General features: G+C 41.0%; 3 protein-coding genes across 6 annotated transcripts; 1 reads left to right on the forward strand and 2 right to left on the reverse strand.

Moving 5' to 3' along the window:
* Window positions 1–4,820: 4,820 nt before the first annotated feature.
* AFG1L (AFG1 like ATPase) lies at window positions 4,821–73,712 on the reverse strand. 3 transcript variants are annotated; one of them, XM_065835876.2, is made up of 13 exons: window positions 73,593–73,712; window positions 66,925–67,148; window positions 57,799–57,850; window positions 57,069–57,170; window positions 55,559–55,689; window positions 50,035–50,134; window positions 47,093–47,151; window positions 31,659–31,741; window positions 28,137–28,207; window positions 27,780–27,880; window positions 12,299–12,439; window positions 10,544–10,657; window positions 4,821–9,811 (listed from the first exon to the last, which is right to left on the reverse strand). In XM_065835876.2, exons 1-13 carry the CDS (start codon window positions 73,696–73,698, stop codon window positions 9,677–9,679), a joined length of 1,419 nt encoding a protein of 472 aa, XP_065691948.2. In that variant the 5' UTR covers window positions 73,699–73,712; the 3' UTR covers window positions 4,821–9,676. The 3 variants fall into 3 exon arrangements, with proteins under 3 accessions (XP_065691948.2, XP_071662763.1, XP_071662764.1); XM_071806662.1 differs by lacking the exon at window positions 57,069–57,170; XM_071806663.1 differs by lacking the exons at window positions 27,780–27,880; window positions 28,137–28,207; window positions 31,659–31,741.
* A 7,165-nt stretch (window positions 73,713–80,877) lies between these two features.
* On the forward strand, window positions 80,878–99,430 carry SNX3 (sorting nexin 3). The gene is given in 5 exon segments (XM_065835611.2): window positions 80,878–81,190; window positions 94,782–94,877; window positions 95,150–95,274; window positions 98,749–98,820; window positions 98,822–99,430. Coding segments are annotated over 5 exon segments (477 nt in total). The 5' UTR covers window positions 80,878–81,028; the 3' UTR covers window positions 98,844–99,430.
* A 2,823-nt stretch (window positions 99,431–102,253) lies between these two features.
* On the reverse strand, window positions 102,254–120,347 carry NR2E1 (nuclear receptor subfamily 2 group E member 1). Of its 2 annotated transcripts, none has more exons than XM_065834606.2 (9): window positions 119,472–120,347; window positions 114,214–114,359; window positions 113,372–113,459; window positions 112,847–113,082; window positions 111,432–111,578; window positions 106,930–107,026; window positions 106,395–106,544; window positions 106,020–106,125; window positions 102,254–103,709 (listed from the first exon to the last, which is right to left on the reverse strand). In XM_065834606.2, exons 1-9 carry the CDS (start codon window positions 119,494–119,496, stop codon window positions 103,547–103,549), a joined length of 1,158 nt encoding a protein of 385 aa, XP_065690678.1. In that variant the 5' UTR covers window positions 119,497–120,347; the 3' UTR covers window positions 102,254–103,546. The 2 variants fall into 2 exon arrangements, with proteins under 2 accessions (XP_065690678.1, XP_071662765.1); XM_071806664.1 differs by lacking the exon at window positions 119,472–120,347 and adding an exon at window positions 114,798–115,132.
* Window positions 120,348–144,179: the final 23,832 nt, after the last annotated feature.

Raw genomic sequence — 144,179 nt, forward strand, 5'->3', positions numbered from 1 at the left:
CACAGCATTAGGTGTGTCTGAGCTTTCCTGCCCACATCTCCTCTAGCTGAACTGCCTGGGTTAAATCAAAGGAGGCCACAGAGAGACTGGAGACAGGAGGAAATGAAACAATGACAGCGATAAAGCCTAACCATAGAATCATTTTGGTTGGAAAAGGCCTTTAAAATCAAGTCCACCTCTAAACCATGTCCCTAAAAGCCTCATCTACATGTTTTTTAAACACCTCCAGGGATGGTGACTCCACCACTTCCCTGAGCAGCCTGTTCCAGTGCCTGACAACCATTTCTGTGAAGAAATTTCTCCAAATACCCAACCTAAACCTCCCCTGGTGCAACTTGAGGCCATTTCCTCTTGTCCTATCACTTGCTACTTGGGAGAAGAGAGACCAACACCCTCCATGCTCCAACCTCCTTTCAGGTAGTTGTAGACAGCGATAAGGTTTCCCCTCAGCCTCCTTTTCTCCAGGCTAAACAGCCTCAGCTCCCTCAGCCGATCCTCATCAGACTTGTGCTCCAGACCCCTCACCAGCTTCATTGTCCTTCTCTGAACTCTCTCCAGTACCTCAGTGTCTCTTCTGTAGTGAGGGGTCCAAAACTGAACACAGGATTTGAGATGAGGCCTCATCAGTGCTGAGTACAGGGGGACAATCACTTCCCTAATCCTGCTGGCCATCCAGTTTCTGACACAAGCCATAATAATACTGATGGTCCTTCAAGGGGTCAGTGGAGAGCGCAGTGCTGGAATGACCATTGCCAGCCTGCTACCAGAAAGGTGAGGAGCTGTTTTTCCAAGGCTGGTGATGAATACAGAGAGATATTAAACCCTCCCCCATTACAGATGAAAGGCCTGGCGGGTGGGGGGTGTGGAAAGGAGAGAAGAGCAACCATGTAAGGAGAGGCATTCCTGGAGTTGCAGCTGCACTTGGGTGTGAAAACAGAGCTGGGGCCCGATGGGCTGCAGGGGATTTCAGGGGTTTGTCCAAGCTGCTGGGGAGGTGATGAGGTGGAAGCCCTGTCTCCCAGTTTGCAGTGGGGTTTCAGCTGTACCGCCAGTCGTTCTGCCCCAAAGGGAAAGCTTCATCATAGGCTGTTCGGAGGGGAAGGGACTGGCAGGCAGTGTGTTCACAGAGAGAAGGCCTGCTTTGTATCAACACAGGGAGTGGGGGACAACATGGGGGCGCCAGCCACACCAGTCAGAGGTGGGTGAACGTGGCAGCAGCCCTCATCTGCTGAGCTTGTGCCCTGGGAGAGTCGGCAAAGCTGGGTGGGGAGGGTCACTGCTGCCCACCCAGAAGGATGTCTGGTTTTTTCTCTTTTCTCCGCCACAGACATCCTTTATTAGGATTGACCACTACCACCTTTACCCACAAACCTCATCTCAGCTGCATCCTTAGTCCGCCACAGCCGCAGCATCACTGCTGCAGCATCAGTGCAGTACCTGTGAGCAAGCGCCCGCGGGAGATGCAGCAGGGGGGAGCGAGCCCAGGTGCACCACATGCTGGAGCCATCTTCCCACCCAAACTGGCCAGGCGGCTGTGACTGAAATTTAGTTTGCCTGGTGCGTTCAGTGGACATTTTAATCAGCATTTCCTACAATCTACTTGGCAAAGAGGCTCAACTGGCAGCTGCCTGACTGAATGGGCTTTGCACCCAGTCTAACCTTCTCCATTCGCAATTTCCAGCGCTGGAAAACCTCTCTGTCTCACTCTCAGAAGTTTCTATAGCAATCATGGCTGTCCTAGCGAAGCACTGGAAAATGGCAGCCCATTCAGATTGTAATTTTGCTGGACAGTAATTGCTCCTCTCTCTGTTGGCCTCTGAAATGTTACTTTTTGGGAGACATCAACCACAACTGGAGGAGACTGGTCCTTTGCCTGTGTTTTCAACAAACTTTGTCCCCCCCACCCCAACTAACTTCTTTAGCTGTTTGCAGCAAGTTTGAACCTCAGCTAACAGGGAAGTGTTGTTGGGCACTTTGTACCTCAGCTACAGGAAAAACCTGACATGAGTGATGCTCTTAACAAGCCTGCAGGGAAAAAACCTCGTTGCCCAACGTGTCATGTTGTGACCTGAACATTATCCACCACTGTAGGCAGAAAAAGTTACACAAGTGTGTTTGGCTTTACTAATTGTGAAAGAACAGAAGATACAAAGAAAGCTTTTTCTTCATGTCATTGAGCTTACTTTTCCTGGTTCAGTTAACTTCAGCTTAAACAATCACTTGATCTTTTGTTCCATGCTTCATCTTTCAGCAGCTGTGATCGCTCTTAATTACTGTGACACTGAAGAACTGCATGCTAAAAATATATTAAGTAACAGAACGAAAGGTTTTGCTTCTTGCAAGAAAGTGATGTGGTAGCATTATAGCCCAGCTTCTGAGGGAATCGATCAACCATTTCTCAAGCTCTTCTAATAATCTTTCCCTATACTTTTATAGCTATTGTTGCCTGCTGGAAAAATTAGCTTAAAGCTGAGTAAGGGAAATTGTGGATAAGTGTTTGCAATTTGGCTTTGGACTGACACAGTGTGATTGCACTCAAAGAATGTGAAGTCTTTGCACTGGCAGCAGTACTTAAATCTGGGAATATAGGATTCACATTGGAAAAGAGTGGATTTTTATATAATGATTTAAATGAACAATTTCAGCTAGAGAGTGGATTAACAGAGCCAACTAAACCCTTCACCCTGACAAAGAACTGGCGGGAGGACTATAGAAACTCATCCAAAATTTTACCAACATGAATGCAGAGTAATAGGTCAGTGAGAAGCATTTCTGTATTTTAATGGCGCTCTTAGAATTCAATTCAATTTAAAACAAAAGTTGTTTTACAAACATGTGGAGAATGCAGAAGGCTGGAGAGAGAGCAAGTGGCTTGCATCCTCCATCTGCTCCATCCTCCCTCCACTCTTGTGCAAGGGACCACCACTGCAAGTCCTCCTTCTCGGCAGATAGAAAGCCAAACACAGACACTGCTGTAACCTACAAGGGTCAGAAGCATCTCCCATTCTGCAAGGGCACCCCCAGACCTCACACCCTGTATCTCATGTGTGCCAGAGTAGCAGGAAACTCCAAGCCTGGGGGTCTCAGGGAAGCTGAGTGTCCACAGATCTACACTCCTACCTCAGAAATGAGGTCGCAGAACAGAAGGGAGATAAAGCATCTCAAGATGAGCAGCGCTCTTCTCTGACAAGAGATGGACACATTGGGGATACAAGAGAAACATTTATGGGACAGACAAGAACTGCAAAGACAGATTGGCTGCAACTGTCCCTGAAGTATCTTGGGAGAGTCAGCAAAGCACAGAGAGGGACTTCTTTTGAGCAAAATTTCTAATTAGATGCTGATGGCTGACCACTGCAGGATGTTTGAGGCCAAAAAAACCCCAAATCCTAAATCAGTCTGGAGAAGGACCCAATGTTTGCATGATTAACAAGGCATGCAATTTTTGGCCAGGATGCAGCCTCTTGCTTCACAAACCTGTGTGCATCCCTAACAGGATATTAGGAAGTGTTTTGGATGGTCCCTTCAAACATCAGATACTGCACCACTGCAAGGAAGATACTGGAGAGCAAGATAGTCACAGCTTGATCTTCAATATGATGATCCACCTCTTTGGATGAAATGAGGAGATCGAATGTTTCCAGCAGAACATATAGAAGGAGACCCAAATTTAACCCCTCCTAACAAATTTTACACCACTGGTTCCCCAAGCGCAAACTGTAAAACACTGTTGGCCATCTGTCAGCAAGAACTGTCCATCTGCCACTAGTGTCCATGGAGAAGTGTCACGCTGCAGTCTTGCCCTCCCATTCACACCACAAATAGGTGCTGCCCAAAGCCTGTTGCTCTGGGCACTGCAGGGACCCAGAGACCCTCCCAGCCCATCTAAGAATCATTTTGTTTGGAAGAGACCCTCGAGATAATTGAGTCCAACAGTTAACCCAAGACTGGCACTAATCCATGCCCCTAAGAAACTCATCTACATGTTTCTTGAACACCTCCAGGGATGGTGACTCAATCACTTCCCTGAGCAGCCTGTTCCAGTGCCTGACAATCCTATCTGTGAAGAAATTTTTCCTAATTTCCAATCTAAACCTCCCCTGGCGCAACTTGAGGCCATTTCCTCTTGTCCTATCACTTGCAACCTGGGAGAAGAGACCAGCACCCTCCATGCTCCAACCTCCTTTCAGGTAGTTGCAGACAGCGATCAGGTCTCCCCTCAGCCTCCTTTTCTCCAGGCTGAACAGACCCAGTGCCGGCACTTCTCCGCCTGCCCAAATGTCAAGTAACTGCTTCCCAGGGGGAGTTTTCCAAGCTGCATAAAGCCTGTAACAACTAACCACAGAACTAATTGGCAGACAGTGAAAGCAGATACCAAGCAGTAAGAATCCCAAACTAACAGGAAAAAAAAAGAGCGCTTGAATCGTGGTTTGCATTCAGCTGGAGGGCCCCACCCTCAAGGTGCCAGAGAAAAGAGTCAGAAAGGCGGAAAACAGTTCTGAAACCAAAATGTAGGGTTGCTGGGAGCAGTAACTGAGGAGAACAAGTCTAAACTGTCTGCGGAGGATGAACCTTCTGACAAGCCCTGGAAACACCTACCAAAAGCTGAGCCACGTGCAGGGCAATGGTCTGTGGTGCTGCAGCTCAGCCAGGCAGCCAAGGGCCCAGACACTGTCAGTGCTGCAAGTCTGGGGTTGCCCCCTGGAGACAGAGATTAAAAAACAACCAAACAACCCCATCCCCCCAAAACTCACTAAGCAATTAACAGAAAACTTATCTATTCAGAACAACATTCCTACAAATAGCACAAATAATAAGTGTAATGTTTATAAAATCTGGATTTATTATTTTTTCTTAATTACAATTAAATTCTTCTCAAATAACAGGAGGATTTAACAGTGGTCAGTTTCGTATATATATCAGATTCAAATGTATGTATTTAGAAAAAAAAAATTCTCAGCATATAATACAAAGAAAATCCCAACAGAATTTACAAAGCCACCGCAGTTCCCAAGTACAGGAGCTAAGGTTGTAATGAATCATATACAAAATCCATCATCGCAGGTAGAAGAAAAATTACATTAATTGGTTAGGATTTTAATCAGAAATCCCAGAATTTATTTTCTTTAAAACAGATGCATTAAAAAAAATCACCACTACAAAGAGGCACATGGTGTTTAGTTGATGGCATTAATTCTGTAACCCAAACAAGGAAACTAATCCACTTTGAGTAGTTAATTTTTTTTTTTGCACTATTTACATACTTTACTGAAGTATTTTTGTCCCAAAGCCTCAGCAAGCATCTTAGAATATTAATGAGTGAAGCCTGGCAGCACTCCAGTGTTAGCAAATGAGAAAGTAACATAATTCCCATTTTAGCAACAGGGAAACTGAGGCACTGGGATTATTCAGATCCAGGTACCTGCAGAAAGAAAAACTCCTGGATCTTGATCCTCTTCGACAGGTCTTGATGGAGCGAGTAGCCTTTCTGCTTGTTAGATGCCTGGTGACCGTGCCGAGCACTGTTTGAAACCTGGTCAGGTTTTTTCATGTTTAAATAGGTGACATCTATCCAGCTATATTGTCATTATTATCACCTTTACTCAAAAAACCCACGTCATTAGTGGCTTTCCTTTTTAGAACAAAAAGCAACAACAGCAAGAAGTGCATCTTCAATCACTCCAAAGACCTTTGGAAGGCTGTCTTATTATACCCAAATTACTGCAATTGTTCCCTTGATCTCTGCAAGGGTAAATTCAGAAAACCTGTAGCTTTGAAAGACAGAATTATATTATTTTTATATATATATATAAAAAAAAAAAAAAAAAGATAAGAGCTACTGCACAAGAATGCAAAATGAAAATACAGCTTTAAAGATAAAATGCCTACATGGATAGAGTAACTATGTTCACAGAAGCTGTAATTTGAATTTTCAGGCATTGGGAACATTCCTTTGTCAATCAAGTATTCAAAATAAGTTCTTTGAGAGATTCCTAGCCAGGATGTGGCCTTTATAAACCAACATGAAACATTTTACATGGTCCATAATCACAAGGATTTTATGTCCTGTGACAGCAAAATATCATACCACACCAGTGAGGTTACTTGAAAAGACCTTTAAAAATAACTTGGCAATAATGTTTGCTGAATGACTAAAAGGGAAATAAAAACATGTTACAGATCTGAGAGGATATTAATTTGCCAAGTTAAGAAGAACCTAAAAAGCCAATACTTGAATTTGGGATAGAAGCACCCAGCACAAACCCAGCAATTTTAAGGCCATTAAGGAGTGTGCGTAACTTATTCACACTGTTTACATTTGAGCAAATACAACTTGTTAATGTAGGAATAAGAAGCTATTGAATGATGCTGTCTTACAGCAGCAAGGAGCGGGCCAGGGGACAGGACTGTTGGGAGTGCAGGTGACCCATCATCCCAGGGGAGGACATGCCCCATGGTGTCCATCGTGCCCCAGTGACACATTCTGGCCAGCACCAGTAGCCTGGAAGCTGTCTGGCCTCAGAAGAAGCCCCTCCAAATTCAGTGCTGGAAGGAGACTTGTAAAATACGTATACAGAGTCTCACTTTCTTCAGGGAAGTAGACGGACATAAACCTGCTGCTTCTGTGGTTACTGTGGGGATCTCTGTCCTGGCATCCGGGCTGGCTGACAAATTGGTCCCATCAATCTCTCTTTGTGGTCCTGACCTAAAATGTGGCAATCCACACGCTGCAGTGCAACCACAAATACTGCACAATGATTTAAGGAGCTTTTATTGTTTTCAGTCCCAAACCACTTCTGGAATATTCTCCATTTCTTCTCCTTGATTACTGCTGGCACCCGCCAATGACCATCAGCAGACGGCTTCCTGGCTGGTCACGGAAAGGCTGCACTATGATTTTATTCAGCAGCATGCCTTGGAAGCAGTGCTGGCTGTGGAAGCTTTTGGGAACTTCCCTCCTGTGGTTTGAGAGAGCTCAAGGCACTGAGGCTGTTCAGCCTGGAGAAAAGGAGGCTGAGGGGAGACCTGATCACTGTCTACAACTACCTGAAAGGAGGTTGGAGCATGGAGGGGGCTGGTCTCTTCTCTCAAGTAGCAAGCGATAGGACAAGAGGAAATGGCCTCAAGTTGTGCCAGGGGAGGTTCAGATTGGAAATTAGGAAAAATTTATTTAGGGAAAGGGTTGTGAAGCACTGGAACAGGCTGCCCAGGAAAATGGTGGAGTCACCATCCCTGAAGGTGTTTAAAAACCTTATAGATGAGGCTCTTAGAGACATGATTTAGTGCTAGAGTTAGGTTATGGCTGGACTAAATGATCTTAAGGGTCTTTTCCAACCAACATAATTCTATGATCAACAATACATCAGTCCCACTGCATTTATGAGCTTCCAAAAACCTGAGGTACCTGAGTCTGGGATGAGTGCTCAGATTGCAGGGAAGCCTCAAATACTGATGGGCAAGGTTGTACCAGTTTGAATACAAACAGATGTGCCCGAGGGGCTCCAGGGATCCCCTGGTTAAAGGAGGACGGTCACCACCCACACAGACCATGGAGAAACACTTGACTTCCGCAACTCAAGACAGTCTTTGTGGGGATGCAAAACCTGCCAGGACCTCCTCTCTCACACATCCCAAATGTCTCACTTGTGTTCTGCAAGATTATGCACTTCCCCTGTACCACATGGCAGAAGAGGACGTACAGGCTAAACATGTAAACAGGTTTTAAAAGATTTGCAAATAAACTTCCAGATGCAAGGTGCTCTACCACCACCTCCTGTTTTCCCACAACACATTCTGGGTCAGACAAGGCAGAAGGCATTTGAAAGCTACTAGAAAAAAAGTAAAGGCTGAAGCTTCAGGAAAGTTATCAGCACAGGCCCAGGCTGATGAGTATAGGCTGCCATGTATAAATATAGAACCACACACTTAAATTATGTATATATATTATATTTTTATATATTTATATAAATTAAGCATACATATGTGTGTGCGTATACAGACACACATGCATGAAATCTCAATAGTCCCCCTGTTGAGAAACCTAATACAAATATCTTAAAATATACATCAATTATTTGGATATTCTTAAGTGTAAGCGATGTATTCTGATTGGGGTTTTCATAAATATGCATTAAAACTTTCCATGGTTGTCACCCTTGTGGGAATAACAACATAGTTGCATATGTTGTCAACTATAAATACAAGTTCTAAAAATTCTTTGACGAACAGGTATAGCCAGTGTAAGTAACCTCCAGGATAAACAGAAGTGATCAGAACAGAAAACCAGTCCTGAGCATGTGGTTCCAAAACATCTGTGTTGCCACAACACATGGAAGTGCACAGGACCTCTTCAGTCCTCCCTGCCCCTCAGAAGCCCCTTTTAAGTGCTTTCTGTAATTAGGATGGGGGCTACAATTGAAACAATTTAATCAGGCTTAAAAAGGGCAGAGAAAAATATTTTGATAACCAATACAGTACAAGAGAACGGTCATGTTGCAAAATCAAAGAAAAATCCTCAATTTCTTTTCCTCCCAAAGAATTAGGGCAATCTTTTCAGTCCATCTGCGTAATACTTTTCCCTGTTCAGGGTTTCTAATTATGCTCTTAAAATGACTTTTTATAAAAACACACTATAAGCCAATACACGCAATACCATATTTTGTTTCAGTTCGATTAAAACCAAGAATGACACAACTGCATTTTTAACTAAAAGAAAGTTTCCAGCTACAAACATGAGACGGGTGACGTGTTTTAAGGTATCAGTTAATACCCCATCTGTCTTCTCCATAAAACATATTCCTACGGCAACATGATGAATTGCCTCAGCAGTACCACGTACTGCGCTCCCCAGATGAGGGCAGGTGTCCCAGCAGCAACTGAAGGTTTGGTATAGATGAAGCCTGAGAAAATTCAGGTTACAGATACATGACTGGTATAGAGGCACCATATCTAGGCTTGCAAAAACTGCAGAATTCAGGAAGAGTATTAACTCGCACTTATATGTTACAGTATACCCTGTCTTATCATAGTTTCTTCTCCCATCCGTGATTACTTAGATCGTAATCCTGTGCGGTTTCATGTACCCTCAAGCTGTTCCCCAGGGTTCTCTTGTGGTTTTAGTTTTCAATGAACCAGACTGAGCATCTGCCTGATTACAAGAAACTCTCGGACTCTGAAAGTCAGCAGATGGCTACACACAGAAAATAGGAAAAAAAACCCCAGAATACACTACAGAGGAATTCCAGGATTCTAGCAAGGACCTATACAATACCAGGAGTTTCATAAAGAAAGCACTTGATTTCTCTTTCGTGCAAACTGCCATGACAGCACTGCAGGAACCACAAAGTGCCCTCTTCACATGACATCATAAATCTACTGTGAACCCTGCATGGTTCATTAACTTTGTCTCTAGATCAATTCTCCAGAAAAATTCTAATCCCATTAAATTTCCTGAATGCCAAAGTTATATTTTACAGAAAAGAAAATGAAGGCAAAATTTCACATGTCCACACACTGGTGGTACAGAAAAATAACTGAGTCACAATGTTTTGAACACAAAAAACAACTGATGAAAGTGAACATGGTCCAGAAAATAAAGTGCAATTATTATTTCAGTTGTGCTAAAAAGCTTTCCAATTCTGTAATTTTAGTTCTTGGTGACTTTATTAAACTTTTATTATAATGATTTTTTGCTTCTGTCCCCATCTTTCCAGTACTGTTCAGTTTGCATTTCTGTGAGCCGTGAGACAGTGCGCTGAAAGGCAAAGATTTCTTCTTCTCCTGTGAACATGGAGAGTCCTTTAGCAGAATCCTGCATTAATACACAAAAACAGCACCACAGAACTGTGAGAGATGTAGCCGTACGGAAGTGCATCCTATCTAATTCCTCAGGCTGAGCGCTTCACAGGCTTTGACAATGCAAGACAGCAGTGTGGCACCAAAAAATAAAATTAACATCCAAAAATTAAAGAAAAACACCTATTTCAGCCAGATAATCTTCTGAAGGAATATGACAAAACAACTACTTGGGTTTAAAACAACATGATGACACGTCAGTCATCTACTTTCACTTTCTGATGACTATTTGTATACTGATTTAGACGTATCATTTAAAAATTCATTAGCAGTAACTGGCTTATAAGGAAAAGGAAAAACAGAATAAGCAACATGCAAAATAGTACTGTTTGTGAGAATTTGTGAAGTAGTGCTATACAGTTTAAGAAGCGGTAGAACAGACCATCTTTTATTTCTGTATTTTAAATGTAGGAGGTAAACTTAAATTGGTATTTTTCATACATGATTGAACAGATATAATGATTTAAAAATGACCCTAAAACTTACGCAAAATGGTTTTATATATTGTGACATTTTGACTACGAATAAATAACGTAACATGCAATTATGAGAGCAACAGATACACTGCAGAAAAAGCAGCAAATCACTAGCTAAATGTTTACTTGAATCCTCTTCCTAAAATGCTGTTGTAATTATGAGACCAAACCCAATTTTGTTACAAAAGGGAGAGGACGTTAATATCATGTACCTGGCTCAAGTCCAAATCATCCATCAACACTCTGTTGTACTCTTGCTCTCCACTGTCATGTTCTACCAGGAACAAGCTTTGGAGAGGAGTCACTGCAGAACAAATAATACGCACCTGAGAGAAGGAAAAGAGGCAACAATATCATCCATTGGGCTTTACAGAAAGGGGATAAAATACATGTTTTATGAAAAGCAAACTTCAAATTATGACTTTTCCTCCTCCCCTTCAGGTATTTTCTCTTTCTGTTATTAGCACTGCTGTTACAGATTTAACTGACTCACTCATTTGGAGTATTAACCTTACAGGATTTTTTTCTCAGTAACAAATAATGTAATTTTATTCGGAGAACAGCACAACTGTGCTATTAAATACTCCTACAAACAATGAGTTCACAATCAAGTTTAGTTTTTAGACCAACAGCTATAAAGTATTAGGAACCAGTGTTTTCTTTCCCCTCATAGTTAGATTCCTCTCAGTAGGTAAGTGCACTACATACATATTTCCATCTAAAGAATGTTTACATTCCAAATTTACCAGAAGGCTGAGTGGAACCACGCTTGCTTTCATCCACACTACTCAAGTGCACATTATTTGCTAATAACAATAATGATGCTGTTTTCACATCTGCTAGGAGGAGATACAACATGCAGTGATCTAGAGTATCTCTTGGGGGGCTGCAATGAAGACAGGCTGAAACATTATTACAGAACAAACAAATATGCTCTCTTGGGTAGTTTTTCCAAACTACTTGTGATGGGAGCTTAACACTTGCGGTTTTCCTGTGGAGGAAGTAACAGAAAGCAGCTGATCGCATGCAGTTCTTAATGATAGCATGTAACTAGAGCAGATCACAACATTCGCCCCACGCTGCTATTTCTAACACACTATTATTAGTTTATAAATACTAGCATGTCCTCTGAGAAACTATCCATTTCCAAATCATAAAGCACAAAGAATCTGGTTGACTTGAAGGAAACGACTTATATGCTTAGGTAGTTCAATACTTTGCTGAATCAGGGCCTTTCTGATCACCTTGCCAGGACATCCTTGAAAGAAATCTCAATCGATATTTCCTGATTACATAAATATTTAAGTGTGTGCATATATAATCACACGTAAGATAGGGTTCCGTATCTTTTACTACTTTTAAAAAAATAATCTTACACATTAACTTCTCTTTGTTTTAGTAGTGTTGATTTTGCTTCCATGATTGAAACCTCTGTAAATCCACATGAAGTGCTGCATTTATCATTACGATTCCATTAGCAATTCTGTAACCTAATATAAAGCCGACAATGACTGTTTCCTTCAAAATTAATAATGTAACTATGCTTTTAACTCCTCAATACCCTGTTTAGGAAGGCACCAATACCTGACCAACTGCCACACAGATTAAAACCATTTGCTCCAGCACAGTTGGCAGCACAATCTTTCATTATTAAAATGGTGGTTTTCCTGGGTTAGGAAAGAAATATCATCCCTATTCATGACAGGCAAATAAGCTCAGGCTTGTACTTATGGTCACGCTTAATGCTCTCAGAAATAAAAAAAACCACCCAGCACCTGCTTATTGCCTTTACTGGAATGAGGCCTTCCTTGTGAAACAGGAATGATGTTTCTTTGCAGTGCTTGTTCATCCCACTTATGTTTTCCAAATCATTACTACAGAAAACTGTACTTCAAATAAATTACGACAGTCGGGTTTTAGGGCTCCCAGTATTATTCCCGCACATACAGGAAAGGCTTTGTTCTCACCTTATGCTCATAAAAGGTATCAATGAGAGTGATGAAACGACGAGCTTGGGTCCTTTTTGCCATTGTAAGCAGCGGGATGTCGCGAACAAAGACCGTGTCAAAATGCTTTGATATCTCCAAATAGTCACTGGCCCCAAGAGGCTGAAACAAAAGAAGCCGTAAGAAATGAAAACCCATGGTAGAATAACACATAAACGCTGTACCTTGAAATATTAGAATTACAGAATAGATCATATTCTTATTATTGTTCCTTCACATCTCTCTTCTTGAATGCTTGTTTGTCCTTACTGACATAGGTATATATGGGTGCTCATTCATACTGTCAACTTTACCTGAACAGTGTCTGATAGGTAAAAACGTGGCTCTTTTGCATCCTGACAATGCTAAAATCTCTCTGACAACCTCAAACAAAATAATCACTACGAACTATAATCCATAGAGGAAAAGGAAAAACATAGTTAAGCTACTCAGTGAATCTTAATCATAAATAGTTCAAACAGCTATCTGAACAGCTGCTTTTCAGCAAATGCAAATGCAGGGGCCAGTTAGTAAATTGTAAGCAGAGCTGTATTTGGTTCACCTAAGACTAAACCAGACTGAATAAAAATCTCATGTTTTAAGTACTGAAAGCAGCAGGAAACGGGCAAAAATACAATTTTGTAGCAGTTCCTTTGTTCATGGTTTCACCTGTAATGATGAAATAAAAACCCTTAATAAGAGCTTGTTAGTGTCTATTTGTCTGTCTAAACCACCAATAGAAGATGTGCAAAAATAGCGGTACCTCATTAAAGTACCCATTCAAATACATTCATTTAAAATGACTTTTTCCATTACATGGAAGGTAACTTTTTTCAGCAAGATCTACGCTATGAGTACTGCAGGCAGTATTTTATCTTAAGCTATTAGGTCATTGTATTTAGGAGAAAAACTTCATATGCCTGAAACACATTCCAATTATTTTAATTGTGCAAGTACTTCAGTATCCCGGATGCAACTACTTCATAAAGCAAGATCAGCAGCATTTTGCAAGATAACGTTACCACTCCTTCCTCAGCTAATGAAATGTGCTGTACCAACAGGATAATATGGTTATGAAGCACTGCAATACCACTCGTTTCTTAAAAACAGGAAATAAATATTTTCTCTAACTGAAACAGCTAGACAAATTTGCTGTAGGCCAAGAATAACTGCTTAACTAGAACGCTTCTGCAAGAAGTTATTTTGAGTGATTATTAATCGCTGTCCATGGCCAGGACTTTGGGGATTATTTAGATGCAAGAATGAAAAACCCATAGAAGTGGTCTATACGCAAGCACAGGAGAATGCAGCCCTGATGGCATTCCAGAAATTCTTCTGAAAATTAATGGGAATAAGCCAGAGCTGCTCACTAGCTATCCCCGGCAGGTATTAAAGCCTCTGCCTCTAAGCCAGTTCTCTCATTCACAGTCTCCGGAATTACCCTGCTTTCCCATTCATGACCATGCAACTTCCCCACGGCATCTATGGAAAAGAATTATTACAGAAAACCTGGAGTGTTTTAGCAGTGTTTAAGAGCATTACATACTATATCATCTCCTCAAAGTTATATGTATACTGTTTATTTCCTCCCTCCATTCCAATCCCCCAGCCACTATTACAGACTTCTTAACAAGAAACTATCATGAGGGCCACCAGCAACAGCTTCATCCATCACCTCTGAAAAAATCTCACCTGGACAAAGAGCAGCTGAACTTGAAATGTTTGGATGAAATAAAGCATGAAAAGGTTAAAGAATGTGAAAGGAGCTGGTGGACGGCAACATCACAGAGCTGACCCAGAGCACACCTCACCATCAGACACAAGTAACAGCCAGCTGGACAAGTGTCACATTCAATGCAAAATAAAACAATGGGAGCACTAAAAGCAACACATACTGGGATGCTGCTGGAGATTTTAAGATTGATGGTAAGCAAATGGTTCAAGCAACAGTAATTTTTATTCCATATTTAGGACTGAAGTACTGTTAAGTACAGAGAAGATCAAGCATGTCTGTGTGCTGAGTACCTGAAAGGGACACCACCACTGATCTAATCGTACGTGGAAAAAAACCCAGTTTCTCATGGCTCTCTTCAGGTAAGAAAATACAGACATCACTGCTATTCAGGTTCATTCTTTTATCAGATGAGGAGCCAAAGCCCTCTTCTGCCAAAGCCCAAAACCCTGAGGAATTTGTCTTGCCCCAAAGTGGTATACGTTTTCGCCCAAACCATATGAGTACACCCTTCTCATTTCAAATACAAAGTATCAAATATTAAAAGCTGTTTCCTAAGACAAACAAATAAATAATGATTAAAGGCTTCGAGCTCTTGCAAAATCTGCAAACTGAAGTGCTGTGCTATACATTGAAGAACTTGGTGGGCACCTTGGTGGAAATCCAGATATGAAAATGAAGAACCCAGGCAGTCAGGTAGAAGAAACAGGTGGGGGACAAAACCAAGGCGAATGCATTTCAAACGGGAAGAAAGGAAGATGAAATACTCCTTTTGCTCTTTATACAGACATAAACCCAACATTCATAGAGGATTACAATATGCATCTTTATCACAGCCAAACAAGGATTCGATCTACTTCAGCAGTGCAAAATGCAGGCAATTCAGAAACTCCTCTAATTAAGGACATAAAAGGCAGATCACTTAGAGCTGTTTAACAAGAATTTCTGAAACACCTACGCCAGTGCTAAGTGATAATATTCCATAAATGTTGGCAGAAATGTGCCTCTGGAGACTCCAAAAATCTTATGATCAGAAAGATCTGAGCCTAGCAGCCATGAGTATTTTAATAGAGTGAGTATGTAGCTCCCTGCAAAGACTCAAGTCTGGTGAAACAACTGAAGCTCCAGGTCAGCCTGACTGTTATTTGTGGCTCAGCTGGCATCAGCTGTAGTTCTTCACACAGCAAAGTTCTCAAACCCTCTCTTTTTTAGAGTTCAGAAAGACATAACCCTGAAGATGAAGACAAAGCTTTTAATTTTGTTCTCAACATGACTTACTGTCATATCGGACAAGTCCTGTAATTTCCTTCTGCCTTACTCACTGTAAAAAGAAGGAACCACCAGCAAATTTGTACATGCTCTGGGGACAGTTTAAAGCCCTTTTTGTATTCCTCTAACCTTGCTATTGGCCTAGTTTCCATGCTGCCTGCAATTGCTTCAAAGCTTTTCTCACGTACCAGCTGTACTCAAAACACTCCCAATGCAGGAGCCCATGACACAGGGGCGCCCTGACAGCTTCTCAAGCCGCATTCTCACGTGCCTGTTGCCCTTGCAAAACTGGCATGAGCATCCACATACCAGCTCTGTGCCACAGACAAAAGAGAGACAGGGAAAATGGGCTCAAGCCCACGTTACACCACTGCTAGAGGTTCTGGCTGTACAATCCACACACAGCAGATTTCTGCTGTTCCAGCAGCCAAAACCTCTTCCCTCAACTTCACAGCGTGGCCTCCAGGCCATTCTTCCTCACCATGCAGCAAGTACTGGTTGAGTCCTGACTGCCAACAACACAGGCTGAGGACAAGATGACAAGACTAACAGCAAATGGTCTTAGACACCAGTGTCCTCTTTGCAACCCTCCAGGGCTGAAATTCATTTTATGAAGCTCAAGCAGTCACAGAGAGTATTCTGTTTTAGTCAGTAGCATACACCAAGGTATTACCTCCTCTGAAGGTGCTAATGAAGCTACAAATCCTCCTAATATTGACACACATATACGTAATCCCCTTATTAAAAGTTTAGCCTGATTAATCTGGTCCTCGGAAAAACATTCTAAAAATAACAACTTGATTTGGTGTGTGTTTCATGTACTGTCTGATCTTTTTTTATTTCATTAATTATCAATCAAAACTCAACTTCAGAACCATAACACATTTATCTAACAACTGTCACTTAGCATTTGTTATGAGCTCCTTCACAGGCTGCATTTTTTTTTACAAAAGCATTAACAGATAAGAATCTTTCTTATGGCATTATTGTTCCTGCATGTGTATATAAGGTAAAAGCGATGTAGGTTTTTGTCATTGACTCTGATGCCAGGAGTCAGTATTTTATAGCCATCATACTAATGCAAAACGCATTAGCACTAGCATGGGCTGCCTTGCTGACAGTATTTACTCCACTTCAGCCTGCTTGACTGAGTTCTCACCTTCATTTGTTTTTGTCTCGCTGTCTACTTAATGCATTTTCAGCTATCATCATCTCAGTTCAAGTAGGATGTTTATTATTTGGAGCTCTCTGTGGACTGTTTTAAGAGTTAGTCGTCTCCCGTTTCTATTACATATGCCATTTAATTAAAGTATAAAGCATCCTTCTTCTTTGTTGACTCATCAATGATAAAGTAGCTCATCATTTAGAGGTTGTCTGAAGAATACATAATGCTTTACATATGTTAGAAAAATATGATGTTGGAAGATATTCCAGGGCCAGTTCCAATAACATCCTGAAGAGCTGTGATTGACAATAACTACAATTTAGTGCAGACATCCCAACACTCCAAAACTTCCTAACACTAAAATGCAGTTTAAGATTAGATATTATGCACAACTTAGATATTAGGAATAACAAAAAATTACAGAACCCTTTCTGTAGTTTCCAAAGGAGTCATGCCCTATCACTGAAGTAATATTTCAAGATCATAATTCAAGAAAGGAACAGAAAAATCTGGGCATGATCTGCGAGGCAGCTGCATGCTGAAGTTTAAAAAAAAGGAAAAAGACTAAGATAGTTAAGGCACAATTAAAAAAATTTACTGATGGCAGTACAAAGCTATTGGAAAGCTCTGTAAGTTATAGGCAAAGATAACAAGTTAATTTGAAGCATTATTAATAAACAGAATTTAATTAAGAAGGCAATTTCTTATCAAGTTTTACTGAACATTTCTCGTGGCAAAATTAAAAGGTATGTCATTGCATAATTATAAAACACAGAGGGCATACTGAGGAAGGATTAAAATAACATGCAGTTTTGTTTTGGAGCTTCCTAACTAAGCACTGTGAATTACCCTGCAACTTTCAAACCATTATTTTAAGTTGTTTGAACACTACTTGATGTGAGGTTATACAACTTGTTTGGTAAATTATTCACTAATTGATTTATTATTCTTTCTTTTAAAATATTCTTTACTGTACGTTTTAGTTACTAAGACCCAAGACATGAAAAATAAATAGACCAATGATGTTGCCAGCAGTAACCACACAAATGAAAACTACATTTTAAAAACATTATTAAAGCTAAAAAGTCAGACACAGATGTTAGACAGCAGTTGCCTGTGCACCCTTAATCTTTATCTCTTGGATATATGCAACAGCCTTGACTTACATTATCTGATGCTTCCCCTTCTCCCTGGACCTTTGACCTACCAGTATTCACAACAGTGATTCTCATATAAAGCACACTTGGAAATCAGTGTTTTGTTCTCATTTCTGGTGTGTCACAAGATGTAATTTTTCATGGACTTTTCAAATACTTGCGTGGAAGAAGAATTACGCATTTCTTCTTTGGTTTTTATTACCACAACAGCTACATACTTCACCTGCAGTAACAAATCTATCTCTACAACTACAGCAGTGAATCAAGGAAGTGATACTATCTCGATTTTACAAACAGAGGACTGAGAAATTAAAGTTAAAAGCATATGTGAGCTCTTGATGCCAGGTTAAGGACCTCTGAAAGCTGATTTTTCAGGTTTCATGGAACACCACCAATTCAAAATACAATGCTCACTTCAGTGAGAGCCATGACTATGGCAGCCTAGGACTCAGTGCCTCAAGAAAATCACCCAGGAAATTAAGATTACAATTGCCAACTGTGAAAAGGTGGGGTTTTTGGCTGTGTTTTTCTGTTTTTGAGTGTGCATGTGCACCTGGTGCAGACTGTGACAGGCAGCATTCAGCTGTATGTGATCGTGTAATTACAGTATCACATAGCAATGACTATTACTGTAGTGCCTATGTAGAAAGAGGAACAAACTCAGATAACACTAGCAATAGTCTGGAATTTCCCAACTGCATTTTAGTGTTCATAGCACCTTATCCTATACCTACTGCACATCCCTTGTGGAAGTTGTTTTCTAGCTTTGACACCCACGTGGATCAACAGTAGAGCAAGAATCTGAGATCTATAAACCATGGGGTAGAAAGATTTTTCTGGGTCAAGCACAGCTCCCCTCTATCTCCAGTCACCTCATCACAGAATCTTGGTAAGAACCGATTTTGCTTGATTTTACAGCAAAAGATTTTTAGTCACGTTTCCCATAGCACGAAGTTGTTTCAGACCTTTGCTTTTCTGCTGATTAAGAAGATGCTTGTGACTTCCAGCTTTTCCCTGTATTCATAAACGATTTTATACGCATGTATCACAATGCTATCTAACTAAAATAGTGCTGTTCTGTTCCTGGTCTTTCTTTGGGGTGACGGATATGAGTGAGGTTCTCAATTTTATTTTTTTTTCTTCTCCTGTGGGAAAATACATGTCATTCTAGCTCAGACTCTCCCAACTGCACCTTTTCTGCAACTGCTTTACCTGAGTTCATTTTCCTGCACACAGATGAATACTGCTTTAGTAATTAATATTTGCTCGTTTCCCCACTTTATCCCAATGGACTTGAAATGTCAGCCTCACCAGAGCACATTCCCATGTTCCTTCATCATTCAGCACAACCACTCCTGCCTTAGAAGAGCTTATCTACTCAACAGTGACTGACATCCACGCTGAAGCTGCAAGAAGTGAGATGTCTCAAAGACCTACCAGCTGCTCAAGGCTGGCTACAGACTGGCAGAACAGTAAGAGGCACATTTCTACTCCCAGAGCCCACACTGCGCAATTTCCAGTTCCAACTCCAAAGCATTTGCCAATGAAAAGGTCTCCAAATATAGGTCAGGCTTAAAAAAAAGAGTTTCTTTTGCTTTGTACAGTAAGCAAACAAGCCAACAATTTCAACAGGTATAAGCAGATGAAACACAAAAGGCCATAAGGAAATATCTATACATCAAAATTACATTTAAGTCCCTCTTAAATAAGCTACTAGATCACAATTCAAATGATATTTTGATTTTTTAAGTTTTCAAAATAACCTAGATACTATGGGAATTAGGTTTATAGATCATTCTGTTTATAGGTCTATTTAAATATTGGCACTTACTGATAAGATTTTAAAACCACGGCCAAAGCTTAAAAAAAAAAAAAAAAAAGTACATTTAAGAAACAAACCAACCAACCAACCAACAAAAAATTAAAAAGGCAAACCCTTAAAACTACAATCAGCTTCAAAAATCTTCTCTTTGTGTATTCCTTGATCTACAAAGTACAGCATCTAAAACCTCAAGGTTTATGCAGCTTTCACTAAAGTGAATGCTTTCTAAAATTAAGCCCAGATACACACAAAATAAGGTATAAAGCAGAAAGGAGGTCTGACTAACAATATTATTACATTATTATCTGAAATAAGTTTATTTTATAAAACACACTTGGCAAGTTAGATAAGGCTTTTTTTTTCGGTGGGAGGGGTGTAGAAACTGACTACATTCTTAAAGCAAATGTAGCTAATGAGCGACAGAAGCTCAGTCCAGAGCTTGAGCTGCAAAAACTAATCTCCTGCTGTGAATAAAACTAAGATCAAAATCAAACTAATGGCAACAATTATTTTAAACAGTTACTGAAAATAGTGCTCACTTCCAAACAACTCCATGGGATGTTTATTTACAACTACACCCAACAATCTTACAATCCTAAAGCTGACACCAAATTATATATACAGCTTACTTTTTAATGAAGTCAGTTCCCTCAAAATAACTCAGAACCATTGAACTGCAAATGCAGCTGAGTTGTGTCATCATGTAGAGGAGACATTCGATTGACTTAAAAGCAGGCACTTGTACTCCTAAATCACTTGTTGCCTTTGAAAATGGTGACTTTGTTTTTTTTTAAAAACCTGCTTACATCTTTCATTTTGAAGTGCAAGCTATTCAAGTTAGGAACCACATCTTCCTCCTCATCTGTAGAATGTGCCTATTGCAATGGAACCACAAACTATCAGAAACTGCCGCTTCTTTTGTTGTGATAATCTACACAAATACTGTGTTTTGCCAATTGCGGAAAAGCTAAACAACTTCTAAAAAAAAAAAAAAAAACAAAAACCAAAACAAACCAACCAACCAAAACACAGTAAGATACCCTTTTACAACATAGATATTAAATTTATTTTCTTCACTTTGTTATGTCGTAGTTTGCTAATGCTTAGTAATCCAAATTCCCTTGCCCTGCTTTCCAGCCCAAACTGGAAACAGGTCCTTTTTTAAATTTCTTTAAAAATAATAAACCTCATAGACTCATGTAACCCATATCCTCTAGCAGTAGCCAGAGGCAGTTGTCTAGGGTGAATATAGGAATAGGATATGCATATCACAATACTTTGCTGATATACTTTCCCAGGTACCAGCTGCATTTAACACAACTCTTTGTTCTTTAGTTTACCCATCCACAAAATCAGTTTTATAGATATAGCTTCCCCTGGTGTCAAGACATCATGTCAATTGCTACTTGGTCGCTGGATAAAAGGGTATATTTAATTACCTAATGAAAAGACTAGAGCGTCCATGAAACAGAGTTATTCAACCTTTGTAAAGAAAAGGTTAAAATGTTTTTGAGTACACTACAAAGTCAGGATTCCCAGCAGAGGGCAGTAGTTGCTACACACAAGTGAGAGGAAGACTGTAAAAGATAATATTGTGAGGAAGACACAATCTCTTTACTCCTTAAGGACTTTGGAAGGTTACCTATAAGGTACACTGTTGTCTATAATATTTATACCAGATCAAGATTTAAGACAAAGTGTCACAATTATCAGCTTTTAAACAAAATTTTAAATGGGAAGTAAAGAAAGAGGACTGGCAGATCAATATCCCCTTATCCAGCACTTTTTTTTAGTTTTCCACATATCCACACTTAACTAAATCAGCTGAAATCTGGAGTTCTCCCCAACTGGGAAACTATGATTTAAAAATCACCGTAAACAATAATGTAACAAGTGCTGATTTGCTATTTTCATCTATTCCTTATTGGCTGACTTTTCATGAAATCATGTGACACCAAAGTGGAAAATGTTCTAATATTTCCCTTTAAAGCAGAATTTTTATTTTATTTCAAAGGAAACATCACTGAATTTGAAAAAAGGTTTTACAGACTGTTCAGATGAAATGACGTGTTACAAAAGTTGCTGTCTAAATAGGTAATAATTTGACCAATTTCAGAAGCATCCCCTTAATCCTACACCAATAAATGTAAACAGAGTTTTGAAGTCTGAATGTTCACCCCTGTGGACTGCACAGTAACAGTTACCCAAGACCAGACCATAAGAGATATCGTCACAACAATGTGAAAGCAGAGTTACTTGGCTGATAAACTATCTCTCCAACATAACAAAAGCATTCACCCTTTCACATATTGACTCTTGGAAAACTTAAATTCTTCTTTCTGGAACCATTAAAGGCTATGGATGGCTGAAGGAATCAATTCACCAAGTTCTGACTACAATGTTGTCCGTTCATGCTGCAAAGGCCATTGAGAACCATATGAGCACCAGTATATGCGAGCTTCAAAAAAATTCCAGAAAAATATCTTCCAAGATATTTTTGCAACAATCCAATATTAAAAGAAATAACTTCTTAAAGCAACTGATTCCTTTCATTACATTCACTGATGCCTCTACCTTAAACTATATACTGGTTTTGTAATTATGAACCAAATACAACAGAAGAAATAAATGTAACCACAACTATTTGCATTAACTAAATAAAATATTATATTTTGAGTTGTTCTTGCTCTCTTGTATTTATCAGATGTGAAAAATGCAAACAAAAGCCTAACCAGAGTCAATATCCACCTTCCATTGTGAAACCAGTTTTCATCTTGAAACTTCCCCATTCTGAATGGATGTCCTAAACTGACTTCATATGGACATGCATCTGTGTGTGTGAACGACTGTTCATTTTTTGGTCAATTACTGTATTTCTGAGAGTAAGGCTATTACACATCTTGCTCCTCAAGGTAAGACTTTCCTTTAGAAGAGGCTCAGTGAGAAGTTGTCGTGCTTCCATGCTGTGGTACAGGAACGTCAAATTTCAAAGAAAGGTTGCTTGGTATCAGGGAAATGTCTTACACACCTCTTGTGAAACCCCACTCAAATCCAAGGAATTTACAAATCTCGGGAAAAATGCAGACTGAGCTCACTGCACAGACTGATAGTAGACTAAGAATTGTCCCAAAATCCCAAAAGCGTGAGAAGGCTGAGTGCAGGTTATCCCCTTGAGACAGAACGGGCACATTCCCCTGCCAGCTGCTGAACTCGAGACACTTGCCAACAGGCAGTGTGGACCCTGTCTTTCTCACATCTCTAGTTTTAGATAATTTAAGACCAGAACAGATCACGTGATCCTTCAATTTCCTGAATTTTAGAGACAGCTAAGCCTAAGAACTAGTACTTAGGCTCAAACATAAACTCCTCTTCCTAAAATGACATCCAGTTTTGACCTAAAACACAGTATAAGGAGGCTCTGCCACTTCCTTCACTGTTTCAAATATGTGAATGGCTGCTTTTTTTGTCTTTTTTTTTTTTTTTAAATCTAATCTAATCTCTGTGGGCTCTGGTTTTAATTATGTCTTCTTCTGCTAGCTTTGGGAGTCTGTTAGTATCTGTATTTTTTTTTTCCTGCGAAAATGGCTGTACATTATAAAATCATCTTCCTGTCTTCTTTTTAATAAGATGAACAAATTGAACTGTAAGTCTGTCATCTGAGGGCACAAATTCTCCAGCTCAAATGGTCTGTGGCTTTTTTCAACAGCCTCTTCAGCTTTTTCAACATCTTTTCTAAAATTCTGATGTCAAAACCACATCTAACATTCTGCCATCAATCTGAGAGGTTTTTAAAATTAAAATAATCTTTCTACCCTCCTGTTTATTTTCACCCTACCCATCCCAAATGAAATAGGTCTAATTGCCCTAACACTGCACCAGAAACTCCTTTTGAGCTGTTTGTCCTTACAATACTCAAAGCTATTTCCAAGCCACTATGCCCAGGACACAGTCTCTTCGTCCTGTAGGTATGACTTGTGTTCCCAATTTCTAGATGTAAAATCTTGTATTTGCTTAGATTTAAAAAAGTCAACCCAAAATATACCCTCTCCATCCTCCCCAAAATCTCAGTTCTGCTGAGAAATAAATTGCATGCAGCATCCTAATTTTCATCACCCCCCCCATACACACACCTCTCTTTGCACTTAGAGCAAATCTGTATTAGCATTTATGTTAAATTCAAAACTGCTGGGGGAAAAAAAAAATATTGTACTGGCCTTAGTATAAAAATGGGCTCATTAGAAAAGCTACACTCAACAACAACCTTTCGGTAATAATTCTTTCTATATGTTAGTTAACTAATTTCACAATCCATTTAACAAATACTTTCTAGACACTGAATAATAGCAATTTCTTGGTAAGAACAACAGCATCTACACAACTCAACCTTTTCCACAAAAATCAGGAAGACTGAAATTCATTTCATTTCCATTCTGTAGTTATCCACAGTGTGAATCCAGAACCAGCTTCTCCATTACCTTTTCTGGACTAAAATCTGGCCTCCAGGCTGCAATTATACCAGTCATCATACTTGTATGAATTTTGCTTGTTGATTTTTTAATATTGGCACATAGGAGCTTTCTTCCAGGGCCACGGAATTTCTCTTGCACTTCAATATTTATCAAAAATAGAAAGCTAGTCAGTGATCTCAGTCTAGTTTTCTAGGACTCCAATGATTCAAAATGTATCTGCAGGCTATTTTTAATATGCTAACTATTAACAGACTGAAAGTTATTTTATTATCCTTTAGTCACACAAATATTTCACTCGGCTTCCCCTAGAACAAGTATTTTTTGCAAAACCTTTTCCCTTTTCCACATCATTATTAGAAGTTCAGCCATCTCTACCTAAGAATAAGCCAATAACATTGAGATAATAAAAACCGTAGTAAACCTCCCATTTCACTTAACAACAAAAAGTCTCATAGCTGAGCAGACATAATGTTTGCCCGTGACATTTAGTTTCTCTTTATTCTTCCCACACTTCATAACTAGCTGTGGTTCATTCTATACTATTTGATTATCTCGACAGTGACACAGGACATACTTTTACTCTCTTCTTCCTCAAACAGTCCTTCTTGTTCTTTCCGTTGTTTTTGTTTACACTTCCCTTTCAAATTAGTTTTGGTCATATTTCCCTTTTGCTTTTGAAAATTACCCTTCCTGAACACTCAAATATGTAATTCCCCTGTTTGGAAGTATCTTTTGGTTACACTGAATGTTAGAAAATTATAGAGAAGATTGTCCTTATGCAAGATAAATTCCTAGATGAATTCATCACTGTAAGCTCCCATAAAGCTGCTCAAATCAAATGACCCTGTACTGGATGCAGTACATTTTATGCTAGAAAAAAATCTCATTTGCAATTTTCAGGCTAATTAGATTTCACCATTTTCTGCATTTCATCTACAGCATAGGCTTCCCATACAATGGTATTTTTTTCTTGATATGCTTTTTATAGCCAAGTGCTCAAAAAGCAATATACCTCATTCTCCATTTGCACCAGACTCCTGTGAGTACTACCCTCTTGGGTTTGTTAATTAGTAGACTGATTGATATGTATTCAAGATCCTCGTATTAATTAACTTTAAGGCAGGTACCAGTGTCTTTAATGTTGCATACTGTCCTTCACCTCTTTTAGCCACTCTGTCCTTAAGTAGGCTTTAAGCACTGATTTAATGTTCTTATTTTACGAGTTGTCCCATGAGGTTTCAATAATATCAATTATATCTCATTTTTCACCACTAATGAGAATTTCCTATTTATCATGCTTGTCACCAGGTCTTATCACTGATATAAATCCAACTGCACATCTTGTTTTCAATTCTGCTATATGTTTACTTGGCTTCTACGACACCAGCTTCAGATTGCACTTATCTATCTAGGATGCTTCGCTTGGGCTGGCAGTAAAGCCCCTTCCTGGTTGTTGCAGGCTCCAGTTTGGAAGATTTCCCACCCTGTGTCCCTTCAGACAATCTGCCTTCTCATGGGACTTTGTCCGCATATCCAGCACAAAGAAACTTGCAGATTCACCCAAGCCAAAGCCAACAAATTCCCCTGTAGCATTTTCTCTTGTGGATCTTTTTCATTACATCTTTCTCAGACTCTTAGTTTCCTTTTTCTTAACAGTTGCACTCATGATGCCTGTCAACTTAACTACCATTTGGCACCACCAGCAGTACCAAACAGCTTTTAGCTATGTCTCATACAGATTTCTGCTTCATCCCTCTACAAATAGTTCCCACTATTAGCCAGTTTATTTGAAAATATATGAATGACTTTACACTTCCTCTCATGTTGAATGTCTCCTGACTTTGAGGGTTATTTTGACAACAACCATCAGTTCACTCCTCCCAATCCTACCTATTCTTCCTTTTCTTCTGTGGCATCAGTGGGAATGACTTCCCATTCGGACTGTTAAAGAGAAGATACTGCACGTATAAATTTTTCCACCAAAGAGTTAAAAAGTTTTAATTAAAAAAAAGGAACTTGTTTTCATGGTTTGACAACTTATATTTTCTTTTGGCTTTAAGTACATTTTAAAGGCAACAGGGCGGGCAAATGCAGCAGCTGGCCAGGCAAGGTCTTAAATGCAGCTTATACCAATAGGAATTTTTTACTATTGCTATGAAGTGCTATAAAAGTTTATATTTGTGAAAAATATTGTATTAGAGGCAACTCAAGCCATTCATCCAAATCTAATGGACAATTCTGAAGTTCATGACTATACTTCTCTACCTATGAAGTGAGCACAGTGATACCGCCTTACCAACACACTAATGTAAAATATATGAAGGTACATCAGCCACCTGAAGAGAAAAATCACGGCAAAATAAATAATTGAATACAACAATTAAAGGTAAAAACAAATTGAGCCATATGCAAACAAAATAAATTATGATGAAGGAAGCTGCTTAAGAAAAACATGTATTGTCTGCCATGTGATTATTGCATTAGAGACTATCCATAGCATATCTGCAGAAGGCATCTGAACTAAGACAGCAGACTTTCCAAGTCCTGGGTGACCACCATCAGAACAATCCTGTTAAATGATGTTTAACATTTCATAAGGATACTCTTTACTTGTTCTGAGCACAAACCAAGCACCTCAGTATTGTTACACCAAGATGGTCTGAACCCCACATCATTTAACAGGATCAGAACCTTCAGACCCCAAGTAGTGGCCGCTGCCACCTGAGCTACCAGAGTACTTCTCCTTAGAAGCAATTTATCATCTCAGTTAAGTACATAAGGCATTTATTGGACTAAAGCATTTTACAAGTGTTTGCTGACAGCACAGTTTGATGATACATTAAGAGGCACAATGAAGAAAAAGTCTCAAAACTTTTAGTGAAAAGCAAGCTGTTCTACCCATGACATACCTTCATTCTCACAAATGGCTAACCGGCTTTGTCTGAAACTAAAAAGCAACAAAGCCTAAAACCTACAGTCTGAAACGTAACCAGTGAAATTTCTGTCCAAATAATCATCAACTTGGTAGCTACAAGGAAGTGAAAACAATGTTATAACCAAAGGACTGGTCAGCATCCTGAATCAAAGGTGCTCTCAGCCAGGTTTAGAGTTGTGGCCATTTAACAACGACTTCAGGTGTCAGCAGAGAGGTCACTGAAGTAGGATGCAATTTCTGGGGCACTGTCTTCAAACCCACTGGCGGTCACATACGAATAGAGCTTTTCAGGAATCACACCCCACATATTTGGCAGAGAATTTGGCAGTATTTAGCAAAATTTGGCAAATTCTGAGAAGAAGGCCTGGTACTAAACAGCCCTTGTATAGCTAGTTACAATTAAGGCACACAACAACTGCTTCACTCTAGTGCTGCCTGTATTACTACTCTTTTGCTTGAGTATCAACTTAAACCCCAGATTTTGAAAACAGTATTTGAATGCTCTTTACATATTGATACATTGTGACTACTAATATTCCAGCAATGATGCTAACCCAGGCACATACTATATTATGATTTTTGAACACAATCTGTAATGTACTTCAGAGTGAATTTGCTGTATCATTAAAACGCAAATTATTATTGTTCTTTTGGGAAGCTGCATTTTGTGGGCCTTTTTTCCTCCTGTTAAATTAAAAACCTTTCTGCCAAGTTAAAAAAAAAAAAAAACAAAAACAAAAAAAAAAAAAAAAACAAAAACAAAAACAAAAACGCTTTTAATTTAGTATGACTTGTGAAAATAGCAAGTTTTTATGTTTGGGGTTTGTTTTTTGTAGGTTTTTTGTGTTTGCGTTTTTTTTTTAAACTGTGAGAAGTCTGAGCATTAACTGATCTAGATTTGACTGGGTACTCACTCTGTCGCACAGCTCTTCAAACGTGAAGTCTGCAATGGTTCCACACGCTTTATTCAGCCTCAGCTCTCTGCCTTGCACTTTTAGAATCCTTGGTCTAGTTACTATGGGAACATGAACAAAGACTCAATCTTCTCTGGATAATTACTATAAAATTCATCTCTTACAGATAGGAAATGCATAGCTTGATGAATAATAGCACATGATTCAACACATAAATTAGACAAAATGCTGATACAATGACTGCCACTTGAGTGTGGCATCAACCCATATACAGCAATGGAACTTATTAATTGGTCAGTGGAGATTGGGCATTGTGTTCTAAATGTATTCTCTTTCAAGAGAAATTAACTTACGTACAATCATTTTGTTTCTGAGCCAGCTCATCAAACAACTTATCCATGACAGCCTCCACATCAGCTTCACTTGTGCTACAGTGAAAAGAATAATAGAATATGAAATTAATAACACTTGAAGCCAACATCAAACAGCTGCCTGAGCCTGCTTAGCTTTTTGCCCATAAAAAAGAGAACAGGATGTTATGCTCTAAATACAAACATTAGATTTAGAATACACTTAAAAGTAGAGAATATTAACTCTCAGGTAGATGATTCTGCCTTATTTGCATACACTGAAAGACTTCTGTGTTTTGAGCTGTTTCCAGTAATGAGGCAATACAGGCACAGCAGATCCATTAACACTATGTGTACACAATGAGAAAAAAGGCTTCTGGCTCTATCTCGCATGCAAAATAAGTGCAAATAGACAAGGCAAGACAGTCAAGCACCTAAAGAAGTATCCTTTGAAATTTCGGAGAGGGGACTTTGTGAAATTCAATATTGGAACAGCTTTCGGGGTTGGGGGGGGAGAACATCAAGTCAACTGATTGTATTGATCAAACAATTTGCAAAATTAAACTACGAAATTCAAAATAACAGCATGTTCTCTGCTTTAGTAATTTTATCAGTTTTCCCCTCTCTGTTGCCAATACTATCTGGGAAAAGATAACTACAGAGAGTTAAAATGCAAAATATCTGTGCTGAGAGCTGAAGCAAAGTTTATATTCATCTGCTAGTTGCCACAAGAATTACAGACCTGTCTGATCAGAGAATATTTTTTGTCACTGGATGGGTTAGAGTGCAAACGTTTCTGTGTTTCATTCTGAAAGATGATACATAATAATTCTAGCTGAGTTTGAAAGCTGAGAATAGTAAATTAATGCTACGCTAGACAATAAACTGGAACTAGGATTTCTAATGCTTCATTGAAGTTTGTATATTCTCATTTGGTGTGAAAATTCTACTTTTATAGAGCACAGAGGCACTCAAGTTGCATTGCTTCATGCAGTTCTACACCTCCTCTAAATGGTAAATGATGATCAGCATGTTACACAATTACTTTCCTGTTCATTAGGCCTTAAGCACCTTAAAAATGTTAACAGTAGAACTGAAATAACTACTTTTTAGCTCAAGCTTAATGATAGCAAACCTTGTAGATATAAACCTTGGGAAAAGAAAAAACAAAACACACACACATACAAAAAAATCCCACAGCAGCAAAACCCAAATCTCTACAAGTGCCATTCCAAACACTTGTTAAAAACCCTTTTCTCAGAGTACATGAAAATTGTAACTTTAAAAAGATTCTCTCAACATTGATATTTGTGTGCCGCTTTCCTCTGACAAAACAACAAATTAAAAGGAACAGACAAAATCTGAAAAGAAGTCATAAAAAGGGGGAAAGAATGGGTATATATTGAAGAGTATGCACACATGTATGCATTGAACTATCAAAAAGTTTGATGTAAAGGCTACAAGAAGAAACAGCTGAGTATGACACCTAGGTGGATACTTGCACCTCATTGCCAAGAAAGTTTGTTTTGGAAATAGATACCTGAGACTGAGATCAAGGAAGTTGCTTTGATCAGGAATCTTGTAATTGTGTTAAACTGACTGCTTTCAGATGAGTGTCAAACAGCTTCAAGCAACCCTTAGTTGCATATTTTAAATTAAGAAAAGATTACACAAATTATGAAGCATCAAGAGGATTTAAAAAACAATGTCATGGTGATACTATATTAATAGGCAAATGTAAACATGTTGGACAAGAACATTTTTTTGGGGGGGAAAGACTGCTAAATGAATGTCAAAAATCTGTAGCAAAATACTGTATAGATACTAATTTTAAAACAAAAGAAAAAAGAGTTCTCCATCTACTACACTAGTTCTGCAGGGTTGCCCCAATGAATAAGTTTGAATAGAAAAATGAATAATTTCCTCAGACAAAGCAAGGAGGATCAAATAAGTATCTTATTTCCATCGCCAGCTACAGGATTTTTTTTTTTCAAGCACTGCTTCCTAATGATTTACACAACAAATTCTAGAGGTAATCGATATCTTTCCAATGAGAGAACATGAGACAGACATCACCAGTCTCTGCCATTCACTTGACCACAAGTTTTACAGCAGAACACCACGAAATACTTTGGCTGAGTATTGCTCCTGGGGCTTGTTCATGTTTCTTCTCCTCCAAGAGCTGATGCCATAGGCACCATGTGTAGCCTATTACCTGCTAGAAACCACAGATGTGCTTTTCCTTTCTTCAGAGCACGGGCAGTGAGAAAATAATACGGTAGGTGCCCTCCACAGTCAGTAGAGTGCAGTGGGCACAAAAAGCAGAGCCCTAAGCAGGGCCAGCAACGCAGACATGGGAACAAGGGCTATGATGAGCAATGGTAACAGGGAGGGAACACCGACAGAACAGCGGCCACTTCAAACAGCACTTCTGAGCAGCCACCGCAAAACTTAAGGAAAGCGGAGCCAGCCAAGAATACAGAACATACAGAATATAGAACTTATCCAGAGTTGATACAGTCACACTTTGAAGATAAAGGACCTTCATTTGACCTGTTTTCCATATATAAAATTCTGTCATATCCTTCCAGAAGCAAAGTTACCTGTTGTAATTCTCCTAAGCAGTACTCCTCCTTCTGGACATACAAATACAATTTCTAACTTTATTATAGAGTGATGCAGACATACTTCATCTCAAATACCTGTCACATCACTGAAAATACTGCACCTTTCTTCATGGAAACATGACGTTTAATCAATACTGTATGTTGGGTTGAAAGATACAACCATTATAAAACTAATTTTAAGTTATTGTTGTCTACCTTGCTCAGGTTGTCATTGGTTAAATAATATTATAAGAGCAAATACAAGATAGAAAAATGTCAGCAATGCAAAGGTTTCAAAGTTTGTTTGCTTTGTTTTAAAAAGAGGATGTTTCTATTAGGCAGATACATGCTGCAACCATAAGCATAACTGTGAACATATTTTAAATATATTTATTTGCAAATATAGAATAAAGTGCTAAAGACATTTTGTCATGATAAACAGAAACAGTCTGTCAAAATAGGAGGGTGTTGAGTTTTTTTAATCCACAGCACTGGAAACACCCAACATTAAATGAATCCTTGTCATTGGATTTCTATAAATACTTAATTACTTAAATACAATAAGGATGTTCTTCTATTATAAGAGAATTGTGCAATCTCTTACAAGAGGATATTCATTACTTTCTAACCATCTGTCACTTCAGTTCTCCAAACACCACACCTCCCCAAAAAAATCTAATTAGTTTTTATTCAGTCACACATTATAAATGATGCCACTGTGGATACTGAAAATGTAGTTTAATGAAGTTAATATCAAGGCATAATGGAAGGCGGTTTGCTGAACAAAACGGACCAGAAGGCAAAGAAAGGAAAAGTCACATTCTGCTAATTCTACTCTACATTTTTCATTTCCTATTGACTAGGAAATTCTTGGCTAATAAGAAAGAAAAAGAGGGCAAATACCATATTGCAGATAAACTTACAGGTAGTAGAGCTTTCCAGCAGCAGGAAGCACTCGTTTCCTGTAGTCTATGCCAGAATCAAGCTGGACTGTGTTGCAGTATTTCTACAGAGACAACAACAACAACAAAAAAAAAAGAATAGCTTTTCTGAAGCCAAAGCTGTATTTATTATTGTCTGTGTTAGAGGAAAGACACACTGCTGTGATAAACCATCAGCACGAATATCATCAGATCACAAAATTGAAGACTCCTTCACAATTATCAAAGCAAAGAAACAAGCTGGAAATCATTCACATATTCCAAACAAAAAAGTAACCATTTTCAAAAATCCGTCACCTAGAAAATTAATACTGATTGGAAGCACAGGGAATAAATTGAGAGTGGGTATTACCCCTTCTCTCTGGGTAGTGCTTTGTTGGGGGTGCGTGTGAAAATAATTAATTTCACGTTAAATAATACATATTTAGAAATAAAAAGTCAGGAGCAATAGAAGTTTAACAGATCACAATCAAATTCTAGCAGAGACAATTGAAACTACTTCTACTTTATAAACTAAAAATATTTTTCTTTTCCTTCTACTAAGAATATTAAAAATTTTATGAGTCAAACACCAAATATACAAACCATGCCAAGTCTTACTGCAAAATGGACTGAAGCATAAACGGGAATAAACAAAGCTCTACAACAATATTTTGTTTCATTTTTGTAATGTCTGAATTTACTCACAGGAGGACCTCCTTTCCTCACCCCCCACATTAAACAACCTGTAAGATTCCAAGTGTGATAGATGTGTCCCTGAGTAGTCACAATAATTGCTTCTCTTAGAAAACTCAAAACCAGCTGCACTAAAAGGTGCTTCATTTTTTTGATTCAAGGCCTGAGGCTGAGAGCAAAATTATCACTAACCTCAGTGGGATCAAGATTTTACACCCCCTGGTAAAAGGAATAGCTCTGCTTATCTGTTATTACTACTGCCAACATACACAACTTCCGGATGTTAGATAGCCAGAGGCAAAAGAAGACATAAAAGAACGGGAAGTTTTAATATTTTAGGAAATATACCACTATCACCAATTTAATTAAAGCAATGAAACTTTTTCTTTTTAGGTAATTCAACACTGTCAAAATTCTTTGGATTGCTAAAATCCACTAAACTACTCTGCTTCTTCCCTGCACTATGAACTATTAGTTTATCTTTAACACTCTCATTAAGCATTTCATATTCTGTGTGTCAAATTTTTCAAAGCCTCCTTAAGGCCATTCAAGTATCAAAATTGGAAATGTCAAATCTCATTTATAACAACTACATTGCAGGAAGAAAAAACTTACATTTTAGAAGAACTATCATCAGTGATTTAAGGAACAATGGCCCTTTTGAACAAATGCACTGAATAGGACTTAGAGATTACAAATATCTGCAGGACTGACTGTGATGACTCATTGCATTAATTTTTTGCCCTTGGCTATTACTGAAGGCTCTACACCTATTTTAAACCTCCAACTTCACTGCAAAGATACACAGCTGAAGAAAGAAGGTGAAAAAAAGTCATCCTGAAGGCACAGAATCCTAGGAAAATCTATGTATCTTTAATTCCAGTAAGTGAAAAAGCCATGCTAATCAAATCATTATCTTGGGCTAAGGCTACTGCAAACACAATAGCATTGGTGCTACAATATTATTATAATCTATTCCCTTTCTTTTCATGAAAGCTTACAAAGAAAGAGAATAACAGAGCAGAAGAAAAAAGTTCCAGAGGCATCTAATAATATGCATGAGGGAGGGAGGATGTTTAAGCTTTTCTTCAGCGTCAGTCTGGCAGTCAAGGCTAGAAGGAATATCCCTGAAATTTCACAGCAGCGCTGATGGACTTTGCTTTTCTTTGCCAGGCACTGATGCTCAGCTTCTTTCCACACAAAGTTTTATTTTTCTGAAGTAGTAGCTTAGCTCAAGTATTATTTTCTGCACATTAGTAGGGAAAAAAAAAACACACAAACAATTCTACAGCTATGCAGACTATGAAATTATTTAGATAAACCTTAGATACTCAGATATTTACTACTGCTACTTATAACTTTGTTTTTTTTCCTGGAAACGACAGGAAATTTTGCATGGATCCAGCCCCATCTCTTTGGCCTTCAAGATGGGTTTACAAACACTACCGCTCTCTCAGGGTGTTGTGTTGCATATAGAGCCAAGAGTAAACACAGAAGTAGATATACTGTGTGGCATGGTTATGATATGGCCGAAAGAAGAAAAGCGCACCTGAACACCGTAGCTGGTGTAAATTCATTGTGCTGATACTTACAGCAGTGCTTGTGGCTCAGCTGCTGATGCCGGGAGGGTAGGGCAGATGTTCTGTGCCCTCACATACAGACTGACACTGGGCTGAAGCACACAGGTCCCTGCAGTTTGCCGAAATACATAGCAGCAGTTGGTGCCAAGTGGTTTAGTTCACTTGTGTTCTGCTTACAAACTTAGCACTCCTTAAATGCACTGAGAGGCTTTTACGACTTCACGATTTAACACTACAGCGAATGAATTCTGGAGGTAAGACCTGTACATGTGAATACTATCAACAGAGCTATGAAGCAGATGATGCATTTCTTCTGTTTTCCTTTTTCTCTGTCTTCAAAGTAATTAGTATTAATATGATCATTATTCAGGAAAAATCACCCTCATCAGTGACACTAGTTAAGAAGAGCTTGCTTGCTCAAAAGCTTCTTTATGTTTTTAAGCCCTTTTAAAGCTACAAATAGTTGCCTAAACAGATATTTCTTCTCCGTATGAACCTTGTCTTGGCATGTCTACAATAATGTACTACTATTCACTCTAATGCGACATAACGTTACAAAGTTTATTTTTTAAATATCTGTTAGATATTCTGGGCTATAGGACCTTTCAGCCAGAGAGGCAACAGCAGCATCCTGTTCAGAGATATATAAATACAGCCATTATAGTCCTACTGATTTTTTGCTTCCTTAGGAGACAAAAGTCAACTGAAGCAAACATCAACAAAATAGAAAAACAGAGTTGATACACAACAGTTTTCTGTAACACATGATATAAGCATAAATGCATGGGCCAGGTAACAGAACCAGAGAGATACTTAGTCCTTCGGAAGACACTTGTAATTTTACTATCCTGGTCCTTGGATGTTCCTAACCAGTTTCCAGATTTGGTTTGGTATTTTATTTTGGCTTAAATCTTTCTCATCTAATTCTATCTCATATTTTTTAAACCAGTATTCTCAGTCAAATTCTGGTTTATATTTTACTTTGAATCTCTAGCATATTTTTCATTTATTACTGTCTTGAGAACCACTGACTTGGACCTCGAAGATAGGGGATTTTTTTGTGTGTGGTGTGTGGGGTTTTTTTTTTCCCTCCAAGACTGATGATCTATTCAGGAAAGCACTCCAGCCATTTAGAGCCCATGTTCAAAATAAAATTAAAACAGCCACAAGAATTTCCTAACCCTTCTACAGGTTCATGTATCTACTGTTGTTTATCATGAATTACTTTTATTGAGACACTTCAAAGCTCACTTGCACCTATTCTGTTAGGTACTGTATCAATATACATAAAATTGGTGGCCCCTGCCATTAAAATAAAATGTTATAATCTGTGTAGCAACATGCTCCCAGAAAACATCCCTTCAAAACACAATTGCTGCTGTTAGATTATAAGCTTTGTAGGGTAGGAACAACCTTCTCATTATACAAATTTATGTCAGTAGAATACAGATCTATGGGTGTTACTGGAAAATAATGTAACAAAAAAAAAATCAAACACGAGTATGAATAAAGAATGCAATCATTAAGTAGTGATGTGGAAGAAATTAATGCCAACAAACCAGCATAGAAACATGCACTGGTGTGGGCAATGCTACTGACACAAACTGAGCTCTACGCTGTAGAGAAGAGAAAGGGTGTGAGAGCAGAACCAGTGAACTGAAGGGCAGCCAAAGGAGGATCGCCTGCACCACCAGGGTGTAACAACAGCATCTCGTCTCCAAATTAAGTGTGTACCGGTGGAGACAGCTCTGAAGGGGGATTCAGCACATGGTCACCTTCACTCAGAGTCAGAAAGGTCACAGGGAAGCTACGCACTGAGCAGAGATCCAAATGTTTTTCCATTTGAGGTTTCGTTTGTAGACAAGGGTACCCACTGTGGTTCTTTGTTTCTACGCACGTAAACATTCACTTATCTGCTTCACAGGAGTTCAGAGGACAAAAAGGTTGATATTTGTAAATACTTTTTCAAGAGCCATGCTTTACATGTTAAAAAGACAGCATATAACCACAATATATAATAGAAGAAAATAAAGCACATCAAAATATCGTATACGTCCAAGCTAAGCTCTTCACATACTAGATTTACAAAAACAAAAACAAGATACATGGTTGCACAATACAGAAAAACAAATCCTGCTCACAACTGCATGAAAGAAATACTGAACCTCAGAGAGGGGGTATACAAGCACCCCCACACGTCTTCTCTCCCCCTCACAGGTGGCGATGACATTATACTCCTGCATCACGGAACTAGAAAATCAATACTATAACTTACAAATCCTGCAAACTCCAGGGAGGGGAGCAAATAAAATCAATTGTTGAGCTTTTCTGTTTTCTCCCCTTAATCTTTTTGCAGCATGGGGAAAAACCCTACCAGGATTACATACAGAAGTTCTAGTTTCTTTCTCCATCTTTGGACTAACTTCTCCAGCCCTGGACTGATTAAACCCTCCAGATGTGATTGCATCCTCACACGCACTAATCACCACCACAGAATCCTAATCAACAGCCAAAGAACTAACCGGGGTGCTCAGACTGTTAGTCCTTAATTGTCAAAGCCATGACTGTAACTATTGGTTTCCATTTTTTTTTTTAAGATGGAGATTTAAACATTCAAATTTAATTTACTTGGGCTAAACGTGTACTTTCCTGTTGAAATAAATTGAAGATACACTTAGTTTAGTCTGTTCTTGTGGAACCATTTATAGTTTCCAACAGATTTTCTATTCTATTGAGATATTTCAAGTCTGACTTATCCAATTCAAATGCATAAAATTAATTAGTCATACAATTTATTTTGAAGTCATTTATGTATTTATGTATATAAAGAAGAAATACAATTACAGAATTGAAAACGCAATTAGTTAAAAATACAGCATGATCATGCACTCATTTCCACTGTGACAGAAAACCTTTTTATTCCAGAAGGAAAAAAGACAAAGCCTCAGCGCTCAACACCTAAAATGACAATCTTCTGATAGAACAGATAAAATTAGACTTTCGGTATATCTACTGTAGAAAGTTATTTAATATAGACTAATATAAATACATTTTTCTTCCTGTAAGCACCTCTAATATTCCTTTGTTGCTGCAATCAAGAATGGTAGATATTAAAATGTTTAATTGCTCGAGAATTTAAAGTACATGACATGATAGATTAAGCAGAGAACAAAGGTTTCAGAACATCTCAAAAGGCAGTCAAAATTAACTGGATAACCTGCAAGAAGTTCTCAAGACTTAAGTTTCCCATGTGTCACCAAGAAAATCCCTGAAACACTAATATTAATAGATGGCCTTGTGGTCCACTGTACTAAACACAACATGTCCCTGTGAGCTCAAATATTGTGATCAGCTCATGACCCTTGATAAGGCAAGTGAGTAGATATCTCTTAACGTTACTGAAGACCACCCTAAGTCAACCCAATTGTCATTCTCTGCTCCGAATTTTAATGGCATTAGAATAAAATAGAGCCAACATACAAGATCTTATAAATCATCCTGTCAGCACACAGGATCAGACCACCCTATCTGAGGACCACTGGAGAAGGTGTAGGGGGACAGAGACATGAGGGTGCTTCACCTTGGGATGATTATTACCCAATTCCCATACCTGCTGAGCTTCCACAGCCTTTCACACTCAGGTTAAACTAGACACCTGCAAAACCAGTGGCAGCACTGCAGATGCAGTATCACATACACTTTCCATATGAGCAAAGAAGAGTATAATCCTGTCCACAGGTATGCAAAGCTGCACAATTAATACTCCTGGCCTCTGGTGTAGTTCTTAACAAGCACATTAGAACACTTACTATTAACAACCACACCATGCCTAACTGAGAAGTGCAACTTCCAACCACTTTGAGCAAAATTAATCATAATTTCCATGTAGGTATCATTTTGCCTTTTCACATGCATCCTCAGCATCTAATTCTTTGTATTTGCTTATATCCAAAAAAAACCCCTACTATACTTGAAAATATCCCACACCCACCCTGCCAATCTGGTCTCCATTAACAATACACAGGATCACTAATAGTCCTTTCCTCCAGTAAATCAGAAAATAACAAGACTGTTCATTGATAACTGTTTTTCTCATCCATTTATATTCAGCCTAAGCAAATGATCATCACATAACATGTAGAGACATGACAAGAACCCTCAGCCAGCAACACAGGAAGAGTTCCTTGGGTAAACAGAGCTTACTAGGTTTAACCATTTTTATTTTTCCTTATTTGATCCAACGTAGTGCTAGATTACCAACTAGAAAATTGTTTCTTCTTTCTGAAGTGATTTCCAGACAAAGTTTTTTCATCCAAATGAGACCATTACAATTGGAATTTTCCCAAAAGATTCATAACTGCGGTAGAAAAAGAATCCTCTCAAGCAAAAACAGTGTGTCATGAAAAAGTTACTTGTGACCTACAAAGCACAGCCACAGGTTTTAATTTTGGAGTATTCTCAAAGTCATTAGCAAGTGACAATCACCAGCACGTTTCAGAAGGTGAAACAGGTCCAACTGGGACTCACAAGCTGAGGAGGTGTGTCCACAGGCTGCTGCTCTAAAAGGAGATCAGCCAGACTGTCATAAGCAGGCATGGTACAAGTGCAGGACCTTCAAATGGCTGCTCCTTTCATCCACACTCAGAACTGGCCTTGTTAAAAAAAAAATTAATTTTTTTTTTTTTTAAAAAGAGACAGTAAATTAAGTTTGTAGCACTCCTAACTTCCTGCTACTCCAACCCACGGAAACAAGAGGTACTGGGGAGAAGGAGAAAGGGAATCATCAGGTATTTGGTGGTGGATAAAAACTTGCTCCAAATGCTGTTAGGTGTGCATACAGTTTTTGTGTCTCTGTTCAGATGTTGTTGAAACAGTAGACTTTAAAGAAAATGTCAATGAATCCTCATAAGCACTATACATGACCTCTGGGGTAATTAGCAATCATTCAAAAGCAACAAGACTAAAATGTTCTATTCTTTATTACTGTCAGCTCTTGTCTTGATCAGCATTTTAATAAAGATGGTTTATTGCTAAGACAGTTTCATGAATCAGTCATAATTACATTCTGACATGCAGTGAATAGTAAAGCAAAACTAAATATCACTTCATCAACCTTTCTAACCTTTGTGCAAGTATTAACTGTAAATAATTTTTACACAATCTTACAACAGAAAATCTGCATATTTCTTAGTTTTGTACATACTCTACCCTAACTGAATTTCCTGTGACCTATACCTGAAAAAAACCCTTACAATCAGGCATAATTACTTAGTCTTGCATGATATTCAGGTGTTGCCTTTCACAGATCAAATCAACTTCAAGTACAAAAGGCTATTTGTTCTACAAAATAGTGCAATGCTTTAAGGGGTTAACTAATTTTTTTTAGAGTCTTTTCCCCCATGTTCTTCATTACCTGCAATAACAAAATACAGGGAATTGCTACAACAGCCTTAGAGACTTCATGCTTGTTCCAATTTTAAACACTGTAACAAAAGAAAAAAAAAAAAAAGGCAAACAAACGAAATAAAAGCAAACCCCCAAAATCCACACTAACAAATTCTGAGGAAAACTTTCAAAACACCATCCCAGTATACAACATAAATGAAACTAATCATGCTCAGATTACTTTTTGATGACAAAAACATCTTATTTGCGAATTATTTTTAAATGGACCAAGAGCACAAAGATCTGGGAAGTGAAATACTGCCACATACAATTTTTTTAACAAATCTGTTTCTTACACTCGTGACAAGAACATTTAAACTTTAAACTGAAGAGCTCAGCAGAGACAAATTTAGAGGGAAAACTAGTTCAATGGAAGTTGCACAAGTTTACATTACAGCCTTCAAAACTTCAACAACTAAGAAACCCCACTATTCTTGCTACCACAAGGAACATACGATCTATTGTACAACTTTTCAATAACTTATTTTAATGTCTAGCTACAAATCAGCTACCCCCTAAGAAGAGGAAAAACAGACAATTAACTTGTAATATAATGGTGCATGAATAAAGACAGAGACTCTTAAAATGTACTGTTCTGTGAATAGCATTTCAGATATTCAGACAAAAGTGAAAGAATTCAGGAGGTACAGATGTGGCTGTGCTGGGTAGGAGACAAGTAGCCTCTCCTTTTTCCAGTCAGGGAGCCGAAGAATGGCAGAGTAAACTTCATGCAATAGGAATTACACTGAACAGCTCTCCCCATTTCACTTCACTTAGGAGAAAAATCTTCCCTGCAGTCTAAGTATAAATACAACAACAACAAAGCACCAAATCACAACCCAAAACCAACCCACAAACCACTGTACAACATTCCGTTTCGCGAAAGAACCAATAATGACTGTAACTTTCAGTCTCCTAATATACAAGTTGTGGTGTTCTGTGAAAAAGAAACGCCAACAGTTCACTCTGAATTGATAACATGATGTTTTGTAAGCCAAGGGTCAAATTTACACCTAATACATGTACTTAATTGGAATTATACCCTGGATGAAGTTATTTGTCTAGATTCCTTTTTTGCCGTTGTTTTTCCTTTTTAACATTTGATTTGTATTTCTTTTGCCAGTATTAGCCTTTGCTCCTGCCAGAACTGTTGGCAGGCATGGAAAGAAAAAAAAAAAAAACCTACAGAAAAAAGTAGTATTGATTTATGAAACTGGATTTCCCAGAATTAAAAAAACAAAACAAAATAAAAAAAACCCAAACTACTAAGATCTAAACAAAGGCTAAAGATGGCTTACGCTTAGTGCTGATGAGGTCCACCGCCTCATTACCAACAACTGAAAACTTCTGATGCATTTTGTTTCAAGGGAATCCAAAAGTCCTTGCTGTAAAGCAGGCTGGGGGGTGCTGGGTCCATTCACTCTTTCTGTATCACGACCATTATGTAAGAAGTATAAAACACTGCCTTTATGCTGCCAAACCACAATGACTCTTCTTACATCAAAGCGTTTTCACCACTAGGGGTTTTTTTCTCTGAAATTTATTCAAGCCAAGGGCAGGGAGACAACAATTCATACACACTAATTACACCTAATTATCTATTCCTTTTTCTTTTTTTTTTTTTTTTTTCCCTTTCCACCAGCTTCGGCCAGTGCTATTTGCTATCTGGGTTTCTCACAACCTCCCCTTGCCCTGTCCATCCAGCTCAACAGTAAAGTCTTTGAAGAAAACAGTCGTGGCTTCTTAGAATTTTAACAATATAAGGTTCAACTCAAATTAAATTATTCTATTATTAGTTTTGACACATTTATGTGTTAAATATGAAGGCCTCTTGGTTAATTTGGCAAATTCCTCACATCTCTTCACGGCTAGAATTGCTGGAAACACCCTCTCTTGTAGGAGCTTCTCCTCATGCTTTCTTTTCATGATCTAAATGAAATGTTTATTGGATTAAAGTTCTTCTCTGCAGACCTCCACGGTGGCCTGTGACAAAGAGCTTAAAAGCTTTATTAATTGGCTTGGGCTTTTTCGGGGGAGGCAGGACCTCATTTCACATTACATCACAAGCAAATAAAACTGCCACGTGTAATTAGACTAATTTACTCTGATCCAGCAGGAATCAACTATTCCATATCTATGATATGCTTTGATTTACTCATTTTAATCAAGGAGTAAACAAACCAAGCAAGAATTCAAGAAATTCTAACAACTAAAGGAAGCGAGAAGGCAGGGAGCCCAACACTGAGCTACAGGAGAGACTATTTTATCCTTAGATAAAGTTTTGATCTGCAGCTAAATAAATTGGCTAGGAGCAAGTGTGTGTGTATAACAGATACAGAACTTAAAGTGAACAGCTTAATATCTAGAGAACACACTAAAGCAATACGTACCTTATAAAATATTGTAACAGTTAAGTGCTCTGAACTACAGAATTCAAATAATCCTTGTGTTTAAATTTAAAGACGCACACACAGGCCCAGAAAGCTGAATGCTGAAAGGGCTTGGTGACTTCTAATCTGACACCTTGCTCTCTATATACAGCATTTTGTTAGTTGACAGTCTCACAAATTTGTCTAACTAAAATTACCCAGAAATTATACTGATGTTCAGCACAAAAATACTTGCAATCATGCTACGTTTTCTATTTTTATTTTGTCCTATGTTTAATTAGGTACACTTCACAAAAGATAAGTACTTCTATTACTTGCAGAGAGAGAGAACAAGAACAAATGCTCCTTCTACTTAGTGGTTTGCTTGGTTACATACTAAGAAGGGAAACAAAAGGCCCAACATCTTCAGTAATGAAAAAGTCAATTGATAGGCGAAGCCATCACAATATCAAAGGCCTAATCCCTGCAATTCTGACTCAGGTGACAGTTCACAGGGGTCAGAGTGGCTGACACTGACCTCAAAAGCAGGTTTAAACTATTCAACATGCTGAAAGCTGCTGGGCTATCACACCATTAGACTGGGACAAACTGACAAATCAATTTCATCAAGGAGATGACTTCTTTTGCGGGGGGGGGAGGGCGCGGGGCGGGAAGAGGCAGATCTGCCTGTCCACAAATCCCCACATTTCTCACCCAGGTGGTTGGACAAAAGCTCAGAGCACCATCAAAGACATTTTATATGTACCAAATGCCTTTGTAGAAAACACACTCCCACAATTTGTTTAGGGACAGCTCCAAACATTTTAAACAAATACTTTTTGCATATTCAAACTAAGTTACTGAAAAGTCAAAATACTTTTAAATTCCTCCATTTCTTACTTTGAAAGAACGGGTATATTTTAATTGAAACCAACCAGAGTAGAGAACAATGTCAACAAATAATCATTAACTAATTTAGTGCAAACATACATAGGTTTCTTTTTGAGAGGAACATACAATACTTACCGTTAAAAGTCATTTTAACCAATGAGTTTTAAAATAAATAATTATTTGGTCCCTAATAGCAGAAGGAGAAAAAAAAGTTCTCTATAGGAAGCTTACAGTAATTTCATGTCTTACTGACAACAGGTTTCTGGTTGATTCTCTCTCTTTAGTTAAAACAAAATGCAGGCAGCCAAAGCCAAACTTTCAAATTTTTTTTTTAACTGTACCTTTTAAAGGTATACTCAGGCTATGAAAGGTCCTAAAACTGGCTGACTTTTAGTTAGAATTTAGTGCAGTGCAGGTCTACTGCATGAAGAAAACCTGAAAAAATGCACAAGTTACGTATTTGGTATTTTGACTCAGCTTGACATCTTAAAACTTCACACTACAGTTCCAGGAAACCTTTAGAAGCTCAAGAACTGCTTATATCAGCTACAGACTTTACATAACAAACTATTTGAGGAGCTTTCCTTCCTGCTTGTCTGAAGAATCAAGTATTGAACCAGTCACTGAATTAGAATTAGGATTCCAGAACAGTTAAGGGCTGGTGTAAGTATCTTCATTAAATGTCTGCAAAAAATTAAATGTAGCCAAAACTACAGCCAAACTAGCATATTAAAGCATACTTTTTAATTTTTTTTAAGAGCCTCACTTCAGATCTTACATCAACTTGCTAAAGATGCATAACTTTATTTATAAACCAGCTTTAAAAAGTTCAGAAAGTTTTCCTATTTCCTATTAGTCTAGATTAACAATTTTAGGTATTTCTGCTCTAAGCAGTTGAACAGAGTAATTGTGAGCAAGGAATGTTTTTCTTTTTAAGAACTGCCTTTATTAAAAAAAAAAAATCACTTAGGAGTTCCATGGGCTTTAAAATGCTCGGTAAGAGACACTGTAAGATTAAAAGCTCAATCAGAAGGGACTGAATCTAATTGCAATTATAGAATCAAAAGATTTTCCTTCCTAATACTTATCTCTGAACAGCTCTATCTCTGTAAAATTTCATGCCCTGAAGAAGCACTCTTATCTATTGCAGAAACTAAGCCCCTTCCATAAAGAATATTTAGTCCCAAAGAATTTTAGCCACAACAATGAACAGAACAATTGAGAGTTTTTCCCCTGTTTATGAAAACTACCACTCTAAATTACAGGATTTAAAAAAAAAAAAAAAATAATCACTGAAAAATCAGATTTCAAACTATTTAAGGTTTCAAAAGATCAGAATACTGGGATATGTTCCAAATGAGACAGGGGATACACACAGGGCAGGAAGAGCTGCCAGGAGCCCTACGCAGACCTGGAGCTTTTCTGTGGCCCTAAAAAGTGGAACTTATCAATTGCACCTCTCCCTGCAGACATTCAGCAACCACTTGCCCCAGTAATCTACCACCTAGAAAGGTAAAAAAGAAAAACTCTGCAAGATAACTGTATCTTTCCTAGGGTGCTGTTTCACCTTTTTGCTTATTCTACACAAATTGGTTTGTGATTATCTTTGTAAGAAATAGGAACCCAAATGCACATACTGGAAAGATCATTTGAAGACAGAGAAAGATTTTTGTATAACAGTTATCAGGGTATCTAGGAACCATGAGTTCCATTTATGAGGAACAGAAAGAGCCTGAAATCTATTCCAAGTGAAGCATCTCTTCACAGAAATGTACTGTCAACACTTTCCATTCACCCCAGCTTTCCAAGAATGTTTAAAGGAATTCAAAGCTCCTCTGTTGAACTTGAACTACTTTCAGTGCTAAAGCCTTTTTTTTTTAAGATTTATGATCATACAAGTTAATTTCTGAAACAAACAAAACCAACCCACCCATTCACCCCCAATAAAGCCCTGCAGGAGGTTCTGAGCGCAGCAAAAACCAAGACAAGAGTTCATGTGAGTTGTCAAAGCCACGGTTGGGCAACAGGTTACATGAGACTGACACTACCAGAGACACACATGGGGCGGACAGAGCAAGGTCAAGGTAGAGAAGACTGGAAATCTAACATTTGCAAGCATCTAGTGTAATATTTTTCCTTTGTATTTCCATGCAAAGCCCTAAAAGATATTGTCTTTACATTTCCTGAAGTTGCACATGCAATTATTAAAAAATAAAATTAGGCAGAAGCTCCTCCATCCATTAATGTGAATTCAGTGATACAGATTATACACACATTGGGGAGGTCTAAATCTGCATTTCTCAAACCACCACATCCAGAGCCTGAATTTAGTTTTATCCATGCCTTTGCAATATAAAGGTCTCTTGTTAAAATCTTACTTCAAAATACAGTCCAGTGTGCCTTTTTTTTTTTTTAAATAAAAGTCTATTTCTGAAGTGTTGAATAAAAAATGTAGACCTGGAAATTTTGTTAATTGTTATTTTTAATTACCTTGCCATTACTCTTCCATTTTCCAACTAAGGTCAGAGAATGAATTCTTGATAAGCTTCCTCTGATACAATAAGTCTTTGGGAAAAGATCATGTTATATTGGTAATATTTATTAAAGTGACATTACATGAAGATATATTTAGAGCAGTGTTAAAACACAAAGATAAAGGGGTAAAAACATCCACAAGTAATCAATAATTTTAGAAAGGCCCCTGTGAATAGTGTTGAGTGAAACTTTTTTTTTGCATTTATTATTATGGTAATGTTCATCTACCTCTAGTCTGGGTTGTGCCACTTGTTTCTTTTTGCACTACTCCATCCCCTGTCACAGCCCTAAAGCAATCCACCTTTAGGGCTTCTCTCAGGGTCCTATACACCTAGTCCCTTCCAAAAAATCTACATTATTTTCCCAGTCCTGATGAGGTGTTCTGCATGCAGAAACTACATTTCACCTTTTTTCTTCAGCTGGCCAAAAAGACAAAAAAGGAAACTACAAATAAGCAAACTACAAATAAGCATGCATGATAGATATTCTTTAAGTCTCATCATCTATGAAATGAAAGAGCCTTACATTTATCAATGAAGAAAACCAAGAGACAACAAGATCAGATATATAGAAAAGAAAGATTTACCACGGATGCTTCATGTCAAAAACCAAACTCTTCTTAAAAATGCTCTATGATCAGGATCTCTCCTGCATCCAATGCAGTCAGCTACAGAATAAAGCCTTTTCAAGAATCCGAAGTTGAAGTAGTTGCTCATTTATTTTTATGTTTCTGACTTTTCTAAAGTCATCCAGGCAAGAATCACTTTTACTGATAACCTCCCTGACTTTATACACAACCATTCTGAGATACATCAGGGTGTCACATTCATGACAATGCCGTATTAACTTTGAAACCATGTAATTGCTCAACTGTCAACATTAGATGGGATTTTCAAAGGTGCTTAGGCAATTAAGTAATTTTATGATCCTAAAATGTCTTATTGAAAACCCAAGGCACCGTCAACTGCTTTACTGGTGATCACTTTAACAGAAACAGCCAACCAATGTATCTATTCGGCAATTCTCACTGAGCCAAACCTATCCTAAACAATACCTTACCTTCTTTTATCTTAGATACTGATATAGTTAACATTAGTTACGTAGTTATCCTGCCAATACTTTTGTGAGGTAGGCAACTGCTGTTATTTTCATTTTACATGTCATTTCAACCCAGGCAGAGCAGGACACAGGAGCTGTATGCTAGCTCTCAATAACGTAACAGTACAATCATAGCTTATGAATCGAAAAATCTCTGAGTTGCCCGGAACTTAAAAGTGTAGTTCAGCATATGGGGTTTTTTTAATAGCAAAATCAGCACTGATTGTATTATTCATATCAAGAAAGGATGCTTCACTTTTTAATCTAAATGAAGTCCTTCTAATTGATGTCTTGCCATACCACAACATGCAGACTGCAGGAAGCTCCAGAACTGCTGCTTGTTGAGCGTTACGTGAAGCCTCACAAATACCCGTTCAGAAAACCACTTACACATAAGAATGACCCAGAAACAAGGTAACTGAGGGTATGTACCAAACACCACTTTCCTTACACCAAAGGAACCTCAAGTTTTTGTGGCATAATAAATGTAAGATGTCCGTAAGTACACCACAGTGTAACTGTCAGAGGAATACTGTGTTACACAGCATATATACATCGGTAAAAAGTTGTATCCAAGCAAACAAATTCTGCTACCTTAGTCAAAAAGGTAACTTTTTGTCATACTAAAAGCGTCCAGCTTTCAAGACCTTAATTCTAGAGAGGAAGTGTTCCTTTTTGCCTTACCTTCAATTATATTTGCCTCAAACAGTTAAAGAATACACATCTTATTTGGAAACTAGAATCAAAGCAATCCTGTACAAATCTCTAATTCATTAATACAGCGAGCGAAACTGAAAAGCATTTAACGAGTGACTCTCCTTACCTTCAGTACAGCAATGAATGGTACAAAATTAGCTCTCTGAAGACCATTTTTATAGAGATCTGAAAGAAAGGAAATCAGTATCATTTTGCTACTTAGTCTTAATAACAATGTCAGCTTGTCTTTTAGTCTGGCAAATAGAACCCGGTGTTGCTAGAGAGAGGAAAAACAAAAGGCAGAAAAGGAGAGCTGAAATTGATTCTGCTGTATGAAAATTCAATACATTTTTAGGGAAGAAAGGAAAATCCCGAGAAAGTGAAAAAGTCAGGGAGCAATGACTTAAATCTCTAACAACATATAACTGATTTTAGCAGAAAAAATAAAACCAGCATCTGTTTTAAAATAAGGATATAAAAAAGTAATGCTGGGCATATATTGGTATAAGGCCAAAACTATGCACCTGCTAAGTCGCAAGTATATGGCAGAGGAGAAAATCCAACATAAAATAAAAAATACACTATTTGAGTTTAAAAGGTTAGTATTATTCTTATTCAGTGTACTGTGGTATACTTTATCTTCCAGCAATTCTGTGTACACCCCCTTTTCAAAAGTCAGTAAAAGGGTCATCCCTAAGGGAAAATAAAGGCAAAAAATCAATTAGTATGTCAACTTGTGCAAACTTGCTAAAAATACAACTGAGTTAAAAAAAAAAAAAAATCAGAATGTTACATAACAAAATGCAAATCTGCCCTCAAATAAAAGACGTTATAAAACAAAATGCAAATCAGCATTTTATATCTTATTTATCCCTATAGGTTATACAGCATGACGTCGTCTTCTCTGGAACCTATTCAATCGCCCAACATGTAATTACTTGTACTGCATGATGGGCTGCACTTTCTCATGACTATTGGGAAACCTTATAAGAAGCCAGTACAGCACCTATGACTAACACGAGGAATAAATAAAAGAATACAGATATCTGGCGAAGGTGTCACCAAAATTTCCTGAGAAGACCATGCCAGGTTATTAATACCACCTATATTCCCCATAATGCCTGAAGGTTACAACTAGATTAAACCTTTAATGCTCTACCAACACCTCATGGTGGACAGAAGATCCAGTATGCATGAGGAGCCAACAGGACACCTACACAAGGGTTTTCACAAAATGGGATACATACACAGAAATATTTAGGAAAATTATCAGTGAAGGTGATTCTGCACGTTAATTACTAACAAAATTGTATGAAGCCATGTATCACTCTCATTCATTGCTCTGCAAATCACGATAGCTACACGTACGTAAAACAGCAACCAATTCATATTTACTTGCAAAAATTAGTGAACGTATAACAGTACTATAAGACAGCTACTTCTGCTAGTTTTTCTAGTTAATAAGGCTCTGAGTTTCGAATTATGTCTCTGTTTTGTGAGAATGAGAAAAAAAAACCTGTTAATTTTGGCCAAGAAACAAAACCAGGATTCCTTGAACACTCCACCTCAATATTTCCCTTCATATTCTGCTGAAGCAGAAGTTTAACATGGTTAAGAGTATCACTAATGGTCATCAGGTAGGTACAGATGCTCTCTAATGAAAAAGCCACTTTTCCAATTTGTATCCACAAGAAACGAGCCTCTCAATTCAGTCTTAAAGCTGTGCGCAGCACACTACACTGACCCGACTCTCTTTCCCACAGGAGGATTTCAGACGTGCTGTGATCAGGCAGGTGCAGTGGGAAGGGAAGAAGAGACAGGCAGTGACCAGCATCTGGCTGCACCACAGCTCAGCTCTGGAGACGCCGTTCTTGACATTCTCGGTGGGGCAGCTAGTACAAGTGGATGTCTTTCAGCTTGACACAGTGACTTAATAGGTATTAAATAAACCCACATGACAATAATGGTCACAAATTGACATCTCATTTTAAGATGTGGGATACAATCCCCAGGTTATAATAAAAAACTCTCCTGAACTTTAAAAAGTGGTGCTTCAAAAAACACAAGGATGTTCCCCAACTGAGTAAGGTACCAGCATCCAGCTTATCTGTAGTGAACCTGGCTACAGGAGTTATGATTTCATCTTGCTTGCTCAAGCAAGGAGAAGAAACCATCATGAATTTGTTTCCCCCTCTAGGAAGAATATTCAAGTATTTTTTCCCCTCGGATAAAATGCATTGTAAATATTTAGTGATCCTCTTCTACTCAATTAATTCAGGCAGAAAAATTAACCAGTATTTACAGTTAATATTGTGACTCTTAAGGATTTTTTGCAAACATCTGAAATTAATCAATCTAAAGTGGCATAAAAATTGCATAGAAATTATGCAGTATGCTAACAAATAATGCTGCACACATTCTTCTCCTCTACAAAAAAATGACAATTGCTGCTTGGTTAAAACCCATATAGATTTGGGGACTTTGTAGAAGGATGTACCTAGCTAGTTACTCTCTGTCTAAAAATATTGTTAGAAATGGAAACAACTTTCCACCTAAACAACATCCAATGTGTGACCTCAAAACAAGCTGTGAAAATGGCATCTTGACAAGGGGTTCTATTTTGAGCTGGTGGATCAAGTCTGGAAGTCTCCAAGTTAGAAACCAGGAAGCAATGTACTCCCATTCCCCCTCTCTCCTGCAGAATGTGATCGTTTCCTATCCTGGAATACTTTTAAATCAGAGGCAGTATTGCACCCCTCCTCAACTCCCCTGTCCTCAAATACCTTCCCACTGGTTCGGATAGAGTAGAGAATATCAGCAAACACAGAAGGATCTGGGAGGAGATGGAAAGAGGAACACCTTGAATTTGGGAGAAGAGAGTGGTAAGACTTAGTGAAAACCCCTTCTTTCTTAAAAACACACAAAAAAATGGATCAATTGGAATATCTCAGGTTCTTGAAGACTCAAGAGTTTATTAGTATTAAATACCATATGATTTTAATACAATGAATCTCAGTATCTTACAAAACAACTGTATTTGGATAATACTAGTTGCATGTTTGTTTTTACCTTCTGGCGGCCTGTTAGATGTTGCCACAACGACAACCCCATTTTGGAACAGATTTTCAAAAAGCTGCTTCAGAATCATGGCATCAGCAATGTCAGTGACCTGCAGAAGACAACACATTTGTTTAATCTTGCTTTCAGCTTCTGCTGCAATAGATCTGCAAGTGGCTTTGTAGCTAGGAAAAATGCTCGTTAGTGAAAGCCATGGAGAAAGATTCTAATTATTGCTTGGTGAGAAAAAATAAAGGGGATAATTAATAAGCAGTGAATGTGCCACAGTCTTTCAAAACTTGCCTGCTCTTTATTGCCGAACTCCACCATTTCTTTACTGATTGCTAAATGATTCCATGTTAACTTCTATTATAGAATTACAGGTGGGAGACACAGAAAACAGACCTAAACATTTAAGAGACCTAATTAATTAGAAACACATGGTAAAAAACAGAAGACAGAAAGAAAATAGACATCGGCTGTTTTACATTTCTATTACCTTTGAAGCAAAGGTTTGCAGAGGTGAATTTAAATGGTTATGGGACTTCAGAAATAAAGACAAGTAGCCAACTATACATAATCAGCTGCTGTTGAAAATAGAATGATATGACATAGATACTATTGTGTGATTGTTGCAAAAAACAATTCAACAGATGGCCCATCACAAAAATAAGCAATTTCATTGTTCTTTTTAAGTGCCTTCTATTACTGTCCATGAATAATCAAAAGGCACGGCAGTCACTTCCAGCACAGTCAGCCTCTTCTAACCTCCAGGCACAAAACACAAATGAAAAATAAAAATGGACGGGACAAGTGATACTGGGGAAATACAATTTTAAAAAGGCTAAAAAATAAGCTATAAAGTAAAATTTCTTTAAATATTGAAGTTTAGCTTAACAAACTTGCTTTACAGAACCAAGAAATGAAAGAGTGAACACTCTATACAAATGAAAAAATGTAATAATTTTTTCTGAATAAAGCCCATCATTTCAACAGCAATTTATACTTTTACAGGAGTTTGCCAGCTGAGATCAGCGATCCTAATAAGTAAACCATCTTTATTATTGTTACATTTGTATCTCCTGCATTCACGTTGACTATTAGACACTTGTTGCATTTTGACTTACCAAAACAGTTCCCAATTCTGAGGAAATAAAGTGGTGTATGCACACTCATTACACAGCAGATTGACAGGCTGTGATGCTTTCACCAGTTTAGCTGTGTATGTTGTGATGGTAATACATCTACAGAAAAACTTCAACCAGTATAATTTTACTCCACCACCATCCCACTCCCCATCATGTCCCTGTTTTTAAATGTCCTTTCTGGGCAGCAAAAAAATGTAATTCTACACTGGAGACAGTAAAATATTTCAGTTACATTTCTGACAGCTAATTTGGAAGCAATATTGTTCCTAAGGAACCGTATGTAAACAGCAGTTTCCTTCTTGCAAAGATTTATTCTAAGTAGTTCTATAGAATGAATTAATACGGATTTTTTTTCCTTTTTCAAAACCAAAGTTTTGCATAACCATTAGCACACCCCTCAGATTTGCACAACTCTGATCACTAAGATCTGATATTCCAACAAGCATGTAGTAATTCACTATTGTACTCTATGTCTAACGTATCTGCTTATGCGCCTACCTATCAATAATTTATTTCTTCTGAATACTAAAATTTAGGAACTTTCCCTGTTCCTAAAAAAACAAGACACACAAGGAATCAGTATACATGTGCCTTTTAGAGGTAAATGAATTTCCTGTATCATAAACCAAACCTCACAGCCAAGTTTTAAGAATGTATTATATAAATCATTTCGTTACAGACTTCTTAGTTTAAAAATACTGTAAGACATGATACCTTTAGAAAATAGAAATTAAACAATTAATGACATTCTCCTATTAATGAGAACTGTTATTTGATGTTGAATTCTGATGTTTTCAACTCCATTACAAAAAAACCCTAACTCTCGAAATGTCTGTCAAAAAGCAAGAGCCATTTTGAGAACTGGGATGCAAATATGAGTTATTTTATCTAATACAGCTTAGGAAAGACAGAAAATTGTTAAAAGGTAAAGCAGGTAGAAGATAGTAACTAAAGCATTGTCATTTTTCATGTTTTTACTATATCCAGAATACATTGCAACAGGAAACAAAAGCAAAGGCTACAAATTACCAATACGGAGAGCCTGCTAATGGAGAGAATGGAGAAATTTCATTAGCATTTAGGAGAAAAGATTTATTTTATGACCTAGTGCTGCTTTCCATTATGACTCGCTCACTCAAAAAAAAGAAAAAAAAAACAAAACAAAACAAAGCACTAGAAAAAAACACTAGACTAATAGTTAATTTACATGTGTAAGTGCCTGAGACTCAGTCATCCACTGATTGGTACAGTTCCACGTAATGAATGACAAACATAAGCATGTATTATCCGTAATTAGTATAAGCACAAAAATAAGAACCTAATTTTTGTTAGAGGTTTTTAATAGCATGCAGGTTAGTAAAAACTACTTAAATTGTAGTTTGCTTTAAGTCCAAGTGGTACCAGTGGTATATATAAAGACTAACGCTGTATGATCATCCAGCTTACCAAGTAGTACAGATTCTGTTTTTGTTATCAATACTAACATAGGTTACAGTCAAACGCCAAAGTTAGACTAATTACCTGTGGATAGTTATTTGATCACTAAACAATAACTAGTCTCTCTCTTTATTGGCCAATCTCTGTGTTCTGAAACATTAGAATTATAATTACAAATGGATATTAATAATTCTAGGGTTTTTCTTCAAAATGAGGACACATTTTTAGAATGGCTTAAAACTTTCATTATTTTAAAAAAGGCTTTAATATTTACAGTAAACTGCATGACAAAGATCAATAAGAAGTAGCAATGCTTTAATAGCCACGAGCCTGTGGCTCAGGCAAATGCTGGTAAAAAATCTGCTTCAGAATGAACAAAGTCGGAAGCTTAGTGCCATCACTAAGGTCCTGGCTATCACACAGTATTTACAAAAAGAAGCATTTAAGACATAGTAATTATTTTTTAATACAATAGCTTGGAACACACAAAACTACTTTTAGAAATACTAGAACATTTTTCCACATCAATTAGTCACCGGTCCACTGGTTCAACAGTTCTCTAGGCTTCGCAGAAAGATTCACTTCAGAATATTTCTGTTTTGCTTCAGCCCACTGTCACCCCTGGCAAAGCTCTTGCCTTTTGAAGTTCTGCACTTGGTCTCCTCTGAAATATGAGCATTAACATTACTGTTTGCTGCCCCTGTTACAGTCTCACTCCCCATGTGTCTGATCTTAAGATAAATATTTTCATTTTAGTCCCTCTTTTTTTTTTTTTTTTTTACCAATGGGTATTTGAAAGCAACCTGAAGTGTTTCAAGAAAATCTCATGAGTTTTCTGATATTTGCTCCACACGCAACTGTTTTGCCAAAGTAGTAGAGAGCCAGTTTGACTTTCCATCTGTCCAAACAGACAGTAGCTTTGCCTGCAAGTCAGAGCAGTGTATGTTCCGAGTCTACAGCTCTTTTGAGTTTCACTTTAACCTGGCAATACTTTAAATATGAGTGAGTCAGGTTGCAGTGAAATGTAGCCCTTATCTCCACTAAGGAAATAAGCTACAAACATCCTGAATTAGATATGGTTCCTTATTATCAATGTTAATTATGTCAGCACATGAACTGCTCTTCCAGTCACTGTACTACTTTATGACTATTTAAGCAGGTTTCTTATGCCAAATTAAGTGCCTCCTGAAAAATTTCAGAAAGCTGGGACTCCTCTACAGTAGGCAAAGCCTTCATAGCACTCCATGCTACAGAAAATCAGTCAAGAAATCCAGTTATTGAGAAATTTGTGAATTTAGGACATTAGTAAACCCAGAACAAGCAGATTTTTAAAATCCACATAAGAATGCGAAGTCCTAGATACACGTTTTAAAGTATCGGGTGTTTCAAAACGACGGACTCTATTTGAAATCGCTGTACATTTGAAATTGGGTCCATCTTTTTGAAACACCTGGTATACTTGTATTACTTTCCCAACTGTGACCCACCAACAAAACCAGGTGATTTTTACTAGAAGTGATTGATGTACCTCAAGCAAGTCAGCAGGGGGAGCAGGCAATCAATTTGGAAACAAAAAATACCAGCTTCTCCCTTTAGAGTGTGGAAACATGACAGTCTGGAAACACAGCAACACTAGGATATGAAAGCAGTGGGGATTTTTTTATACAGAAAAGCAGGTATTTACACTAATGCATGGTACAGCAAATATGCCTCCTTCTACCATTTGAGCATTTGATAACACGACAATTAACATTCCTCCTTGCCCTCTCCAAATCTTCTCATCTCTTCATAGCATAAATACAACTGTCTCTGTATTTAGATTTTTATACTGCAAGTTTTGGAAGCTCAGCATTCACGTTCACTACAGAAAGCACAATTTAATGATCAAACAGCAGCAAGTGCAATGACATCACACTTTCTGAAACCACAGATCAAATGACTACACCTTGTTGAAAAATGCAAAAGTAACTTAAAACAAAAACACCTACTATTGTACAGCCACAAAAATCCCCTCCAGGCAAGCTGATCATAAACTGGATATTTTCTCAGGTGCACAGGCTCGTAAAATGATAGCTACGTGATATAAATTGCTCTATTTCAGTAATGTATTAAGAACATAACACAGACAATTTACACTTCATGGATTATTCTTTTACTATTGGTGATTTGAGGACTAACACAGATTTGTTCTTATCTTGCTCTGGATTTTCTGAGTCAAAAAAATCTCAGCTGATTAGAGCTGCCAAATACCTCTAGCCTCTCTCCCAGAAATGTTTATAAAGCAATTCTACACTTAAATTTGTGAAATGCACGTCAAATAAAATTCACAATCTATGTAAAACAAATTAAACAACCAAGTTAGCTTGGGCAACGATAATTTTATTAGTTTATTTTTAATTTTCACATTCAATTCAATGAAAGTTTCTTAAACTCTTCGCCATATTGATATAATCTGGCACTGACACGCTGAAGGCTCCAGTCACTCTAGGAAAGGATTTAGGTTGAATGTGACATGTTATTTCCATTGTCCTTTCCACAAGACAATTCTGTTGCATTGTGTGAATTACAGCAAAAACCTGACATGCAAAGCAAGAACTTCGCGACCGCTCTCATGGGCACTGTACAGACCCAGAACAGGATGATGGTTCCTGCCCTGCAGGACTCGTGAGCCTCTCACCAAACTCTAATACCCCCTTGTATGGACAATAACAAGGCCAGTTAAACGAAAACACTATAAATGGACTTACACCACCAACTTGCATCTTATCTCCTGAAAAAAAAAAAAAACACACCATCTTCAAAACTGTGAAATAACTGCTACTATTCTAATACAGTTCACAACTGACCAGTGATTCAACAACTATATTAGCAGTAGGAAGAGTCACATTTCGAGATTAAAAGTAATTTTTTTAATATTCCCTTAACCAAACGAGTAATCACTGACTTCTTACCTGAAATTCATCAAAACATAGGAGAGCAGCTTCTTCACTTATTTCGTCCGCTACCGGTGCAATTGGGTCATATGATTTGGCCATAAATCCTGCTTTTCTTTTTGGCAAGTTCTGCTTAAGGCGATGTATTCCTGAGTTGGAAAAAAGAAAACAAAATAACAAATTTTTCTTTTTCTAAGACCGGGAGAACAAAATTATTTAGCTACGAAATAAAAAGTAACCCAGTGCAGTCAAAATAAGAAAGCTTCAAACTTAGACCAGTTTCAAAGGGGCAAAAGAGTTTTCAGCTGCATCCAGGCAACTATTAAAAGCTCATAGATTCTGTTATTCGTATTTTCTTATTTAGAAATATGCATAAACAAATATCAAAGAACCCTTGAATGCTACTATCAAACACCTATGCTTTATTTTTTAAAAACTGATATAAAAAAGTTTTATCTTGCTCCAATTCATGACCTTAGTTTCAGTTTCACTTTGTAATTTGGCATTTTCTGTCCTGATCTTCTCTCTGAGTATGAAAAGCCCTTACGGTGTTTACAAATCAATGGCACAGTTCTGTGTATCGCATGCTCTCATACGTAGAACGCATTTAGTTAAAAGAACTCAGACATGGCAACACAATTATATTTTAAAATGTAAAGATTATGATACTGGCACAAAGTAAGATTATTGCACACATATTTCACTGTCTCATGGATTGTATTCCATCTGCCTATAAACAAACATTCCGATAACAAAGATACTACAGTAAGAAGCTTGCTAAGCGCAAGTAACAAGAAATGCAAGCAGAAAATCTCAACAGTGATTCAACAATGACAGAAAAGAGGGCACTAAAAGTGGCAGAAGTTGTTTGCACAGATAAAAGCTTCCCAAGAAAAATGTAGCTGTCACAATACTTGTAAATTACACTATTATTTAACAATTTCACAGTATTGCAAGGTCATACAATCTAGAAACAGAAGCAAATTTTAACATACCTAAAACAGTATTGCCGTCAAAATGAAATGACTTACTCATCCTGTTAGAAAATTTTCTGTAACTTAGGATGAACTTCCTTCTATTATTTTTTCCTCTAAATTACTGACAGTATTACTAAGTAAGAGTTCTCATTCTCCTTCATATTTATACCTGATTTAGTTTTTGCTTATTCAAATGCAGATTGAATTTAACCTTTACTGTTTCAGTCTTAGCAGTTGCCTTCTTCAGACTGTGTGTAAGCTAACTGGTAACCAGATAACATTTAGTTAAGGATTTAATCCTAAATACACACCCAAGTTTTCTATACAATCAGGTATACAGAATCTTTAAGAAGAGATACTTAAGAAATAACACGCAATTAATATCTACTCTGGTGTGACAGACAACGCTAAAAATCCTGTAACTTCTCTCCTATTTTTTACTTTTTTTTGCTTAAATATTTAAAGTTACCTTGATACCCATGAATGAGACAGATTTTTTCACAGATACCGTATTTTATAAAATTCATGTGAATATCTGTGTCTGCACTTACTCTGGTGTACATCTAGCATGAAGCCATGAAAATGGACTCTCTTTTTCCTTTCTACTTCTAAGTGAGAATAGAACATGTCCATCACCATTGTCTTTCCTGTGCCTTCAAATAAAAGACAAGAAAACCCCACCCAACAGGTAGTTAGTTTAAGAACAGTATGTACTGATTACAATAATGATTGTTCATTAGCTTTGAACTAATGAAACTATACTCTTTCAGAGAATAAGTACAAGATCAGGCTGTTTGCAAAGAACAGTTATATTTTCTGTTCAAAAACCTGGAACAACTGCATTTTTATTTTTCTGTTTTAAAATTTTGATCCATATAGAGATGGCACAAAGGTTGCACAAATGGCTCCATATGCATCTGGAAAACATCCTTAGTATTCCCTTTTGAAAAGTATGTTTTCATGCTGCATTGCTGCAATTAGAATACATAAACTCTCTATGACCCCTTCAATTACTTCCCAAATTCTTAAAGTGCATTCTTAAATACTAGCGAGTGGGTAATGTTGGAAAAAACTATAAATCATAATGTAGTTCAATCCAACAGCTTCCAGAATTCAGAGTGTAATTGTATTAAATACCATCATCATGTGGAAGAAAACTAATTCTGGAAAATTCATCAAAGCAATAATGCTACATAAACATGGAGCTTTAAGACATTTAAGAATTTGAATAAATATGCATTTAGAGAAAATTCTGTTGGAATTGATGCAGCTGAAACTTACCAACATCTCCATAGACATAAAGACCTTTTGGAGGATTGTTTTTTGCAAAAAGCTGCAAATCAAGAGAAGAGGAATAAATACGAATATGGGGTAAAACAACGGCAAGCACATTGCTGTGGTAAAGTAAGAAAGTAGCTACATTTAACCATGAAAGTAGCTCTTGCTAGCAAAGTGTAAACTTGAATAAATCATTAGTTCAAACTGGTAGGTAATCTTACACACATGCAGGGTTTAGGGGTTTTTTTAGATCATTGTGAAAATATCCCCCAACCCCAGTTCTAGCACACATGCCTTTTTACCAGAAGACATTAAAAAAATTATTAAATGTTTCCCAATCCATCATAATAAAAACAAATCCTTTCCTTCATTAAGCCATTTAAACAAATAGTTCTAGGAAAAATGAGTTGAATAGTATCATAGTATTCATTGATATATACTCTCTGTATACCTATTAAAACAGCTCCACTCAAGATATAAACCTTCAGCATATAGAAAATCAGCGTTGCAAAGCCAGTGAGCATTGGAGATCACCTTCCTCCCCACTCTGAATCCTAAATGCAGAATTATCTCTGTTCTAAACATTATTAAAATCAATAGAGTCACAGTAAAAATATGTACCTATATACATGCGAGTGTGTGTTTATATAGATATATATACATGTTAAAAGGTTATTTTCAAACTATGCCTTTTATTAATCGTTTTTTCAAGCAAGTTATGTTTATATTGAATGAATACGGCTTAAGAATTTTTAATCTCTTAACGTTAATCAGGACATACATTATGACACCTGATGGATTATTCTATTTCACCCAAATAGACATTTTAATGGGAAAACTTGCAATAACACCAAGACTTTCAATTTGAAATAGTTTTCCCCCCTCCCCAATATTGTGCATAGCCACTTCCAAATTTAATTTTAAAAATAAACCGTTTCTAAAAAAATGGAAATCTTAATAAAATTCTCATCAAATCCACAAACTTGAATTGATATCCACAAAAACACTGCAGAAGAGTAATTGGTTATTTTAAAGTGCTGTGCTTTCACAGTTCTATGAGCTGAGCCAAAACAGCAGAAAATTCAAATTGCAACCCTGCGGACTCATTTGGAGCTTGGTAATTGCTAAACAACTTGAATCTAAAGCACTTTTCAAAATACAGTGCCATGTTAAAGAAATGGAGGAGTCAGCAGCAAAACACTAATTAAACATGAAAGAAAATACATGACCAAAAGGTAGACAGATAATGTATCGGGTCTATAGTACCAGTTTATTCAGAAAATATGCAAGCATAGCTCTTATGTAAGACTCGCTTATAGATTCAATTTAGAGCTATATTAATAAGATAACAAAAAAATTATATCATCAATCTGTGGCTGAACAGGGCTTCAGATGTTCTGAAGCCGTTCCATTAACAGACAAGGCTGCAACTATTCGCTAGTCCTTTGAAAGCATCGCAAGACAATTTAATTGACAAACATTTTTCAGTGTGTACTTTAAGACATTGTGCTCATTAAAACTACTGACGTTCAAAGTTACACAGCAAAGAAAGGAGAAACGGAAAAAAATCCAAATTAGAGAGACATTCATAAGAATTGCTTTATTTTTAATTTGAGATTAACACATAATTTTAACAAGATAAAACACTATCACGTTAAATTTATTACATAAAAAGGCCGTATTAACGTGATTCGCAGTTTCACAAGGAATGATACAAAGCTAGAAAAACAAATCAATGTTTAGAGTACTTCCTTACCTGTCTTTGTAAGGTTATACAAACAAGTAGCAATGCCTACATTTTAATACCATTCTTTTCATTTTAAAGTGTTCATTAATCACATTTAACCACTATGAAGTTCATCTTTTTAGGCATACTACATTCTCACTCCAGTTATTACCATTTCTAGAAGACTCGTTACAGAGAAAGGTTGGGTTGGGGGGGGCATGGTGTGGGGTTTTTTTTGCAACTTCTGGTTGAGGTGTTTTTATTTGGTGAAGACAATAATTTTTGAGTGATATCTAATTGCCAAAAAAAACCACCAAGGTATAGATACTGTAGCAGATCCAAACACATCTGTTGAAGCTGATCATCTCTAAAAGCAAATCAAATGCCAGAAAAACTCTAATCCTATTTGGGCAATTGAAATATTTTACATGAACTTCTGCCAGAAGTGACACTATTGATACCTTTAGGATACTCGCTTACCCAGTCAGGTTTTGTATAAAACCAATAATTATTTTTATATATTCTTGGGTTGTTTTGTTGTTGTTTATTTTGTTTTAACATTTATTTTTAAAAAGTAAACTCAATCAGTAGACTTTTAATACTGCAAATCACAAGCTACTCTGCGTAAACATAAAACAGATTTTTTTTTTTAAATTATTCTCATGCATCTTCTGAAGACTGGAAGTTGTATATGAAAAAGAGCAACTTGTACTAGTATTTGTGATAAAATCCAATCAGTTCTGTTGGTTCACCTTAGCACACAGCAAGCAGCCAGGCAAGAGGACTATGTGGGGACAAAGAAAGCTCAGGACTGATCTTGGTTCTGTTGAGACACACACTTCAAAAGAACAAGATGGGGGGAAGATCTAACACAGATCACCATTCTGTTATCCTAAAATAAGAGCAGTCTTGTTTTGTTCAGGGAGGGAAGGAAGAAAAGCGTGAGACATAGGAAGACAAACTAAATGCATGAGCTTCTCCCTGCCCCTCACTTCTATATTACCCTGAGGTGTATTTGTGGTCTCAGTAAAATTATGTTCATTTCATTGACAACAAATTTGCTTTTGCAACCATGAAAAGATCTAAGGATGTTAAAGATAATACTTAAAATGTACAAATCCAAAAATAAGGGAAACACAAAATTTGAAGGGAAGAATTTAGAAATCCTTAAATGTATATGTATATATTTTGACACCGCACATCCCAAATCCCTTCAGTCCTCCAAGTTTCTTAATTCTCATAACATTATTTACAATAACTTAGGCATAATTTAAGTGCTTCACTGAGTTTCATTATAATCAGGACATGCTCCAGAAGGAAACTTTTCTCCTTTTATAGATCTGTTGACTTACAGACTTTTATTTGAAAATCATTCATATGCTATAATATTACAGTTCCACAAGAAGACACACACATCAGCATCCCCAGATGCACAGAATTCTCTCCTCTATTATAAAAATGTTTTACACTTTTCTGTTTCAAAACTGCATGTTGATTCTATCATGTCAATGTTTTCTTTTTCGTTTAAACTTCAATCAACCAACATCCTACCTACAACATCTTCACACCTTTTCCCATACTCCCTGCCTCAGACACCAGAAGCAAGTAACTCGTTTCCTGGGAATATTTAAACACTCACTGAAGAAACTTTTAGGTGAAAATGCATGTCAACAACTAAGGTGATAATTAAAATATGCAAAATTCAAGAGACAAGTCTTCAAACAGCAGATTTTCTTTCAAACACTAACAAAACTGCCTCTCTCTCCCACTCTTCCAGACCTCCTTTTTGGTTGCTGTTGTAGCTGAAGACATTTTCAAGGTCTTGAATGGTGTTTACTATCATTCATACCTCTTTTCAAAACATGACCTCACTTATAATTGAGCTTATTTCAAGTCATTAGTACAGCAACTCAAGAACTCTTAAGATGTCCCAATTGGTATTATTTTGAAAAGCTGGAGATCTGAAACGTCTATGTAAACTCTTACGGCCTTGAACTTCAATTCATCAGATCTCAAAATATCTCACCATACAAGGCCATGCTTTCACCAAGTTGAAGATCAAAGTAATTGTTTAAATTTGAGTAATAATTTTCAAAAACAGAAGCCTGCTTGGTTTGCAGCAGGACTAATTGTTTTCTCCCCTCAAATTCATTCTAACCCAATGCCCCCAAAACCCTACACTGTAAAAAAATACATAGCTTTATTATCACAAAGGAAATGGCTGGTGTCGTGGTTCCCTGCTCCCCAAACTATTGATTTCAGAAAGCTTTAGCCTGTGAGGTAATGCAAGGCTCTCAGATATACACTGAAATGCTTCTATTGTACCTGATATAAATATTTGTTCCCCAATCTTACTTTTAACATATTTTCAGCGAAGAAATCTATTTAGATAGAAAGCGACAAATGAAGAACTAAAACCAAAGGAGACCATTCTTGTAATGGTTCAGAAGTACAAGTTTCTATTTCTGAAATAACTGTTATTTTAGAACAGGCTTCTGCAATTCTATCACAGAATAAATCAGGCAATAAAATAAGGAATATCAGACTATAGAACAGGCTGACATAGACAGAGGTGCCTTTCTCTCTTCTCCATCCTTTTCTTCACTGTAACCTCTCAACCACATTCTCTTCAATGACAGAGTCAGGAAAAATGAACATGCTTGAAATGCCAAGCACCACTATTTTTTATTTCTAAAAAGCTGACAGCAGATTCTTTTCAATGCATGAGATTTCATACTAAAAGTAGGTTAGGTAAGTTGCTGAGAAAGCATCCTGAGAAAGCAAAAGGTCAATCTATAAACTACTATATGTAACTGATTGAAGTGTTTGACTTATTTCCAAAAGGTCCCTAAGTAAAGCCCTTAAATCATTTAGAATACATTAATTTATTTCATTTTCATCTATTAAAACCAGGTAAGTACAAAACATTAAGCAAAACCAATGCAAATCATTTTCTCATAAAAACAGCTGTTAACACCTACAGTATAAGGTTTATCTTTTACTTCACAGCATATTCAAAGTTACAAAGTAGGAGTTCTTCATGGGAGAGGAGTTCATGAACATGGGATTTACCTCTACCCTGTACCATTTATACCTCCTGGAGACATCTACCACTTACATGAACTATTTCCACTCACAAGCCTACACAAATCCTACTGAAGCCAAGCCAACTCCAGAGTGCAGTACTTACCAGCTCTTCTTGGCATGAAAAGCCTTAGTTCTACTCTTCAAAACTGAACAGGTCTGCCACAGCATCCCTACTCTGAAAGTCCATGATAGAAAAAATTTATATTTTGCTTACTTACGAAATTCCTTGACAGATGCAGACATATGAAAAGCATATGATGGCACTGCCTACAGCTGGTACTGTGCCTGATGGCTATAATTCTACCAACTACCTGTTCACAGCTGTGACTCCTATTATATGGAAAATCATCATTAAGGATATTGATTACAACTTTGCTGAAGCAAAGCCTGACCTGTATTATCATTTAAACCATCTTTCATTTGGGTTAATAGTTCATTTTATCTCAAATGGAGCTTCGTCTGAACTGGGACATAACTTCCTCAAAGATAGTAGAAGAGAAACAAACACAGTATGACTTCTTCTCCATCTTGAATCATGATCTGATTTAACTACACAAGCTATCAAGTTTTAATAGATTTACACCAAACTCACTGTTCTCCTCCTTTTCTGGGGTTCTGATGTATGACATAGCAGCATAGTGCTCAACTTGGGTATCAGTTGTTCTTAAGATTTCGACAGAGATAGCAAGCTCTAGAAGAAAAAGCTCAAACTGCAACAACACTTATCCCAATAACCAGTAGTTCTACAGCTGCTTGGCACTGATGGTGGCCTTAGTTCCCAGGTATCACAGAGTTATTCAATAATTTTTAAAAACTGGTTTAAAAATAAATGGAATTGAAGCAATGCTAAATTAAAGAGAGAAGCACTTTAAAGGAACTAGTGAAAACCACATTCTCAACCTTGAAAATGGCATTTGACTTTTTCCTTTTAAGAAAGCGTCAGTCAGTCTGGCTTTACTGCAATTAGCTTTGTTATACAGGGACAAAGTAGCATCACAATTTCCTAAACAGAGTAAGATTAGTACTTGTTCTCTGCAATAAAAACTTTCTTCCCTATTTGTGCTTCCCAACCAAAGAAACACTAAATAACAAAACCACATAACGCTTGATCTACAAAGCCATTACAAGACACCTGCTCTAACAACTCTAATGATTCAGGGCACCCCCACAAGTCAGCTCTCAAAACTATTCTCAAAGGCAGTGCTTCAAGAACAGAATATCCAAATGCCAAAAACACTTTACCAGAAAAGATCAAAATGCTCTAGCCCACTGATCCTCAGGTTTGACAGTAAGACCAACACCTTCATAATAACATTTTTTCTAAAGAAAAAAAATGAAATGAAGTCTGTCAGTGTGTCCACAAGATAACGTAGGAGCAAGCCAGAAAACTGATTTCCTTTTAAATGACTTCCTCTTTTACAGTCCAGGTACAGTGTCTAAAGACAATTTTGAAATAGTCAATGTAAGAGATTACAAACCCAACACCAACACTTAAAAAAAAAAGCACAGACAGACAAAAAAACCCCACAAACATTTCACATGGAGCATCCTCAAGATACAGAACTTTGGCCGGCTAGACTACACTTACAGAAGCAGTTTGGCAAGCTGAATCCAGCTTGACCTCCCTGCACTCATGCAAAACCAGTTCTCGTTTAGGCACGCTGCCATATTGCTTCGGATCCCAAAGAAAAGCAGTAACCATTTTTGAAAGAGTAAATTTCTGCTTTTTATTTGGTACTTCCCCAACCTGAATCAGGAGGCTGGTTTAGACTCAAGAGTTGGCCTACAAAAGGATCAAGACAACATGGATCCCCAAGCACACACTCGCATACAATATAAATAAATGTTTTAAAATAACATAAATATACTTTTCAGAGTGTATCTGTCATGTTTACACTGTTTCTGTGTTTTCAACAGATTTTAATTAAAGAAATCCCCACAGTAAAATATATGTGATAAGCTGACCCACCAGCCAGAACAGGCAAAAATATACCCCAAACCATTGTTTGGCTCCAATTTCCACATTAGAGTTAGAATCATTCAATGATTTAGGTTGACAGGGACCTCAGGGGATCACACAGTCAAATCCCCTCCTTAGGTTAATGACTTTCAGAATAGAACTTCCAAAGACACACCCTCTAGGATTGGTCTTGCCTTAGCACTGCTTCCCTGTACTGCCTCACTCTCCTGTTTTTCCTTGTCGAGTGACTGACTTCTTCTGCTCTTCTGCTCCATGGAATTATTTCCCATTTGGGTTTCTTCTAATTGTACTAAAGAAAAAAAAAACAAAACAAAACAAAACAAAAAAAACCACCACAAAGCACTCCTTCTTAGATATCTAGTCTGCTTCTTTCCATCAAGAGGCCAGAAGACATTTACAATATTGCCAGTCAAGCATATGATTAGCAAATACATGATCTACAACTACAAATATAAGTTTAAAGCATTTAAGGGATATTGGAGGCAGTTTGATAAGCAGGCAAATGTCCCAGTGCTCTGTACCGTGTTACATTTGCCCATTTGAAACAGGCACACTTACTAGTATAACACAGGCCATTTACAGGTATAATTCTTGTTCTCATACCAACGTTCTCTATTTTTCAAATGCCTTAAAGCTAAAATACATCACAAGAGCCTTGGAGTGGTAACTTGTCATTTGGTGACTAAAGAGAAAGGACAGCATGTTATGCAGAGACACTTGAGCCCTGTAGCCTTGGGCTCCCCTGATCTCATGCTACATCATTGAGGCTTGGCATGCAAATGTGATAACTTGGGGTTGTAACGGGAACTATCTGGTTTGGTAACAAGCACAACAGACTTAGATAGTTAGATTTATGCCTATGAGATGAGGTGTGTTGCAGAGCAGATGTTGAGAAAAGCTGATGTGGAGATTCACTAGCAGGATCTGCAGTTGACAGCATATATTCACTGTAAATGTGAAAATTAACGTCTGACAAAAAATAAAATCAAAAGTGGCGCAAGAGAAAGAGAAAGAAAAATCAGAACACTCAGTGGCCAGCTGGCAGGAGCAGTGACAGCTTACAGACATCCCCACTCAGGTGTAGGGAGATGTGTCTCCAGCGCAGGCAGGAAAAATGAAGATGAGGACAGCAATGAATATTTTGCCATGCTTTTTTCCCAGCAGTATACTTTTATTATCATCAAACTCAGACAAACATCCTGTTGTTGTTGCTTCCCCACCACCACATTTTAGACTATTTCTGCTGACAGGAATATGTTAATCAGGTTCAAATAAAGCATATTCACTGGTTGTTCAGCTTCTGTACACATCTATGATTGCCTAATGTTTACCAAGTATTTAAATTACTATGATGTACTTTGCTGGGCACTATGTTTGGTTTTCTGGGATATAAACACAAATCTACAAAACAAGAGGCAAGGAAAGCTGAGGGGGAATTCTCACACCAGTTTGCTTCCCACAAGAACCTGCCATAACAACACTATCAATATTTGCAGGTGCAAGACCACAAGAGCAACAATCTGAGAATAACAGCATGAGAACAAGACATAAAAAATACTGCCACAGAAGCTCTAGAAAACACTATATCAACAACTTCAGGGACAAGTTACAGAGCTACAATAGAGCAGGCTATTAGCATTATTAATGCTAAGGCACTATGGTTCCCCAAGGCACTGAGCAACACCAATATGTCTGCATTTTTGTTAATACTTTGAAAAGGAGCTGTAATGCCCTCCAAAACACAACTGGGGCGCAGATTACACCTCTGCCTTCTTTCCTTACCTCAACTGGAGACTAAAACCACTGGAAATAATGGATTTTCTTCTTTTTTTTAAAGTGATACCTGACCTATAATGTTAATATAATTTTAAATTACATTAGCAAAGCTAAATTGTTTAGCTTGGATTACTTAGACTCTGATGGCTAATTTCACTTATATTCATGGAAGAACTGTTAGAACACAAAATCTCTGTGTTCAGTATGTGTAACCCAAACACACGTGTTATACCAGTACTAGTGAGTTAAAACCTAGTCTAGGCCCCTCTCTACTATAGCCAAATGACATTAGGGGAAAGGCACACAACGGACACATCCAAAATTATATCAGATTTTCTTACAGAATTATTTCAATAATATTTAGTTTGGTTGTTTATAGAGTGCCACTGGAATTTTACAAACCAAAAAGAAAAGAAGGAGATCCAAACATGAACAATAACCTACCTGTAAAGATTCAGCTGCAAAAATTAGACTTATGTTAATGACAGAAACTTATGCACTTCAAGCACATTCTTCCGAGCAAACAAAAATGTAAAAAAAAAAAATTTATAAATCTCACCTTTGAGAGAAGGTTTTTTGAACCAATGCTGTAGCCTTTAAGGCTCTCGTGCAGCTTCTGCAGGTGCTGCACAACTCTTCTTTGTTGCTCATCATTTCTCAGCTCTTCTTGCTTAATCAGAAAGTCATAATGTTCTAAAGGTCCATTGCAAACCAATAAGGCTCTGGCGTTAACATCTGTAGGAGTACCAGGGACGGTCCTCTCATCTGCCTGAGCTGTGTACACTGTAAAATGAAAAGTATATTATTAATAGAGAAGTTTTGAAAAGCATCCTCTTATATTCATAAACACATATTCTTAACAGTTTACAGAAAAACATATATACATTACTTACCTATACAAACACTAGAGTATGTTACCCCATTTTTCATTAAATCAACTTCTAACTTTTGCAGTAAACACCTCTAGTAGTATGTTTTAACATTTTTTATTAACAAGCACACACACTAAAAAGCTGAGAGTTGGTGAAATTTGGATGAGTTGTTGCAAGGGAAGTTTTGACTTTTTCCCTGCAAACTGAAGCAAAATCATTTAAAAATTCCAAAGTGCATTTCTCTGAATAGATGAATCCTTTAGAGAGTGGTGGGCTAAACTAGGCAAAAAGAATTTAAATGCTGGCAAACGAGAGACCAAAACAGGAGTTCAATGAGCAAGCTGAATGAGTCAAAGACCAGACTAAGCAAGGCAAAAGCTGTGAAGCCCTACAATGCCACAGCCTGCTCTGCTGGCATTCTCTTCTGCCTAGAAGAGACAGGACTATGCCCAAGCAGGAATTCTATTTATTAAAAAAAAAAAAAAAAAAAAGTCAGAATTGCTAGACACAAAATAAGATATAATTAGGAAAGAACATTCAGGATTACAAAGGCAGCTGGCTATATCAGTAATATAAAAAACTTAACAATGGAACACACTGAAAAGGTGTTTAATGTCTTCTTTGATTGCACCGTCATTTAAAAGGTTAAGTATAATTATGAGTAACACAATTTATAGCAATGATGAAATAAACAGATTTGAGTAGAAAAAAATGCAATAGAAGCATACATTAATAAACTCTGTTTTATTCAATACCAGTATAGTTCAACCTGGAACACAGTTTTCAATTTTCATATCATATTTCCTAGGAGGTATGAGCTAAGCAGAAGACGGTACAAAGACTATTTGTTAAACAATGAGCCACAACCCACAGAGAAATTGTAACAGGTACAAAGAGTTTAAAATTGTTAAAAGAAACATAAAATAAGTATAGCTGTAAAAGAGAAGGATAAAACTGAACAATTAAATCAAATTGTTTATTTATTGCAACGAACATCTTTGTTTCTCCAGAACACGAGTCACCATTTACATCTGTTCCCAATAATTGCATCAAATTCTCCTGCCCTGAAGGAACTGAGTTACTACTATGAATTCAAAGTGATTATAATAGCTCATCTCTAGCTAAAGAGATCACATAAAGAAAGTTTAGTTTAAAGTCTGTTATTGCAAATATTTGACTAAAACCTTTACAGAAGACTAAAGAAAAGCACATAGCTATTTCCAGATACACACAAGGTACTGAGAACAGGAAATAAACTGTATTTATACAGTTACCTTAATAACTGCAATCAAGGCAGTGAAATCTACTAGCTACATTTATACAGTCCTAAAATTACATTTGGCCCTTTGAAGGCAACCATGAGGCTTATGTGGTCACTGGGGAAAATGAGTTTGAAAACCCTGGTCTAGAAGCTGCAAAACTTTCATTGATAGGAAGTGAATTTTAAAAATAAGTTTGACAAAAATCTGTCAGGAACAGGTCAGTAATACCTGACCTGACTCCAAAAGGATGGGAAAAAGGCATATATGATCTCTCAAAGCTTCTTCATGTTATTTTCAACCATTCCACTCCCACAAGAAGTCTATCTCAGACCGATGATCTCTACTTCTGAACTATCTATGCCTTTGCAACGCATACATGTGGATGGCTCTGAGAGCTCCAATGAGAGGGCCAGCAAGTGCCCCATTATACCTAAAAAGCCATCAGTTCCTACTGTTTACTACAAGATCAGAGGGAGGGGAGAAAAAAAAAAGAGAAGCTGATATAGGGATAAGAAAGCGTTTGTGGCTCATGACCTTCCTGGCCATGGACAAAGCACCAGTAGGACTGCTCAGAATTGTGGTTTTTGTCTCAGGTTACATGTACTTAGAGCTAACCATCCCGGGAGTGGAAGAAAATACTTCGTCATTAACAGATAACGAAGATGAAGAGTGATGACAGAGGGTGCCACGGGACAAATTACTCACCGTTCTCCTAAAATAATATTGAACACCGGGATTTAAATATGCTGGGGGTACACTATCATACCCTACCAGGAGACAGTAACTGGTGATAAACTCAAACTTGCAGCTGCAAAATAATGGCATATGCTCTTTAAAAAGGGTGTATGGGTTTTAGAGGTAAGTCACCAGAAGACAGCTTTTCAAGTGATAAACTGTTCTAAGAAACAGGAAAAAAAGAAGTGTGTTTTCCATTCTAATCCATACTTTATGGCCAAGATTGCAAAATCATTTGAACAACTATGCTTCTATAGCAATCTGTTCTTAAACTGATAAAAAAAAAAAAAAACCACAACAAACTTTAGACATGTTAATGCATAGCAGAGGAATACCAGGCAATTGCTTTCCATAATTTTACATCAAGAAACTACTGTTAGAATAGGAATCTCCTATGACTCAGCACATTCATTGTAGTCCTACAGCCTTTTCCTCCATATTGCAAAATATGGGTTTTCATTTATCTCTTCCTGTCTCATTATCTGATCTTCGTATTACATAAACTGTTACTCGATTTTTATAAGCTCCCTTCTATCTCTATGTAGTGTTCTAGATACAAGTATAAAAAAGCACAGTATCAATTAGTTGTTCTCCCAGTTTTAAACATAACAGTGCAAAACTGCAGACATGCGTTTATCCATAACCTATCTTTCCCACCTCCATGGTGCAGGACAGTTTTGGATATTACCACATTTAGCTTGACATTCACCGCTTCTTTAAGAGTTGCCACCGGGTTGCAACTTTTTATTAAATTCCTGTTCCTAGAACATACATGTATCTCACTTTATCTCAAGCCATAAAATTAGTTGCTTGTGTTTGCCTTTCTGCTTGCCTATCCAAGGATCACAGACCAAGCTGCACTGTGATAGACAGAAAAAAGTCCTGCCTTGGAGAAACATGAGGGGACAAACCCACTGAAGCAACAAAGGACAAAAAACAAACAAAAAAAAGCAAACAAACAAAAAAAACCCCCAACCAAATTAACAAAAAAACCCACCACACTTATCAATGTAGAAATGCCTAATGAAAATGTCAATCTGAAATTCTAAAAAATTGCTTTTGAAGCGGGGAACTTAAGACATCTTCAGTAAACTGGCATTAACTTTCCACTGCAAATACAAGTGCCTACATAAAAATATAAAAAGACAATCCATTCTTCAGAGACCTTCTGCTCTGGAAAAGAGCAGCAAATAGAAAAATTCATCAGTGTGTTGTTGAGTTTTCCCACTGCCACTTAGAACTGATGTCTGAGATGACACAGGAGAAAGGCATGCAAGTTTCAATGACACCGCTCATGAAAGCAACAGTCACAGCTGAGGCAGGCACTAGAGTTATTTCTGTAAGAAGACAATCTGAAATGGAAGCTAAGTTGAGGCATATCAAAAACTGATCTCAACAGCAGCCACGAGGCTGAGAGCACAGAAGGGTAACCGAGATAAACACAACTCACCCTGGTAATCCTTGCTTTTACCTGGTAGTTGGATTTCGTTGTGTAAGGTTTTGAACTGTGATGTCCAAAATCTGTCAGAAGATAATTCTGATTACAAAAAGCCTGTCAGGTCCTTGTCTTCCCCATATTTCAGGGCCTAGGCTTCCCTGACATGAATTTTGTCTTTGCTATCTTTCCATGACTGCAGAAACTGACATATTTGAATTTATTAATCTGTGAGTTTTCAAGGAATGCAAAAAGACTTCATATGAATTTAAGATGATTATTCACCTCTGGGAGAGAACAAGTGTTGTACATCCACAGATTAATTCAAACTTGGTCTTCAAGATCTCTTACAGCCCTCAATCTAAACATCTTTTAAGCATATGATTAGAATGGTAGACTTTTAATAAGATGAAAAAGAAAAAAAGAAAAACCATGACAGAGAGATAATATCCAGCTAAAGACGCAAAGATCAAACAAATGGAAATTAACTCCTTTTATTGCAAAAGGTAAGTCATGCTTCAGATCACAATATTCACCTCACTAGAGGGTCACTCACATACAGTACACATGAAAATGTGTATTATTAATTCTGGAAACAAAGTTGAAACAACTTGGAAGTTAGGGGGCATTTCTATGAACAGGCAGATGGTGGTATCAGAGACCTCACTAAACTCATTCATTAAGCTGATAGCATAACTGCTGCAAAATCTTTCCTTCTTAGATTACATCACAATGATGGGGAAGGTCAATGGTGGAGTCTTGTAGCCCCAAAGGTTATTTTCCTGCAGGAAAATGGGAGTGAAGATCAGAATTTTTTTTTTTTTGCATGTTAGTACTTGTAAATAATAATAATAATCATCATCATCTCATATTTTATTAAATATATGTGCAAGTTTTGCAGAATCAGTCTAAAACAGGTGAACAGCCCCGTAGTGTACAAGAATTTCAATGAGTTAAGCACATGCACTGCAGTTAAAGCACAAGTAAACCTGCAAAAGAATGAAGACTTGGCATGTAAGCTTCTCAGGAAAGAGATCATGTGTCATTTATAAAGCATAAAATACATTTATAGTCCTGTAACGCCATACAATTGCTCCTTTCAAAATATTTCACAATACTTAATGAGAATAATGGGAGAGGAGACCAACTGAAAAAATCATTTACTTTCCAATGATTAATAGAATGCTTAGAAAAGCAAAGTCTGACCAACCATACTGGGGGAGGAAGGGGAGAAGAGGCTAAGATACCTGCACAAATTGAACATGTCAGGCCAATATCATATGAAACAAAAACAAACAAGCAAACAAACACCTACACCTACTGAAATGAGCAGAGGCAACTTACAGCAAAGATACAAGGACTTGGACTGTCCTCCCATCTTTGTCTCATTATATGACCTTGGATGAATCACTGAACCCCTGTTTAGCCTTCTTGTAGTCCATTCATTTGGGCAGTATACGAAGCAGTATTTGCAGTATATGCTTCTAGAGAAGCATATGAGGTAGAACTACAATTCTGGTTTTTTTTTTGCATACAAACCTGTGACATTATTCTGAAATAAGATTACTTATACTATTTCCATGCACACCCCATTTAACAATCTGACCTACAGATTAAAGTACAGAAAGAGGGAAAAGTTTATCAGTGAAATTACAACTTTGCACAAATACTACTTGTACAATTTTTTTCATTAAGAAGAAGGTACAAAAGTGTGGAAAGCAAATCACACAAAACAAAACAAAAAAACCCTATACACCAGTGGTCACAAAAACAAAATTATAAGTTAATTCAGTGATGGTTGCCCATCCCTGCAGATCTCTTCAAATAACATATGTAAGGACTACCTTCCCCTTGACGAGGAAGCTAAAGAACTATGCCTAAAGCCACAGGATCTACTCCAACAACATTTTTAAAATGGTAATCTGGTGGTTATAAAAAGCAACAAACATCTAATAAAAACAAATAAAAACAAACATCTAATAAAAACACACAACAGTAGTACTAAGGGTAGTGCTTGTCTGTTTTTCTTTAGGAAGTCTAAACATTGCAGAATCAAAATACAGTGTGTGTATGTGAACATTTACCAATCCTAGATCCGATGACTAACTTTCAGACCTTTGGGACTCACCCGACATCAACTGAAGCCTCACGCTTTTGTCAGACTGGTAGCAGATGAGTAACACTCACTAACAAAAAAAAAGAGTTCTGCTTCTAACCTAGGTCTCAAGTTACTAAAACCTAGCGTCCCACAAATATGTGTATTACAGTGACTTTTTAAGTAAGGCTGCCAGACAGAGCTCAGCTCTGTACAACGGAGAAGGCTTACAGGAAAAACTCCCCGAGCACAGTGAAAGCTCTGGCAGGATCCAGCGCACTCACCGCCCGGCGAGCTCCCGACACGGCTCACGGAACCTCTGTTAATCGGGGGAAAGCGGTATCGTTACCTCGGGAAGCCCCGGGGCCGTCCACGGACCCCCACGCCGCTCTGGGGGAGCCGGGAGCCGACTCCCAGCCCCCGGTCGCACCGCCCGGGGCCGCGGGGCCGGTCCAGGCGGACAGGCCGCCCCCGGCCTGCTCGAGCGGGGGAACATGAGGACACGGGCAGGGCACGCCAGGACGGCGGGGCCGCCGCGCGTCCCGGCGACTGCCGCCTGCTTCGCCCGGCCGGCCCTGGCAAGCCCCCTTCCTCGGCCCGGCCCCACCTCCGCCTGAGGGGAGACCCGCCGCGGGAGGGGGCTCACCGGACCCCCCCGGCCGCTCCACACTGCACTGCCCTGCCTGCCTGCCTGCCTGCCTGCCTGCCTGCCTCCCTCCCTCCCTCCCTGCGCCGTGCCCCAGCAACCTGCCGCTCTCCTTCCCTTCGCCCGGTGGCGGGCAGGGCAGGCTGCGGGGCCGGCGAGCCCCCTCCCGCGGCGGCACTGACCTCTCCGCAGGGCGGCGGCCCGCATCGGTAGCAAGCGAGCGCCCCGCCGCACCGAAGCCCACAGCAGACAGCGCGCAGTAACCAAGGGCGACACGGGCGCCGCCATCTTCCCGGCCCGGCCTCTGCGGAGGGGGCGCGGGGCGCGCTGGGAAATGGAGTCCGGCCGCCCCGCGGGGCGACGGCCGCGCCCCTTCGGAGGAGCCGGGGTTCGGCCTGTACTGGGCGAGTCGTGCCAGCCGGGGGCCATGGCTCCTCTCCCTCCGTTTGCCCCTCAGGCCAAGCCGCAGGCAGTGGGTTAGCAGGAGGGCAGCGAGCAGAGGAAGCAGAGCCTCCAGCACACGCCTCAGGGCCGCTCTCTCCGCACAGCCACTCGGCACAAATCAAACTTTACAGACCCACCAAGTGCCAGGCTGGTGCCATTTGTGGTACCTTACTGCCCCAGCCACCCACTCGAACTTTCTAACAACTCATCATCTGTGGTTTGTATCATGCTGCATCATAGGTGGAGCTGATGCAGCAGCTCTCAGGCCAGCTTGGTGGTCACTGAGTTTTGGCAACTGAATTTGCACTTCTTGATGATTTATAGCTTGTGGTGTTGTCTTTAAAAGTATAGACCGTAAATTAAGGACAAATACTTATGAACATAAAACACAACAGTAAGATACATTAACATAAAAGCAGAATCATAGAATCACTTTGGTTGGAAAAGACCTTTAAGATCATCAAGTCCAAACATTAAACTAACACTGCCAAGTTTATCACTAAACCATGTCCCTAAGAACATCATCTATGCATCTTTTAAACACCTCCAGGGATGGTGACTCCACCACTTCCCTGGGCAGCCTGTTCCAGTGCCTGACAACCCTTTCCATGAAGAAATTTTCTTAGTATCTAATCTAAACCTCTCCTGGTACAACATGAGATGTCCCTGAAGACAACACAAAATGTAGAGGCTGATTTGATCCTGTACAGCCAGTGTGTGCCTAGCACACCGTAACCCTTGTCCTTGGCAAGTATAGGTTGACGTGGGGCTCTGGAGAGCTACTCGGGAGAATGCCGACCCCCTGCCTCATTCAGTAGGTACCCAACTGTCTTATCCAAACACCTCCATGGTGACCGTGATGCTCTTTTCGTAGAAAGTCACAATGCAAAAAGCCTCCACTCCAAGGGAAAGGCATTGGCACCGGGGAATCGCCAACTGGAACACTTGCCTGTTCACTGGTTGGGTGTCTGTTCCCGTCAGAAATGCAACGAAAGGTCAGGTGCTGTCTGCCAAGTGCATTGTGCAAGAAATAGATAACAAAATGTCTGTTCATGGTAAGAACACAAAGGAAATGCTTTAACTGATTTGTTCATTTTGCAACATCAGAATTCTCATTACTTACTCTAGCATTAAATTTCCATGCAACATGAGAAAGCAAGCAAGTAATTTTCACAGACTATTAATCAACTTTTTTTTAATAAAAGAATAGCAAAATGTTGTATCAGGGCACTATAGAACAGTTTGCAAACAAAAGTTTATTATATCCTGGATAGTATTGCTAATTTTAAAAATAATGTTTATGATCCTGAAAATATTAACAGTGATTCTAACATGATTCTAATATATTGTGTCCAGTTCTGGGCCCCTCAGTTCAAGAAGGACAGGGAACTGCTGGAGAGGGTCCAGCGTAGGGCAACAAAGATGATTAAGGGAGTGGAGCATCTCCCTTATGAAGAAAGGCTGAGGGAGCTGGGGCTCTTTGATTTGGAGAAGAGGAGACTGAGGGGTGACCTTATTAATGTTTATAAATATATAAAGGGTGAGTGCCACGAGGATGGAGTCAGGCTCTTCTCAGTGGCAAACAATGATAGGACAAGGGGCAATGGGATCAAGCTGGAACACAAGAGGTTCCACTTAAATTTGAGAAAGAACTTCTTCTCAGTGAGGGTGACAGAGCACTGGAACAGGCTGCCCAGGGAGGTTGTGGAGTCTCCTTCCCTGGAGACATTCGAAGCCCGCCTGGACACATTCCTGTGCGACCTCACCTAGGCGTTCCTGCTCCAGCAGGGGGATTGGACTAGATGATCTTTTGAGGTCCCTTCCAATCCCAAACATACTGTGATACTGTGATACTGTGATGTTCAGCTGGTTTAAAATAAGTGGCTGCTCCAGATACATCTTCAGTGCTATATACCTCATTAAGTAGTGAACCAAAGTGCCAATTTATCACATCTTAAAAGAGCTGTTTTCAGTGCATTTTCTTTCATCTTTCCTTTATTGAGCATTTATTGGTTTTGACTCATTCTAGTACATTATAGCTATCAACACCTGTGCCCACTTAGGAATGAATTCCAGTACAAATCGTAGTGAATTGAATAGATGTCTCAAAGATGCATCACAATTGTTGCAATATTTTTAGAAACTCAAACAAGGAAACAAACAACTTCAGTAAAAGTGATTTAAATAACAAATAACTTATCTTTATCAACAGCTTATCTCCTTGAGAACAAAGAATAAACAAGGCAACAAGAGCCGGTTTTTCTTCCGTTATTAACTCAGATCACAATACGAATGGGTGAAATGTCAAGAATAATTGGAGAAAATGACAGTATAATCTTCAGCAAAAACATCTGATTTATTTAAATTATCACTGTTTTTATCTTAACCATGTTATGCAAGGCAGCATAGAAAAACTTGTAATTTGAGTCTGTTCTGACATCTTCTACCTAAGTGAATAAACCCTCTGCAACGCTGTGAGCCTCCTGTACACTGGCAAACTCTGAACTGCCCCTGTACATGGCACTGAACACGCAAGGAACTGAATCTCCATTGGCTGTAAACGCTTGGCAAAAGCACATTTTGGTGTTAACTTAAACAAATAGGACTTTCAAGTATCCTTCTGTGGATTAGTATGGTTAATGTCCTGTAACAGACAAAGATCCATTCTGGGGTATGTTTGTATACTCAATTCTCTGTACCTGTCCATTTGCTCACCTCCAAAGTATGTGACATTGCAACTATGTAGAAATTAAATTGAAACTTTTTCAACCCAGCTGCATTATTAGTCTGGCAGCTAGAAAAATGTATAGGTGGTCTTTAACAAAAATAAAAAACTGGGGCACAACAAAAGTCCTCCAGAGGCCCCTCTAGCTTCTGGTGCTCTAAACTGCACTCCTTCTAGAAATCCTGGAGTACTGAACCCTATGAGGAAGTATGTGTCCAAGGATCTCTGGGTCTCTGCCAGACTCTCCCCGAGATTCTGCAGAAGGAGGCCACGCTCTACCTGTGTGCAAGGAAACATCTTTGGCTTCCAAACATAAATGTACTCGTGATAAAAAACTGACCATTCAGCCTACAAAAATGGATTTTTGTGGCTAGTTTTCATCAACAGAGTTTCCACCAAAAGCCATTGCCCTGGGATTATGTCAAAACACTCTGGGATAAACTTGATGTTAACCTCCTCTATTTTGAGACAATCAAATATGCTGTAGTCTACGTTGCTTGGAAATGCTCAGATTAATAAAGCTGCATAAATGCTCCCAAATTTATGGACTTAGAGCCATTTTCACTGTTCGAGGCTTGCATTTCAGTCAGCTCAAACAGCTCACTGTGTTAGAAATTGCAGAGTTGCAGAGTCTTCCAGCTACACAGGCACTACTCAGCATCTCTCAGAAAAAGTTCACAGCAGAAATGAATGCCGTGAGGTGGTGAATGACATTTTAAACATGAAGGAATCTAGAAGTATGTATGAGAATCATCCCTTGTTGAAAGAGATAATATTGCATAAAAAGGGAGAAGAGGAATTGAATATAATACATAAATCTGAATACAAATATCTAAAATGTGGACATTACAAATTATAAATATAAGATTAACATTTTTATCTTGAGGATAAGTATACAATGCAGATACTCAAACACCATGTTTCAAAACACTGGCAGCTAACATAGGAATCAGTAAGTAATTTTTCCACATAAAGTATTGCACAATTAGTTCAATGCCTTGTGGTTTTTGCCTTACCCTGAGTCAGCATTCTCCACAAGTTTTGATAAAATATGCCCATGTTGACTAAAATGTGTTAACGTGAGCACTTCCCAGAAGGCTAGAGAGTCCTAACTGGATAATGGAGAGATTTGGTTTCCTTTCCAGTTAAATGTGACCTTTTCTTTTAAAAACAAAGAAACAAACAAAAATCTACTTGAGAGTTATTACTATACCAAATCTAAAAATAAATCGTCCATTAATAACTGCTTTTGTGGGTTCACGCCATGAGACTCCAGTATTCATATGGCCATTTGAAGTTATGCCAGAGTATCTTTGTGCTATAGTTGAGTAAATAATGTGTAGTAACAAATCCCTGAGTACCTAATATCTTAGTTGTTACTCTGAACACTTGACGCTTTACATCTGATCTTTGTATCTACAAACACAGCTGACTTCTCTCCCTCCAGATTTGATATTTGGCCCAAAGTCCATGTCAGAAACAGAATCGAAACTTTCTTTTCTGAATTTATGCTCGCCTGAATCCTGACAGAATGACTGTTCTAGCAAGCAAAAGCGATTACGGACAGCATAACTCCAGTCTCATGGATCACAATTCAAAATAAACAAATGCACTTTCTGAGGGCTGGAAGGAAACAAGGAAGCTCACAGGACTCTAATTTTCCCCCACCTTCATTCCTTCTTCCTTCTCTTTGCCTCATTAGGCAGCGTGGCTTGCGTACTTCCACACAATGTAAGCAGAGGCCCATCATGAAGCAGGACATCCTCCCCTTTGTGTCTGAGCTCAGAGGATTTGTGTTTTACCTAAATGGAAAAAAAATAAAAAAGGGAAACCCCACCAAATCACTGTAACCTCCTTACTTATCAGCACTATAGACACATGGGCACTGAAACATTCCCTCCCTGTAGCTTGCGTCCACACAGCTCTCCGCCACCATTTATCTCTGTCAGGAAAAGCAGACAAAACAGTAGTGCTAAGATAGTATGCCATGAGAAAAGCACCCAGTCTAAGCCCCATTCCTAGTATTTACCCAGCGTGAGAACAGAGTATATTCGTGATTCGTCATAGGTTCAGCAACTTCCCAAATGTAGGGTATCACTTTTTTTGTTCCTTTGGAATAGATAATGAAACCAGGCTTGGCCACGAGGTAGACAATATATTATACTTAAAACAATATCAGTACTCTGCCATATCTTCACATTTGCAGTCAGATACGGTAGCATAGGTTGTGTAAGAAACAAAAGCTTATCCAGATGCGTGCACATGCAATCTCAGTTGAATTAACGAGTTTTTTCTTGCTTTGCTGCAAGACCAGTTTAAAAACTCTGTCAGCTTAATTTCTGTTTATAAAGTGAGCAGTTGGCAACTATTAGAAGAAAGAAGGGAAGTAAGGAAGGTGCACTAGTAAGGGGGGAAAATAATACTGGAGGAGTGATGAGCAGAAAATTCACAGAAAAGTTACCAAACAAACCACCTACACTGCACTGGTTATATGGGTGGGCTATTTTTGTACCTTGGGTTTATCTCTGCTTTCTCATTTTCTTTTTATTAACATAGACAACTGCTAAGCAAACTTGACAGATGTTAACTTTGATTCTCCCAGGTGTGATCTGGGAGCAGCCTGCCATTTTCTCTACTGTCTCCACAAATTTTTAGAAAAAAAATTTAACCAGTTTTCTCATTCTACCTGGATGGTAATGGAGCATCACCAGAACTCTTTCATAAAGAAGGAAGGAAAATTATATATGCATTTAACCACTGGAGGGGTACTGTTAACAGATATTTAAAAAATCTGGAAGACTTTTGATGGTAGAGTCATATAGAAATAGTAGCAGTGGATTAATATAATTTCTATTCACTTATGTCCTAGGTGCATCAAGAAGGTAAACATTCCACTTCTTTTGGCAATGTTTCTTTTATTTTAACACACCATCTACTTCAATCAGATACTGAGGAATCAAAGACCTTAAATCTTGGAAGGGAACAATTCCAACAGCCTCCCTTCTCCCTTTCTCTCTTTTTTTTTTTCTCTCTTCAAGTTACTATACTTAAAAACAAACAAACAAACAAAACAAACGGAAAAACCACAAACAAAAACAACAACAAAAAACACAAAAAACAAAAACAAAAAAAAACCACCAAAACCAAAAACACAAACCCACACCTGTGAACACAATTTTCCTGGCCTTTATGAATGTGAACAAACTCTTAATCTTTGTAAGATATGAGAATATAAAATCTGAGACAGTTGGTTAAACTGCCATAAAACACATATCATTTATGAAAATTCAGGACTTTTGGTACGTTTTAATGCTACTACAGACAACATTGCCATCTTGTTTGCAGCTTGGCTCAATAATCTAGACATTGTTTTCAACACAGAGCTTTTGGCAGGCATCTCCTTCAGCCTGCATTTGTACCTGGCTGATTCCTTTTGCTGAACACTCTGCATATACAGCATTTCCTATCCAGTCCTTTCTCCCTGGCTCTCACTTTCTCTTTTGTATCTTGAATACGGCATTGCCCTTTTCCCTGATCATGGTACATGCAGTTTTGTTCATGTCCACCGACAATGCCATTGCAAAAATAATTTCTTATTCACTTACACCAAGACATATGTTAAATTTCTGACTAATACACCAACCTAACCTTCCTGCGGTGCCCCACCTGTAATGAACAGCGACCCTTCTTTTCTACAGTTTTTAAGGACCACAGGTGAATAGTTGCAGCCAGGACTAATGCACTGCTATTATCATTGTGTTGTTAAAATCTTCTTTGGTTTTAAAAAATAATGGATTAGATCGCTGCTGCGCTGACTGAATCCCCTCGGCGTTGTCTGTCTACGCTCCCGATCCGTGCTACCGCATCAACAGAGGCCGAGGGCCGGGCCCAGGCAAGGCGCCCCGGGGCTGCCTCACAGCGCGATCCGCCGGAGCCGCCCGCATCGCCTCAGGCCGTGCCCCCAGCCCTGCAGAGGAGCCCCTTCTCTAGACGAGAGAAGGGCACTCACTGTGGGCCGCTAGTTGGGGAGAATCTGCAGGACAACCCGGACCACTCCCTCCGGCAGAGCCCCCCATTCGTCCGGCTGGAACCGAGCCGATCCCCACAACCTGCACCCGACCCGTCGCGCTGCCCGCCTAGCGGGCGGGCCCGACGATCATGCTCCCACAGCCGACACCACAAGCCCCCCGCGCACGCAGGGATCTGTAGTTCGGAAGGTGGGCAGCCACGCCGAGCGTAGCGAGCGGGCGGCGTCTGAGAACTACAATTCCCAGGATTCCCTGCGCGCGGGCGGGGGCGCATCCGCTGGCGGCGGCGGCGTGGGTGCGCGTTGCCGGGCGGTCAGCTGGCCGCGAGGCGATAAGAGGGCGGGCGGCGCGGGGCGGCGGCGCTCGGTGCTCGCTCACTCGCGTTCTGCCGCGTTCCAGGGGAGAAGGCCTCCGCTCCGCCATGGCCGAGACGATCGCGGACACCCGGCGGTTGATCAGCAAGCCACAGAATCTGAACGACGCCTACGGGCCGCCCAGCAACTTCCTGGAGATCGACGTGGGCAACCCGCAGACGGTGGGGGTGGGCCGCGGCCGCTTCACCACCTACGAGATCCGCGTCAAGGTGAGGGCCCGGCACGGCCCGCCTCGGCCCGGCGGCGGGGGACGTTGGAGCCGCCCCGCTCCTGCTCGCCGAGGGGCCGGTCCCATCGCCGCAACCCTGGCCCAGGCTGGTGACCGGGGGAGCCTGGCGGGCGGCTCCGCGGGGTACGTGCCCGCTCCTCCCGCGGCGGGGCCCTGCGCCTCGGGAGTAAGTGTAAGGCGAGAGAAAACGAATGCGGAGCCCGTGTGTCGGTGTTGGGCTCTGCCGCGGGCCCTGGCTGCCCATTATGTAACCAGAGGGGTGTCCCTGCCGCCGGAGGTGGCCGGGGTGGTGGGGACGGGCCGTCGTGTCCTTCAGGGCCCGTTTGACAACGAGTGCAGTGTGTACCGCTGTGGGGGGCGATGGCAGAGCCGCAGTGGACTGACTGAAAGCAGGCCCAACTTCTGCAAGCGACTGGAGCTGAGAACTCAGATGGTCTCTTGGTAGCTAAGACAATGCATCTCAGTCGAGATAACCAAATGACAAATGCCCTTTCGACACTGCTATGTACAACTGTCATTAGCCTGAAATATTGCTGTACTGTGAGCAATTGCTTATTTGCCTCTAAGTGAGGAGAAGAGGGTGAGCTCTCAGCTCTCTGAGGTGTAGTAAGATGGGTGGATCTGCCTTGACAAGGAGGTCAGGTTTGGGATTCCAGCAGCCTCAAGAACCTGTAGAGAATGCATAAATAAGTCTAGTGGGCACAAGTGCTAGATCAAAGCTAGCTGAAGTGGTAAGGTGAGTGTACATGGGGGAGGGATCCCATTTCATTTGTACCTGAAACATAAATTGAGTGCCTGATAAATAGGCTGTTTCTCATTAAGTGCTATCAAATACTTTTTCTCAGTACCACTAGATTCCTTCCTAGCTGGAAGGGCTGTATTCACTGACTTGCCTGAAAGGCTAGTAGTCTTGAGTCTGAGCAAAGCCATGTAAAGTTATAACTATGTTTCCTGGTCTTTCTGGTTACATAAACAGGGCCTGGAGGAGTGGACAGAAAAATGCAATATCTATGGCATGCTCCTTGTTTGTGGCTGGTAGGGATTTGAGACAGGGCACCCTTTTAGTATACACTGCCAAGGATTAGTTGGGTTGCAAAATGTGACCTCTTACAGTTTTGTCTTTTTTTGTAGGTTGTGGTTGAGTCCACTACCTTGTATGGTTTTACTTAGCTACAGCTGATTGAACCTGGTCAGTTATTACAAGCAGTAATAGAGGAGGAAGAAGCCTTGCTGATGCACACATTCTCTGTAATAAGAGTTCTTCTTTCCCTGGGCACCATGGAGTCTACATGCCTTCATGGCAGGAAAGGCTTCACCTGTGGGCAGCTGCCTTGGGTGCTAGAGTTCTTCAGACAAAACTAAAAACCTGTGTGGATTTTCTTGTATTAAAGATCTAAGTTCTCAGTTTAGTGTAACTTCACTTTAAAAAGCAAAGGCAACTGAGATCTAAAGCTACTAGGGAGGAGACTTTTTTACCTCTGATGCTCCTAAGTTATGTCCAGTAGCTCTTTTCATGTTTCAGGATGTGTCCACAGGGCAGGAAGAATAAACCTAAACAACTGTAACCTGTGTTTGGCCTTCTGTGTGAGGACAAACTAGAACTTGCCAACTTGTCTTGCATTACACTGCCCTTATCAGGGCCCTAGCTGTCCACTTAGCAGAAATATGTAACTCTACCTTGCTGGGAGGTATTTGTGCCTTAAGTTCTTGATGACTTTTCTTTCCATGAGACCAAGCATTTGGAATTGCTGTATCCAGGGAAGATGATACAAAAGGAACTTAGCTATTTTATGGCTTGGGGATTACACCGTGTTTTGTTTGGTTGGTTGGTTGTTTTTTTTTTTTTAAATCCTTAACTGAAGTTCTTCAGCAGAAAGAAAAGCAGAAAACCACATTTTGAGACAGGTTACTCTTGGCCTATGTGCTGTTTTGGGGTAGAAAATTCTGGATCCGTGGTGTAATGAAAACCTAGAAGTGACTTGAACAAATATACACTGTGATAGTACTGTGACCTTCCTCTGTTCTTCCTCCCAGTCTGACTACTGTGTAAACATTGCTTCCTCCACCATCCTTACTTGGCATCTCTGTGTACCTGTGTACAGGACTGTCTCTTATAAAACATCATTCCCTTTCCAGTTGTGCACTACTGTACACAGTGCTTCCACGCTATATACGTTCTGTATGTTGTCATGAACTGTAAAACTGAGTTTTATGCTTCTGTATTCTGGAAGGCTACAGAGCAGGTAATACAAGTCATGCAGAGTTACATTCACTGTCTAAACTTGTATCAATTAACAGCTTCTCAGCAGAACACAGACCATGTTGCAAATATGTGAGCTTCAGCATGGGAGAAGAGTTTGAACTTGAATTGCTGTAGTATTGTATTTCTAAAAGGTAGGTCTTGTGCTATAAGCTGGATTTTGGAGTGTGGCAGACCATAGCCACCAGCTAGCCTCAGTGATTTGACAACTGCTTGCAGTCACAGAAAGTAGCAGCAGACATCTGCCGTTTCCCCCAGCAGTTCTAGTAGTGGCAACAGAACAAAACTGAGAAGATGGAGTTAGCTGTATCATATCTGGAAAGCTATGACTTCAACTAACACCAACATTAAAATGAGAAGTGGTACAGAAATGCCTGGTGTAACTGCTGCCAAATTCTGGTAAAAGCTATTGGAAGCCTCATGTTATGGCTGGAGATAATGCAAAGCCAGCAACATTGTCAGAGGGAACACTGAGATCCAGACTTGCATTGAAGCAGTTAGGCTTTTACCATTGTCCTGGTGTTTACAAACTTGGTCCAAGGGTAATTCTATCTTTATTGCTTTGTCTGAATCGCAAAGCTTAATTTTTTTGGGGAAGACTGAGCTTGCTAGCAGACTCCTGAACTGATATCTGATATATAATATACCAGCAAAAAGTACTTGTGTGAAATATTGCAAAGTTCCCCCAAAGCTTTTACTGGCAAGCTTCCTATTGGTATTGTAGCTGAAGCATATCTGTTGCTTGGAAAGCAACAAGTGAAACAACTTCATGCTTTAGTTCTTGTATTGCTATACTCATTGTCTTCTAGTGGAAGTTGGGAAGCCTGAGGGAAAACTCAAAAGTTTTGCGTAGGCTGGTCAGCAGTATACTACTGGATAAGCAAGTCAGTTGTATTTTAGTACTTGAGAAAGCTTTTCATAGCGTGTGTCTGAGCAAGCTGGTAGGATGGCTGTGCGTTGCAGTGAATCCATGGTGCTTTCACAAGCAGTTAAGCTCTACAAGTGTTGCAGGTAGAACCTATACAGCATGTCCAGTGGGGCAGCTTACTTCGCAGATGATCAGCTGGCCAAAGTATTGACTTCTTGAACCAATGCATTAATGCATTAAATAACATTCTATTCTCTGCAAACTGGACAAGGTGATGACAAAGCTTTCCACTGTAGCAACCAGTATAAGGCACACACTGTGGTGGTATGCCGCTGCATTGCAGCTTGGCAATGAAAGGCAAACATCTTGTTCGGTAATGGTAAGTGACAGAAAAAGCCATCCTGCAGTACTAAAATAGCAAATTTGAGTGGATTGTGTTCTTGACAGGGTACTTGAGAATTTGCTTTCCATCAACAGCATTAGGTAGTGAGTTTGTACCATTTGAAGATATCTTTTGTGTGAAGGCTTAGGATGAGCTAAAAAAGAGAACAATGCAGTAGAGTATAAAGCTCCAAGTGCTTTTTCTAGTGAAATAAAACTCTATGAAGTAGTCATCTCATCTAAAGGTGTCTAGGTGATTACAATATGGTAGCTGTGCAGTGGTTAAAACTGACATAGTCAGCTAGACTGCCTGCTAAAGTAAATCAAGTCAGTATTTCACTGCCCTCACTTGAGGAAGAGTGTGAACCAACAGTTAAGTTCTGCTTGTAAATACCCTTGCATGCCATATGCTGTTTCTCATGAGCCTTTGCTAGCTGTTCTACTCAGGAACCATCACCAGTGTTTTGGTGGTTCCCTTCTACTCATTACACCTTTTCAGGGTGGGCTTGTGCATGTCAACACTCTTCAACCAGGGCGTGTGAATACCTGTCACTATTTATGAACTGTAAGCCACTCCTTTCTCTGAATTCCAGGGAGCAAATGTAGAACAAATGACAGTTGTCATATTATCATACAACATGTCTGCAGTCCTCAATCCAGTTCCGGGTTTCTTTTGACTTCTTCTGTAGTTGAGACAAACATTTTTCCTGATAAGTGGGTCAACAGGAGCATCTTTGCTCAATCAGGTTCTGTGCAACACCTTCAGTTGCTAAATCCTTTAAGGAGACAAGACTTAAGTTTTACAAGCTAACTCTGATCCCAGCGACTAGTTACATACTTTAAAGCTGTACACTCACTGTAGAAGCAGTGCCATAGATGAGCGTATGGGTTAGAATACTGTCAACAAGCATATGGATATCCAGGAACTTGCTATATTTGGGAAAATATCACTTTAATGTTATTTAATCTGTTATTGTTTCTGTAGAAGTGACTTCTGTGCTGCTCATTTTAGTTTGGTTTGTCACCTAGACTAAAAGGTTAAATTATCTGTTTATGGTTAGTAAGAACTTGCAGAGAAGTCATTAATATTCAAATGAGCAGAACTAGAACAAAATATCCATTACCTGAGCTACTAGTCCAAGTAATTAAGTTTTTTTTTTTTAGTCAAACCAAAGTTAAACAAAAGCTTTTTGTCTTAATTATGTTCTTTAATGTTAAATGGCCTGTTGGCTCTAATCAATATGATTAAACTCAGCACTAAGGCACACCTTAGCTTCTCAAGTTTCCACAGCTCAGTGACTTGTCTTGAGGTATAGAAAGGTAACATCTCGCTGCTGTCCTTACAGATGTTGTGAAATGCGTCACTTGAGTGACATGGATGCTCTTGAAGGCAGCAGTCACATTTCCAGTATCTTCTGCAGACAGACTCCTGTAGACCTGCAGAGGTACTTAACTACATTGGCCCTGTGTGGGGAAGGAAGTGACACACAGGCTGTGAAGTGCCTGCAGTATTAAAAATAGTATTGGTCTCAAAGGATTGGAGAAGTATAACAAAGTACTGCTAAACTTGAGCTGCTTCTGGAAGTCTGTTTTCATCTTAAGCCATTTTTTATTTCAAGGCCCGGCTTGGATACAATATTTGCATTTCAGCATATTTGTAGTAGTCTGACTTGAGTGACTGACTGATTTGAGTCTGACTTCTGGAATCAAATCAAGTCAGAGTAAGACGGTAAATGAACTGAAAGTATGACTTGCTCAGAAAGCACTTGTCTTACACCATGGTTTTGCAAGGTGGCACTCTTGATCTGGTGAATGTGTCTTTGAAATGTTCTGTCCTTGAAAGGTACCCAATTTCCTGTCCTTCATGTGTTTGGCAGGGTTTGAAGTTGCAGATTCTTCTCCCACCATGAGAAGAATCAAATCTGCTGGTACACCTAGTTGACTTGGGCATTGTTCAGTTTCACAGTGTGGAGTAATGACTAAACACTGACTCAGTGTGGATGTGCTTAGGTATGCATAATCAGCACTAATTCTCTATTTCTCTACTACTGCAGATCTTGCATCATACTGCAAATCTGCTTTAACTTTAGTTACTCTTTTAATACCCTATTCTAGACACTGCTACCAGTTAGATACTTTTAGACTGCTCTTCAAAGAGTAAAAATGCACTGATTCTGGTGACTGTTTTTCTGTTCTACAGCCCAGGTACTACACCTTGACAAACATTAACTGTTTCATCGAGCAATAATTCAGAAAATGATAGCTGGAAGGCTAAGAACTTCCCAGGACACTTACTTGGGAGACGGAAGTGGAATAGCTTGGCTGAAAGAAACTTCCAGAGCAAGGAGAGTGGATTTACAAGTCTATTGCATGTATTTGCTCTCAGCAGCTGATTTTTCTGTAGAGGTTTTTGATTAAACTAGGTTCAAAAGCCTGGTCCAAAGGTACTGATCTAGTTCAGTGTTGATGTCTGTTACTTTGTTAATAAAATAACTAAGTCTCTGAATAGTGCTTCTTATTAGTATATTAGTTTAACTGGTGACTTGGAGCCTTTTTATTCCTGTACATACAATGTGGACCTGGAGTGCACTCCAGTACAGTGCTGAACAGACCAAATCAAATGGAACAATGACTGATCCTTGTAAGGCAGATGGCCGTGATCCAGGTAGGCATGTGATGCCAGAGTATTTTGATACATCTTTATTTTTAGATGGCCTGCCAAAAAAGTGTTGACTTAAACTTCAAAGCAGCCAGGTCTATACTGTTTTTCATCTAGGGGAAAAATAATGCAGTGTAGATTTATGAGCTTCTAATTGTAGGGGAAGTATTTAAGTTTTTTCACTTGGTAATGCAGTGCCAGTTGCACTACTGGAGGCTGGTTTAGCAAGTGCATAATCTGAATGCCCTATGAAGGACCTGAAGTTGCTGTTGCTGCAACCTTTTTGATGTGAGAAGTATGGAGAAACCATAACCTTCTGCTCAAGGTATAAAACCAAATATTTTACCAACTGAAAAAAGGTCCATGAACATATTCCTTCTGTGGCTATTTCTTAAGAATCCATCTCAAAATTTGTCATGGGAGGATCTTCTGGGGCACATGACAGTACATTAATTTATATATATATAAAATATAGTTTGTGTTGGCCACAAAGCTGATCTTGAAAGTATAACTATTAGCTAGTGTATAGCAGCTTTACTCTAAAATCCAGAAGAAAATTAAGCTATATCCTAAGTGTTTTAAAGCTGCCTCTATGGCTGGAAATAAAGCTTCAGAGACTATTTCTGTGGGCCTAAACTGCAGCACCCCCTGAGCACTAAGATATGCTACAAAGAAGTGAAGAGGAGCTGTCAGCCTTTCTGCAGCTGTTAGTTGGCTACTTCATAATGTGAATGTTACTGTTCCAATAAAACTGGAAATATGAAGAGAATTTCTTGATACTTAGTATACTTCTATATGAGTTACATGTCTCTTGCTTCTTGCATGTTTGTGAAGTGTAGGGATACTGGGCTATCTCTAGCTTGCAAAGCACATTGAAACTTTTGTTTCTGATAAAAGCTATCAGTTGCAGCAATTCACTGCAGTTTTGTCGGCCCCATTTGACCATATCTGGTAGATGTCAGCTAATGATGCTAATGTGGTGCCTCTTCAGTCATTCTCAATGAGGAAAGAATGGTAACGTTATGGTAGGGCAAACCAGAACATGTGGCAGTTATACCACGCAGTTGTGTAAAAGTAGCAGTCCTTTCTCTTCGAAAGTAGTATTTGGTATTTCAAAGGAGTTGTTGGCTTGCTAACCCTGAAAAATTATCTGGAGTTACTAATTCTAAGTGTTGTGCCTGTGCCTGGAAGTGTCCTTAAACTGGGTTCCTGTTTTTACATTTGGCTTCTGAGCATGGAACCTGAAGAATAAAGAGTAACTAAACACATTTCTAAACTCACTCTGTTTTGAGCCTTTTGGCCATGGCACACTGTAATTCAGCTGTTCATGATGTTGGTGGACTTGATCAGGTGATGATAGATGCTGCTTGGCAAAAACCCAGACACCCCTGTGATTTTTTTTTTTTAAATAGAATAGCTCTGGGCTCAAGGTATTGAACTTGGCAAAGGTTAACTCCTGTCTAAAGAATGATAGTCTTTGTCATTGTGTTGCTGTTAGGATTTCACTGCCATAGTCTTTAAGATGGAAAGTATCCTACCTCCATGTCTCAATACTGTGGAGTACTGCAAAGCTCTATAGTTCTTGGTGTAGCTTCAGTCAGCATTGTTTAAAACTTGGAGGTATAGATATGGCCAGACCTTTCAGTGTTCTATTAACCATACAGTTTTTGCATGTAATGTGTTCTATCTTCAGTAGACCTGGACAGCAGGCAGTTAAAAGGAGATAGAACTCTGCTTTGGTCAAAATGACTGACACTTAAAAAAATAACAATGTCTTTGTGACCTTTGGCAATGGGGAAAGAGATTTTTGCTTCAGTAAAATACACAGCAAAAATCTGAACTTCTAGCAACTGGAGTTTAGAGCATGTTTGCCACCTTTATCGCTTCTTATATTTGTAGGAAATGGGGAGGTAGCTGCTTATGTCAAGTCAGGAAGGAAGTGAACCACTGTCAAGGTTTTGGCAATAGCAGCGGTCTGCAGGAACCAGTTTCTTGTACTAAAGGACAGTAGGCTCTTGTGTTAAGAAAACCATAATACTTTTTATCCATCCTGAATGCTGCTGACTGTAATACCCTGGAGCTCTCATTGGCTGACTGGAAATGTAGCCAAAGGGTGTAGTCTCTTGACAAAGATTACTGCTTGTATGAAGAGATAGTAAGAAGCTTGAATTTAGCTTCTGAGAGTCAAGGCCACAAACTTCTATCAAAAGTAAGCTGAGTGCTTTCTTTCACTGTATTTTAATGGAAATAGAGTTGTATCAAGGCTACCATAACCTACTTGAAAAGCCAACATCAAAGTAGGTGCTATGGCAACAGCACAGCTTGATTCTCAGTCTGTTAGGAGTGGGAGACATGGGCAACGAAATGCTGCTGATGAGTGTTACACTGGCAGATGAGGAAGTGAATCAAATTTACCTCAAACTATCCTGGACAACTACAGCTGTGGAGTTTCTGCAGTTGTGAGGGTGGACTGGGCTGCACTGACATTCAGAAGCAATGTAGTGGAGTGTCAGCATGCTCTTTGAAGGAACCCAACCGCTGTTTGCATTGAATTTGTGCCTGGAAACAAATTTATAGGAGCAAGTCTGGCTATTTGCAAGGCTTTTTCCACTCACTGAATAAATTAATCTAGTTTAGATAACACTTAAAATTACTTAGAATTCTAAACTAATGCATTTGAAATAAAGTAGTCTAGTGTTCCTGCTGCATCTAAGGTAACTTGTGTACCAGAATGCCTGCACTGGAGAGCTGTGTATGTGAAGCTGAATGGGGAGTGTTGACTAGTACTCAAACTACTTGCATTCTGCCTGTGAAAGTCTCCTCACCTGTATACATAAACAATTTTCAGACTTTTAACTGGGCATAGCTTGGGGATTTACTGTACTAACAGCTAGAAGACTGCTATTGGGTTACCTGAGCTACTGTCTTAGGACTGTAATTTGCTTCTGAGGTGAACTGGGAACCTCTTGAGCTTGGAGATGGACTTGCAGTTTGAATATGTTGTATTAATAATAACACAAATATAGCTGAAGAAATGTCTTCTGTGAATGCAGGTTTTGCACTGAAGCCTATTAGCAGGCAACTGCTGCTTTCCATTACTAGTTTGAACACTAGCCAAATTACTGTAGAAACTCATCTGGCATCTGAATAGAAGATTGCAGGAGTGACTTAAGGGCCTGGGTTTCTCATCTGCTGTTTAGCTATGTAAGTTGGGACCAGTTCTGATAGTGTTTATTCCAGTGTACTGGCTTGGCCATTAACTCACCCAGCAGAATGCAGACTGTCAGTTTAACAGTCAGAGAAAGCCTAATGGGTGTATGCTTACAGTCTGATAAAGAAATGGTGCTAGAGAGAATCTGTCTTGTCTTAGCAGCCCAGAAGACCAGTCATATCCTGGACTGCATCAAAAGAAGTGTGACCAGCAGGTTGAGGGAGGTGATTCTGCCCCTCTATTCTGTGCTGCTGAGACCCCACCTGGAGTCCTGTGTCCAGCTCTTGACCCTGCAGTACAGGAAAGACATGGACTTCTTGAAGGGGTGCCAGAGGAGGCCACAAAAATGATCAGAGGGCTGGAACACCTCTGCTGTGAGGACAGGCTGAGAGAGTTGGGATTGTTCAGCCTGGAGAAGGCTTCAAGGAGACATTGCGGCCTTTCAGTACTTAAAAGGGGTCTATAAGAATGCTGGGGAGAGACTTTTTAGCAGGGCATGTTACGACAGGACAAGGGGTAACAGTTTTAAACTAAAGGAGGGGAGATTCAGGCTAGACATGAGGAAGAAATTTTTTACACTGAGACTGGTGAAACACTGGCCCAGGTTGCCCAGAGAGGTGGTTGATGCCTCATTCCTGGAGACATTCCAGGCCAGGCTGGATGGAGCTCTGAGAAACCTGATCTAGTTGAAGATGTCTGTGTTCCTTGCAGGGGGTTGGACTGGGTGACCTTGGAAGGTCCCTTCCAACCCAAACTGTTCTATGACTCTGTGATCTTTCTGTGCTTAAGATTTTTAGGCTATGTGGGACTTCTGGAGAGCTTGTTTATTGGTCCTTCTGGAATAATGCTTTATCTACAATTCTGACAAGTGATTTGGTTGTCTAATATCTTAGGTAATGCATAACCTTTTCAGGTTGAGCACTTGCAGTCAAACTGCTAGGAGGCAGGATTTCAAACTAGGAAGTTGTTGAAAATGCTTTTGATAAAAATGAGCCTAATTATTACACTGTAGAAGAAACAATTACTGCAGTAATTACGTAGAATTTATCAGAGGAATGAGCTGTGCTCCAGGGCCTGTGCCAAACTGGGTCATGAGTTTCATGATAGTAGACTTGGCAGATCAGCAGGCCAGGAAACTGACACTAGTGCTGAATGCACATGGGGAGAAATGTTTGTAAAAATAAAACTAGCCTGACTTTAGGTTTTGTGCCTTAGTCTCATCTCTGTTCTAGCAGGCAAACAAAGCACTAATGGTGTTCAGAATAGTTACTGGCACCTCAGTGACTAAACAAAGACAATTCCCAGCATACTGTGAAACTGAGAATAAATTTGAAATGCTGTATGGTCTTGAAGGGACACTTCAATTGAAATCCGAAGTTTCTGCTGACACCTTAGAGTTGTCTCTTTCTACTGAATTCTTACTCAGTGATAGTCCATGCTTCAGCAGCTGTCTGGCTTGCTTAATGAAAACCATCTATCCATGGTAGGTGGAGGCTGTAAGACATGTAGAAACCCTTCCACTGAAGGAAGAAGGGGTCTGTTCAAACAGGGTTATTAATGAGAAACAGAGTTATGAATTAGAAAGGCACATACAGTAACTTCAGGTGTAAATATATCCGAAGTTCAAAATAGGGACCTAGGATGTAAAAAGGTTTAATAGTACAAAACAGGACTCTCAAATTTCTTTCTCTAAAGAAATGGATCCCTTCTAACAGCATCATATATGAATAATGGTGCTCTATGAGTACTAATTTCTGGAGAAAGGAGAATTGCTGTAGTTTCTGGATTTTGAGAAACATGAGGTTTAGAAGTTGATCTCTAATAGGGAGCTCTAATTCATATCCAGACCAAAGGACAGGGAACACACACTTTGCTTTAGCATGTAGTTGTCAAATTGTGACTTGAAAGCCACTTAATTTAATGGCAGCCTTCTAGCATACAGTTCAGTTTGAACATTTCCAGTGCTTATAATCAGAATTGGAGATCTTTCAACTCAATGGGAAAACAAGTACTCTAGCTGTCCTTTTCTCTAACTTGCTAGCTGGGCTAGCATGTCAAAAGTTCAAAAGGGGATGCAGAAGGTAAAATAAGCTCAACTGGCACTTCTGCCCCCACATTGTACCTGTAAGCCAAATATGTTGTTTGGAGATTAACTTTGTGGACTTCATGCCCAGAAGCATGAAAAGAGTTCCTGAAGACCTGGCAACCTATTGTTTTTAGCTGCTTTTATTCAGTTCTAATCCCTCTTGTAAGTAACTTGAGACGAGAATAGAACACTTTCTGCAGGTGAGAGCCTATATGTTAAATATTGGAATAGACTTTCTACCCGGGACACTGACAAAGAGTTGATGTTGTAATGTGGAAGGCTGAAGTTGGTTAAAAAGCCAAGAGCTGAAACTGGAGAAAGATAATCCAGTACTTCGTTTCTGGGAATCTCGTTCATGCACTCTGGGGGACCTAGCTTTATTCACTCTTGAGTATTCTTATCCTCAAGATGAGTGTTTATTTATGAAGCCTGACTTCTGACATAATAGTCTTAAGTGCAATTTTATTATTAGTCACTAGTACAATCAACAACATTTTGCCTGGGAAGGAGAGCTTGAATACTTTTAAACACTTAGCAATAAGAGATTTCATAACAAAACACTGTTCTGTACTTTATCATCTGTAGATTATGGACTAAATAGCATAACGTGGAAGTACACGACTAACTTGTCAAGTACTTTTGAACTGTGACAGCCAAAAGCTCCTTGTGGCTGGCAGTAATACAATGGCCTGTAGTCATAGACCTACCTAGTGCAGGAAAGTATCTTTGCAATTAAACCTGTTTTGAGCAGCCAAAAGTGTCACTCAATGATAGCTCAAGCATAGTAGCCTATAAATGGCGCTGTACAGGGATATCCACTCAAATTGGGACTAGATGCTGAGTGAGGTGGCTTACAACTTAAAAATAAACCAACAATAACCAGAAAACACTAGCTGAGAATGACTACTGTGCTTTTGCCAACAGGAAAACTGGGAATAACTTTAGTCACATGTGAACATCAGCATCCTAGAGTACTCCTAGAGTCTTCTTTCAAGGTGTATAAGACAGTGAATATCCTACCTGACAACAGGAAATTTTATTCTGTTAGTGCTGGTTACGGATGGCAATTACAGACTCTTGGTCTTTCCTTAGTAGGCTGTAACTCCTACCTGTTGTTGTTGGTTTTTTTTTTTACACTCTAGCCAGTTTGCCATCTCAATGACATTTAAGCTTCAGATTGTGGTGATGTCATTATGAGAGTACTCTCTTCGTGCCTACTCTTAAAGTAACATGCATGTTGGATTAGAACAATGGGATAACCTGGCATCCCAAGAATGAATGCATGTAATATAGGCTCTTACACAAGTTAACATAAGGACGCCTATCAAAATGCTCAGGTATGGTCTTGTGCAGCATCATAGCTTGGCTCCCATTTGATGGGTGTTATAGTTGGGTGCTGACTCCTAGCCTTGGTTAGGAAAGTTCTGCCTCATCAAGCTCCACTTGATTTAACTTCGTAGCAAAACAGTCTGATCTTATCAGCACTGGATGTTGTGTTGCATCTCAGCCTTGTGGGCTTCTTTGGAGCTATGCAAACTTGGCAGCTTGTACTAGTAAGTCTTCAGCTTCATCTGTCCTGAATGGATTAACTGTAAGACTTCTTGATTTTGCTTTTAAAGATGTTGTATCAGGTGGCAGAACAGTACAGGAAGATTGGTCAATGTCCTGTGCTGGTACCTGAAACACTCCCTTGAATGCAACAAGAGCAGCCTGTGTTGATTAGGACTCTTTCTTCCCCCCACCCCTGATCTTGTATGTATATAGGTATTGGAAGTCCAGATCCTGAGACAGTGAGAATAGCAGATGCTTCTGCAACCTTAGGAACACTTCCTCAAGTGACCAGCAAATCTCCTATTCTCCTAAGTGATACGGTGGCAAAATACTAGTGGTTAGGATGCTGTGTAGATGAGATCCACAGTTAAGCAGTTTGGAGGCACAGCTTATGTAGCTTACAGAGCTTTATCTTTATTTCTGTGTCTTCAGTGTTTCTCAATACTGTTGTTGTTGCTGAAGTGGAACTAATTTGTAACTTAACAGTTTGTTTATTGCTTCTGTGTATCAAAACTTCTAGTTTGTCTAATCCATAGATTATATTATTGTTTTCAGACAAATCTACCTATCTTCAAATTGAAAGAATCTACGGTCAGAAGAAGATACAGTGACTTTGAATGGCTAAGGAATGAACTAGAAAGAGAAAGCAAGGTGGGTAAAATGTCCAGAACTAAAACACTGTCTTTCAGCAAACCTCAGTTTTACAATGCTAGAGGCTGTTTAATGGTTTTGAGTTAATTCATATTTAAGCTACTTGAATTCAACTTATCTGTATGGCAGATACTGTTCTTCTCTGGTCATGTTTTATTACTTCACTAGGGATGTGATTATTGAGTTGGGTCCTCTAGGAGGAAGAGGTGGCACAGGAGATGTATAATCTTGCTTACAGGCTGCACCTAAGGATGCTTTTCTAAATCTTTCAGGTTGTGGTGCCACCTCTACCAGGAAAAGCTCTTCTCCGTCAGCTCCCCTTCCGAGGAGATGATGGCATATTTGATGATTCCTTTATAGAGGAAAGGAAGCAGGCTCTTGAACAATTCATAAACAAGTAAGTGTTAGTTATCCAGAGACAAACCTGGAACTTGGTTCTGGAAAAATGAATTAAAACTGCTCATCCTCTAATTTTGGTAGCTGCACTATGTCCAGAATGATAACTTTCACATAATCTTTCAGTAGGACATACTAACATTGCTCATGCAGTGTTTAGTTTGGCTATCTTAATGCTTACCTGAACAGCTGAAATGAATGTTAGTGTTGTTAATTTATGCAAATTACTACTAAAATTATAGCATCCAAAATAGTTCTATTTTTTCATTTCTGAAAAAGTATCCTCCATTGGGTGAAAAATTGAGCTTACAATGGGCTTACAGCAGTTTAGATTGATTGCAGATGTGAAGCATTATCAGTTTGTGTAATAATGCACATTTTCTCTAATCATCAGGAGAATCTTTCTGAAATGTAAAAACTACCTGAGATATGCACATATATAGTTTGAAATAGATACTTTGGGTTTTGTCACTGCCTTTCAAAAGGTGGGCAGAAATTATGGTAACAAAGTCCATTATTCCTTTTCTACCATCTAACACTGCTGACCACTCTCCATAGAATGACCTGAGCTACTTTCATTTCTTAAGCAATGTGGATCCAAACAGTGAGTGAGAAGGAATACTGTCAGTTAACCACCTCTTCTGATCTCCAGAGCCAACACTGTTCAGACCAGGATTTGGGACTCCTTCCTTTAAAAGTTCAAGCTTGTCAGTTCTACTAGTGTTTTAATCTTGTTCAGTAGCAATGCTGTTTAACAGGAACAAAGGTTGTATGTGAGTTAAGCCAGAATTTCATCTGCTCCTCAGTTATTGTTAGTCAGGTCAGGTATGTGGCTTGGAGTTGCAAGTGACTGGTTTGCTATAACTGTCTTGTCTAAGTAACTTAAGAGATTTCATACAGTCACACTTAAGTTTTCACATAGTTACTTGCTCAATTTATAGGTACTGCTGATGGTTCTGAGCAGGTAAAATGCTTCAGAATGCCCTTTCATCTGTTCAAAGACAATTTCCAAGGTATCTAGTTTTGCAGTTCTAGACATGAAGGTAAATGTGCTTGTAAGATGGAATATGTTGGGTATTTTTAAGACCGTACAATCAAGGCAGTCATGACTGTAAAGTACAACTATCAATGCAGCTTTGGACTCTAAGTGTGCAAGAAGTGCACTTACTGAAAGTTTTGTATGTCAAGTACGTGTGGGAAGAGGGCTGATTATGTTCTGAAGCAGCAAATAGTGAAATAGTCAACTTAACTGGAATCTGTAGAAAAACTCGATAGCTGAGGGAAGTGGAGTGACCAGTTTACTAGTATCACTTGTTCAGTCCTACAGCAGGCAATACATTGATCTTGTGGAAATATAAAGCTTCTTGGTCAGTTTTTCTTCCTCTGAAACATAAAAGCAGGCTGTTAATGTAGATATGGATGTAATGGCAGACTTGACTACAACTGGAACAAGATTCTTCAGGCAGAACTCCTGGCTATTCAACTTTGTCAATTTATTCTAATGGCATGACCAACTCATCAAACAAATATTACTAAAGTTTTGAACCATGCAGAAGCTTTGAGACTTCTACCAAGTACTCTGGGTACTGGTTAAATTTGTCCTGAAGTTAATCTGCATAATACATTGACATTACTTAATTCTCAAAGCTGGTCTTTGCTCCTATAACTGGAGGAGAGTCCCTCAGATAACTGATATCACTGTATCAAAAAAAACTTGATACACCAATTCCAGTTCTTGATATCCAAAATCTTGTTAAGAAGCTTTGTCATAGAGAGGGACTAAATCACAGCAGTGCAGCTTCCTTGAGTCAGCTGTCTTGGGCCAGCTTGCTGACACCACCATCACCACTGCCTATGATGACATTCATAGGGGTAGCAATGTTGCAACACACTTACCTGCCTGAACATGACTTTGGGTTACATGAAAATTTTTGAAGTAGCAGCTGCTCTGTGTAAGGGTCACCTTAGAGAAGAAAGCTGAAGAAAAGCCAATGTGGAGTGAGGTATTCATTTGAAACCAAGAGCTGAATCTGAGAGATTAGATCTGGTCTTGCAATTGAGACACCAGTTTGCAAGGCTTCCTGAAAGGGAGAAGAAATATGTTGCTGCCTTATCTTCTCCTGTATATCTTTCTCTTGAAGTTCAGTGCCAGCAACTTCAGTCTGATGGGACTAAGAAACTCAAACTAGTTACTCCAGACTGTCTTTGTTGTGAACTAATGCTTGAGACTGCTGCCCATTTACTAGAACCTGGCAAGATTGTTATGTTTTATGACTGCACTTGAAATAATCTATCAATGCTGAGTAGGACAGCTCAGCTTCCTCATTAAAGGACACCCTCAGTGACAAGTGAATAATGACAACTGAATTTGTCCTGTGGTGAAATAAGCACTAGCAGATACATTTGGAGGAGATGCACAGAAGTGCTTGAAGTACTGATGTTGAGCCACTGGAGTTGACTGTGTTTAACACATGTTCAACTAGATAACTTATATTTAGAGTAGCTATGTTCTGGCAGAGATGGAGACCATAAAGGTGACACAAGCTGTCCTAGAGAAGATATGAGGCTTTCTCTTTTGAAGGGAGAAGATCGTCTTGATTGACTAGATGTACCTTTTCAAACCATACTGCTTTAGGTTTTCATATCCATAAGTGATAAACTTGCAGGGATTCTGATTCCCTTGTATTTTTACCTGTACAGAAGGCTGCATGGTGTTTCAAGGGTTTAAATGCAATACCTTGTGGTTTTCTTCCAAGCTTGGGGGTGTTTTCTAATTCAATTTCACTCCTTTGCTGTTAAAAGGATGGTGGATCAGTCTATATGTGGACCAAAACTAAATCTAATGTAGAGATGCTGTTCTCTTCTAGAGCAGACAAGTTCTGTGTCTCCTATGTTTCATATCTAAAGACATCTGCAGTTAACAGAATGGTCCGTACCCTCTGACTGTGCATCAGTACTGCTTGTACGTGCTAGGAATAGTGACCATGATAAGTCAGTGATCTAAACAGCATCAGAGGCTTGAGAGGACCTTCACACCCTCTGTTGGAGTAAGTCTTTAACTCTGCCTGGACCACTGCTGTTAAATTAGACCAAGAACTGAGGAGTTAAACTGCATTTAGAAGGGTGTTCTGTGTCAAAGGCATAAAAATGTGTAAAAATCCACTTAGCTTGCCTAACTCTAGGTTTCCTAATGCTAGGATGGGCTCTTTGATAGTCTCCCTCAATTGCAGGTGACAGATGATGACATAACATGGTTCTGAATGATCAGCAGTTGCTCGGGGTTCTTATGGACTTGCTTCATCTGGGGGAGTATGACAAATCTTGCTGCTAGAAATTCTAGTCACCAGTGGTGAACTGGAAGCAGGATCTATGCCTGAGTGCAGAACCATGTTACTGATAAGAAACCTTGCTCTGCTGGCTAGCTACAAGTAGCCTCAATTTGTTAGCCCTAATGCCTGTTTCTTTTTCTCTCTAGGGTTGCAGGCCACCCACTGGCACAGAACGAGCGCTGTCTTCACATGTTCTTACAAGATGAAGTAATAGACAAAAACTACACACCATCCAAAATAAGACATACTTGAGTTCTGAAACTATCTTCTCAAACATTAGTGGTTCTTATGCTTGGTTTTAAGAGGTTGTAGTTTGTCTTAGCATGCTGAGGATAAACAGGCACGAAGTCTCCACTAACATCAGTACACTGCTTGGTCTTTGCATATGCTTTATAGCACTAAAGAACTCACTTGTCTTCTAGCTAAATCCCTCTGAATCCTTGATTTAAGAGTATTATACTATGAGACCATCCACTGCTTGCAATGTCTCAGAAATCGTTCCACTCTTATTTGCAATGACTTAACAATGTTTACTGACTTGGCCTTACTTGAACTTGCACAGTTGTAGTGTCACGTGTTCACTTGTATTTGACTAAACTGCTATGCTGTTTCTGAAGTAGTCATCTATCTGAACTTCTCTAGAAAGACTGCTTTATTTCTGATAACCTGTGTGAGAAACACTTATGCAATTGTCTTCAAGCGTATAAAACACTTTATACTGAAGTAATGAGGGAATTATCTTTATATTCTGTAAGAGGGAAAAAACAAATTTATATACTAAAGTAACTTGTCTAAAGTTTTGAAATAAAAGTGAAAATGCACTTCAAATGTTTTGTCACTCTTGACCTTGAGTGTGGAGTACCTCAAGCTTTCTCAGCAGCGGGGACTTGACTATACAAAGTGAACTGGTGTTTCAGCCTTGCTGTGACGCTTTTCTGCAATGTAACGTGATGTTACTAACAGCCAGCACTAAATACCCTCTGATGCTGGCACTCACTGCTGGAGTGTTAAGGAACGCATAGATGTATTGAAGGCTGTTCCTGAGCCAAAGCTGAAACCCTGTTCATGGGAGGCAGACAACAGATCTGTCGCTTTGGTGAGTTTGGGAAAAGAGTACCTTTCAACTTGGCATGAGAAGCACCAACCCAGCTTCAAATAGCAAGTGAAAATTATAGCATCCTACTGAGAAAGGAATGTTGATGTAACCTATGATGTAACTTTAGTTCTAGACTGGAGTAGCTCTGCAAATACAACTGGGGACATGAAGGTGTACAAGCCTGCTGTAAGTTGTGGTCACAGCCACTTCCCTGAACACTAAAGAAAGGGGAAGCCTGTAGCATTGTTCTTCTGTGACCACTGATGGAATTAAGGTGGTTGATACCAAAACTGCAGTTTTGCTGGAGTCTTCTTTACTACTAGATGCTTCTATAGATGGAGAAGCTTCCTTAGTGCTTCCAAATATGACATGGGAGCTACCCATTCAGATGTTCTTGAAAACAGATTCAAGAACGCTCTAGTTGCAATCTGATTCAGTGTTTTGTGCTATTGGTAACAAGACATAGTAGCCTAGACTTGACTCTACTGCTTTTTCCTTCTTATACTTATCACTGTTGAGAACATCCTACAAACCTACTGGCAGAGTTAATTTGCTTTAAATAAGGCCATTAACATCATTTATGGAAGTCTGGATGGAAAAGATTGAATTGACAAAATAGTGAAAGGATGACTGGATTGTATGTATTACTAGTGAATAGTAGTTAGATACTCAAATAACTGCACTTTACCCCTCATACTTAACACAGGCTGCATTGAATCTGTGCAGTGGTTGTATTCATGATACCAGGAACCAAAACTGACACAGCTGACTTGCAGCCTAGAACTCTCTTTTCAATAATTTTTTGATAACATAAAATCAATTCTAAAATTTGGTGTGCTTGTTGAATCACACTTAAAAGCTGAGTTACTCTTACAAATAGCAAAAGAAGGGCTAAATGTATATGAAAGGTTTAGATACATAGTAAGGTGTTCTTTTTCTTTTCTCAGATATTCTTTTCTGAGAGAAGTTTCTATGAGAAGTCAGTGCTGAATCTTATGCTTAAAAGATGATGATACAATCCATCATCTGCAGTGGGGAAAAAAAAAAAAAAAGAAGAAAAAGCTGTGGGCTTGATGTCAAAGTATTCCTCTTTCCAAAGTGAGTACTTTGGAGTGTTGACCTCTGAGGTCAATGGGACATCTGCACTGGACTCTGGGATTTTACCTGGGCTTCAGTCCTTCAAGGCTAACTGGAGACCCTAATTCTAGTGTAGTATAACTGGTTCTACTTCTGTGCCATCTGCAGCACTTGAAGACATGGTCTGATATTAGCTGTGCTAAAACCACAGGGATATGGGTGGTGTTCTCTGCTCTTGAGTTTGCTTTGCAACTGGGCCAGGTTCTGCAGGTAAGAGAATGAGATACAGGTGTGTACCCATTGCCTTGTCTGCTTTGCAACTGGGAGGAAGCCAGTGCACTGTGTTGCATCTTCTAGGTTGGGTGGTGTGGGGACTGCGACCACTGCATGCTGCAGAGTGTGGGTACCTTGCAGCCTGGATGCAGTTTGTGTTTAGTGCTGCACCAAGACAGCAGCATGAATCTTACCGAAATCAGTGTTCTGTTATGGGTTCTGCACAGTGCTGGGTTCAACAGCAGAAAATGGTTGAAGGTTATTGCAGGTGCAGTAAGAACACTTCATCAAGCATTTGTTGGTGTCTTTTCAAGAATGTGCTATGCCTTGTGGTAAATGCATTCTGAAGTGCTCCATGCTAGTTTGTATAGATGTCCTGAGTCTTATAGTCCATGCTTTGTGTCACCCAACTCATCTAATGACTGATCCTGTGTACTTTTGGTCTGGCTGTCTTGGAAAGGGCAGAATGCACAAATGGAAGAGAGATGGGGTGAAAACTTCGAAATATTTGAGATTTTGGTGCTTGGAGTCAATAGAGCTAGGGTTTCACTTGTGATCTGTGCTCTTGATAATAAAAAACAGTGAGCCATTGATCTACACTGTGCATTTCCACCACTCATTTTAGTGTGCATGGCTCTTCAGTCACTCATTGCTGTATGAACCATATGTTGTATTTCCCTTCTCCTGTTGCCAACTTGTTCTTGTGCATTGGGAGTTGCTTATCTCTTTCTTTAGTGTGATGACACAATTGGGCACCTTAATAAAACATCAAATCTTTTTAATTGAAGCAGTGTTTTTCTACTCATCCCCCTCTGTTAGCTGCACAATTTACTGTTATTAAAAACTGTAGTAATGTGAAACTGAAGACTATACTAGGTTGGACCTCTGGTCTGTTCAATATTGTGTCTTAGAAAAAGCTCTGTGTCAGCTCCTTGAGAAATATACACCTGCTGCAAGGTTTCTTTGAATTATAGAAGACAGTTCTATGCAGGACCTCAAAGTCACTTTGCCCTGAGGCAGGATGACTGAAGCTATTCCTTTAATGGTTGTCTAACCTGTTTTTTAAAAGCTCTGATGATGGAGACTCCACAGGATACAAGTTAATCCATTTTAGTAGAGAATATTTCTGTTCCCTAGTAAGTAGGGTACAGTGGAAGAAACTAATACAGAAATAGGACAAGCATTAAAAGAACAGTGGAAAGTAATTTAAATTCAATATATTTTTATTCTTTGTAAATACAATGAGTACAACTTTTTAACTTCACAAATCAGTTAATCCACTTTGTACAGGAAAAGTTTTACTCATTCTATGATAGTCCAAGTGCTGATTTTTCTCAGTGCTAGTTTCTAATAACAAATCAAATTTGAAAAGTACAGCAGCTATCTTTAAATGTTTTTGTTTCTACATTTTTTTTATACATCAAATAAGCAGCTTATAACACTTTTGTGTGTGAGAGGGTATAGGTGAACAAGGCTTCAAAATTAGAACCTGGAGTTTTCTAAAAAGGCATTGGAGACTTTTGGAAATTGTTAGCATTTTATCAGTCAACAACCTTTATTTCTTTGAAATAAGATTCCTTCCATTGATTTTTTTTTTTTTTTTTTTAATAGTCATTTCACTTCTCTGCACATCTCACTGACAGAGTTTGGCCACCGTTGCCTTTGGTTTCACAGCACTGTGCCAACAGGACAGCCAGCAGGTCACTGAAGCAGTCATCTCCATTGTATTTGGTTTTGCTGTTTTAGTCTTCCTCTCTTGACTTGTATCTTTTCAGGTGTGTGTGTGAACATGTGTCTGTGTGTCTGGAAGAAAGAGGAGGGAAGGTTGGGGGGAAGTGTATAAAGCTCTTCTGTCTTTAAGGTGTTAACCAAACAAATTGTGGTGATGTCTGCATCAAAGGTCACCAGTTTGTTTTGCAGGAAGAATGGAGCTGCCGTCATAAGCTACTTTTTAATCAGTTCTGAAGGCCACTTTATGATGTATTATAGCAGAAGCAATGTTTTGGTAACCTGGTCTGAAATGTTGCCTATCGTTTAAAAACATTTTCCCAACATAAGCTATTTTAAAAACAGTTCTGAAGGCCATCACATCCCCTGTTACAACAGAAGCCGAGTTTGGTCACCCAGTTCCAAATACTGAACAAACCATAGTACCTTCTTTCACATTTTGTCTTAGATCTGCCAGTTAAATGAGAGAAAAGCGAAGTCTTTGTTAACTATGACTGGCATCTGAATTGCCTCCATCCTGTAGTAACAGGAATAGCAGCCAAATTCCAACCACTTTCACTTTTTCTGTAGAACAAAGCATTCTCTCCGTGATCTAAATCACTTTGTTCAGAGCAGCAGAATCATATCTACTGGGGTAATTTTTGTCAATGGGTTTAAAGGCTAAACATTCCCAGGCTTATGCTTCCTGTAGATTTTGTTAGTTGAGGCTTATTCTCCATAGATAAAAGTTCTTCTCAAACTGTCCATCCTGATTGTTTCTTTTAGGTCATTTATATGTCACTGGATTTGTACATATCTGAAAGCAGTCTTGTAATGGGTACATTCCCAATGGTCTTTTTGAAAAACACTTCTTCTATTGTAGACGGACTAATTGAACGTAAAGCTGGTAAAAGCAATAAAAGTTTTCCAAAACGACAGGGTTGTGTGGGATACCTGGGAGAAAGAGAGGGAAAAACATGTTGTGGAACTTCTTAGATATTTTTCCAAATAAAATATTTTACTTTACAGAAAAGAACAATATTCAGCAAATTGTACAGGTGGGTGCTACCTGTGTTTTCTACTCATGTGAGCAAGGAGATTGACTCCAAGGAAAACTCTTTTAATGGGGGTTATCAGAATATAGACCAATGTCTCTGAGTTTTGATTAACTCCTTTGTTTATTCCCTCAGAGCAGTAACAATACAGAGACAGGATCCACTCTGACTTGTCCCTCAGACAACAACTACCTTCTTGATGCAGTTCAGGGAAGAGCTTGACCTATAATAACTACCCTGTCATTTTAAGTGCAGTTTAAACCTGGCTGGATTGTCATGGTAATCATTTTGCCCCTTTTTGTTCCCTTCACACATTGAATACCAATTGACATTTAGAAATATTTTCTTTGTTGTTGTTAAAGAAGCTGTGTTTTATCCCCAGGTAGTGTATTTATGTAATAGGATAGTTCTATCCTTCCTCACAGCTTTTGAAGCCAACACAATATAGGATATGTATTCTAGCTGTGCTTACACTGACTTTACACCAGCGATTCTCAAGCCTCTGCTTACAGTGGTGTCCCTGAAAGGAGTGGGTCCTTCAGAGAACCACTCTGCTTCTCCAGTCTGCCCTCCCATGTGTCCTGCTGAGGGTGACTCCTCTGAGATCAAAGAAGGCAGGAAGGAAAATTCAAGCCTGAGGATGAAACACAAGCTGAAGCCCTGTCCCACTGGAGTCAAATGTGGCAGCCCTGTCAGAGAACTGCACTTTTTTCCTTGTAGAACGTTGTCTTTTACAACAGATACTGTTTAGTCCAGTAGCTAAATATTTCCAGCAATGCACAAATACAATGGAAAAATTGCTGTGCCTGGAATGGAAACCATGACCACGTAAAACTGTTGCTCCCTAGTTTCATCCTCCAACAGGCCCTGTCTCATTCGGAGTGTGCTGGTCTCATGGACGTCCAGTGCAGATAAAGGACTGAGACATGGTCTTTACAAGACCTAAAACAGCTCTCCCTAGAAGTCCTGAACCAGCCAGAGCAGCTGTTGCAGCAGATGTTAGGTGCATTCTTCTGGCTTCTCCCGTGGTCCATAGGAGGAGTCTACTGGTCTGCTCATAGCCAGCTGTTCTAGAGTGTGGGACTGTATTTTGCACAGCACATTTCAAGAGTTCCTGGGAGTACCCCTGTATACTTTGTGGGATGACAGCTACAGCTTTTACAACAGGTTTTAAGATTTTTGTATCCTGTGGGACTTATCTTGAATGAGACAGAGGGAAATATATGATTTCCAAACAATTATTCTCATCACTCTGCCATGGCACCAAAATGGGATTCACAAGTTCTGGATTTTTCATTTCATCCTGAGAACATACTCAGGGTGGAGTCTTGGAAGAGCCATTTAACTTCCTTGTGTCCCAACTTATGTGTCTGCAAAATGGGATAAATAAAATGAGGAAGCATATTGGAGGTCATAAGTCAAAAGCTCTTATACTGCTGTGAAATGTGACGTCGTTTTGAGCATCGCTACTAGAAGTATTTAACTGAATAAAGTGTGGAGGAAAATGTAGCTTTCTGAACCACAAAGTGTTTCACAGCAGGTCTCACTTCTCAGGAAGGTCTCTCCTTTTACCACATTTCTATTTGTCTGACTAGACTGAGGTACTGGAGTGTGTCCAAAGAAGGGCAATTAAGCTGGTGAAGGCTCTGGAGCGTAAGTGTGATGAGGAACAGCTGAGGGAACTGGGGCTGTTTAGCCTGGAGAAAAGGAGGCTGAGGGGAAACCTTATTGCTGTCTGCAACTACGTGAAAGGAGGTTGTAGCATGGAGGGTGTTGGTTTCTCCTCCCAAGTAGCAAGTGATAGGACAAGACAAAATCGCCTCAAGTTGTGTCAGAGGAGGTTTCAACTGGATATCAGGAAAAAAATTCTTCATGGAAAGGGTTGTCAGGCACTGGAACAGGCTGCCCAGGGAAGCGGCTGAGTCACCATCCCTGGAGGTGTTTTAAAGACGTGTAGGGACATGGTTTAGTGGTGGACTTGGTAGTTTTAGGTTGACAGTGGACTTGATGATCTTAATGATCGTTTCCAACCTTTTATATGATTCCTTTCCATCAGGAACTGCCAAATCCCAGCAGGCTGACAGCCAGTGTATACTTGTAGCAACAGCCTGGTCTCCATTTCAGTCAGTGGCAATGTCACTTCCACTAGAGTGAGAGCAGGATTTTACCCCTGCACCTGTAAACAGTACTGAGAGGAGACACCGCTCACCTGGTATGAATGTAGCTGTTCAGAGTGAGCTGGGCTTCATCTTGAAGGGCTGCTATGGCGGCAGCATTTCGGAAACTCCTCAGTTCGGAACCACTGTGTGTAGGCACTGGAAAGCAGATCGGTTACTAGTTCAGCTTGACTCTTGGGTGGGTCAGAACAGTTCAGCTACTGCTATTAGTGGAAATTAAACATTCCCATTAGTGCCCCTGCACTCCACTGTCAGCCTTTCAAAATGCAACACTGACTACTGGAATTCAATACCAGGAAACCTGTTGGATGATATCAAGCTATGTCTGATTTAAAACATCGTTTTTACTTTAAAGGAGCAACCTTGTAGTTATCAGACCAGATGAGCAAGAGATTCTTTTTGCTTACCAGCTTTAAAAGTGACAATGCATTTGAGACAGGCAAATTCAGTAGCATCTAGCCGAAGTTGTCTAAATCTAGCCACAACCTCCTGTAAAGCCTGTATTTCTGAAATAATTTTATTCAGCTTCTGAGAATCTGTATTGTCACCGTTCATGCCTAAAACAGAAAGAGATTAAATAAATAGTATTAAAGGCATTTGCTTTATTTTATATTGATTTCTGACAAAATCCTGTGTATCAATATCCACTCTATTGTCACACTTGTCTGTCTGGTTCCATGTAAACTGACTATATTGTATGAAAGTTAATATAAAATCTTCTCTTGGATGATAACAAACACAGTAATTTGCATTTAAATGACAATGCAAGCAGTCATGAATACAACAAAACAACATTATTTGCATTTAAATATAGATTTATAAATGACAGGTATGCTCTATTGTTCACTAGGAATTTGTTATTCTTTACATGTTGTTCTTTTTTCAGTAATGTATTTTTATGGTAATTTTTGTAACAAAGTCATTAAATTGTGCAATTCTTACCCGATACAGCCAGTAGAGTGTTAGCATCAACTGGAATGGCCCATTGTGCTATTCCTAGAACAAACAGTTCTCTCCAAGCATCTTCCAAAAGCATCAGCTGTCATACAATAGATGTACAATATAACATAGTGTATAATTTATAGATTTATAAACAATTTAAATATGTAAATTTCTGTTATTTTAAAAACTGCTTTAAATGCCTGTCATGGTATTTTCCCCACAGCATTCGTTAACTCTTAGCTTTTTGAGAAGGTGTCTAGAAAAAAGCCTGTGCATTGCAGAAAAACACTGAGGGCACCATGTTGTGGACCAAAAGGGAGGAGAAAGAGAAAAGGAGAGTGAGAAGTCCAATCCCAGAGAGCTTCCTCACAACATGAAGACTCGCCTGTGTTTCTCAGCACAGCATCGGTGCTCTCCTCCTCTCTCTTGGCACATAACACCTGTCCTGGGACAAGCTGGATGAGTGCTTTCCTGTCTCTAGGGATTACCCTCTTTTCCCTCAGGAAGGCGGGATTTGCTAAGAAAAGCCTGGAAAATGTCCTGAAATTACATCACTCAGTAGGGAGCACTGCTTTAGAGCACATATGTATCTTTAACCCCTTCCTTACTAAGTAAGTCTTTAGCTCTTGCAAGCACAGCATCTGGGCACGCATATGGTTTCTCAGTGTCATTTGTTTCCTTGCTTTTTGCTTTTGCCGTTTCCTTTCAGAGAACTGAGTATCAAAGCACCTACGCTGACAGGATTACTACTTCTCTGCAATTTTTGTACATTGCCTGGTTGCATGGAGGATGTGTTCTTCTCTGTTAGGAGGCAATCCCTTTGATTTCCGTGGAGAGGCAGTGGTGCATCTATGAGGAGACGTGACTCCTGGTAATTCAGACCAGGAAAGCTAGAACAGACATGTTTAGTCTTGAGGGCACCTTTGTATTGTTGGCCCAGACCAGCTCTTAAGAGGGGTTTGGAGGGCCTGCAATTCAGCTGAAGTTCATGGCCTAGATAACATGCTGTGGTGTGTACACATTGCTGGGACATCATGTCTCTCAACAGAGTGGGAGAGATTTGGAAGGGTGAGAATTGTAACGGACTCAGGAGGGATCATCTGGTGGCTCCATGCAGTGGCAACAGACTGCCCAAAACTCATGCAGAAAAACAGCAAACCACAAGTATTAATATTGCTGTGGTTCCTGAAAGTGTCAGCAACTTAGCTTCTTAGGAAAACAGGAAGGAAGGTATTTTAAGACTATAAAGGCTTTGCAAAAGGAAGAACGAAGTAAAAAGAAAAATACATCTCAACAGATGAACTGTGATTTCCTTGGAATCAGATATGTGAAAGTAATAGATGATACAGAAAGCATACAGTAAGAATGGATCCTTTAGCTATGTGCTGACTCTTAACAGTATTATGCATTTTAAACCAACCTGTTTCAATTGGAATGGGAAGAAGAGTCTTGGAGTCTCTGCTCTCAGCTTGTCACTGCAGATTTATGCCCATTTTGTGCCTTTTTGTGCTATGTGCTTTGCAGAACTTCTATATAACTTGACTAAGGAAATTGTGACAGGAAAATATTTCCATCTCTGTGTATAGATAGTTTGAAATAATTACCTTGGATTTTACAGTACTGGAGGCTGCCCGGATTATTGCACAAAATATGGAGGGGGAAGGGGGCCTGGGGTGCAGTGCCCATCTCAGCTCTGTTCTAATAGCTGCTGAACCTGCTCATTATTCTCCCAACTGCTGCTGCCTGCAAACTCAGCCCGTCCTCCGGATAATCCTGCCTGATGGATGTGCAGGTTTCTACATGACATAGGAAATGATTTGCCAGCCTTTCAGTTGCTTTTGTAAAACTTTTTTTGTCATTCATTCATGCAGATACAATGGTAATGGATGGTGGTTCCTTGAAGATATCAATTTCGTATATTCTTTCCCACTAAGTCTTTAAAGTCAGAAGACTTTAAAAATGAGGGACTATTCCAATAGCTGAAGCTTTCTTCATGCCTATGCATAAGTCTGTAAAACCACCAATTAAAATAATTCATGCTGAAGTCATACACAGCCCTCTTTCTTCAAAGAAACAAGAAATACTAGGCTTTCTGAAGGACTGTTTTTTGCTTCTTAATCAGCCTCATCCTGTTAGTACAACCTTTTGTTGGTGACCTGCACTGGGCCAACCTGTCTTACAGACAAGCTGGGCAGGTGTGCAGGCCAGCAGAACTTGAAGCATGGAGTTTTTGTTGTGTGGTTTCAAATCCACAATGGGATTAGCTCTATGGAGCTGGGGAAGGAATACAGCCTCTGTTTTACCAAAGGCAGTAACACATCAATCCTCAGACTTATATTTTGTCAGCAAATTGTTTTCAACTTATTTCCTTGCCTTTGAGATGAAACTGTCACGAGTCCTGGAATCACAATGCATTTGCCTTTTTTTGGGAAAACACAACAAAAGCAAGATCCAGGAGAAGGTTTTAGTTTCTCCTCAGGCAGACGTCAGGGATACAAAAAGAGAAATGCAGACATTTACAGCTGGGCCATTGTCAAATTAAATAATGCAATGACGCTATTATAAAAATCAACTGTCTGATTATTCATGAAATAAGGTGATTAAAATCAGAGTTATTTCTTCTCCAGCTCTCCTAAATATGACAAGGGAATCATGCAGAAAGAGGCCCAGGTCAAAGCTGTAGAGCTGAACAGCTCTGAGTTGTGAGGAAGCTGGCTTGCATTGAGGTACAGCAAGTCAAGGTGCTGTTAAGGAAAGGCTGGGATTTTAATATGTAATTTGCTAACATGAGTCCCTGATGTGAAAGTGAAAGAGGCAGTGAGTTATTTAAATAGGAACATTCTGGTATCTATGCTGTCTCAGGCATGCTTGGTCATGTGCAATGGAGGCTGCCCTTGCTCCCAAATCCTGCTGCCTCTTCCTCTGCACAATAACAGAGATGACCTTGTGGGAAACATACCCAGTTTACATCAAATGAAGCCTTCCCCTAAGGGCTGTCCTGTGGACCTCACTGATCTAGAGAACGACTCAGCCTCTTCCCACATGCTGAGGCTCCTGCTGAAGTGACACACTTGCTGTCAGCCCCAATATTTGAGTCCATTTCTTTAGTTGCTTCATGTGTAGGAGTAGCAGCAGCAGAAGACAGCATGTGAGAAGAACATGCTGCACAGGGACCACCATTTACCTAGCAGTGTGTGTAACCTCCTGGGCCCTGTCTCATTGCTCTCCTCATGGTCACTCCACAGCAGCACTGCAGCCAGAGCTGAGCAGCATCCCCCTTTTTCTATTTTCACAACAGGGATTTCAAAAACGTGGGTCTGGTGCTAGAACAAGAACATTTCAGTGTGCCTTAACTTTATATCACCTTGTCAGCATCATGATTTAGGTAGAAAACACTGTTGGTTTCCTAAGAAGCCCTTCTCTTTCAATTCAAAATACGTATTTGCATATCAACTGCAACATTTGTAACATGCATCCATGGAAAGGAACTAGTTCCTCTGCTGACTGCTATGCAACATCTAAGGCACAACATTTCTAGTTACCATTTTGGGAAATTAGCTCAATCATATCAAAGTATTAGACACCTTTTATGATTGGAGCTTTGCGTAGATTTCTCCCCTTTCATTTTATAATTATCTGATTACTTTTTTTTTTTTAATTAGTGCATTATACAAAGCACACTGAGTCCTCATCAAGAATCAAGTCATTAAGAAATTCCTTTAGCTCATATGGTTCATATATGATTTACCTGAGGCAAAGACAAATTATCATAGAGGAAAACAAGACAAATTAAGGAAAGTTTTAATTAATGGTGAAAAATGTTGGGGGCCAGCCAAATTGTAATGTAATGTAAGTTCACTGAAGCCAACATGAATAAGAAAAAATGTTGGCTGTGTAAATGAGGAGAGGAGAGGAGAGGAGAGGAGAGGAGAGGAGAGGAGAGGAGAGGAGAGGAGAGGAGAGGAGAGGAGAGGAGAGGAGAGGAGAGGAGAGGAGAGGAGAGGAGAGGAGAGGAGGACGGAGGGGAAGGGGAAAAGGAAGAGGGAGAGGAAGAGGAATGGTCTTTGGAAAACACCTTGGTCTTATCCTGAGGCTGCATGCTTAACTAAACACTTCCTGTCCCAAAATAGCAAAGTAGGTTGCTGTTCCCCTTTTTATGGAGGGGAAAGTTGTCCCACCAGTGGTGAAGCAGTTTTGACATGCTAAACTTGGTCTGCAGCCTGGTGACTTTTCCTCTAGGACTTGTCCTCCCATAATATTTGCTTTATATTAAATTTTTTCCAGGTTGATTTTAATTTCCTTCATGAAATAACAGTTGGAGGAAAGCAGTTTCTAAATCTGTGGTTTCAAGACAGACCAAAACTCTGCCCTGAACTTCAGAACTGCTAAAGTTCATCATGGATGTAAAGATCTAGAGCTTAAGGTTCAGGACCCAATCTGAGCTGTGAGCCTTCTTTAACAGGCAGGCCAGGCCAATGCCATTCCCACCACAGATGCCTTACCTGATCTTGTAAGGACAAGGTGGAGAAGGCTGGGACACTCTTGGCCCACTTGATGCTCATGAACAGAAGTCTGGCTGCTGACTCACAGACGGATTCGGTGGCCACTTCATAGAGATACATAGGGGTACCGTTGACTTCATGTGGGTACTAATGTCAAAAAGAAAATAAAGCAACTTCATACAATGTCACCAGGACAGCCTGGTCTTCCTCTCCCTGACAGCTACCATTCAGTGCATCGTGCTCATGCCCAATACAGAGTGTGCACTCTCTTATTCTGCAAGCAGAGGGCATTGCTGTCAGTGGACTCATTCTAAACTGCTCTCTGCTGCTCATCCATGTAGATGAACAGAAACAGTTCTCTGGGGGAGGCTGAAGGGAGAATGAGATTCTTACATGAGGGGGAAAAAAAATGACAAAAATGCAATGTCATCCTTTACCCTGTTACACATTAACACACCTCTGGTAGCAGAGTTAGAAGAGTACAAATTGGATTAAGACTTTGTGATTTGTAACCTATGCTTCAGAGGCTAATTTACACTCCAGGCTTGCTCAGCAAATCAATAAGCACTGATTTCACCTTACCCTTCATCTGATTCCCTGACCACAGCAGGCTGTAAGCAGATGCGCAGAGCTAAGCGTAACTACATGGAGGGTGTGTAGTGTTGGAATGGAGTTACATTTTCAAGCATGTGCTATGTTTTCTTGTTAAATAATTTCAGAATCAGTATTTTCCAAAATTATAACTTTAAACTATATGTTGTGAACATGTTCATGATAGATTCTGCCAAGCTACCAACTCTAACTGGAGAACTATTTAAGTTGTTTCTTCTCTGATTTTCTAGGTGCTATAAACAGGCAAAATGCCATTACAAATGGGTTAATGAAAAACACCACCTAATGGCTAATTCCTGTGCAGTTGATGTCAGAGCAGGACTTCCGTTGGGCTGCTTAGGAAATGTCACAGCCAAAAAGCACAGAGCAAGCTTAAACACTTTTATATCTGTGGACAAGCTGCAGGCTTTGGTCAGTACATATAGTACTTTCTGGACTACACTGCTGTGGACATGGGCATTTTGCTGAAGAAAATTCAGTGTCTGCAGCTCATGCTCATGAAACAAGGTTTAAAATTGATTTGTGGATGGCCTCCAGGCAGGAGGAGCACTTCTGCAACCACATGGGGGGTAAAGATGTGGGAGAAACAGGGTTTGTATGGAGCAGGTTATCAGTCAGTCCTTCTGCGTACCTCTTTTGCAGAGGCCCTCTTACCCCTTGCACCTCATATCTTCAGAGCTTTTAGGGACATAACAGAAGAGTCCCCACCACAACCTGCAAGGCCTCAAGCCTTGCTCTTTGCCATATCTACCCTAGAGCAGCAAGGGTCTGCAGGTGTGCCAGGTGCCAGGGCAGTGGCTGACCTTTGGGGTGGGCTGTGCCAGGCCCACCAGAGTCTGCCTCTCAGGGGTACCAGCAACGGCAGCTAGCTCCAGGCCATGGGGCTCCAGCTGGGACACGGCGGTGAAGAAGGCGGGCGCTGGCAGAGCGGCAGCGGGGAAGTGTGGGGCACCACCGCTCTCCTCCTTGTGCCCACGGAAGTAGAGGGCCACCTGCTTCCGTATTGTCGAGGTCCGAGGGCCCCGCTCATGTTGCACCGCTGCAGGGCACAAAGCAGAGGCAAGGGAGTCACCGTGGGGTCCCACACTGGGTACCCCACATTGCTTGGCTGGGCTTCCCTCCCTCCTTGCAATTTTTCAGGGCTGGCCTCACATCCCCCACCCAGGGGATATCTCGGACTAAACGGGCAAGGCTGCCACAGGATGGGGGGTCATTAGGGTCCCTGAGTGGGAGAGCCTGCAGTGACACACCATTGCCCAGTTCAGAATAAGGTCCGGCTCCCTCCTGCCACCCCACCGCCCCAGCCCCGGGAAAGGTGGAGCAGGTACCGTCTTTGTTCATGTTGACCTCCAAGCACTTCTTCAGCCGGCAGGCCCGGCACTGATTCCGGTGCGTCTTGTCCACCGGGCAGCCTCCCTGCAACACAGGCAGCCGTCGGGCCGGGGGAAGCAGCGCACTGACCCCGCCGGATCGCGGCGGCGGGATGCACGGAGGCGGCCGCCACTGGGTGCTCCAGGGGGAACCGGGCCGAGTCCAGGAGGGGCGTGGGAGGCCAGGCCGGGCCGGGCCGGGGATCTTGGCCCCGCGGCGGGGCGGGCCGAGCCACATTCAGCACCCGAGACAGCGACGGCGGCACCGCCCCCTCGGGCCACCCCGGTCCCCTGTGCCCCCCGCCGCGTCCCCAGCCCCGCATCCCCGCGGGGACAGTCCGGGACTGGGAATGAGCACAGCCGGAGGGGGAGGGGTAAAAAGCAGAACTGCCTCCGCCCGGGCGCAGGTGCGACCCGCCGGGGGTGGAAATCGTATTGGTTGCCAATCGACCGGCTATGGCTTATGGCTTACCGGGGGGCTGCCCCTCTCTTGCCTGGTGTAGTCAGCAGATGAACTGGCTGCACGCCGTCACCCCCGCTCCCTCCTTGCACATCCGCCCCCCATCCTCCCCTGTGGGCTGCGGCCGCAGGGCCCGGGGTCGGGGGACGTGCTGGACGGAGGCGGGCTGGGACATCCAGCACCCGGCCTCGGCCAGGTAGAGAAGGAAGGTGGTGGCTACGTGGCAGCTGGATCTTATTGCTACGGGTGTTTCTGTTGACGGGGAGGGCAATACTGGGCCCTGGGGGGAAAAGAAGGGTAAGAGGTGCAGGCTCTGAGGGGGCTGCGCTGCGGCTGGTACCTGATTTCCCGATTTGCAAACATAGGTCCTATTCCTTCTGATGCTCCGCTTGAAAAATCCCGAGCACCCGTCGCAGGCGTAAACCCCATAGTGTTTCCCGGAGCTGCGGTCCCCACACACTTTGCAAGGGATGTCTAAAATGCGACCTGAAAGCAGAGAAGGGAGAGAGGGAGCGCTCAGCAATCTGACCTCCGGAGGGATTAGCCCCAGAGCCGCAGTACAAGCAAATAATGAAGTGATTTTATAGCCAACTTTCTTTTCCTTGAGCAAGTGTCAGTTTTCTACAATGAGCATTATTCATGCCCCGCTACGTTTATTTGGATCTTCTATAATCGCCAAGACCCATTTTGGAAGGGAAGATTACAGCAGCGGGAGCAGCAGACTTGCCCGCTAGAAGTGGGGATGCGGGTGGGGTGAAACAACTTGGGGGGGGGGGCGGGCAGGGGGAGGCGCGGCGTTTCCCTCGCTTTCTGGCGCTCGGCAAACAGAGGACTGCACTTTCCCTGGGCGGGAGAGCGGTCAGGAGACCGAGGCACAGAATAAACAAAAACAAAATAACATGACCAGGACGACAAGTAACCTACTCTCCCGCGCAGCAACCCCAGGGAAAGGGGCCTGGTTCCTGCCACAGACCAGCCATGCCATTTTCTTCACCCCCAAACCTGCAGCAAAACTTTCCGCTTCGCCTTCGTGCGCGGAGGCGGGTGCAAACTGCGGGCGGGATGGGGCGCGGGGCCGCCTGCGCACCGACTGTGACTAGAATTGCAAATGCTCTCAGGGTGATGTAAAAACCTGAACTGAACGGAGTTTATCGCAGCCCGGTTCAAGAAACGCGCCAAAACCCCTCTTGGCTTTTGCCTTTTTCTCAGGTTTTACTCTTCTCGTTTATCCTTTTTTCCCCCTTCATCTTTATATTTTTCCTTTTTCTTTTCTTTTCTTTTCTTTTCTTTTCTTTTCTTTTCTTTTCTTTTCTTTTCTTTTCTTTTCTTTTCTTTTCTTTTCTTTTCTTTTCTTTTCTTTTCTTTCCTTTCCTTTCCTTTCCTTTCCTTTCCTTTCCTTTCCTTTTCTTCCTTTCCTTTTCTTCCTTTCCTTTCCTTTCCTTTCCTTTCCTTTCCTTTCCTTTCCTTTCCTTTCCTTTCCTTTCCTTTCCTTTCCTTTCCTTTCCTTTCCTTTCCTTTCCTTTCCTTTCCTTTCCTTTCCTTTCCTTTCCTTTCCTTTCCTTTCCTTTCCCTCTTCTCTTCTCTTCTCTTCTCTTCTCTTCTCTTCTCTTCTCTTCTCTTCTCTTCTCTTCTCTTCTCTTCTCTTCTCTTCTCTTCTCTTCTCTTCTCTTCTCTTCTCTTCTCTTCTCTTCTCTTCTCTTCTCTTCTCTTCTCTCTTCTCCTTCTCCTTCTCCTTCTCCTTCTCTCTCTCCTCTCTTTTTTTTTTTTGCCTTCAATTCTCTTCGATTCTCGTTTCTTTCTTTTTCTTTTCCTCTACCTCAAACATCCTTCTTTCCTCCTACCACAACTTAGGCTGGAGATTCAGTGACTCTCACCAAATCTTAGTCTCCAAACTCCGACGGAAAGCGCTCGGAGCCGCTATCTTTGTTAAGAAGTAATTTAGGGAGAGCCCCGGCTGCGGATGGGTAAGGAGAAGGGAAGGGGGAAGGCGGCAGCGTGTGATGCGGTCCGGAGCGCTGTTGGGGGGGCGGTGGGGGAGGGAACAGGCCGCAGGGGCTCCTCTCGCTCCCTAGAGAATTTAGGAACCCGACATATTTTCAGACATGTCTACGCTAAGGCTCTAAGACAATGCCTGCTGGCAGACAATAGGGACATTAGATAAAGTGTTAACTTAATGATTTTGCCCATTGAAACTCGTTTGACTGCCTCCAATGAGCACAAGCTGCCAGCTTCTCCCCTAAATGAAACCCGACAGCTGCTATACACAACACGGCGAGAGGGACGGGGATTAGGTTAGGGACTGAGAGAGGGAGGGGTGGCGGAGGGAGGGTGGGAGGGAGAGAGGTTAAAGAATAGAAAACTTTTACGCAATTAATAAGGAGCGCAGCTAAAGAAAGCCCCCCCGCCCCACTGCCTACGAGCAAGCCGCGGCTTTGGAGCTGCAGGTAGGCACCCGTGAGGAGGGCTGAGGCCAAGGCACGGTTTCTGGGAGTGTGTAATTACAAGCCCTCCTTGCCACCTGCCTATTGGGGCACCAGTGACCCGTCAAAAAGTGTAGCATGGGAATTCGGATATCGCACAATGCCAACGGGGGAAAGCGCTCGACTTCCCTCTCCAGCCCTTAGCATCCACGGGGAGAGAGAGGGTCCACACGCACACACACAAAGGAGGAGGAGGAGGGGCAGGCTGGGGGTGGGGGGAGAGACACTGAAGCGGTACGTGCAGCGGCGGTGCATCCCGGTGCAGAGCCCGGCACTGCCGCGCTGCCCCCGCGCACCCCGGCCCGCCGCCGGGACCGCCCCCCCCCGCTCTCCCTTCCCTCGGCAGCCGACCCCAGCACCCGGGCCCGCCGGAGGGCCGCCACCCGGGGCACCGGGCAGCCGCGGGCGTCCCCGCTTCGCCGGCTGGCCGGCGGCGAGAGGATCCCCGGTTCGGCTTCGTCGACGCTAAAAGGCAGAGAGGAAAGAAACTTGGGTTGATGTTACAGAACAGTTTTATCCGGCTGCATTTGAAGCTCGGGAGCCGCTTTTAAAACATCATGTGCATTATATATACATATATATCCACACCACGCATGCGAACATATGTTCCATATATTATTTACACAGCCACATATTCCATGTATAAAACCCGAGCGTCTGGAGCACCTCGCCAAACCCAAATAATCACGTTTCCAGCCGGCGAAGCTGCGCAGCCTGTCCGATCAGCTCCGCGGCTTCCGACGAGGAGACGGACGGAGAGCGGGGACACGACGCAGGGAGCCCTCCCCGATCTGCTGGGAGTTCGCCCCGTCCTGCCGCCCGCCCGCAATCCCGGCCGCGCTCTGCACCCCTCCGCCACCCCCATCTCCAGCCCGTGGAGGCTGTTATGAGAAAACTTTCGTGCAGGGCGAAATATGAAATAAGCGGACAGGGAAGAGGCAGGGCGGGGGGTGGGAAGAGAAAAATGTAAGCTTGACACGGGGTCATGAGATAACTGATTAACTCTGTTTAAAAGCGCTCCGGTTCCCCGAGGTACCGCTTCGTCTCAGAAGTTTAGCGCTAAGAAAATGGGATTTCTGTTTAGCTGGGAAACCGTTTTGAACATCCCACGACAGGGGGTCCTTGGGGGCTTTTTTTGTGTGTCATAATTGCTTAAAGGATATATGGCAGCCCCGATTACTGTAATTACCATCAGAGGCTGTTGAAAGAAGTTAGTCTGGGCTCGGGGGACGGCGGGATGGGGTCTTGTTACCACCCAGGCAGACATCGCAGTTGACATCGCTAGACGCCCACCGGCGGGCAGAAAAGCCAGGCTGGATCCCCCTGGCCCAGGAGTCCCCCGGGACCCCTAGAACGGGCTCCCAGGCCCCGATTCAGCGGCTCGGGCTTTTGCATTCGCAGCCGAGGCCGACTGGGCTCTGGCCCCGGTCGAGAACAGTTCTCGCATGTCCCCATCCCCGCGCGGCCTGGCCGGGCTGGGCCTGGGGGTCCTTTTCGGGTGGTCCCCGGAGGCCTGGGCGGGGGGCGGAATCAACAGTCAAAGTGGCGGCGGTGGTCGGGGGTCGCCCAGCGCCGTTCGTCCGGAGGCCCCGGTCCAGCCTAGCGGATTTTCTCCTCGCAAAATGTCTCCGGCAGAAGCTCTGCCGTCCTTCGGAGACTAGGCTCTCCGGCCCTTCCTGCCCCTTCACCGACACTCAGAAATCTGCCAGGCGCTCCGACAACGTCCCGCCGCGGCTGCCCATGGGCCCGATCCCACTTCCTCTCCTCTCGCACCTACCGGGCAGTTTGGGGAGGTCAGCCGGCGGGAACCAGCCCATCCCGCCGCCGCTTTTTCCGACGCTGCCCACTTCCCCTCCGCCGGTTATCACATCGACCGCTGCCCCGCTACTATTTTTTTTTTTTCCCCTGGGGATCTGGCGCAGAAAAAGTGCCTCCCTCAGTCCCACGGGGGAAGAAAGCAAGCCAAACCCACGGCGAAACAGCGGCAGCTCGGCCGTAGCGCTGGGCCTTCGCCGGCCTCCGCGCCGCCCGCCTCCTCCACGCGCGACCTCCGCGCCGCGGTCCCCGCCTGCCCCCCGGCCCCGCCGCCGCTGACCCCCGGTTTCCTGGTCCTGGAGGACAAAAGGCGGACCTAGGTCAAAATAATGGAACTCAGCGGCAAGGAGAAGGCCGCGGGGCAGCCGGGGGCGGCCGGTGGCAGGTACTGCAGCCGGTCCCTTCTGGCTCTGCCTCCCTTTTTCCGCCGCTCCGCAACTCTGGGAGCTCGCCTGAGCGCAGAGGAAACAACTGTCCGATCCATCACTTGTCAGACGTTAAATTGGATTGGGTATTTTCCCCCCGCTTTGTTACTGACTCCATCCATATTAGAAACTCCGAAAGTCCTATTGGGATTATACGGATTGAGCCATTCTGTAAGAGCGGTTAGTCATGCTTTAAATTCCCCAGTTATGAGGTGCATGGATTTTGGATTAATGAAAATGTGACTTTTAAGTTGTTTCTGCTTTCCTCGTTGCAGGATTATTTGTTGTAACTGGAAATGGTGTGCAAAGTATTGCATTTAAATCCTCCTTCAATAGAGTTGCTTACGCGATTCCATGTAACTGAGTGACTGGAGTTTCAAACTCTTAAAAATAAATCTACTACTGTCGCAGTAGATTGCACGAAGTCCGTGAGAAAAGCAGCACGTCTCGCCTCCCTAATGCCCTTTAAACTCAAACGTTCACCCCTCCGCCTCAGTACTGGAGACCCGCAGGCAACTACCCGCGCCCAGGCTGGACAAGCCCCCTCCCCGTTGCCGGAGGAGCTGCCTTTCCCGGAGATGGCTTCCCTCGGGCTCTTTCCCCGGTTCCCTGTGCGGAAAGCCGGTGCGGGCAGCTGGAAAGCGGCTTTTTATGAGTCCCGGGCCCAAACTCCGCCGGGGCAACTCCGAGCCTACGTTTTCATTGCCACTCCGAATGGAAACACACACTTCTTTTTTAATGGGGGGGGGGGGGGATGCAAACCCAAACCACAACCCCCCCTCCTCTTCCTCTCCCTCCCCTCCACCTCCCGCCCCCCAGGCCAGGCTGCAGCCGCTCTCGGAAAGGCTGCTCGAGGTCTCCACCGCGTTATTACCCACTTGTTGATCCCGCCGGCTTGCTCATGCTCGAAGCCCCCGGGAGTCGTTAAACTCGGGGCGAATTGCTGGCGCCGGGGCGAGGCGGTGCGGCCCCCCCAGCCCGCCGGCGCGGCGGCTCCACGGGGCAGGTGCCTCCCTCGGGCGTTCACTGATGGCTCCGCCGCGGGGGCCGGCACATCCTCGCCGCTGCCCTGCTCCCCAGCGATGTCCTCCCGAGGGACAGGTACACACGACGGGGACGCGGCGAGGCGAGGGAAAAAAAAAAAAAGGGTCAAAAATTAAAAAAAAAAAAAGAAAAAAAAGAAACGAAATCGCACAAAGTCGGCGGCCACTCGCTGCACCCCTGCGTACAGATGCTTTCGGGACCTCGGGAGGGTGCAGGGGGGTGCGAGTGTGCTCGCCACCGCGCTCCTGGAAGGCAAGTGAGAGCCACAGCAGCCAGGACAACAATGAGACGAAGGAGAAGGTAGGATGGGGAGCGGGGCTCTGCGCCGAGCGCCTCGGTGCAGCGAGCAGGGAGATCAGAGCCTGGAAGAATAATGGAAGGGGGGAAAAGGCGTCAGAGGAGGCTGTCTCTGCCCCTCAGAAACTGAATGGTATAAAAAGGGAAAGGTTTCCAGAAGTTCATTACACTGGCTGACTTTGCGCTTTGAGCTCCAGGCTTCGGCCCCTATAATATCGGCAGAGAGGCTGTGACAGGCAGCGGCGGGGAGGGGAGAGGGACGCCCCTTGCCCACTGAGCTTCCCTTGCTTTCCCCCCAACTCCTGCCGCCGCGTGACGTCACCCTGCGCTGGAAGGGGAGGGGGCAGGGAGGGGGTTAAATGCTAATGATATTAATGAACCCCCGAGCAGCTTCCACACAAAATGCAGCGGCTGCCGAGACGATTCCGCCTCCTCACTCGCCTTGTGCCCTCGCTATCAGAAAAAGGCACCCTCGCTCACCACCCCCCCAAAAAAAAAAAAAAAAAAAAAAAAAGAAAAAAATCAGAACGGATCAAGATCCCGCTTCTTTTGCATCTTATTCGTGGAGAGGTGGGGTTCACCGACGGTTCGCCCCTGCCCTTGCCCTTGCCCCGACCCGGACAGCGACTGTGCTGGCGGCCGGCGAGGGCAGCGGGGGAGCGGGCCGGGGCTGCGAGACGAGACGAGCCGGGCTGGGCTGCCAGCCTTCCCGCCGCCGGCCGGACCTCCCTCTTGCCGCGGGAGCCGGTGGCTGGCACGGGGGAAACCGGAGCGGGCTGGCTCCTGGAGGCGCACGGCGGGCTGAACACGGAGCAGGGCGGCAGGGTTGTTTTCACGCTCAGGAGGAGCGGGTACTGCTCTGCCCTGTCTCAGCCTGGAAAAACTCCGCGTCTTCCAGCGCCCGGAGCCGGAGTCGCCTCCGCCTGCCGCGCGCTCAGCCGACCCAGCCCTGCCCGGTACCGGGCACCGCCGGCACCGCCGAGCTCAGCCCCGTGGCCGGCGGCTCCCGGTTTCCCGCTCCCCGGCGTCTGGACTTGTTGCACGGCGACCGTGCAGCGTGCCCGTCCGCAGCCGGGGATCACTCCTCCTGCTCCCCACGCTGGGCCCGGCTGGCGGGCACCCACGCCCCTGCCCCCGGGGGACTGAAGGGGTGCTCTGACCCCCGGGCACCGCCGACCTCGCCGCGCCTCAGCAGCCCGCCCCCCGAGTGTCCTCGCAGTGCTGCCGGGGCCGGGGTGCTGGGGGGAGGCGAAGGGCCAAAGTTACGACCCCTTCCCAACTCAGCAGCTCTGGTTTCACTGAGAGGCTGCCGAGCTCTCCGAGTCCTGTTGGAAATGCGTTTGTGAGATGGGAGTGGATTGAGCAGCCCAAGGGTGGAGAGAGGTGCGCGTCTGGGAAGGGAGAAAAGAAAATTTCTCCTGCAGTTGCAAGCTGAGGTGGGTAATGGCATCAGGAAGCAGAGCCAGCAGATGCTGAGGAGATTGTGAAGCCCTTGGATGTCCTTTGGTCACTCCTGTATCGTTCCCGACACTGATGCTAGATGCTAATGCACCTCGACTGACTTCTACCTTGCTGGTTGTGATCCTAGGGCAATGTGGTGCTCAGCCCTGTCCCAAACATGCTGTCCCAGTCCTTCCATCTTTCTGTCCCAAGTTACAGGTGATTCCTCTTGTGCATATACCAAACCTGTGTCACGGAGCTGCATGACTCTGGACAGCAGAGTCCCCAGTGATTTTCTGCTCTTTGGTCTCCATGCGACCATGCACAGAAGGAAGCCTCGAATCAGGACAAGCCTGGTCCTGCCTAACACTGAGGGACACTGTCCAGAGGGCTGGGAAGTTGCTCAGGGAGATCCCAGAAAGCAAATAAATTGGTGGATCAGGGGACAGAAATATATTTTCACTTCAAATCTGCTTCTAGGGATGCGGGAAAAAGTTCAACTCCTTAAGCAACATTCAGAGCAACAGGGAAGGAGATGACCATGCTGTATTAGCGGGGCTTGGTGGCCAAAACAAAGAGAGGCGATTAAAATGGTAGCAGGGCCCAGACTTGGCCCCAGGCATCCCCTGCACTGGTGAGGCAGATCTCTGACCCTACAGCAGCCACAATTCTTTGCCCTGCAAACTCAAAGCCACTTGAAAAACACTGCAAAAGCTGGTCCAACTACATCCACAAGTTCCAGCCACACATGAGACAGGCTGTTCTGAATGTGAGCAGGGCTTTCCCTCCCCACGTACAGCATCAGTGTCTGTTGAGAGAGAAAAAGAAGAGCTCAAACTACCCATCTCTCCACTGAAAACTCCACTAACATAATGCAGACACCCAAAGCTGTCTCTGCACATGGGTTGGGGCTACAGGTTGCTAAGTGGGGAGCAAAACATCAGTCCTTCCCTGTCCCCTGGGCTGTATTTGGTGTTGTTTTGCAGTCCTGCACCAGCTGAGGTTTGTCCTCTGTCTCTTCAGAACCTTTCCTGTGGTGTTCATCGTGGATAGAGGTATCTCAGCCTTGAATGTGAAGGCAGGATTCATACTCCAAGAGTACAAGGAAGATCTCTCTCGCCACTCCAGCTTTTCACTGCACTTTTCTCAAAGCTGTTTCCATGGTCATTTGGTGGAAAGGTAGTCCGACTCCAACAAGGCAGGAAATTATAGTTAGTTTCTAATATTTGTCATTATTACGATTTAGCGTTTACCATTATATTTAGCATTTTGCTTATTAGGCAGGCCTGCATATATGGGAGATGCTAATACAGTAATGAAATTTACTGTCTCCTCATGATACCTTTGAAAGTACAAATAATTATCAATCCAGCTACAGAAGCTGGTGTGTGTTCCCTTTTCACTATACCTCCTTCAGGACTCTGGGCTATCACTACAGTTACATGGTGACATTTCTTAGTATTGTGCCATGGTCTCTTGTCAGATATCTTTTCTTCTGTTAGAATCTTAGAAGCAGAAAAAGTCCATTGTGGAGCCTGTCTTCAAGCACACCACTCCTTCTGCCTTTACCTTGCTTATCTTCTCTGCTTTTTGGATGGGGAGCCAAAAGATCTTCAGAAAACGAAACAACAACAACAACAACAACAACAAACCACAAAACAAACAAACAAACAAACAACAAAAAAAACCCACAAAAATAAAAAGAAAAAAATAAGGGGGTCAGTTGAAGGAAAAATTCAGACTGCCAGAGATCTATGGAGGTAGCAGAAGAGTATACGGATGTGCTGTTTTCATCCATTTCTCTCAATGGGAAGCAGGTGGGTGAGATCAGACAAATCTGACATATCTGTTTTCTTGGAAAGGAGAAAAGGAAGGAAAGAATAGAGCTATTTTCTCCTGGGAAGAAGAGCTGCTGTTGTTTTGGGGCACTCAAGGAGCTATCTCCACTCCCCTTCTTCGGTACAAGTGCCAGGGAAGAGCTGGGGGCATCCCTCGGCATCCCAGGCAGCCCCGTGCAGACAGGTGAGCACGGCAGCACTCTTATAGCATAAATACACACTGGGTTTAGTTCTTCTGGGTTGCTAAATTCCCCCTGAAGTCTGAGGCACCCTCCCTTCTTTGTAGGTCACAGTCTGTGTTTTTGCAGCATCCCCGCAACTCCCTTTCTGCATACACCTGCAGGCAGATGGATGGGCAGTGGCACCACAAAAGCCACTGAAAAGGACAGTGCTGCTGCCCCACTGCCCCACCACGCTCCTGGCCTGTGACATGGCTGTGCTTGATGCCCAGCTTGGGCTGCTCCCCATGAGGGTGGTGGAAATGCACCTAACGAGCTCTTTTGAGGTACTGAGTCTTTTTTGCGAAGCCCCTGCTTCACAGACGTCTTCCCTGGAGGGCCCCACATCATACAGCCAGCAATGGCAGCATTGGCCTCCCCCATGCTCTTCCTGGCCCATCGCACCCAACACGGCTGACTCTGGGGGTGGAGGATGCTGCCTAGCAACTGCCCTGGCAGCCATCTTGGTGCTACCTCATGGATGCTCTGGGGCTGAGCGCCTTTCAGGGCTGCAGGGCTGTGCTGAGAGCCTTCGATAACAAGAAAGTGAAAAACACCACAGCTTCGCACTTTGTGTTTTCTCTAGGCAGGGTAAGAAAAGGCTTTTTTTCCAAAATGTGGAAATAAAAGGCACAGAAAAATGACCTAGTGAAAATACTGCCTTGTGAACGTTCCCTCTCTCCTGGTGCAAGAGGGATTTCCTTGTGTTTATGAATCCTCTGTAAGGTAAAGTCACTTTCCCACTGCAGCTGAGGATGACTTTCCATGAGGTGATGGCACCCTGTGTTTGATCTTCACACACCAAGGTGTCCCAGCGAATGTACCAGCTACCTCTGGTGACTTTTGGGTTTGAATAGCTCTCAGCTGATCCTTCACCTTGAGTAATCCACCCAACAAAAAGCTGGGAAAGACCCGTGTTCTCCACAGATACCAGTGAAAAAGTGATAGGTTTCTCCCTAGTGTGTGTGCATGCTTGGTTAAATAAGTAAATGACTGCATGAAACAGTGACCATATAGCTCTATTTCCAGACATGCATCCTGTGAGTGCACAGTAGCAAAGCCCCCTTGCGCAGAATAGCTGGTAAAATTATACCTAAGGAAGATAACTGAGAAAAGAGTATCTCTGTAAGTCATGGCACTTCTTCTCAATACTTGCATTCAGGAGTGGAACAAGCCTGAGTTCACTTGCAGCAATGAAATGCCCCATTAATCACGTATGCCTTTGAAAGGGATATGTCAGGCTTGGCTTATACGCCTACATTGGTACCTGATCCCATCTAGACAATGCGAGACAAGCGCTTAACAAAGCAGCTCTAGTTAGTAACTTGACTTATTTGTTAGTTTGCTAGTTAGATATAAATCAAAGTGTCATAATAAGCCAATGATGTTGCAGCAGCTGCAATCTAATTTAGAGAGAAACAGCCTCATTTTAGTTTTCTTGACATGAACACAGAAGACAGCATCAATACTGAAGGTGGTAGAGACATAGCTGTATAAAACTAGTAAAAGGTCCGAATACAATAGCAAATATATTATTATCTCAATAAATTAAAACTTAAAATAAGATTTGGTCTATACTTTAAGAGTTTTAAATTGCCAACAAAAGAATGTTGACTACAAGGAATAAATACATCTTGGAGCTATGCCATAACATTTAAAAATCATTTTACCTATGATGTGTTAAACCAATAACTCTGGTTACATCCTAAGTTCTTGTGCGTGCCTCTACTATGACTCTGATTGGTTGCACTTTGAGCGTAATAATTTCTCTGGTAGATTGACCTCCCGAATTTTGCTGTAGAAGCCTATTAACAAGCTGACCTTTGAGGCAATTGAACAAAATACTGCATAGTGGCAGCAAAGAATGCTCTCAGGAAGGGCCGTATTTCTGGCTGGCAATGTAATGGCTCAGCTCCATTGACTTCAATTTAGCTATATCTCTTGATATTGGCTGGAGACCAGATCTGTGGTATCTATTTTGGGAAACAAATTTAGAACTGACAAAAATAAATACTTCCAGATGCAGCATTGAGTCAGCATCTCACATTCAGTGCTGCTCGAAAGTATTGAGTCACTTGGTGCAGATAGATTTTTAAGAAGAGATGGATAGTTTTATGGTTGTCTATGGCATTTATAGACACACTTGCTTTATCTCTCACTTCATAAAATATAGGTCACAGGATATCTTTACAGGTAGAGCAATTACTGGCAAGTCCAAGCAGAGAAGAGCACACTATGTATCACTCTGCAACTAGCTAGGTATATTATGAGGTTGTTTGGAGTTTTCTGCCTTTTGAGATTTCAGACATTGATGAGACCAGGATGTTGAGCTGGAGAAAACAGTGGCCTGAGCCTACGTAACAAATCTAGCACTCTTACCTCTAAGAAGAAAGTAATGACATATCCCTCTGTAAAATGATTTAACTCCTGCAGCTGTTTACACTTGTTCTGCTTGAACAGAAAATGCAGTCCAATTAAAACTTACCACTGAGGGAGATTTTGATCCTGCAGTCTTCCATCATAAATATGAAATAGGTAGCAGTTTCATGAGCTTAGGCAAGATTGCTGGTGTGCACAAGATCTGCAGAATTTGGTATCAATGACTGAAGTTTTAGGCAGCCTATCTAACCTAAAGAGGACTGTCACTCCTCACCTAAGATTCCACCATTCAAACACATCCTTGAACTTGCGATGGATTTTGGTGGTTCACAGACCCTGGTGCCTGGAGTGCTTTCTGCAGTGTGGGACAGTCACATGCTACCAACCCAGGGATTCCAAGATCTAAGTACAGTTAAGAGAGTCTTCAAATATTTTCACTCATGTCCTCAAGCAATTTTACCAGATGCAATTTTGCTGCTGTTGTTACAACAGTATTGTATCACCATAAACATTGGGGAATTACAGGTGCTTGGATATGGGAGAGGATACCTCTTTGGTGAGATGTGATCCAGTGACTGTATGTCCCTCTTTTCCATGAGGAATAGCTCTTATAAAGAAATGCAAATCAGGGAAACGTGTGATGGGAAAGTCAGGACAGAGCTTTATCTTGTGACTTGGTTCTTCGTGCTGCAATACAGAGCACAAAGTATTGAAGCATTGCATCTAAAACTCTGAGGATTGGCATGGGTGGCAACTCTTCATGGAATGGTGCATGCGGAGTGAAAACAACTAGCAGTGCTTACATTAACTGTTTTTCTTAATTATTTGTCTCTGTGGCAGTGCTGATACTGTTAAGCAAAGTTGTGTGGCAGGTCACTTATTTAAAGCAGTAGAAATCCAATGCGCAGATTATTGCTGAACAATGTTTTTATTCCAATTATGAGTGCAGAGACTATACTGCGTATTAAATCATGATATTTAGAAAAACCCAAGAGTGATCCAAATACTGTAATCTGGCTGCAAATACACATGGGAAGTTGCTTAAAATCTACTTTACAGTTAATTAACAAGTTTTATTCTGTCAGGAGCATTTGTTTGATTACTATTGACCCTTTATATGCTGTCATTGCAGTCATTGTTGGCTGACACTGCTCGAGTCCTTTACTGGCATGTGGCTGATGTGATTCAGCACCTGACAGACAAACAGAGGAACTAGGTTCTCCTTCCATTCATTTTTCTGTGCACATGGTAGCTGGTAGAATATTTTCTGTCATATCTAGTAGTTGGATTTTTCTTCTATTGGAAATCATAAGCAAAATCACTAGTTGAGGAGGAAGAAAAGTTTTGGTCTTGTGAACCTCATCAATCTGATTGGCAGCCAGGGCTGGTCATGCTAAGAGAATAAAGAATGCAGCAGCTAAGCTTCCTAGGGAATACCATTGTCCCTGGTACCAGTGTTTTTTCCATGCTAGGGAAGAAGAGTGTTAATTTACTTGTGCATTTCCAGGAGAGTTGAATGAGTGAGGCCTCCATAGCAGAGATGCCACTTGGACATCTCTCACTTCAGAACTTCCTGGAGAAAATGATGTTTGACCATATGTGCAATTGTACCGCTTGACTTTTAGCCCATCTCAGTGCCTTGTACCATTACAAAGTATGCCCATCCTCACTTCTCTGCCTTTAGGGTCTCTTAAAACTCATCTGCAAATGGGGAAGGTCTTCAGCCTGCCTGCTGCAACTGAGGACACTGCTGCTCTGTAACTGTGCTAAAGGTCACCTAGTACATGCAACACACATTGGTGTCTTCAGGCAAGTAGCCTGATGTTTTAGTTTAAGCTCAGTGTATTCTAGTTTTGCTGTAAACCAATTTCCTTGGAACAGTCCTAACCTAATTGTAAAGCCCCCTGCTTCTGGCTGGTTTATAATTAGACTACAGCCACTTATACCCTTTTCCCTTTCCAAGAGCAAGCGCAAGCAGTCTGAAGGGAATCTGGTGGGTATAAAGCAGGCTGGTGACATTTTTGATGTCTGTTTGGACTTGGCCTTCATTTTTCTTGTGTCTTTCAGGAAATGCCTTGGTAAGACCATCAAATAAACACCAGTGGGCTGGGCAACATTCAAACAATAAGGTTCTTTGAGTAATGTAGATCAAACCCATTTAAGATACAACGAGACAAAAGTAATCTGACAGAAGAGCTAGACCGGCTGTCACTCAGCAATGGAGTCTACAGAGTTCATAGCAAAGTTTTAGGTCTGTATAGCTGTCTTATATCCATTTCTGACGTCCCTCCTTTTGGTCAGACAGATGCAGCAGATCTACTTTGGTGAACTGGGTTTCTTCAGCTTTGTTTGGGAAGCCAAACTGCCTGAATAGCAATAGATAAGCACCATGACTGCAACAGAGCTACTTATTCTCCTGTGAATTTGGCTTCTTTGCTGTGCAAGGCCTTCTGGGCAGGGCAGGCTATACTTGCTATCCAGGTGATGAGCTGATGGTTTCTTGTTTGCAAAGTACAGCCTATACTGGGCTGAACAACCTCTTGCAGCTTTTCCAAAGAAAAAGTAGGGCTCTAGTTTTCAGCAGTATGGTGTTGGTAGAAATCTGCTAATCACCTCCTCGCCACATACCCAGTGGGTGTAACAGACGGTGGAGTCACAGGTGAGATTAGACATGTTTTTTCCATTTTTCCCAAAATTTGTGCTATTAAGAGGGATTACTCCGACAAGGTTGGGAACTTCCTGGTTGCTACACTCCAATCTGAGAGCAGGGCTGTGTCCATGCTGCTGGGAGAGGCTGTATATCACAGAATCACAGAATATTAGAGACTGGAAGGGACCTCGAAAGATCATCTAGTCCAATCCCCCTGCCGGAGCAGGAACATCTAGATAAGGCTACACAGGAACTTGTCCAGGTGGATTTTGAATGTCTCCAGAGAAGGAGACTCCACAACCCCTCCGGGGCAGCCTGTTCCAGTGTTCTCTCACCCTCACTGAGAAGAAGTTTCTTCTCAAACTTAAGTGGAACCTCTTGTGTTCCAGTTTGAACCCATCACCCCTTGTCTTATCATTGGTTGTCACCAAGAAGAGCCTGGCTCCATCCTCGTGACACTCACCCTTTATATATTTATAAACATTAATAAGGTCACCCCTCAGTCTCCTCCAAGCTAAAGAGACCCAGCTCCCTCAGCCTTTCCTCATAATGGAGATGCTCCGCTCCTTTAATCATCTTTGTTGCCCTGTGCTGGACTCTCTTCAGCAGTTCTATCCTTCTTGAACTGAGGGGCCCAGAACTGGACACTTATATATATATGTGGACTTGGATCTGCTGGAACTCAAGCTGGAGAGACTTGGAGTGTGTGAGGAGGTGTTGTGGGGAAGGGCAGGTCCCATGTGTGAGCCAGGGATATTGGGCAGTGCTACAACCTGAGGGTGGGAGCAACAGCGGCACATGTGAGTAGCTGCAGTTTGCAATGAAACGGGTTTGACTCTTCATTCATGGAAAGTCCTTGAAGTCCAAAGGGGAGTGTACCCCTAAGGAGCGGAGTAGCATTGGTGTGGGGGCAGGAAATACCTGTGGGTTTGTTTCACTGTTTTCTGCCTGGGATACATGCCCCAGTGCCCTGTACATAGGAGAAGCTATACCAGCCTGTTTGCAAAAAAACCTGCTTGTGTTGGTTTAAATGTAGATTTTTGGTGGCAGAGCCATGGAGATGAGGCTTGCTGCTCTCAGACTTGAGCTGCCAGTGAAGTGTTTGAGGCTGGGAAACGTTGGGCAGCATATCACAGTGCTGTGTAGCAGGCATGACAATGCCATGTAAAAGGAGTTCCCTGAAAGGCTTTCGGAAGTCAGAGCAGCTATACAACAGCCTGGGAGCTTGTTAGCTCCCTTGCTACATCTGCCTTGAGATGAACAAGAGCCCCCATCAATGCCATTTCGCCCTTCGGTACCTCAGGCCTTGTGCCCACCCCACCTGCTCAGGACAGACACTCAGACAGACTGACAGACAGACAAGGATGCACTTGCTCTTCCCCCTACACTTCTTTTTCTCCCCTTTTTCCTGCATGGCTTTTTGCTTTTAAAGGTTGCTGCTGACAAATCTATCTATTTGGGGCAAATTGTCAGTGAGAAACTTCCGCTCGAACTCTTTGGGACAAAACTGCCTCTTTGAAAGGGTAAATCCCGTTGCATGAAGGTCTGAACAATGGCCAAATGTGTTGCTGCTACTGCTGCCGCTGCTGCTGAGGCCGGGGCTGTGACAAAGAGCGGATTAATTGGTGCCGCGGCTGACTGGTTCGAGATGGCTCCACTCAGCCCGCGCTGCGGGGAGCCCCATTGACTGGGCCCCGAGTCCCACTTTTCACAAACTCCAAACAAAAGTCAATTTCTTTTTTATAAGGCAAGGGAAGAAAAAAAAAATCAGTTCATGTTTGAGCTCGGGAGGTTGACTTGTTGGATTATAGGGCGTCATGCTCGCTCTGTCTGTCTCTCCCATGCTTTATAGTTGCTTCTCGCACTAAGAGAAGAGAGAGGGGGGAAAATGGAAGCAAAAGTGACCCATTCTTATCAATGTGGATGTGAGAGTGGGCCTTGGGGAGAGAAAGGTACCAAACATCCTGGACTCTGTGACTGTGCTGAGGACACAACCAGAGCTCTTATTTAGTGGAGATAAACTTCATCAGCTGCCTGATGCTTTCTCAAAGGTGTTTGCAGCACATTCAGTCCTGAGGTAGATGGTAGCACTATCAGGGAATGAGGGTTAGTGTGATCAAAGTCAGCATATCCATCCAGAACTTCATGACTGGCAAAGTCTCCTTCTCCCTTCTAAAGGAATGGTTTTCTCAGGTGAATGTGGGCAACACAACTCGATGTCTTGTGTTCTCCTTGAATAACCTTTGGATTCCCCTGAGTCTAATCAGGTCCCACCAGGGAAAGCAGAATGAAGTTCCCAAGTGGTACAGGCCATGCACTCAGAAAAACTGCGATATATATAGGAGCAACCAGAGAGAGAGAGAGAGAGAGAGAGAGAGAGAAGAAAAAGAAACAAACCCAGGGCATTACTCTTGTGCATACAGATGTTAATAGCCATTACCAAGTTGGCACAATGTCTGCAGCTGAGGTGATACTGGAGCATTTTGGGAAGTTAATCCCTGCAATTAGTTTGATAATCTTGTGGTATTTGAGATATCACTTAATCAATATTTAGCTTTTCTTTTGGAAAGTAGTGATCCCCAAATAAAAGAGAGAGGCTATCATCAGATGTAGCTGCTGACCCTCTCCTCCTGGCGGTGGTATAGTATCAGATCTCCTAGTTACCTGCAATTTATTTGCATATATTTTGTCTTTGCAGGAGGACATTTCACACTAGATTCTATTTCTTCCTTTTCTTCAGAGTGGGTCCTTTGATCTGACTCTCACTAATTGCTTTGACACACATGGGAGGGAGCATTGCATCTGACAGTTAAAGTTAATTCCCCTGATATTTTAAACATAATTTTCTGTGATCTGTTATTATTTTACAGGAAACAGAGTGTGTTTTACCATCCACAGCCTTAATGCAGACTGTATGCAAGTAAACAGAGCTGGAAACTAGGGTAGAAGGGTATAGAGTGTGGCAATTTGATTTGAAGTTCATAATAATCCTCACGTTGCATCTCTGTGCACTCTGTGCATGGACTTTTCTAAGGTCCATGTAAAGTGATTACAGATTCTGTTTCATCACATCCACTTTTCAAGTAGAACTATCTTTGTAAAGATGGATACAGTGAGAGCCAAACAGCAGGAAGATCTTTTCATGTTATCCATGTAGTGCTCTGCAAGTATAGCCTAACTTGAAAAGACCCTCATTGCTGAGCTATAGGATTTAACTCCTCCCCAAACCTTTGACTGTGACCTTTGCTATGCCACTGCATTTGCTTTTACCCTGTACAATGTTCTTTGACTTTTGGCTAACATGACACTGGAAAGACTCCACTAGTGTCCTAGCCTGATCTTCTATCTGTCTTTATCGTATAAGCATACATAGTTCAGAATTAATCCATCTCTGATTTTAACAGTAAACAGAGAGAGCCATGAAACAATGAATCTGTAGAAAGGTGAAATTATTTCTTTAGTTATTTTTCCTTTCCTTCCTCCTTACAAGAATCCATCAAGGAAACTATGAAGATATGAGAGGTGAAACCTCTCATATTATATATTAAGTCTAGCATAGAGGTCTATAGGAAGCAGAGAGATCCTGTGTTGGGATTTTCCGTACTGTTGGGTTTGCCCTGAAAATCTTAATGGTTTTCTAAGAGGAACTTCATTAGTGCACAGAAGACAATGCAAAAGAATTATCCTTTTCATTGTGCCCCTATACTTACACTTCTGGCTGTCAGTTACCAAGCTCTCCTAAAACTAAAGATGGCAATTTTCAGTAGAGCAGCTGAGTTGTGGGGAACTCCAAGGAAAGGAATAGTCTGATGTGTCAAAGGTGTTAGAAAAATCAAAGGGAAAGAGGCTGGAGAAGAGGTCGTTAGAATTGACTAGAAGGACATTGTTAGTGATTTTAGAGAGAGCAATTCCTGCGGAGTGAAGTGGCTGAAAACCAGACTGTTGAGTGTCAGAGAGGTGAGTTCAAGAGAATGGGAGTAAACTAGTCAATTGAAAGGATAAGAGGTAAAGGAGATGAGAAAGATATAAGGGTATGTAGAGTAGGGTTGTTTTTGCAGGGACTTCAGAGACTTGTTTGGAAACAGATGAAGACGGCAATCCATAGAAAGAGTACGTTGGTGAGTCTGGATAAGGAAAGTGTAAATCAAGGAATGGGTAGGGATGGAAAGAGGCTGCAGGGACCATAACAGGGAACATATGAAATTAGGATTTTTCTTTTACAAGGCTAAACTCAAAGATGCAGAGGATGAACACAAGGGTCCAGACACATTCACCAGATCATGTGCCTAGATGAAATAAGGCAGTGCAGAGGCTGACCGAGTTAGTAGTCAGTAGGGTTGGAAGGGCAACAAGTGAAGCTGAGAGGAGAGTTACAGGTAGCTATCATCAGATTGATGGGCTAAAGGGAGAACAAAGCAAGACAAAGAAATCAGAGCAGTCAAGAGGTAACTGGAGAGTGCACAAGGTGTAAAAGGCAGAAACAGCTATGCAGGGAGGTCAGTGACTCTCTGTCGAGCTGGCAGCTGAAACCCAAAGCTCTTAAAACAGGACTTGAGCTGCAGAAGTCAAGGAGAGAAGCACAATCAGCAATAGTGAAGGAACAGTTACCAGGAACACACTATAAGGCAATAGGTAAGAAAATAGGAGAAAGGGATGGGTACCACAGCTGGCAGATATAACAGAATTTACAGTGAGACAAAGAGAACTGGGAGACAGCAGTGCCATTGTATACCACAAGGGATTTTGACATATTAATCTAGTTTCAGGCATAGCCATAGAGGTTTCCACAGCCTGTAATCCTGCCCCAGTTGGTGTAGTTGGGAAATAGGAAACTCCTCAAATAAAACAACAGGCAGGAAGAATCTATGGATTCTCTTGTTTTCTTTTTCATCCATATAAACCCCCTGGAATCCTCAGATCTTCTCAGGTATCAGGATTTGAATCTTGGACAGATGAACTTCCTGTTGTTGCTGCTCCCTTCCTAGAGAGTCTGGTGTTCAGCAATGGCATTTTCTGCTAGGGCTGAGCGAAGTGCTTTCCTTTCACTTCTTGTTTTCTCTTTAGTGCCTGAGATCAACACATAGGTGCCTATATCAACCTGAAGGCACTTTAAATCCCTGATTTTGGAGATAAATCTTTTGCTTTCCCTTCATCTCTGCTATTGAGCAATGCTGAGCAGCTCAGTCACCCTTCCTGTGTCTAAGACTGTTTTGTAAGTCTAGTCCTGCTCATCCATAAAGCTCTGGCAATATAAAGGAGCTTGTAGAGAAATCAGAATATGAGTTGCACTTTTTCGTATCACAAGGACTGTATGGACAGCTCGTGGCTTCCAAGAGAAGCAGGCCTATTGCGCTGAAACTTTACCAAGATGATCCTTGCACAGGGTGCTGTGTTCGCTGGTGCAAGTTAGGCAACAGAACCGAGCTGAGTTTTCATGTCTACTAGACATGCAGATACAATAGTAGCTACCAGGTTGCCAGTTGCACTGGGCTTCACTGTGCTCACCAAAAGCAGGGTCATCTGCTCAGCCCCATTGAGTAAACGTGTAACATGACTGTGGGAACAGCTGACTGTGAAGACAAGACTCCTGCAGAGTACCAAGGTGATCGGAGTTGATCAAGGTTTCTGCTTCTCAGAGCCAAGGAGCCAAGGCTGCCTCTGCCAGAGCGTCAAGTAGGGAAAGGCACTTTTTTTTTTTTTTTAATATAAATCAAATGCATTTGGTATGGAAACCACCAAGAGGCAATGAACGTGCAGTCTTGCTCTGCTTTGTCAAATTTGAGAGCTGAGCACACTCTAAAGGTACAAAGTGCAAGGACTGACATTTGTGTTTCTGATGAGGCCATGAGCTTCTCCTCCACATGAAGGCTGAAAGTATGGAGAAAGCCCATATAAGCATCCTGGGCTGGGAAGCCAGATCATCACACCTCTCGGGGCTGAGAACAGAGCAAGATGGATTTTCTAGTCCAGGAAACAATACTGGAGCTGTAGCTCTTGCATTTCCCAGGATTCAGCTCCAGTCCTGCCAAGTAAGTTGGAGTCAAGGAGCTACATGTTTAGGACTTTGCTACCAGTTTGACCACAAAAAGATAATTTTTGTATTTTGAGAAGACAAGGTAAATGCATTTATGGAGCCCTGGTTTACGCTCTCTGCCAGTAACTTATTTTTTATGGTTATTTGTACGAAATTGTTGTTGTATCTGGATGACAACTGAGCACAATTTAATTTAATTGTACACCACCATGCTCTGCGAGGCTATCTGGCAAAAATAATTTCTTTCATCCAGAAAAGGGTAGGCTGAGCTGGAAGGAGGCATCAGCCTGTACCTGCTGCCTCTTTCACAGACTGTGAAATATTACTTTAATGTCAGAAAATAAAGTCTAGTTCTGGGTATACATGACCCTGTGAGTTGTGTCAAGGAGTGAGATAATGAATGTCTTATTTGCTGTGAAATATTTCTACAGATCATTTATTTAGTTCGAAATAACAAGATTTAAACTGTCATATTCATTACTGAGGAAGAAGACTTATGCTTTATTCTGTTGAGTGTTAACCAGGTTTTCCCAATTAATTAGTCATTGGATTATTTATGATGCAAAGGCAGTTAAAACAGATATCTATCTAAACTATATTCATCAGAGCCCTCTCTTGTACTGTATAAACAAATAGAGGAGGTTAATTTGACTTGACTTTAGAAATCCGAACTGCAGAATTTGTTTTCCCCATCTCTCTTTGTGCTTAGAAAAAGGCATTTTAATGCTGCATTCCTCAGATCTATTTTATATTCTAAATTTTGGATGAGATTAATTGTACTGTAAAAGTACCTATCTAGTAGACAGCCTAAAAGCAGCTGCCTGTTTCCTACCAGGTGAATCCCAGACTGGTCTTCAAGGATATGTCCTGGTTTCATCTGGGACAGAGCTGATTTTATTTTCAGCAACTGGTATAGTGCTGTGTTTTGGATTTAAAATGAGAAGAATGTTGGTAATACATTTATGTTTTAGCTGTTGCTAAGTAGTCAATGACTTTTCAACTTCTCACACCATGCCAGGTGCACAAGAAGCTGGGAGAGGCAACAGCCAGGGCAGCTGACCCAACCTGGCCAAAGGGATATCCCATTTCATATGACATCACACTCAGTATATATTTTGGGGGAAGCTGGCTGGGGGACGGGCTGAGCATTAACCACCAGGTGGTGAGCAATTGCATTGTGTATCACTTGTTTGATATATTCTCTCAGTGTTAGTATTATTATTACTACTACTACTACTAGTTTTAGCTGCCTGATGGGTTAAACCACAGTAGGACCTTGCTTTTTGAGAGGGCAAAAAGGGCAAAAGATAGAAGAAAGGAAATATCATTATCTCCATCTCACAAATGAGGAAAAGGAGTGCAGAGGGACTGAAGGCGGGCTTCATCTGACCACAAAACAGACATATGCAGCATTTAATGTTCAAGTTTGGTGTATGGACTCTTCATAGCCAGTTGGGAGAAAACTATTCTGGGGCATGGTTCATCCTTCATGTACTAGACATCCAAAATAGTAATTTCTGGGTTAGTAGTCATATGACATGTTCCACTGACTCTCAAGGCATTCAGTCTCACAAGGCTCAGATGCAGATATCTTTGCATGGATATTAAAAGTCAGGTTGGGTGAATCCACTCAGTCTCCATGACACATGGCAGATATGTGTTCATGCCTGAGAATGAACCCAGTTTTCCTCAGAACCTTATCAGTGATGCCCTTCTCTGAAGACCCCTTGCTTTAGTAGAAATACTCTTCTGAGGCAGAGCCTGGGGATCCTGAAAGCTTTCATCAAGCTCTAAAGGGCAATAACTAACTATTGATGTGGGATCACTTGTATCCCACAATGTCTGTCCCCTGGATGGTCAGGTAAAACATTGCCTGGTTGCAATGTTCATCTGGAGCAGGATAGAGCCTCGGGCCTTTGTACATCCTCCAGCTGTCCAGTGGGGAAGGTGTGCTGCTTCTTTGCTGGATTGTGATCCCGCACATGTCATTAGATTATCTTTCTTCAGCAGTCAAAGTCAGATGATGCCAAACTTTCTTTGGGACCTTACAGGCAGAAACATAGAAGGTATTTAACTGAACATCATTTTTGCAAGGTGCCACTGTTCATACATGCTCAGAGTTATGAATCGACCACCAGGCTGTTCCTAGGACATACCAGGAACACTTGGGAGGATGATTAATATACCTTACATCACTCAACAGGAGAATAGAACAAAGAAGCAATAGATGCCATCTTACACGCCAATTATTCCGTTAGAAAATGTATATATGGCAGGATCAAACCATAAAAAAAATAATGTGGCTATTTGAAAACTCAGACTTTTGGTTTGACATGTTGCATTTTGCATGTCTGCAGTGTTCATACCTGATCAGTTCAAGACCTCTTTTAAAAAATGCTACTTCAGTGAAACATAATTCCTGTAAAGACGAAGAAAGGGAACCAAGGTCAAAGTGACCATTATCCACTGCAAACTCATGGCAGTGAGGGATAAAATTTGAGACAGCCTGATTTTGGGGCCTCTTTTAATCACCGTATCATGCTCTCTACTCAGTTAATTAAAAAAAAATTCTCCAAACTATTCTGTCCTAGATTTTCTTTTTCTGATGTAAATTTCAAGCTCAGTACATTCTGTTCGGGAACACAGGTTGTGCAGTCAGGTATTTGTGCAGGGATGTACAACTGTATGTTTATATTGGGGAGCAATTATTACTCTCTTCTTCCCTGCTCTGTTGTTCTGTGCTGAGTAGAGAAAACCAGGAACAATTAATTTCATGTCTCTTCCATAAGCCAAAGAAGCACTCTCAATCTTTACTTTCAGGAAGCAATTAACTTCAGGTTTATTAGTCAAGTTGTGCTATGAAGTTTCAATCTTTCATTGTACACTGTGAATTTTAATTACAATTTATTAAAATAATTTAATTGACTTCAGTCAATGAGCGTGAATGAGGGCAGAATTTCCCTGAGAAAGCTGTAGACAGAAGAAAAGGCCACCCATCCTAAATGCCTTCTGCCTGCCCTTTTTTGGGTTGCATCAGACTGTTTGAAAGAGGGCTGCATTTATCATCTTTGATGCCTCCAGCTCAATGGTCAATTCATATTAGATTCCACAAAAGGCAGTGAACCAAATTCATCTCTGATACAATTCCATTGACTTCAATGGTCTTACCACAGGGATTAATCTGGCCTAATATTATAGTATTAGAATGCGTGTGTGTGTACTATTAGCCCCGACTCTTTGCTGGAGATCACGTCGTGTAAAAGCTGATAGCTGTTGCGGTTGCAATTTGCTCAAGAAATTCAATTCCTTTTGTTGACTCACTGAAGTTCACATTCCCCCCCCACCAAAAAAAAAGGGACTCAAACCCCCTCCAAATCCCTAACCAATTTGAGACCGCAGCTGAATTTAGATGCATATTTGCTAATTTGGTTTATTATGCATGCAAATATTAGTATAAAAGGTGTTTCAATTATTTTCTAAGGCAGGGACCTATGCATTCTCCGCAGTCACAAAGAGTTTAAATGGAGTTATTTTTCTCTGCCTATAATCGTTCTCCCTTTTAAGTACCCAGGCAGAAAAAGTAAGTTTACTGCTTCTAGCACAATGGCTCTCTTCACTTTTAGGTTTGGGAGACCTGGGTGACCTACGAAAGTTAATTAGAAGGTTAACAAAGACTAAGGCAGAGTAGAATACAGCGCCTCTCCTCCAGCCAAAGATGTCATCCATTAATTAGGGAAATCGTTAAGGTGGCCTTTATTGAATCCATAGAAAATCGGCAGTTGGCGGTCGACAGTTTTGATCAGATTTTCCTCTCCCCAATAATACTACCCTTAATCGTAGGAGACGCGGAGGGTTTGGGGTGGGATGGGAGGGGTGAAGGGGAAAGTGTGTGTCCGCATAGGGGGAGTATGTGTTTCAGCGACATTACAGTTAAACAGCCGCCAATTGTGACGGCTTTGATTCTCAGGCTTACATGGCATACTTTTTCCATGATGTAATCTTTATTGAACCTGGAAGCTTGGGGGTGGGGGGCAGGGGGCAAGTGAAATTCACTGCTGCTGCCACTGCTGTCTCTCAGCCGCAGGAAGCCCTGGAAGTTAATATTGCAGTCATCATGGGCAGAGCTGGCTGCTTTTGCATGGTAATATGCTATCTGCCTCCCCTTCCCTCCTCACCCAAGCTGTCTGCGTCTTGCAATGAGAGCAAACAGCCATCTGCACAACAGACCCTTCATTTCTCAACAAATACATTCACTTTAAAGTTGAAGGGCCTTTCTGAAGACCTTAGTTTTTTTTTTTAATACTCTTTTTTTCCCACTACAGTACCAAAGTGGTGTTGCTATGGAGAATTTCACGTGAAATGTTAGACAGTCCTGGCATTTTAACATGTATATTTTTTAACCTACTGGGAGAATTGGCCTTTACTGGTTTAGTTTTGACAGTTTTCTCTACATATTGAATACGCCATGTCAAGAACAGTGATTACAGCAAGTCCAGCCTGTGCAGTGTTGTAACCAAGTGACCTGGCATTGAAGAAGTGTTTTGTTTGAACATGGGAAGCCATCACCTTCCAGGAGAGGAAGGCAAAGACAAGGGCTAGTGGAATCTAGGATGTTTATGTTAAAGCAATACCACTCCAGCTCTGACGTCCTGGAGCCTGTGGCCTGGAGCTATTGGTTTGAGGGTTTTAAAAAATGTGGAATCAAGAGCTGTTTGGATATCTAGAGGACTATATCCTAGGCAACATGTGGCACAAAATGTCTTAGAAAGATTTTTTAAAAATAAAACAATTGAATGAATAGTACTTTAATTAACTGGTCTTCTTCAGGATAAATTATACATAGTTGCAGGCCATTAAAGACCAACAAGCTTCTAAAAAAGTCTTGTACTTATTCTTGCACCTCATATTCTAGTAAAAATCTTCTTCACCTTAGCATGAATTTCTCTACCAAAAAGAATTCAAATGCGAAATACCAAGAAAAAATGGCTACATTTTAGAAACAAGTTTTGATATGCACAGGGCACACATCTTCCTCGTTGCCTATATCATTCTGTACACAGCAGCTGACAGTACTTTATTTTATATATAACCTATAAGTCAAGCTGTCCCATAAAATAATTCAAACTTACTCAGTATTTTTAATGTGCAATATATGTCATATTGAAAGCAAGTATCAGCACAGAAACAGAAGCAAAGAAATGCCCAGCTGCTTCTGATATGCGCTGTGTGACCCTCAGCTTTTCTGCGTCCTTCTTCTTGTGTCAAAGGGAAATGAAGCCAGATATACTCCGTGAGCAAGGCTTTTTCCATGCTTTGAATTGCTCCCACAGAATTCTGATTTGACCTGGAGAGGCGTTGTGTTCCCACAGCTCTGTTTTGGACCTTTTTCTGCACTAGGCTAAGAGACAAACTAACTCACTCATTGTGTAGCCACTGAGATCCCCAGATAAAGTGCTATAAGAGGGCCACACACTATTATTCTTTTCTTATGGAGCAGCAGTGGCTGTTCAAGAGTTACTGTGGATTTTTATATGTTTTCCTACTGCCTTTTGTCTTCTAGTAGCAGCCCTGTAGCTTTGAGAGCTTCGGTCTCCAAGTAGAGGGGAGTTCCTAAATTTAAGGTGGCATCTTTGGGAAGCTTTTGAAATTGTTCTGGGTAGGTGAACGCAGAGTCTCTGTTGCTTAGACGTGTTTTTGTATCACTGTAGCTTCCATATAAAAATGTATGCGAGGGTGGAGAGCTGGTGTCAGTGTTAACTTCAACACTCCTGTGATGACTTTCCTGACAATATTGAACAGCATTTGTACAAAGCCTCTGGTGAGCAGTGCATTGTGTGGAGATGTTGCCAAGAGTATAGACAGGATGAAATCTCAGGAGTGGGAGGAGATTCATACAGTCATATCTATAAGAAGCATGTGAATGATGAGAAGGTGACTTAAAGATCTTATTTTCTCAGCTGATACTCCTGGAGGTGCAGCTCAAATCTGGAACCTCGGTATGGAACTTTACTGGATTTTTCGCATGATTTTTTTTTCCTTGGTGACTGTGACTGAGTTCAAAGCAAATGAGAATCATTGCAAACACCATTTGACAGTGATATAGTTAATACAAATTTGAGGTGACTGGTAAAGTGTGTACAGTAGTATTACTTTTTAAACTATGTTTAATTTAGCAGCACTAAGTGACTGAGAAGGGGGGAAATGGTTTGGGGTTTTTTTTTAATCCGCTTATTTTTAAATTTCCTGAAATGGCACAGGCATGTATTTTTCTATTAGAGGGGAGAGAGGAACACTTGCGAAGCTTATTTTTTTGATCTGTTTCAGACTCCCACATCAAGACAAGGCAAACTGTGCCCTCAAAATGCCTGTTCCCCTCCTTGGAGTATAAAGAGAATCTGGACGACAGTTTCATCTGAGTTAGGCTCGACCTTCAAATTGAGCACCGTAGCTAAACCAGAAGCATTTTCTAGTTGAAGGGGCACCAGCATATCTAGATTTCAATGTAACACCTTGTGGGATGTCATGAGCTGAACTGTAGGAAAGGAGAATCACTGGAGAGCTATGAGGTAGAGAAGGAGCTGGCTAGAGAAGAGGAGACAGTTGGCTATGCTGAAAGGGGAGGTGCCAGATCAAGGAAAACCCCTCCTGGAGTTTCTCAAGAGGGTGCCCAATTTCTCTTTTTAATATATACCTGGGTGCAAGATATAGCAGCATCAGCTACACAGGGGACAGAAATATCCAACAGGAAGAGCTGATGGTCTTTAAAAATAGAAATAAGATTATGTGTAGTCATATAAATGCTCTTATGGATGAGTTGGAAGGAATTCCGCTTGAAGCCAGAAGTTCATTACGTAGAAATGCAAAAGTGGAAAAAAAATCCTGTCCACACTCTGACCATGAGATTCTGAAGTTACAGGGTTGCCAAGTAGGCAAATGTAATTCTAAGTTATACCAAATGAGCTGTTTCCAGTAGAGAAAGAAAAACAGGAATGCTGTGCTCTGCCATGCACTTAGACTTCCTGTGGAATTCTCTGAACAAAACCTGCAGAAATGGAAGATATGACAAGTGACTAAAATAAGGGCTAAAGACCCAAGAAAAGAGCATGAGACTTCGCAGAAAGGATTAAAGCAACATCTGAAGGCTTTGCTGAAAGGCTCGGGAGATGGCCCGCAAGTGGAGGTAATATTTTTGGGGGGCAGCAGAAGCTGGAACGAGTTCAAAATGGATGAATAAGGAACCAGTAACCAGATGGCTGAGGACCAGCAGCTTTTCCGGGGACAGGGGAGGCCAAGGAATCTTTGGCAAGCTTGAAGGTTGCTAACTGAGCAGGATGGCAGTGAGGATTTAAAACGCTAAAAATACCAACAGCACAAGGTAATCAGAAAGTTGCAAAAGTCACAAACTTGATGTGAAATTACGGCTGTCAGAGGACTTCTGTTGCCTAGCCGTACCTAACACTGTCACAACTGCAGAAACTGGAAGGGAAGAGGTCAGACAAACTGTCTAAATATATATGAAACTGCCAAAAAAAATTGCAGTGAATGATCGGAGGAAACAAGCCCACCACTTTTTTGTCAATATTCCATGTGTAGACCACATCAGTGGCAGAGAAGATGTAGAGCACCAGTGTTTCCCAGGAACCAAACAGGTCTGAAGCATTACATGCAGGGGAAAAAAAAAAAAAAAGACTCAGTTGTCCACTCAATTTCTGAAGCAGGGCACACAATCTGAAGCCAAAAACCAGCCTGGTAGGTCAGGGCTCAGCAGGGACCTCAGAGAAGAGAAAGAATGAAAGAATCTACCTAAGCTGGGAGGAGAACCTGAGGAGCCTTCTCTCCTGGCGTCCCTCCAGCAAGGGTTGCCAAGATGCTTTGGCAATGGACCAGTTGAGAGGGACTCAGCTAGACTTGGCCTGGCCAGCAAAGATCAGCAAAAGGAGGCCAGAGCTGTTCTGAGAGGTGTTGGAATTTGCCATGGGGCTCAGGTGCTGCTGTACGCTGAAAGGGAACACGTCTGCGGGAGAGATGCAGGAGCCCAGCCCTGTGGACATGGTGAGTAAAGGCCAGAGTCTGATAGGCAGGATGGGAATCCTCCTGATGACACTTCTGAGTAATTAGAAGAAACGATATAATCAGTTTGTGTGATGAGGAAAACGGTTGCTAAGGGAAGCAGCCCTGTTAACTGCTCATTTAAGGGTACAGGTAGAGAAATGCTGCGTTAAGAACAATGAGGAGTGTGGCCAAAACAGAGTAACTGGTGATACCCAGTGAGCAACCTTGCTCAGCTTTGAAGGGGAAAAATTGCAGCTTATTGACCTGAGAGTCAAAGTGTGGAAGTACAAGGGTCAGAGCCGCTGATCTAGCCATCTACCTAAGATGACTGTGGCCAAATGTGTGAGGGGTTACCAGGTCTGGGGAACAGTGAGCACAAGCTGAACCTATAGGTCATTGCATGGGCATGGGCTGAAGAGAGGAGAAAGCATGATGGGGACTCTGCATCCTGCTCTGCAGCTTGATGTAAAAGGCCAGTCTCTGAATGGTGAGGTCTTGCTGCGGTGAGAGTGGACTGACACCCTTGCAGACATTGGTGCTGGTTTGACTGAAAATGAATTAATCACCCTTCATGCAGTTAGAAACCTTCCTTTTTCATAGCTGGCATGGTCAATATTTGGATTTAGTTTGAAAACAAGAAGATAACACCCTGGGACAGGGTTAAAGCTTTTAATTGCTCTGGTCTGTGAGCCAAGGCCTCTGAGCTCTGCCAACTGGTGTGAGGCAGCTGGGAAGAGGGGCATAGATGAGGCAGAGCTTGACTGACATTCAGGCTGATCAATGAGAATATTCCATGCCATTAGGAGATCTGGGATCTTCAGACTGGTTCCTTTGCAGAGCTCGGACAGAGACCTGTTTGGGGGGGTTCTGTTTGGGAATTTCTTTAGATCGGCCTTTGCCATCCTGCCGTTTTGCAGAGGCCTCTAGACCCTTCTACCTTTCTCTCTCTTCTCTTTCTGGGATTGGCTGTTTAGGACCAGGTGCTGCTTCCTGGGACTGGCTGCTTGGTATCAATGGAGTTAGTGAGGAACTGCACTGAGTATCTTTTTATTTTATATTTTATTTCAATTTTATACATATCATGATTAGTAGTAGTATATTGGTGTTACTTTGTTACTTTATTAAACGGTGTTTATCTCAGCCCAAGTTTCTCCTTTCCCTTTTGATTCTCTCCCCTACTTGGGGTGAGGTGGGGGGGAAGCAAGCGAGCAGCTGTCATGGTTATATTGCTAGCTTGGGTTAAACCACAACAATGCTGCATGGTTGAAGTAGATGAGCTGAAAGCATCTGATCTATAGGGCATGGGCGACCTTACTTGTAGAAGGAGGTGTCATAACAATCTGTACTCTGCTAGTAGAAGAAAGATGGGGATGATCCAAGATGTGTCTTGAGATTTGGGAAATCTTGGTAGTGAATGTTCCTGTGCATCAGGGTGGTACCTGCATAAACAGGTTGCTTTGAAGCCATGGTGCAGCTTTGAAGCTAATCCTGTGGTGACCCTCACTTTCTGCAGGTTGGCTCGGTGACAGAGCAGCTGGAGTGCGTATAAGCTCACCGCCCATCAGAGAACACTACTTGGGAAGCTCAGATGCCCACCAAACATGCTCCAAGCATCCCATCCCCTTGTGTGGTGT

This window comes from Patagioenas fasciata, chromosome 3 (assembly GCF_037038585.1).
Source record: "Patagioenas fasciata isolate bPatFas1 chromosome 3, bPatFas1.hap1, whole genome shotgun sequence".
NCBI classification, from domain to species: Eukaryota; Metazoa; Chordata; class Aves; order Columbiformes; family Columbidae; genus Patagioenas; species Patagioenas fasciata.

What these genes read in the sequence shown, in the direction of transcription:
- NR2E1 (XM_071806664.1), bottom strand. Translation starts at nt 114,858, where the DNA reads ATGGCATGGCTGGTCTGTGGCAGGAACCAGGCCCCTTTCCCTGGGGTT. An exon ending in TTTGCAAATCGGGAAATCAG is followed by an intron (nt 113,460 to 114,213) that starts GTACCAGCCGCA and finishes CCTGTGTTGCAG; the next exon opens with GGAGGCTGCCCGGTGGACAA. An exon ending in CATTGTCACTTTTAAAGCTG is followed by an intron (nt 106,126 to 106,394) that starts GTAAGCAAAAAG and finishes TCTGCTTTCCAG; the next exon opens with TGCCTACACACAGTGGTTCC.
- AFG1L (XM_065835876.2), bottom strand. Translation starts at nt 73,698, where the DNA reads ATGGCGGCGCCCGTGTCGCCCTTGGTTACTGCGCGCTGTCTGCTGTGG. An exon ending in CAAAAAACCTTCTCTCAAAG is followed by an intron (nt 57,851 to 66,924) that starts GTGAGATTTATA and finishes CTTGATTTGCAG; the next exon opens with CTTTTTGCAAAAAACAATCC. An exon ending in TATGTTTTGATGAATTTCAG is followed by an intron (nt 50,135 to 55,558) that starts GTAAGAAGTCAG and finishes TGTCTTCTGCAG; the next exon opens with GTCACTGACATTGCTGATGC.